The sequence below is a fragment of the Neodiprion virginianus genome, chromosome 1 (genome assembly GCF_021901495.1).
Source record: "Neodiprion virginianus isolate iyNeoVirg1 chromosome 1, iyNeoVirg1.1, whole genome shotgun sequence".
NCBI classification, from domain to species: domain Eukaryota; kingdom Metazoa; phylum Arthropoda; class Insecta; order Hymenoptera; family Diprionidae; genus Neodiprion; species Neodiprion virginianus.
Genome location: NC_060877.1, coordinates 12,453,389 through 12,565,379, shown reverse-complemented (window position 1 = coordinate 12,565,379; position 111,991 = coordinate 12,453,389). Strand labels below are relative to the sequence as shown.

The window sequence follows — 111,991 nt, the reverse complement described above, 5'->3', positions numbered from 1 at the left end:
AAGCAATCGAAACGATCGAATTGAAGACCGAAGCGCGAGAGGTCAGTTCACCACTAACACCCGACGTGAGGAATCGACCAAGAAAATCGGATTGTTACTAATCCTTTTGCTTCTTATATACACCGCCCATAACAACAGCAATGTCCAACAGTGATAAGAAAGATTGTAAAACGAAGCACCATAGATAACTAGAATTGGAAATGATCTTGAGAAAAAAGGACCAACTTCAAATATTATTGACATAGTTTACAATGTAACAGATGCGAATGTTAGTATTCATTATTTTCATAAGAATATGTGTATTTATTTTTCATATTCAGAACGTTTATATTATATACACTGGGTGAAAAATTATACATTTTTAAACCAGGAATATCAAGATAATTTATGCGAAAACATCGGCGTCGAAAGTTCATGAAGACAAAATGTCATTGTTACCGCAACGCTTGTCTTCTTGTCTCTTGATTCCAACCTACCATATGAGCCAAAGCAATATTAGGACAAACCTCTGTTTAAAATGATATATTAGTATGGGTTCTACCACACATCGACGCAACGGCGTTTCGCAACATCACCTGATTGCCACTGGGACCGTTTCAAAAGTTGATCAAAACGATCAGCCCTATTGTCAAAGGAACTGAAATTTTGCGTAAGTTTTGTAACGTGGTGTTTCAGAACCGTTCGTCACAAGGGCCCAAAACTGAAGGAAACTCCTATAAAACGCGTCCCTGGCTTGATGCTCCAAGCAAACTCGATACAAAATAGACAATACCTACTAATAACTAATTCTTTATTTGTAAATTCTGTAATTTCTCGCTTCGACGCAAGCAAACAAGGTTCCAGGACGACAATGATTCCGACCACCGCGAAATCAACAGGTACCAATGCCTACCATCTTCTGCTCCCAATTACTCTATCTACCTATCTACCTTATCTGATATGGCTATTCCTCGTGTGCTTCAGAAACACTAGGCCTAGTATTATAGTTTACCCGAACCTATCGTGCCCCCTCGACTGCCGACCTACCGGAATACGCTAAAATCCTCTCGACAGCCGAATGACCTTCCCAAAAGAAGCCAGCCGCCCGTTTTCCCGGATGCCGTGGAGACTGTGAACAGTTCCACGCGAAAGATGGACTTCGCAGCCTCTCGTCTCGCGACTTCCCGGTCAGGCACCAAACCGATTCTTAACTACTAGCGTTCCAGCAGTTGTTACCACCATCCAGAATAATCCGCAAGACTTGATGTCGGGTTCCTCTTGACGAGGACCACGGTTCTCATCGTGGGCTACCAACACGACGGCACCCAGTGGAAGCGACTCTGTTTGTCTGTCAGCAAGGACCTATGCTGTCGCTCACCAGCCGGGAAACCTTGGCCGGGAGACATTCAGAGTGTGCTTCCGCCAATGGGTTCCGAATGATAGGCAACATGGACAGTAAGGTGCAGCGACTGGAAACCCGTACGAGCTGTTGCTAAAGAAGAAATAACAGCAGAATATCACTTGTTATTTACCGGCAATCCTGGAAAAGGCGTGGCGTAATCGTCATTGATGTTTGCCACATGAGGGACGACCTAATTATGGTGGAAAACAAACGACCAGTCAACTTGAAGAAGGATCACCTCCGTTCACTCTACACTTAACCCAGCAGAAGACATCACATTCTTTCCTTACTATCGTTGTTCTAGACTTTGCTTTCAGTTACTTTGCCTTTCCTTCTTCCTCATTGCTATCGTTATTATCGCTATCGTTTGTTCTATCGCTACCGTTCTTCTCCAAAACTCTCTGTCGTATCTTTCCTTTCTTTATTGATTACCTTTCTTTTTTTCTTTTTTTTTTTGCTACCGATAAGTTTAATCTAAACTAAATTCCGTGCTTCCGAGCCCGAGTCACCGGGTAAAGTAAGGCATCTGCCTCTGTCACGTATCGTTACGTAGTTGCTCATATTCTTTGTTTTATCGCATCGTATTTATCTTTGGTTGCACGGTGCGATGCCCGTATCTTTGTGAATCATGGTCTACAGTTTTGAGTTTCGGTACACCGTCGTGTTACTGCATGATTTCAGTAGTTAATTGATTTCGTATCTGTGAGCGACCTCGTAATTAACGAATAAGTATTTCTCTCGTATATTTGTGAATTTCTCTGATTACCTGTAAATTTCTATTAGCTTGCTTCTGTAATTTCCACCGTGTTTTGAGCTATCTGTACCTTGCTTTCCTCTTAATCTGCTGTGCTAGTAGTGCTTATTATATTTTATCTATCATACCGCCTATTATATTTATTTGGAATTGTGCATGTTTTCTTTATCGTACATATAGTGCATCCGAGCATAAATTAAGCCGCTAAATATTACCGTACCTTTTCTATTTATTATTAACAGTTTTGCATTGATTATTACCTGCTATATTTTCATAATTTTTGCAATCTCGTGTTTCTTCATTAATTTAAGTTCTGCTTATTATCGCTGACTTTATCGTAATACGGTGTATTTAGTGTACTCCTTTATCTTGCGAATCATTCTCTAAATCTCTCACTCTCTCACAATTTTCTATTATCTCGTAAATTATATTTTAGAATTTCTCTGTAAATCGTATATCGAATTTTTGAAGTATGGTAAATTATCAGTTACATTATCTAACGATAATGTTCTCGTAAATTGCCTCTCGTATTTTACCGTAACTAATATTCTCTCATCTGAGCTACCGATTTCTGTAAATTACTAATTAACATCAATCTCTCTCTCTCTCTCTCATCAGTTATTGTCTATCGTAAACCTTGTCTTATTTTCATATCACTAACGTTCCGAGCTATCGTCAATTTTGTCAACTATCGATTTCTCATAATGTTTTATTCTCCTGCTTCAAAGTAACAGAATAATAATTTCCGTAGGATCGTTCATGAAACTTGGGTATAATCACGTCACCCATTGACGTATAGTTTCTAAGTAGACATTTGCATAATATCGCTCCTCCTGACCTTCGCTCACTTCTCCCTGTTAACTATCTTTTTTGTTTAAAGCTACCGTTTAACTTTATTAGGTACATCAAAAATTCTGTGAACTATTCTCTTATGACTTGTTAATTATTGCTATCTTTTGTAATCCAACTTAACTAACTTGAATTTGTGAACCTAATCGAAAATAATCGACTGATTGACTTGTCAATTTTTCTCGACTTGAGTTTATTACTTTATTTCTTGATTTCTTTAATTATTGTTAGTTGCCTTGAATACTGCCACTCTACCAGTTCGTATAAGTACCTGAGCCTAGAAAAATCTTTTCGTCCAAAGTTCTTATTCAAACAAATTATGAAAATAGCGGAATATTCCAGTAATGGTTTTTTTGGACTGATCAATCTTATCTATCAATTATTAAAATTTCAGATATCTCGCCATTGGGGACCATCAAATCTGGTTGGTTTATTTGTTCATTATACCGCTCACTGCGATATCAAACATCATAGCGGTAACTGGTGAGGCAATTTTGCTATATTTGAGCCCAAAAGTTTTTCACGAATCTTCTCCACAAGATTGGCGAAATATTTCAGCGGGTTTTACAAAACGACGTCATTTTCCTCATTGCGTTGGTGCATTCGATGAAAACCATGTAACGATCGACGTAAGATGTACAGATCATACATTACAAGTACGAGCTATATACCTAAATATACAGGTTGGTCCATTTAACTCTGCCACCGCGAATAACTTGGTTACTATTCATTGTACCGAAAAGTGTCTTTCGGAAAAGTTGTTGCATTTGGAGAGGGGAAATGAGTTATGTAAATGAATGTCATCTGAAAGTCATATCTTATGAGATTTCGGCGTTTGCGATGGTTTTTTAAATGTGACTACCTATTTTTTGCTCACTACAAGGAAGCTGACATCAAAACGCGTCCAACCATGTGCAACAACATGACCTTCGGATAACCTTCGGCTCTAAAATTCATGATTAAGTAATGGAAGTTGAAATTCAAAGAGAATGAATTGTATCGGCACATTCAATACTTTTTCCACGTAATTCATTTTATTAAATGCTCAAAATGTTGTCCATCAACCTGAATGCACTTGTCAATACGCATAATGAAGGATTCCCTGGCTTTACATATCATTTCTGGAGTAATACTTGCGCACGCATTGATGATACGTTCCTTCATATTCTCCAGTGTTGTTGGGACGTCTCGGTACACAACATCCTTGATCATTCTCCAGAGAAAGAAATCAAGAGGTGTTAAGTCAGGAGAACGCGCGGGCCAACAAACTTGTGCTCCTCGACCAATCCATTTCTCAGGGAACTTTCGGTTCAGTACACCACGTAATACGTGTGCAAAATGTGCTGGACAACCATCGTGCTGATACCACATCCGTTGGCGATCTTGTAATGGGATACCCTCTAATAATTCCGGTAACTGGTCAGTTAACATGTCGGCGTCCTTTTGTCCATTCAGATTTCCATCAATGAATAATGGACCAAAGAATGAAGGAACGTATGATCAATGCGTGCGCAAGTATTACTCTAGAAATAATATGTAAAGGCAGGGAATCCTTCATTATGCATATTGACAAGTGTATTCAGGTTGATGGACAACAATTTCAGCATTTAATAAAATGAATTACGTGGAAAAGGTATTGAATGTGCCGATACAATTCATTATCCTTGAATTTCAACCTCCATTACTTAGTCATGAATTTTAGAGCCGAAGGTTATCCGAAGGTCATGTTGCTGCACATGGTTGGACGCGTTTTGATGTCAGCTTTCTTGTAGTGAGCAAAAAAATAGGTAATCCCATTTAAATAACCATCGCAAACACCGAAACCTCATAAGATATGACCTTCAGATGACATTCACTTCCAAAACTCATTTCGCCCCTTCAAATGCAACAACTTTTCCGAAAGACAGTTTTCGGTACAATCAATAGTAACCAAGTTATTCGCGGTGGCAGAGTTAAATGGACCACCCTGTATATTATCATCATTAATGAAATGCCGCGTCCGATTTTTTACAGGAACCAGCTAATTTCGGGTCCAAGTATCGTATTTCAAAGGGTCATCATGATATTATCTTATTAGCAGTACGTGACACGAATTATATATTCAGTTTAGTTGACATTGATGCACCTGGACAACAAAGTTATGGAGGAGTATTTGCAAAATCGAATATGTGGAAGCTATTCGAACGTGCTAATGCAAATATACCGTAAAAAAAAAACAAAAAAAAAAACTATGCAACTCAGAATTGCCGTACGTCTTTGTTGGAGATGCGGCATTCCCATGAACTGAATATCTATTGACACCCTTTCTAGCTGTATGCAATACTTCAGCAGAAAAACGCATCTATAATTATCGACATTCTCACGATAGTGGATGAATAGAGAATGCTTTCGGCATCTGAGCTGTAAAATGGCGAATATTTACAAGACGTATTAATTGTTACATAGAAACGGCAATTAAAATTGGAAAAAGTACAGTTTGTCTTCGAAACTGGTTATGAATGAATGATTTTACAACTGAAAAACCAATGTATATAACACCGACTTATGTGGATCGAATTTCTAAGAAAGGCACAATCCTAGGATCGTGGTGAAAAATTCACACCAATTCTGCCAATATGTTACCATTGAATCGATCGCCAAGAACAATATTTTTAACTGGTGTGGAAATAAGGTAACGTTTCTGTAAGTATTTTAATAGCAAGGGGTCTTTACCGTGGCGATATTCATATATTTATACAGCGCCTGTTTTATTGGCACAATAGATTAGGATAGAATATTTATTTTTGTAGAAAGTAATTTAAAATATTTTTTAGCCTGATGAAAGCAAACAACAAATATCTAACTTTATTGAACATATTTTTTATGTGTACCTTAGTCACATCCTCGATTCCCTCTCCCCGTAAGCATTAAGCTCGTCTTACTTTACGCACCTGATTTTAATGATTGATACTCTCTTTTTATTTAATCCTTTTACAACCTTTATAATTTCATTCTAAGTTTCCTATACCTAAACAATTTTTAGAAATCCCTGCGTGTATCGCATGCACGCGGCTCCTTTTCAATCATCTAACCGTTTTGGAAAATACCCATTCTAGCCTATGCTAATATTATGGTGAAATATTTTTAACAGACAATCTTAATCTAAACAGATTTAGGTTGACTTGCGTACTAAAAGAACCACAGTAGATAATACGTGGTATCTTGTCAATATTGAACCAGACCTCTGAAAATCGATTTACGGTATTTTCGAACTTGCAAAGCTGGCGCACACGTGTGGTGTGATAAAACCTTTTATCTTCCAGTAGATATCTGTTTGAGCAGCGATGTCCTAAGGATAGAACAGGTAATCTTTGTATATATGACTCAAGTATGGAATTTTTTACCTGCAACCATGGGAAAAGCCGTGGTGGGCGTAACTCACCCACTACGCTGGACCCAGAAGGCAGGGGTGGTTCAGGGCGAATAAGAAGGCCCGAAACATAATATTATATATGAATACTTGAAGCTTCCTCATTGGCATAACTTCCTTAAAAATGAAAGGAACCAATCAGGAAGCGCCTTAGAAATCTGCACACTAAAGTACAAATCCTTAAAAAGCGTCGCACTGAGTAGAACGTGGCAGTTCTTGAAAACCCTCCAATCGAGGCAGTTCAACAAAGATTTTGAGTATACGTGGGATGTTGAGTTGTTAAATAAATCCTATTTACCTAATCCACCGGTACCCGATTTGGCCTTCGTGAATTATCCTTCTTTCTTTCGAAAACCTTTCCACAAAATTCCCTTGTAGATAACATTTTTAAAATGAAGCGAATTATTCTGAGGTGCTGGTAAACAATTATTAATAAACATTTCAATCGTTCAGCCAGAGATGATAATTCAGTTGCCACCGCCAGAACAATTGTGCGTAAATAGTGTTACAGAATTTTTAAACGGCGTGCTTCTAGAAAAGATACAGACAATTTTGCAATTTATTCTTTATCCATTCCCCGCTGGACTCGCAGAGCCGCCCACACAATCCAAGACAATTTGGATCGATTAAAGATAAGTGACAACTTTTATTTCAAAAGCTCAACCAAGAGAAGAAAACTCTGCGTTCATCTCAGGTAAACAGTGTTTAGTAAATTTGTCCTTGTACGAGCGTTAATTTGTTGTGGTGAATTTTGGGTTTCCGTAAATAAATAATAACCAAGCGTAGTTCAGTGTAAATAAAAATTAACTTGTACAATTTTTCTGAATTGTTGGTTTTAAAAAATTTGTCACACTCTGAGCACAAACTGCGTTGCTTATTCTTTAAATAATTTGAATCACAATTTAACCTAATCTCCTCTGTCCAGTATTTAACATTTTAGGGGATTTTCTCAGTGTCCAGGTCATTGAAATAAAAACATAAAATTGACGTTCCGACCCTTTGGGGGGGGGGGGGGGGGGCTCCTTAGAATTATAACATTTATTTTTACAAAATTATACCTTAATATAAAAGAATTGAGAAGTTATTACATTTAGAGCCGAAAACAGAAAAGAAGAAAATAATAAAAGATATATAAGGAAAGAACAATAGACGACATGTCAGAAAATAGGAACAGCAAACTTACATTCGGTTAGACATGAAACGGCTTTAGTGCCAAGTTAAGAAAAACATCGTGAAGAATTCCACAGTCAAAATGACTGCAAGATCGTCACCTACAAGAGCAAGTTGAAACGTGATTTTGTTAAAATCCATCAACAGTGAAAACGGGAGTAATGGAACTTACCAGAATTGGTAGAAAGTAGGTTTTTATGGGGGGTGTGCGGGTACTGAAATTTTTTGGTTCGGGTCGGTTCGGGTACAATGGATTACTTTCGAGTCGGGTACTCTAAAATTTCGGATTACCCGAATCTTTCGGATTAACCGAAAATTTCGAATCACCCGAAAAACTCGTATTACTAAAATTCCCGAGTTCCTCAAAAATGTTGGGTTTGCTGAAAATTGCGGAGTTGTCGAAAATTTTGCTTGTGACTGTTTTCGCTTCTCCAACAATACCGGGATTTCTGAAGTGACCAGATATTTTCGAAAATTTCGGACTACCCGAAGTTTTCAGTTTACCTGAATTTTCGGACCACCCGAAGATTTCGGGTTTGCCAAGAAACCCGACCCGATGCAAACCTGACCCGAACCCGAGTTCGAGTACCCTAAATTTCGGGTACCCGCACACCCCTAGTTTTTATTTATTTGGTTCTTTTGGAACAATTGTTTAGTTGAAATTAACTGAAAATTAGAGAAATCGAAGTGAAAACCGTTGTCAACCGCTGCTGGTCAAAGTGCCGGTAAGAAGGAACAGCTGTGATGAATTGAACCATGAGGAAGACGACTTGCAGGTACAACGATAATTTTTAGGGTTTTACCCATTAAATATCGAGTACATCCCACAAAATTTGAAGTCTACAGAATTATAAATGATATAATTCAAAGATCACGTTTTGTGCGCTTGGATAACTGTAATGTTAAGTCAATGCAAAAGATTTTTGGAACAACAAAAACCTTTACCCTCTCACATGGGGTTTTCGTACTCGCAATATTTCTTGTTGTTTGTAAATTTTGTAAACAAAAAAGCACGCGGCTTTCTACCCCTTTACGAAAACATTTTTTGACGGGGACCTGACAGCGTGCACAAGAGAGATCAGTGTACGTGCGACCTTCGCAGATTTCGGAGCTATTGAAATTTCTAGGAGGCACGAAAGACCCCAAATGAAACTTAACGTTTGTGTAAAGTCAGGCTTTCACCCAGAAATGGCTCAGAAATCAAAAGAAGAATTTCTGGTGTCTTTGGGACCCAGGCGGACAGAAAATAATTTGTTGATTCTTTTGTATAATTATTGTATAGCCGATGAAAAATGATAAGTCAGCAGTTTTCTATGATTTCCTGCAAACAAAATGAATAATTAGTCAATTTTTGAATTTACATTACAAAATAGCCATATTTTTCTCAACGTTGAATAGCCCATTTCGAGGGTAAAAAATGAAGCATTTAATTTACGTTTCTCAACTCCGATTCTTTTTTTTCTAAATATAATTATTCAACTTCACTGTGCCATCAACCCCGTTCAATTTCATTAATTTGTTGAAAAATTGGAATTTTTTGAAAAAAAGTGAAAAATTCCATTTTCCTTGGGCACTTTGTTAATGAAATTTTTGCTAATGAATAATTGGGTAAACTTCATTGCATCTTCGACTAGACGCCTCATAGAACATGCATAAGTTTTTTCATAATTTTTGGAGCACCTAAAATAGGCAAAATAAGGGTAAGAAGCGAAAAACCTAATGTGACAGTCAACGCGTATACTGAAAACCATGTGACAGGTTGAGAATTAATGACCTGCCTTAACCATTGAACTACTGAGTCAACGAAACATGAATTAGACCAAGCTCAACTTGTTCTGATGCAATAATTTCATATTTTCAAAATAGATCGATTGAGCTGCATTCAATCAAATTTTTAGTCATTTCAATCACACATTTTCTTGATAAAAAATTCACCTCGTCGTAAGGAACTCACGCCGTCTTATCTTGAATAAATTGATAGTCAATATTATCATTCAAAGGCTTGATTCAATTCCATATTGAGCTGTCACAAATATTTCGTCCGACAAAAGCATTTGGTTGAATTAACTAAGTATTGTTTTCGCCGCATTTGATTATAGCTTTCCATTGAATCAAACGAATATCACTTGACTGAAATAATCCTTTCCCTCCGTGCATGTAACTTTGTTGCAATTCATGTGCGGAATTTCGTACATTAAATCGAAACATTTCTCGTTAGGTACTCGATCCTTAGGTAAAACAAACAGCCGTGACAAATAACTACCGTTTTTAAAACCATTTAAACATTCTATTTTGTAAGATTTAGAATGGAAAATTTAGGGTTAAATCTCGAGCCGCGAGAAGCGCGAAACCGTGATCCGATTTTAATCCGATAAATATCTGAGATGTGAGTGATTTGGTTCGCGTAGAACAGTTAATTTGCATTTTACACCTTTATATGTGTAGAATCAGCAAGGCTGTTTGGCGTAGTGGATGTCGATCGATTCACAGAGTTAATTTCGTCATAACGACGGAAATAACAGCGTCAGATATCTCAACGGTAGATAGTTACTACAAACATTGTTGAAGATGAATCTTCGTCAGTTCTTCGATTGAGGAATTCAAAAGCTGAAAGCTGTACGTGACCAGACTCCCAAGGGTAGAGGTTCGACCTTCAAACTTATCGTACGTATAATTTGTACAGTGGGCTGAGAAGTTTGAAATTTGAAATCTGGAAGCATAGGCGTGTCACCTCACTTTTTTTTTTCAAACCATCGAGTACCGGTCACCGACCGTGTCCCAACATACATTACAGTGAAAATCGAAGTATTTCAACTTGAACGAATGCTTTTGATGACACAATGACACGAACGCGACGGCGCAGAACTGCGGTTAGAATCAAGTTTATCGGTGTAACAAGGCCTCCCTCCACCATGCAAAGTCGTAGCAAGTAAACTCACACGTAAACGTTTCGTACGTAACTGACACACCAAGACATATACGAACCTCAGAACGGGTTGGTATACATAGCGGACTGCCACAGCGTTCACAGTCAGTGTAAAACGGCCTTCTGGCTGACGGTGTCCAGTGGTATTTTAGCAGAGTCATCGTTGAGCGTTCTCCAGCTGTGCAGTTTTGTTCGACTGCATCAGGCTCTGGAACAGTTAGCGCATGTTAAACGGAGAAAAGAAACGAGTAGTTTTTCTGAGCAAATTTTTCACTCACGAGGCCTAGTGCAAACGGGTTTGGTGGATGTAATCCTGGACTACATGTCCGACCTCAACGGTACCAAGTGGAGCTTCGGAGAAAGGTAAAAATTGGAGCATTTCAGATATTCGCATCGGTTAGTTGATGTAACGGTTGCATTATTGCACATGCAGTCGCAAATTCAAGATTGTGCAAAGATTTCTTCACCGCACCCGGCGCCACATGTATTTATAGAATGCTATGGTGCGTTTTCCTGTCGCGTCAAGTACAAGATATATGTTCACTCACGAGTCTGGAAATCGAATTCTCGCAAATTCTATTTGACTTGCGTTTTTATGCAACGCTCGTCGCATTCCTGACCGATACTATCGGCGTTCGACTTTTTCCCCGACAATAGTTAGAGGCTTTTTTTCCTTCGTTTTTATATTGCTTTCCGTTTGTGGTCAGAGCGTTATGTGCGTTAAAAAACTTTTTTCACAGCGTTCAAAAATCTTTTTGCCTTCTCTCAAAAGGCACCTGAGGTGACAAAATATTTCACTAGGTATATCTCAAGAACTGCAAAAATAACTTTCCACGATCATTCCTCTCCCATTTTAAAAACTCAGCCACATAAATGCAGGAGAAAATATTTATGTTATGCACGAAAAAAATTGAATCAAATGTTTGACTATTTTCAAGTACGGGATTGTGAAGATGATCTAGTTTAAAGTCCGTACGATCAATTTTTTATACAATATTATTTACGATTCTGCTGATACGACACATCTATTCGTAGCAATTGAAATCTAGATAGAAAATGAAAAATTAGGACAAGTTTTAGAAATTACAACTGACATAGCAATTGGCGCCGATTTTCAAAACATCAAATGCGAGTGAATTTCGCTATTTTATTCGTTAACATTCTATTGTCATTGTCATTTTCTTGGGCGTGTAAAAACATTGCCTTTAGATACGCGTTACGTCAGAGCGGAAACTTGCGTGGCAGTTATGATCCGATTACTTTGCCTGGATGCGCTTCTGTGCAAGGTTATCAGAGTACAGGCAATGCACGCTATTTCATGTCCCATGTGTTGACATAAATTAATTAAGTATTTCCATATCATGAATTCGATAAATGTTGTTCCAAAATTGAAAATTGTGCAACGAAAATTCTCTTACACGTGCAGTGTAAAAGTGTGAAGTATTCCTTATTTGCCACTTCATCGGTGATCCCATAGAATATTTTCAAAATTCGGGGTGAAATTTTTTTTTTCATCAGTTATTGAAATAGTTTATGAAAAAATTATTTCGTATTTTTTGTTTTCACACTGCACGAAAGTTACAGCTCATACGACGAATTATTATAATATAGTATAATGCTATGTATTATAAAAACGTAATTGCTATTTTCAACAAGAAAGAATATGCAGTAATTATTTTGGTCCCTGTACCAATTGTACTTGTCAAAATTTGAAATAGAAATTTCGAATGAAGGCTATTTGCAAGTTTTCTACCTTTAGTTGGATAACCTCTCGTTTAACCAATCGCGATTTGCAAAGCCAGTGTTCGAAAAAAGAATCGCTCTGTGTAATATGCGTAGCATAATCCGACTCAGACAGTTGAATAAGCATATACCACCAATTTTGATTTAATTCAAGATCTTGGTTTCTCACGCAAAGTTGAGTGGTTCGGAATTTATAAAGAAAGGAAAAATGTTACTTCAGCGACCCATAGAAGGATATTTTAATGTAAAACGGTGTCTCCGACCCGAAAAAATTCATTTTTGCATGACACTGTGAAACTACGGATTGAAAAATTCTCTAGTCGTTGTTCCAAACAACGATTGTCATTCAAAAATGAACAAATTACGAAATAAAATATCGATTTCTAATTTCAATCGTCATTTATCAAAATTCTCAGAAGTAGGTCATATCATGTACAAAAATCAGACAATGCCAACTTTTATCCTCCTCGAAATCACGTAATTTATTAAAACGTATCAGAATCCTCCTATAAATATTGTTGACAGCGCTTTACGTGAATGCGGTTACGCCTTCACGGAAAAAAACCCCAACTTGGGTGTAAAGTCGTACTTCTAACTTTTTTCTTATGGGAAATTAGCATTATCTATGAGTTGGGGGTAGGAATTTACACCCAAATTGGGGTTTATTTTCCGTGAGGGTGAAAGTCAAGATCAAGAGAGAATCTTATTTATTGAAAATTTGAATTAGCATAAGTTTTATCTTACTCTTAATTCTCAAACTTAACTTTCGAAACCGTTTATTGAAATTTGTAAAGCTATTCATTCGTTCCTCAAATACTGTAATTTAAAATTGTAAAACAATCTTATTGTACTCGCAAAATAATCCGCTCTGTATAGGATTTAAATTGCGTAAATAGAAAGAAAAAACCAAGTTTTACTTTCGATAAGCCAAATTCATTTGGTCTTTTTTGAGTAAATATATAATATGTACAACTTTTAATATTGTCAAACAAGATGTCTTTAAAAGCAATGATATTTTTTTAACACCTAGTTACAAACGTTGAAATATCTTGAGTAATATTCATAAATCACATTTAATCAAAATCAGATGTGCAGAAATTGTATACTAACTAGCCTCAATTGAAATATGCTGAAAGCATTTTAAAAATCAAAGTTCTCGTTGAATTTTGTAAGAAAATTGATTTTTGGCAATATTTCATTTAATTTCAGACGATGCTCGAGCTGGTCACGTTAACGTGACGAAACGTCAGGGTAAAAAATCGTCGTTATTAGACAGTTTTAGAACCACCGTCAAGGAGTTGGTTTTTCAAAATAATAATATATTTTGTTTGTGCTCGTTTGCTAAACGTCAGACATTCGTAAGCGTGCGAAGTAGCGAGTTTTCCTAAACATACTCCGTCGCAGTAACGTTACCAAGTCATAATTTCAGTGGAGACATTTCCTAAAGAAGAAAATTAATGTAATTTGTTGCGAACATATTGTTTTTGTCACATTTTACAAGACACACCTATATAAGCTGGGTGTCTGCCCCACCGAAATATACCCTGACCGAAACACGCACAAGTCCACCAACCACGTCACGCTTTGGCATAACCTTGAGTCATTCTCACTCTCAATCTACAGTCACCTACAAAAATATATCCTTGTTTCAGACCCATCGGAAGAAAAGTGCCCTGGATCAATCAAAGTTCACCATGGCGAATATTGGTTGGATTCTGATTGAATCATATAAATAACTGTTTTGGCCCATTCGTGTTAAATTACGAACAGACAAAGTCACTATTTGAACCCTGATAGCCGTTATCTCTATCGGAACGCTTCTCTCTACGCAGTTTGCAAAGTTTTTCTTTCCGTTAGAAGTTTTTTTTTAATTTGCAATTGATCTGAATGATAAAATTACCGGGGTATGAGTCGCGGATTTTATTCAAACGTGGTATACTTTTAGAGTAGTCAAAAATATTCGACGCTCATTCTTTACATCGGAAATAGTTCAGTTTGTGAAGTGAAAACCATCTCTTGTACTCTTCATTTTGTGAGGAGGATTTCCGAGTAACTCGAAACAAGGCATTTCGGAAAATACATTTCGCTGGATAGTCGTTCGAGTTGAAAAAATGAATCGTTTCATGGTACTAAATTAACCTTGGTTGGATCGTTTTAAACTTTGCCATTGTCATTTTAAGATTTAATGCTTATATATTGTGGTGTTTATCTGCATCTTTGTCAATATGTAGAAGGGGTAGTTCATGTCAAGTCGAACAAGTCCTGATCTTTACCCTCTTGGATTTACCCACCGATTTATTATGATATTTCACCAATAATAAGAAATTTTTGTGAAATTTATAGATTTTTTTTCACCCTCCGTTTCGTAGCTACCGAATTTTGACTTTTTGGTACCCAAATTTTTCGAACGATCATATTTTGATATCGAAGTTGTACAGCAAAAATATCTACTTACCTATGTGGATAAATTTTGACAATTTGTTTGAAATCATGAAATACACAGTTATACAGAAAATGAATAAAAAATATCGTTTTCAAAAAAAAAAAGAAAAACTACAAAATTTCAGTATTCTCGCATGAAATTCTGTGACATGCAAATAAATATTTTGTCCAAAATGGATTGATCATTTGTTTAGAAGCTGTAATCACTGATGCTGAAAATTTTTTTTAAAATTTAACTTTTTAATAAAACTTTACATTGAGTAGAAAATTTAGTTATCTGTTGAAACAACTCCAGCCCAGCAGGCCGAACAAAAAAGTTCTCTTGCCCTTCGGCATGCACTTCTTACTTCAGCCAACAAGTCTACCCTTCTACGTGTCGAAAAGAAGCATTGCAAAATGCCTAACTTGTGGAATACTTAGCTACAATCCCATCGCAATGCTTCTTATTATCTGAGATCACTTGTTCCAACTTTTATCCTCTTTATATCTGCCTTTACCGGCGTCACGCGCGTTGGAATTGTGATGCAGTGTACAAGTAACAATTGAATTTTTAAACGACTGCGACTAGGCTATTTAACCCGAAGGTGGATATTTTATTTCACAATATGAAAGCTCACAAATTTGTTAGGCAACTTCAAATACCTTTATTAAATGTTACATTTGTGTCCACCAATTTCAGTTTATGAGTCTTGCAAATACTTCTGAATAAAAAGACTTAATGCGGTTCTATGCAGATGCACTCGTTTCCACGTGTCGATCGCTCGGATCTCCGTGCTTTACGCCGTTTTCTGCGGTAGAGGATTATCGATTTCTAGATCTCGAAGTTAATCGTCTCACTCTTACTTTTTTGTATCCTACTGTGACATTATTTGATCAATTTTACTGCTATTATTATGATGTTTGTAATTTGGGAATCACAAAAAATAGAGCCTAATTATTTTTCAATATTACCATCATATATATATATAACACTACGATCTTTGTGTTACACAATAGTTAAATCGAACTTGTGCAAAGCATAAGGTTAGTAATGTGTGATGACAATTCCATGTATCAACTAGGCTTCCCTGATTACATGACAGCGTGATACCTGTTTTATGTTACATCTTCATCGAGTCAGTGGAATCACAAAAAAGCACCACGCGACATAATATTGCATAGATTTATACTCGTTGCACGATTTAACAATGCTTTAAAAAAATTAAAAATTATAACTCTGGATCAAAGAACCGCTAGTGCTGCATACAATTTACATAAAAGTAAAAACGTACTAGAGATTTCATAGTATGATGTTACAGTAATACGAATCTATAAAAAATGATTACTGGGTTAGATATTATAATAGGCGCATGATAAAATTATGAATCGAAAAAGTGACTGGTGCTAACAATAAAAAAAATAACTACTGCAGTAGAGCCTCAATCCTTCAATATCGCTTTATTCGAGTTCGCGGTTCATTCGTGTTGTATCAAAGTTACAGAAACCCGTTTTAACCGAGCTACGGTGACTTTTGTTCTGTCTGATCTGAGTTTGTAGCGTAAATATACAATTAATATTCATTAAGTTTCGACAGTGTAGATTTATTTCTGTAGTTCAGGGTATTCAAGTTTTTTGAATTTATATGAGTTCAGGTATATGAAAATTCTATTTTTACAACTGGCACTTTTGTCCATGATAAATTTGAGTGTTAATCCATTAATTCGTGGTATTACTGTGATAACTTTAACAGCAAACTGCGCAAGCCATCTATGAACCAAAAAATTCCATTCGTTGACTACGATCGTGTTCTAAATTCCTTAAAAAATCATGGGGAGTCCCAAAAAAAAAAAAAAAAATCATAAGAACTTTTCTATGACACCGTTTGAGAAAATGATAAAAAAAAATTCGCTAACTTTGAGGGCTTAAAACTGTATGAATGCGTGGAAAAAAGAACTTTCTATCGTCATAATAAGATTCCTTGGCCTCAAAAATACTTTGAACACATGCTTTCAAAAGTAAATATTTAACTCACACACCAGAAACATTAAATTACTTTATGACGCTATTCGGCAATTTTTGGCGGTTGCGGCACAGGCGCGGTTAATTGGCGGTCCTATAACGGCTTGACAGTCAAGTGGTGAACGATGATTTATGAGATATTGAACGACTTTTCAAGTAAATCTCAAATATCTCCCCGAATGGCCACAAAAAAAAAAAAAAAAATCCACCTACGTTATTTAAACATTTTTTCGATAACAGACTTGTTGAAAAACCAAACTTGTATACCGGGTGCTGCTTGATGAACAAACGAGTAGCCACGTCGTAACTTCATCAGATTCAAAGAAAAATGATTTGATCTTGAGGTTGGTGGAATTAACCAACAAAAATTCATGCTTGCTATAAAATCGCGCATAAGTAATTGTAAAGCATTATTTCTTCGAAAATAATTCATTGCACTTAATTCGTCTTACAATCGCAATTAGTATACTGTACTACGTCGTTATAAGAAAATTTTCCCTTCAGTCCGTTTGAGTGAATTTTACAGCTTCCCCCATTCTACCTGTGTACCCGGAGTCTCTCAACTTTGGTGTATTTGAATAAAAATCTTTTGGAAAATCCGCTTTATCGGAAGAAAAATTTATATCAAGTTAAAATAGATTTTAATTGAGTTTTCGCACTGACACCAAGTAAATTATTTAATAGGCTCAAATTCAAAATATGTTTGTGTAAAACAAACCTCAGAAGACTTTCTTTCAGAGTGAACTGACAATTCTCACTTTTCATATGGACGTGCGACTATGTGAAAAATTCTAATATTATCAGGATTTGCGATCGACAACCAACATGTCAAATGAGGTGAAGTGGAGTGTTGAATGTTTCATTTCCTAATCTCAAACATAATCACGAGCAATTTCTGTGGAATGTCATTAGTGTAATGGATGTGCCAATGTGTGTTATTTGTGGTGGAAAACACTTTGCAGTACAAAACGTGACCAATTATTTTTCAATAAAATTAGTGCAGTCAATTTGAAACCACACGAAACGATTTAAAATACACTGAAAATGTCCAAGATTTTACTTGAAATCAGTGGTAAGGATTTACAGTTAAATGATATTCAGCATAATTTGCACACAACATTTGAAAGCATTCTTATGTGACTCATTTCATTCCAACTGACTGGTTGCTGTCTCTAGATTTTTCATTATTCCAGTTTGAGGTTATGTAAGAGTTTTCGGTCATTATAGTTCATTAAGTAACAAGTGCGACATGACCTGCGTGCACGGGTTGCGTATAGTTTTTTTCCAAACAAGGTGTACAAAGTCAAGGGCAACGAATAATCCATGACAATAGACTAAGCACGAAGAAATAGAGTTGCGGGTTGGTGAAGAAGGGGACGAAGCCCATTCGGGGGATTGGGAGGAAGAAACTCAAAAATCAAAAGAAAATTTTTAAGATTTTTACTCATCATTCTGAGAAAACTAAAGATGTTCAGAATTATCGGTAAATTCGAAAATTCACAATAATCACAAAACCAAACATTCTCATACTTATAATAATCTTCAATATCGATGACACTGGAGCCAGCAAAACACGTGTTGGTGAAATTTCAGGGGACTTGTTCTTCAACTTTGCGGCTACATAGGTGCAGAATTTATAACGGCAATGAAAAATATTTCCAGCTAAAATAACGCAAACAATAGAGCATCACAGCTATCCGTGATTCGTGTGTCGAAATCCGCCATAGCAACAGATGTACAGCTATAAACGTCGAAATGAAAGAATAGGAATAACGTATATAAGCTGTAAAAATCTACGAAATTCAAGCTACCCATTAACTGTTGCCAATTACATATAATAATGACTCGCGTGGCAATATTACACGTGGAATCTACTTTGCGCACACTTTTCCACAATGTGGGAATAGGACATTTTGCGCACTCAAACCCGTGCGGAAAATCAAACCATGCGCACGTTTGTGGAAAATATCTGTTTCTGGGCCCATTCTCAAAGAGAAGGCGTTGTGTTTTGCTAGAATATTAAATATTCACAATCTTAAAGCGAATTACGACTGGCTCGCAGGCTGGAAAAGATGCGATAGCACTCGATTTTTATAAAGTGTTTTAAGAGAACGGCTATCTATCGATCCACAAACAGCAGAGAATTTCAACAGAGAATTGTTGAATATTCGTCGAGACCAAGAACTTGTGAGGTTGCAAATCTTCAATTTCAGCGGACCGGGTGGACATTTTGATCAATGCCAAATGAAACTTTTGTTAGCAGTGATAAAGTTTAGGCTCCCGGCTTTGAAACAGGGTAAGATTCGCATAACTATAGGCACCTGCTTGAATGCTGATGGTTTATTCAAGTTACTCTTTGTCGTTATTGGCAAATCATAAAATGCTCCAGCGTTCAGAAGTTGTGAAGCTAGTTTGATACTGCTACTTTTGAAGCCTGGTTTCACAAATAATTTGTATCCCAAGTTCAAATATTTTAAAAATCAAAATATTGACCAACGAAAATACTGCTCCCTGAAAGCAATTGCTAAGCTCATCTTCACGTTCGAGTTGATGACATCGAAGTAAGGTTATCACCACTAAACATTACTTCGCCGATGAAAAATTACGGATTCGTTTTAGAAGTATTTGGAACCAATTTTCGAGGTCCGCCAGTCGAAATTCAAAAATGACATTTTTAAGGATCACCCGACTGATTTATCCATGCCTTCAATTAGTTATATTAAAGTATTTGATCAAATAATTTGCTGTACGTTTTGATACTATGAGCATTATACTCGCGAAAATTTCGTCAATCGTTGTTGAAAAAGCTCAAGCCTCGGAGTGTCTGCACAGCAAATTTCATCGTCAGTACGATCTGTTTAGTTAACTAATTGTAAGCATTTCAATTTACAAATAGTTTCACTATATTTGTACGATGCAAAAAATTTTAAATCAGGTCCAAAACTTTGATACGAATAACCCAAAATAGGCGCTTTGAGGATAAAGTTTGTTTAAAAATTTGGGGTGTAATAAATGCCATTAACATGAACTTCGAATCATTACAACAATATATTCACGGCTTATAACTGTCACTTTAATTTGTTTAGTAACGAAGCATCGTGTGATGCTGATACACAACATTGATCCGAATAGTCCGGGTGAAATTCAAATACTATTACACTTTAGACATTTAACTAACAAATGCATGTCTTCTGTAAAAAATACAAAAACACACTCTTATCTTGATAATTAGTATAACTCCAATCCGAATTCGTGGCTTTCCCTCTGCTCTCAAGTTATCCAATTGATGGCTGCTTGGAAGATATATATAAAAAATTAAATTGAGAACTGGTTTCTAATTTATACCATTATTTCGTATTTTTTATTATTAAAATGCCAATTCGAACGTCTAATTGAAATATTCTTCAATATTCCTTCAGAAGAATGCTCTATATTTTCTTTCTCAATGTGTTAAAAACCCGAATGAAATAGTTTCGTTCAGCTTTATTACATGAAATTAGGTAATATGCAAATATCATAATTTAATATTGATTATATTAAACTATAATTACAATTGACTTAGACAATGGAATCGCTGTACGACATAGCAAGCATATTCCGTTGATCGAGGAATAGGTTGTAAAAACTGGTATACCCGTATAACATGCACTCCTATCTTCTGCAGTATCTCATATTGTTGATAGATCGAAGCCTGCAGTTACCTTATCGACCGACGATAAGTCCAACTAGATAGACATAACATTTTCTGCATATCAATGGCTCAACTTTCATCAACAGAAACGACCCATTTTTCTAAGAACTTGACCTGGCATCTCGCCCAAGATAATTCCTGCTTTCGGCTACCGTTATTTATAGCATTTCGTCGACGCCCACGCCGATAAATATATTGCGTCATTCGCTTCTCTTTTACCATACGTAAGGTGAATGCGCCGGTAATCATCGGTGAAACAGTAATCCATAGATCCACATTAGAATAAATCTAAATAAGTTTCTATCAATATATGCAAATAGGACTGATGATGACTACTGGTTCGGTGACGATTACCGATGCGCGCAGTGCAGCCTACAGCGTATTCTGTATCGTGTAAGTCCGATACAAGCAATTTAAATTAGCATAATTCAGCCTGCATTTGTTTAATTAACGGCATAAAATATTGAAATCCACGAACATTTCAACACTCGAGAATACGTTTTGCTGATCGGCATTTGCCTCTTGTTTAACGATTGGAACTTGATGTGAACCGTAAGTCGAATGTTGATAGGTAAAACGTATCTTGACGTGCATAAGTTCGGTTGGATTTACCCTGTTTTGAGTTCGCCATTCCAAACTTTCACAATATACACCCTATGCCAGGTTGAAGAGATACTTTTTTCAATTCCGTTGACAATATTCTCCTCAGTTAAAGCCTCAATTAAAATCAATCATATTATATCAATCAATTTAAAGATGTACATTCCTACATTCATAATCTTTCAGAAAATCAATTCTTCTCATTCCATTTTAGAATAGCCTCATCTTCTAAGAATATTTCAACCCCGTAACCTATAAAAAATTCGAATAATTGTAGAAGTTGCAGTAAATCTAGTGAATCCGACGTGCCAATATCAATTGCAAACTTTGAAGCCGTCTTCACACGAATCACATTTTTTAATCGCGCCCAGGTCTTAACTTACGAACCAAGGTTCGGATAGCTTTAAAATTTATAGTCTTTTTCTCTTATCGCCCCCCCCCCCCTTCTTTCTCCCTCGCCCACAGATCAACCGCTGTTCATAAAAATAACGCCACTATTGTGTAACATTCTTGAGGTTTTTTTTCCCACTTCTATACATCTGAGGACCTGAGGGGATTTCACAAATAAGAAAATTGCCAATTATCTCTTATTTTTCGTAAACTCAGTTCTTTAAAAATGCTTCCAAATTTCATTAAATCAGTTTGTATACCTCGTTAATTGTATCTGCTTGAGAAAATATATAGTGTGAAATGTCAATCTGTTACAGTACTAATGACCATTTTTTTTACTCCTCAAAGATTTCTTGGACCACTTCATTTCATACTTATCAAGTAAATGTTCGCAGAATTAAGTTCCGAAAATTTGTTCGCCGTGGACACTGATCGTCGAACTACAGTCCCGAAATGAATTGCATTAACTTTTTCATGCAAACATTTTTCCTTATATGCGAATCACTTGAAATTTTGCATACACGGGTTTTTAGGGTCGCTGATTACGAATCTGAACTCGAAAATGAAAAATTTAAATTGGCGGACAGACAAAAACAACAAGTAGAAAAATATCGAAAAAATTCTGCAAAAATTTTTTGTTGCGTATCTATTAAGTTTGTGTAAAAATCAGTATTCGAATTTTTATGGTTGATTGGCAAGAAATACGGTTTTTTTTCTGGAAAAGTACGACTTTCGACCATTTGTTTACATGTGCTGTTTTGCAATAAATAAATGAATCAATTTAGCATTTTTCTTAGACTTAGAAATATTTCAGCGATCATGTGGAACCAAAAAACCCAGCAGTTGTTATCAAAAAAGTAGTTTAATCAATAAATAGCTCCAAAAAAATAGTGGAACGCTGAGCATTCCAGCTCGAATTAAAAGGTTAAAAAAAAACAACATATTGTTTTGCGACACATTCATCTGTACTCAAGCCTGATCTCCACGTACAAATGAGGACTCGGGCAGAGCTTGGCCTGCGGCATTGCTATACCAGATAAGGTTGAAATTATCGATCAATTTCGGTCGTAATGCTAATCGCTTATCACGACCAACATATACCGGCAGTTATAATTCCTGCGCGAATCAGAACAGAGAATTTTCGAGACAGCGCGGCGCGCGGCATGGCTTTTAGTAAGCAATACGGTTTACTATCACGGCAGTCACGCGACCGAATCGGAACACTTCGGATCTCGTTTGAAACGTCGCAGCTGAATTTTTTTTTTTATCTCTGCCGAAACACTTTTGTAGGTAATATATTGAACCGATAAATCTAGTGTATATTGTTTATTGACTGTGATCGGTGATCGGAATCTTGTGTCGTTTCGAGTAAGTCGAATGATTATCGTTATTGACAGTTATTTTGTTGTGGAAGCGTTCACCTGAGGTAATTAATGACGTTTGTCAACTAATTTCTATTTGATTAATACAACGCAACTTCGCACGTCTTACATCACATGCAATGTTTACTGAACAGCGATAAGCTTTTATCGGTTATTGCAGGTATAATTATACATAACATTGAAGTTTACTGGTGTCTTATTGCACTGGTCATTGATGCAGTGTAAATAATAAAGTCATTACTTTGATAGAAAAAGTTAAAATTTTCAAAATCAAAGTGCAGTACAACGACCTTCAAGTATCTAGCGTCTTCATTGCTTATTGATCCAGTCTAGCTTTTTTTCTCCGTCTTTCTAGATTAAGAAATAGTTTCGTTATAGCTCCGTGACTTTTTACTTCAGGGTACACTTTTGTTATTATAATATTTCTATATCAATGTACTGTATTTGATGACTCTACGATGTTATTTCCACGTGAATAAATCTACAAGAATAGCTCTTCATTTTTATTATGACTATCAAATTCTTAGGTTTAAACAGTATTTGGTTCGAACATGACCGCTCAAAAGAAATATTGGAAATTAGTTTATTAAACTTGAATATTGAAATAGTTATAAATTTGTATGCCTATAAAGATTTTTGTGAAATCCTGATAAACTTTTAATGTACACAATTCAGATCGTGATCAATGACATTTTCATTACATGTGATCAAATTTTACATTTATTTGTAACACTTCTGGTGACCAAGCTATAAATACAATTACGGGAAAGCTAAATAGTATTGTTTGAATCACTCAATAATATCGAGAATTGACAGCCGTTTGGCTCGAATTTGAATATAGTTCGAAATGTTTATGGTGTTCTTACACCGTTAGTCCTGTAAAATCAAATTTTTTGTTGCAAATAGTTTTACGACCATAATTGCTACGATTGCGTAAATCGTAATTCTTATCTATATTATTCAAGGCTTTCCAACATGGCCGTAAGATACAGATCACAGCTTTAAGGGGGGATGGCTATATGGATTTTGAAAAAATCAACTCCCCCCCCTCTCAAATCGATAGTTCAACATCTTGAGAATATCGTCTGATAATCTTGAAGCGAAATTCGGAATTATTTAGATGCTACAGAATAGCAAAAAACTAACGTGTTTAACACACAACTACATCTTCGAAACGTATGGTAGCGATCCAAGAAACCGATTTTTTCATTCAAAGTCTCATAGATGCATAATTCCAATTCTATGTCGATAAATCTAAATACTAAATTAATATATATAAATAAAAAATTGAATTAAGCCATCGTTTTTTGCATAACAAACATGAAAATTTTTGGTAAAGATCGCATCTTCTATTTCCGAGTCCCGCCATTATTCAAATATTAAGCTTTTTCATGTTTCTTAGTTTTATCGATAGTGTAATTTCACATAAAATCGATTTTTTCATTGCAATTTCGAAATGGGTAAGGAACAAAAGGACTACAATTGCCGCAGTTTGTCAACTCGAAGAAAAATTATCAGGCAACAATTTTCTTCAGGTTGTGTCAAAACAATTATTTCATACTGACTAAATTTTTTTTTCACATCTTCAAATGTTCAATAAAGTTGCCATAAAATTTGAAAAGCAATGCAGCATAGATTGGCAAAAAATTAATTGCGAAAAATTTTCCTTAGGAACTTCGGAGTTTAAAAATTTTTTTTTTAAGTATTTGTTTTAACAATCACACGAATTTAAAGAATATTTCATGCACTTTCCGATGTTTGTTTAATCGTTAAGTTATCTGTATGTCAGCCACTAGAAGGAGATTGCGTGTGTTAAAATCGAAATTTGAAATCACATTCCCAGATCGAATACGAAATAGTATACCATTCCATTTGAGAAAAACCAAGTACAGTTTTACTTGTCATTCTCTGTTTTATTTCTAACAAATTTGATACTGTCCCGTTCCTCCTTCCTCCTCGTTCGACTTCTTAGGCTTGATTATTCAACGGTTCTTCGTACTTTTCTTTGCTTAGGAGATGTCGGCCTGGGGCGATTAAAAAATCACTCTACAGGTCGAACGCATCTAAGGAATCTGATACGCATAGTGCCGCAGTCAGGATCGGAATGATTTATGAGGCCGAGGCCAGGACGTGACGTAGCTGGCTACTCATCATGATATTGAACCTGAAATACGAGATCAATATAAAATTCCTAGCTGTTTGCAGCAAACTAGTTCGCTCCAATTGAGATGCGAGTAGTCGGGGAGCTAGCGTCAAGTTTCTTGACTTGATGTATAAACTTGTCAGCTCCAGCGAATTGCATGGTTTACTATGCGTTTATAAAAATGGCTCTACCCAGTTAGCGCGTTAGCGGAAAATAGTGGGGCAACAACAAATTAATGTTGTTAAATGAAAAGTTCTGCGTACGTGTGTAAAGTGGCAGAACTTGAATTCTCACAAAATTATAGGTCTGCCGGTATTTCAATGGAACATAATAGTTTGAGAAGTCAAATAAGCGAGGAATTAGTGCATCGGTGGCTGGGCGCTTCGCAATGGAGAATATTGTTTACATTAGTTAAAATTGATTGTAAACTGGCAGAAATTCATCCCAAACGTGATAGTTTGCCTCAAAAATAGATTCTCAAAATCTAAAGAAAATATCTAGGTATTGTTTAAGAATCGCAGAAATAGCTCTCTTAGTTTTTCTAACCAAAATTGATTGTTTAAATGTTGTAAAACATCGCCAAAGTTACAAAAATTTCCAAAAACGTCTTTAAAAAAAAACGCTTTATTTCGCATGAAGAATGACGCCCATTTCACGAATAAGACTGTGAGGAGCTGAAATATGTTTGGGGTGATATTCACCACAAGTGACTTATCAGGGTTCAGATTTTTATAAAATATAATCTAAACAGACTTAAATATTTTTTGTTCCAGGTTGTCCTTTGAGCTTGTGAATGGCCTGTGTAGTAAGCGGCTGAAACGCCGTTGGCAGATCTGTTGTTGAAGCAGGAAGTACTGAGAAACAGCCCGTAACCGATGTGTGTTAGTACAGACTTTTTTTTACCCCGATATTTTACAGATTTGAAATTAATTGTAGCTGTTGTTCTTTTTCATATTGTTTCGTTCACAACTGCAACCTGCAGGCCGCATTTTTACGTACTATTCTTATTAGGAATTCTATTCTTGGGAGTGTCAACTATATTTGAAAACTTGCTAAATGTTTTCTTTTTTTCTCTTCATATTATGCGACATTCCGTACATCGTATCAGTGTACGTAAATTCATTCATTTCAAATTCAACAAAACTAAAAATCTAGAGTTCGTCGTACTTGGCGGCCTAAAAATTAATTCATCCACATTCATACATAACTAAGGACTTCCAAAAACAATGTCGTTGAATTTATACCGTGCGGAATTTTGAATTGGGACCCTCGTTATTACACGTACCACTAACTCGGAATGTTGCGTTCCATTTCTCAATCTTCTTTTCCAATTTTTTATTGGGATCATTTACATGAATCTCAATTGCTTGACTTGATGTCGAATTTTTCATCCGATCAAATGTTATAAGACACTCGGCAATAACTTATATTTAAATATTTCTTGGAAGTAAATTAGATGATTTTGTAAATAACCATTTTATTTTTGTTGGGAGATGAATCAAAAAATTTCAGTAATTTAAGAGATTATGTAATGGCTCTCTTAGGCTGCTCTCTGCAGTGGAACCCAAATCATTGCAGTTTTTTATACTTCCGATGCTGTTATAGGATTCTGGCATAAGAGAGTTGGTTATAGTAAAAATCTTTGATTTCATCCGCACACTTCAAAACGTCTTACCAAGCACAGCAAAGCTTATGTTGTCGACTGTCTTTAGAATTCTTTCGTCGACGTTAGGTAGTATGGTATTGTCTTAGCAAGAAATTTGAATTTCAAGAAACTAATTACGTATTACGTTTATATGTGCCAAAATGCCGTCATTGAGTGCAAACTAAGTTGTACGTAGAAAATGGAATACGCTGATTTTATGGATGTTCGTGTAGGAGCACCACTTGAATATAAAATTTCAAAGCATGATCAGAAAGGAAACTGAAAAATGCATCGGAATCATATTCTTAAGTTGGTATAATACATCGAATTGACAGAAAATTAGTACATTACGATACGAGTGCGCAAAGTAGGTCGTTCCCGCACGAGCGAATTGTTAAGTTATTAATGAACTTTCAACAAAAATATTACATTTCGTATGTTTCATTGATATCCAAGTATAGTCTTGCTTTCAACATGATATCTATAGTAGGTCCTGAGGAAAATGGATTAGTGTAAATGACGGTTTCGAACTAATGACCGCAAATACCAAAATAGGAAAGTAACATTCAGCCGAAAAGTCCCATTTTTATATGAATTTACTTATTGCAATTGCTGAATAAAAAGCTGTGGGGCACTTTCTGACATTCTTATCCAGTTACACCGTTCGTTGAGCATAATACAATGCTGCCAGCGTTCATTCCGAATTTTTCTAGCCTTTATGACTTTTAATTATTAGTATGCAGCCATCAATTTTATTTGTCAAACAAATTCTTTCACTTGTTTATTTCCTGCGAGACTGCAGCGGTCGTGTGAATAATTGCATTTTGAAGAGATGAAATGAATATTGGTACCATCATGGTGTTGTAAAGATTATTGGGGATGCAACTTATTGGGTAACAGTTTATTTCGAATCTTACTTTCAAGTAATTTTTGTAATTCGGTATGGAACTAATTTGATATAAAATTGAGAATATGTGTCAGTGGACCGATTTTTAGCTTATTCATTTTCGAGTATCAAATGGGAGAATCATATTACAGAACATAAAACATGTCACGTTTAAATATAACCTAGATTATGCCGTTTTTCAGAGTTTTGGCTGGCAAACAGTTGCCTACTCAGAGAACGCAAAACTGAAAATTATTATATGTTGTGATGCTGGAATAATATCTTGCGACGCGTGTTTTTGACATCTAAGAGTCGTGAAAGCTATCTTTTGGACATTCAGATTAGAGTGCCTCAAAAGAAAAACTTCATTTCGTTTTTTACCGGACACTTCATAAAACTATAGTTAATAATATGATATTATACCTCCTGGAAGGAAAATGCCATGCGACTTTTTTTAGAGGTCGCGCATCGACATTTCATATTTGTCATTTGAATAACATGTAAGGAATCCAATTCTAATGGTTGGTTGGAGATTATCGTTTCTTTATGCAATGCAATATTGGAGAATTAAGACTTGTGGGTATAAATGGTCCTCATATATACAAGGAAACTTAGGTACTTCTATTCAGAAATAAATTGTTTCATCAATTGCAATTTTATTATTAAAACCTGTAGAAAACATGCAAAACCAAGACTTACGAGAACGTGACTTCAGTTGACAAACATAAGGTGTTGTAGGTTACATGTCGTGTGGAGAAATGAAGTGTAAGACACGATCGAACGCAATATGATTGATTGGTTGATTATCCATAGTTAATCGATACGAAGAAGCGCGCGAAAATTAAAAAATTTTAAATGACCACTAATACAACAAATTCATATAATAACTGAAATTAGAAAGGGGCGGGAGGGGGGGGGGGAGGGCATACAAATTACTAAGGTTATATAGATCTGACCTTTTGTTAATTGTATTACGTGTCTTGATATTGATCATTTCTTCGGTGGGTCCATCATAGTAATCGTTTGCCGTAGTAAAGAGCTTGACATTTTCAAAATCGAATTTCTAACCCTAAGAGAAATAGTGATTCACCAAAGCCTATATTTCAAAATCTAATGTTTTGAAATCGTATAGGTGTGCATAAACTATCTTGTGTACATATCGAGACGCATGTCCCAGAACACTGCTGTCACAGTCTATTGTGACATTTTGGTCACGTGCACGTTTGTTTTATTAGTTAGTGGTGGGCACCAATTGCTTTCTGCAATACTAAAAGAAGGAAGCGGAAATATGGAAGCGGAGAGCAACAGGATCTTTCTCAGGGCATTTGGCACAAACTATGGGCTGTCCAGAGATCTTAGGCTAAGTAAATGAACGCAGACAATGAATCGTCGAGACAAGGCACACTGTTATGGAAAATTAATATTTGTTGTTATCGGCGAGCTTAGCATATTTTTCGCTCCGTCCTCTAGATCACTAAATAGTTTCCCATCTCATGAGCTGCGTGACACCACTTTTAAAGTTATTATAATAATGCAAAAAGACAATTGCAATTGTATGCGGTAGCGTTGGCTGCTGACTTTATTCCATTCCATGGTGCGTAGCTATAAAACATGAAAAAAGTTTGAAATAAATCTGGTTATGTCGAGAAATCGAATTTGCGATAGTAAGTTTAGAAAGATCGAAATCAGAAGAACGTGAAAGAGAGGAATCGACCAGCCTGTGGAACTTTTAAAGCGACTTGAAAAGTTGGAAAAAAGGTTACAGAATTCTCAGACGAGTTCAGGAGAATCAGACTCTTTCAGTTAAAATTTATGTAACAGGTTACGAAGATGCGTTGTCACGCTCCTCACGACGAGACCGATTCCGATCAATCTCACGACGGGGCAGATCAACAACACCTAGGGAATTGGAAGTTGTTCCAATTCAAAACAGACATTCCCCTGATTTAAAGCCAGAGTTTATTAACAAATACACAGATCCACGTAATTGCACTCTGATGGATGCCTCGTTATCAAACTCAAAAGCGAGGACGGCGATGTTACCCAACACTATTCAGAGGGATGTCAGACTCGCAACAATTTCAAACCAAATGGGTTGTTGTTTGCCAATACCTTATCCAAGTGAACCAGACAAAGGACAACGTACAGCTGGTTGAATGCGTTAGTGACACAGGCCGCATGATGTTAAATCTACATCATACTGACTCTGAAACATGACGGTTATTCCTAACCTCTACCATAGTGTTAATCCATCGGATAAGGAAATCATAACAGTGACTCCAATCGGAAAGTCTTTATTCGGTAATATTTTGGAAAAGCGGGTAAACTCAGCAAAATCTCTGGAAAAAAATTTCTTTGGGTCTGAAAAATAACAAACCTGGCTATAAAAAGCTGGACAATAACAGGAAATTGGCTTTAAACTCCACGAGTCTGCCTTATTTCCGTTGTCAGAATCAGTAAGTGATCAGACTCCCAGGTTATGCTGACAACAGCCATGCCATAGTCAACAGGACACATGCAGGAGTTAGAAACCACAAGGGGGTCAGAGATTCACCACCAATGACAAACAATCGTCACAGAGTTATCGTAGGAAACAGTAATTCCAATCGTAAATCATCCGGCAAGAAGGATAAAGTTTTGCAAATTAGCTGGGGAACAAATATCCAATGACACGAAACTGTTGTCTTGGATAGGCGGGTATAAAATTCCGTTTGATTCATTGCTGACTTGAAAAACTTCACCTTCTTAGCAACAGTTGTCTCCGAATGGAAATAACTATTTTCGTATCAAGGGCGTAAGGTGTTATGCCCGTGATCTGAACAACATGTTTCGTCCCACGTAGGCGTAAAAAGGGATCTTATGAACCGGGCGCGGGCGTAAAATCCCGTTTTCGGTCTACTATGCCGAAAAGAAAATATCACAATTTCAATAAACAATTTATTAGGTTTAGAAGCCATTACGTGATGCAGCTCAAATCCTAGACGGCTTTTATGAAGTATATTCATTGGTTCTAAAAGCGAATGGCTCATATGGATTCATTCTAAACCAGAAGCAACGGAATCAGTTTATTATTACCAAGCATTTTAAAATGAATGATTTCATAACCGCTTTAAGGTTTTATATCACATAAATGCTACACGAGTACTATAGATTTGCAAGATGCCTATTTTTGCATTTTTATCCATCCAAATCATAATAAATATTTGAAACTTTTGTTTGAAAATTCAACTTACTAGTTCACCTACTTACCCTTTGTACTCTCGACAACTTCTTACCTATTCACTAAGATTCTGAAACAGTTTCTCAATGAATTGAGAAATAGAGGGCTGACGTCAGTCGTTTATGTAAATGTTTTTTTAATGTCAGGCAACAATTATCAGTCTTGTGAAGACAATGTGTTACAGACTGCAGATTTTCTATTCAAACTAGAGTTTATAATTAACGAGAAGAAATGTCAGCTGATCCCTTCCTGTAGTAAAAAATTTTTGATTTTTGTTATCAACTCTAATGACTGGACTATTGAAATAAATACAGATAAAAAGCTTCGTTTGCTTAAACTAATAAAAAATATCATGTTCATTGAAAACTGTAAAATCAGAAAATTCGCAAGTTTCAAGAGAAAAATTATTATTCTCGCGGCTTTATTTGGATTGATCTGTTTCGCCAAGTTTTATAATAGATCAGTTACAGAAGGCGTGTTCATTTACGAGAGTAGTAAACTTCCTAGATGATTTTTTCTTTATGGCCAAATGTTGGGGGCCAATAAATATTTAAAAAAAAATAAATTATTCTGATTAATTCAATAATATACATTAGAATTTTAAATATATACATGTACGTTTGTGTTTTCACAACCATTGTCGTAAGATGCTTTGAACATCTACCTGGTGATTTCGAAAACGAGGTGGAAAATATAATTAAATGATGAAACGAACTTACCTGTGAAGTTGGCCTCGACCGAATAGATCAGTCCCACCTGATTAATCCGAATCCCTCTGTTGCGATTACGACACAGCTTTGAAGAATAAAGTCAGTCGTGAGTGGTATCGCATAGGATGTGGCTGTAATTGTCTTTTTGCATTATGATAATAACTTTAAGTGTAGTGGCACGTAGTTTATGAGATGGGAATCTACCTAGTGATCTATTCGGACGGGGTTGTCTGGTAATTATGATCGAACTTCACAGGTAAGTTCGTTTGATCATTTAATATGTTCATTTGTTTACGGGACGTTAGCGAGAGAGGCGGTGCCACGCGGCAGACCGAGTGAAGCTCGGTGTTGGCAACCGTGGTTCGGCAGAGATCGTTCAGCACTGTTTTGCCCCGTGCCCTCATTTGTTTAGTGATCGGCGGAATAAATTGACGAAATTGTGTGAATTGAGCTGGCAAATTGTAACAAGTTACAAGTGAAACTATGTGAATAGAAATTTGTCACTCTGGGTTATTCGGGGTCGATGAAAACGAGTTCAACGTCAAAATTATAAAATTCAGTATTCGAAGACAACCGTAATGGATCCCCCATCTTTCTTCGCCATTTTTAGTTGGCCAGCCACAAAACTCCCGATAATCTGCAACTCTTCAAATCTATTAGCGTTATGCAATTTATCAACCCTATTTGCTTTTATTTGTTTAATCAAATGTATCGGTTCAATATTATATATCAACGTGTTTGAGATTTTTATTTCTCTTGATGGATTCCGCGAACTTTAAACCTTGTTCATTTTTAGACACCCTAATGCAGATATAATTCGGAAGCCAAAACATGGGTTATAACTTCTTTCAAAGATCTTTTTTACGACTTTCAGTTTTATCCTACCTGGATAGATACTGAAAATCGCCAAGAAAGCTTAGTTTTTGGTATGCATTACAGACAAAAACATTCAGTCTAAAAGTGGCAAGATACAAGTTGAAATGATGAAAGTGCGCTACACTCGAGGCAATCGTCTCATTGGCGCTTAAGTAGTGCTGAGTGAGTTATCCGTGTTAAGCGAATTAAGACCAATAAATTTTGCACGCACAGCTCGGTTCATGAAGTGCGAATATAGTTCAACATGATTGCCGTAATCAGTAAAGGCACATGGATGTGGTAGTCGTGTACTTACATAAGTATACATCGGTTCATTCGTTTCCTGATATGAACTTGTGTAACAGTTGGACTTTTGGATGAGCATGGTAAAGCATGATTCGTGCAACAGCAGCAGCATGACTTGAGTCGTTTCTGTTGTCTTTCAAACAGTAGTCATAACATAATTGAGAATTGATGTGCTGAATATGACTTTTATATAAGAGACTGAAAAATATGTTGTTAAAAGCAACTATATGTCGATCATCAACAAAGATGGAGGACGCAATAAAGGAATTCAGGACATCAAAAAGCGTGCAAGTGATCATTGTTTTCTTCTGGTAAACGATGATACTAGATATACGCTTAAAGATGCGATAGTGGTAACCAGAAAGATCTTTAAAAAATCTCCTAATCTCTACAGGACCCACGGTTGCTTATAATTCGGTTTGCGTTTCAACTAGGTTCATTTGGAATGGTTCGAAACTGTCGAGTTTGAGCCTACTGATGTGAATGATCTATTGAGGCATGGGTGAGAAGTCGATTAACTTAAAGATGTGTAAGTGTGAAGAAAAAGAAACACAACAATATCACTACAAAAATAACCTGGGACAGAGAAAAGCTATATTCACCTTAAGTTTATTATTACGAACTCAAAAAATCATAGTGGCATTTATATGTGTGTCTACTTTGGCGATGAGACAGGACGACGGGTTAACTTTTTTCTCTCTCGCTACTCCTTGGGGCTGGTATGTCGAAATCCAATAGTCAGTTGATTTCGTCTCTTGCGCTCAAACCTGCTCTCGTCCTCAGGAGTTGGAGGGCCATTGGTACTTGACCTAACGGGATATAGCCACGAAGGAAGAAAAAGAAGGAATCGTCGGTCTGGTAATCACCGCATACTGAAGTTTTCGGTCATTCAGTACGCGGCGATCACGATATTTTCTCGTTTTGTGATACAAAAAATTATAGAACTAACCGAGTATGCTAATGCCAAAATGTGTTGAATTTGCAATACATCAACTTGTGAATGAATGCATGGAGATATTTCGACTGTTTTAACGCTGTAGGAGTTGTACAGGAAGACAGGATATTGAAGATGAACGAGATTCCAAGAGTAAAATGTACTCATTTTAGAACAGGTGCAAATAATCTAGTCGCCCGATCTGCAATTTGCTGATACAGCATTGCTACGTATACAGACCGTGTTAGACTAGATAGTGAAAAAAATGAGTATTCTTTGATCTTGTAGCATAACTCGATCATTTATATTAGTTGGAAGATATACATATACCCCTGTGGTTCTTCGAATTCCTGATTCTAAAGGCCATGGCTGGTTAAGAATGGCTGATCGGCTCCCTGGACGGAAATTTTGCACGAAATTGCTCATGGTGAAACACAAATTACTGCCAAATATTAGGTCCAACTTCACACGAGTAACCACAAAAAGTGGTTTTTCAAATTTTAGGCCTAGGCCCGATCGTTTGCAAACGGAATGGTTTATGCATTTGCTTTCGAAAAAACGTCGGATTTAGAAAAAAATTATAGAAAAAATATTTTGAAAAAAGGGTGTGTGTGTCGGATTTTTGTAAGCAGGTTTTCAGACGAACCGCCGAACCGATTTTACTGAAATTTGGACAGTAAATTGTTTATGTGAAGGTAAAATTCCAATCAAAATTTCAACTCATTTTGACTTCCTGCTTAAGTCTGCTCACTCTGACATTTTTCGAGGTAATTCAATGAACTTAGAAATACAACCTTCTGATAACAAAATATGTTTTTAGAAATATATCCATAATTTTCAATCACATGGGTTAGTGTAAGAGTTTTTTGTAGGTAACATTCAGGACTTACCATTGAATCAATTTGATTCGACTTGCGAAGTATGTTGTTGCCATTGAGACGACGTTCCAATAAGTTTTTTAACTCATTCCCATTTCCGGTTTGAAAATGGCAACTGTTAACTCCGAGATATTTCGAGATAATGCCACGAACTTTGAAATACAACTTCCCTACATTGGGATATAATTTTTTGTAAGTCAGATGCATGTCCAAATGATAGATCATGAAAGAAGTTTATCATACATCTCTACTTTCGCAGTAAGGCCCGAGGAATTGGAAGTGTGCCTAAAGAAACGGTTTTTTCAAATTCAAATCATGACAAATCACTTTTTTTTTTACTTTGACCAAGATAGGGTCGACGGGTCTCATCAAAATCTATAATAGATCTAAAATCCAGAGAGTCGCCTCTCGATACTATCAAGAATATGTACATTTAAAATCATATGCATTTTTAAAAAATCGGGTGGATTCCATAAAAACAAGGACAAATTAGTTTTTCAGTGCTATAGTTAACCTTCTCCGCACGGAATGCTCCATCTGTTAGAGGTCGATACAGAATCCACAACTCCATAAAAGGTCCATATCGATCGTGTATCTCTAATAGACATAAACAGCAATCTACAATATCTACGGTCATATTAAAAAGTCGGTCATGGATATCCATTGAATGTCTATGAATATCCATGCACATAAGTGGAGGTACCGTAGAAAACCACCAGGCGGCGAATGGTCGCTCGTCTTTCTCGCCATAAAGGAGAGCTCTAAATTATACAAGGCCCCAGCAATTCCGCATCAACGATTACTCTGAATTTCTCCCAATGTTAACGTGTTCGGCTGCCCTAAAGTGCCTAGTCTATATTACGTAGGCCTTGGACTCTTCTCTGAGGTAGAACAAATTGTGCATACGATAATTGTTAAATATTTGTAATGACGTAACGTAAACGGAAATAGGAGTAAATAATATGAAAATAACGTCGACCAAAGATATTGATTTCTTCACTACCAAATCCATGATATATCCAATGAAGATGTGGGTGGATATATAGTAAAACTCCACACATAATAGATCTATAAGATCTTACAAGATCAGGGAATACCTGAAGAATGTCCATTGGAGGTGTATATCTCTTCTCCACAAAATCCATGAGATTTCTAACGGAGATCTGTGTGTATATCTAGTAGATTTCTACGAGGTATATAACAAACTGACATTTGGATCTCTAATAGAGCACACTAATATATTTGATTTCGGTTGAAGTGGATGTCTAAATAGAGTATTGCATATCATCCGGTAGAGGTAAATGTTCCGTACTGATCATAATCTCCTTTTTTCCGAAGCTGTCGTTGCCAAGGTACTTAATAAGAAACGTTTTTCAATTCTCTTTACAACATAGAAAATTTTGGGGGTCCTAAAATTTGGCGTCAATAGTTTTTCGAGATCACTATTGAAACGCATTGATAAAGATTTAGTGTAAATAAACCTATAATGACCTGTATGTGCCTTTGTTCCATATCGTTGTTATCGTAATTTTTACCGACTATGCTCATATATAATGTTTACGCTGCACTGAAATATCGAAAGCTATTGCTGATCATGAAAATGTATTATCTTAAGAAAACAGGTGCACTAAAATTGATAGAATCCCTTTATGTGTTATACAGATTACATTGACTGGTGGCCATATGGTTAAGCAGAGAAGATTTATTGGAAATACCAACAACAAAATGATTAATATACGGGAACATTCATAGGCGACTATAATCCGACTAATTGTAAATAGCGCCTTGAAGAGTGGAGGTATTCTTGTCGTAAACACACACTGAGCTGTGTATACAGGATCTGTTTCGTATTATGTGATGATCGTCCTATTCTAAAAGTGAAAAAGTTATCTCAATAACTGACAGTTTGGCTGGATCTTCTCACCATCTATTTGCACCATTAATAACCGGCACTGCCAGACCGAGAGTCTGAAATTCACCAATCCAAACAGTCGCCAATCTTCGTCTTTACGGATTGAAGTGCCTCCGGCACAACGCTATCCGGTGATGAAATATGATTTCCATTTACTGAGAAGCTAAATTTTTCTTTTATATACAGGTGAGTCTTTACAATTGATCATCCTCGTGTTACAAAAACCTTTGTTATTGCACGTTAAATATTTATTTATCTTCCAATACACTCTGCAAAATCATCAGTCAATTATTGTACAACTATTTAATGTACGACGTTTGAAGTTTGATGAAGCAAATACGTTGTTTTTAAAAAACCATTCTATGGTATGGACGAAACTCCGAATTCTACAATCTCTGGAGTGCAATCTCTCACGTTTGAAATTGTAGATTTTGATATTTGTTTTTCACAGGTATGACAACGTAGGATTACAGAAAAATTACGGAACAAAAGGAAAAGTGGTCATAAGGAAAAATTGATATTTGCACTATTTTTAACCAGTGAATATCTGATGAAGTATGTTATAAAAGCCCATCGTGATTGCTTGCAATAAATTTTCACGGGATTTTTTATCATTGTTCCACAATTGTGCCGTCTTGGCAGTATATCTCCATTATGGTGAGTAATACTTTTTATGTTTTTACTTTCATTATATTCTTAGAGCCAACTTTGGTTTACGATATCTTCTGTACGAATATGACTTAAAGGCGAAAGACTGTGATACAAACATAGTGACGCGTGATATAAATCGATTAGGCCGCGTTATTTTGAAAACAGCCTATTTTGTGTCATTTTCTCTTGCTTTTAGTTTTTCAATACGAATAATCATTTTCCAATAAGAATATTATATGATAAGTGAATATTTCAAGCGAGTGGTGAGTGAAAATGAAAAGAAACAGAAATTTTTCACGGTGGATTTCTTTGAGTTGAGCTGAAAAATGTGACTCATTAGTTTGGAAAGTTATTACTTGATCGATGATAACCTCGAACTGTGAGTGGGAAAAAATTTTTCATTATCTGACCATTTCCTGATCTCGGTATCATAACGCTACGATCCGCATGGAAAAGAAAAATATCTCGAGCAATGCCGCAGTCAATGTATTTTTTGTAATCACTATTTGTAATGGTCTAGATAACTCAGAATATTATCAAACTACATTTATAAGGTAAAAGCTGTTTTCCGGATATACAAGTAAAACATAGCACTTATAAATAATAATCGCAGAAGCATATAATATATTATTATCAGCGATTTATCAATAACGTATCCAATTTAATATTCCTTACAAATTGTTCATACCTAAGGTAATCAATCTCACTTGTCATAAAGAATGAATAATTTATACAATTATCTGTAGTTCAGCATTCTTTCGGAAAGTTATTGAATTGATGATAGTTTTATCTGTTAGCTGTCATAAAATGTATTGTGAGGTACATTCAGTGTCCCAGAAGAGTTCTTGGGACTCGCGAGGTGTTTTTCGTCTGATAACCGAGTCTGCCGTTACGTTGTTCAGTGTTTTTCGCATGAGCTAATCTTAGATCAAATTGACGAGCTCGTAAAATCGCAAGACATAAAGTCCTGCACGAAATTTCTTAAGCATATTACATACAAAGATGTGAGCTTAATGAATACTCGTAAATTCGAACACCCGTTAAATTCGCCAGTAATATTGCATCTACCGCAACCAAGTCTACCGTTTCCATCACCATGCAGCGCTTTTATGCTTTATCTTTCCTTGATAAAAATGATACATGCGGAGCAGATAAAGTATAATTGAAGCTAGGCTTACATTTACCGCAAGCAGCCACAGCGACGGTACGCGACTGTCCTTGTGTTAAACAGAAATGACAAGTGGCAACTGTCAAATGTAAATGCGACCCAAGAAAGAGGGCAAATAAATTATTACAGTGGCACGAAGTTATATGAAGCGAAGGAGTCGTTGTTACGACGAAACTCGCGGTGCGTTTTGCCGGTGATGCGATTATACGATATACGAATAATGTACATGTCTCACAATCAACCAAATACGAATCGATCATGGACGGTCAGTTGGTTATATCCGGAGAAGATTCCGGGCTTCGCGCGGAAATTTCCACTATCTCATCGGACGTCGACGCAAACGACATAACGTTCATTCATCGGCTGGCGTCAGTTGGGTTATACGTATAATGCGAGCAGAATCAAGAGTACACGACGAGAGAGGTTGACTCATTGGTTAATTTTAGCGCTACTAATACCGATATACTGCCGGGCTCCGAGTCTCGTTAAATTTTAATAACCTCAGGTTGCGCCATCCTCACCTCCAACGATAAGTGGTGCGCATCGGATGCAGAATGCACTATCGGCTACCATGTTTCTACCACTTCTCACAGTTCTATTGTAGGCATAGTGAGATCTGAGACTAAATACTCCGTGAGAAATACCGTCGTAGTTGACGAGAGAAAAAATGGAAACGCTTCAGAAAGTCGAGGTTACGAACCTGAGGTACGGACACCTTGAAACGTCAGCGGTTTTGTTGAAGTTGCAGTTCCGGCGATCTTAGGAAGACTTTACAGCTGCTAGCTTTTGAGTCGGACTCGTATTGCATCTAGAAAAGTGCATTCATTCGCGGAATTTATTCATGTGCCTTTTCAGTATCTGGATACGTAGCTTGATGCGATCATACGCTACTGCGGTTACAGTCAATAATTATCACGTATGTACACATATGGGTAATTCCACGTTAAACTCTACGGATTCGGAATTTTTTGACCACGCGTCTTTTACGGGGGCATTTACGGTCGAAAAATCGATTGTCGGTTTTTTTCATTTATTTTTTTTACACTTACATACCTCCTTTGAATGGGGAATTGGGGAATTTTCGGGGGTTGAAAACCTTTCATTAGTATGAGTCTGCATACGGCCAATTTCATATAATAAACAGTTCAAACTTTGAATGCACGCAAGGCTGCTCCCACAGTTTCTGACCGATTCACATGAAATTGTTTGAATGTTATTTTTATCTACTATTCTTCCCACATCGTCACAGGATTGCCCAAATTCTCACCTGGGAGTGAGATACCCTAAACTTCATGTTCAAAGACGGTGCATTTTTTGTCATGATTCTTAAAAATGATGTAATTTCTATCAAAACGAAGCCGTTGAAAAAATTCGGTGACAATTTTTAGAAATTTGCAAGTAATTATGCCACAAAAATCCGTATGCTACGCTACAAATATCAAGTGAGAAGCTTTGCTCGCATTGAATTTTCACGTTTTTACACTCTGTTAACGTTATATTCTGTGTATCACCCTGATACATTTAAATGAGGACCCAATAAGGCAAATTCACTCTAAACGATGTAAGAAATGCATCCCGAATACCTCCAAAAAATTGTTAACTTATCTTGCATCAGAAAAAAAAATTGAATGAATACCCTGGAATTTCGTTTTTAGGCTTTAAGAATTTTTTCACAGGGTAAACTAAGGTATTCGAATTTTTATGAACCATTCAAAGTTTTCGACAGGATATTTCTACCAACTTCGGCTTTGTTTGAATTAGAAAGAAATGTTGTATCATTTGGCGCATCACTTTCTTATGATTAGATATTAAAAATGGAAAAAAGAACAGCTGTCGAAATTCTATCCTGATGAAACTACATGGCTACAGATTTAGTAAGGATTTCAGTGTTTTTTGATAATTTTTATCCCAAATGGGTCAACAAAAATGTTCAAACATTTCAGCTGTAAATGACGATACGATTTATTAACTATCTCAGTAACTCATATTTTTTTCCATGAAACTCACTTTCCCCGTGTCAATATGGGCGTTTGTCCATTGTTCTACGATTGACGGAACCGGAGACATTAATTCTTACGTTGGGCCGCGGCTAACTTTTCAGTAAAATTGAATATCTTGTAATTGTGGAAAAAAATACTTCAGGCAGATAAAAAAAAAAGTAAAATCAAGGTATCTTCTCTTTTCACGTACGATTTGGGTAAGAAAATTTTGATTGATTTAAAAAATACGAGTCCAATTCTTTGGCGTGGAATTGTCTATATCTGTAGCTAGCAAAAAATGGACTAGCTCAATATGCAAATGACATTCTTATCAATTCGGAATACTTGTTTCCGGTTCATTCAACTTGAAAAAGAGATTACAAGAAAAAATTTGCAAACAGAAGGTTTCAATACAGAAACGACAATTTTATTGACCCATGAATTCAGACCGAAAATTGTTAATGTCGGCAACATTGTAGGTCGTAAATTTCTAACAAATACTCGTGTAGATAGTTGTCGCAGAGTACTTTGCCACCGAGGTCCTGAGGGACCCATGACATGGTACAGTCCTCTCCAAAATTTCTCGAATTAACGTTGGCCGTGTTGAGGTATGAACTTTGCCAATGCAGGCCTAGAGCCAGTGAGACTTGATCTGATTTTTTATCAGATTGTGTAGCTCGGAGTCACGGAAAAATGACCGTGTTTGCAGAGGTTACCGCAATATCATCATCCCATTGAATATTAATAGATAAAGGCGATCTGCTGAACAATCCCACCATTTTCCTGAACGGGTTTTTGTGCCATTTGTGTTACAGCAGAAAAGTAATTAAATTGCTCGAAAAGAATTTATTGAAACGAAGTTTATAATAGTACATTACGTAACAAGGGAATAAAGTCGGATATGAAATTCATACGGGTGTGTTTAATCTCGCTTCGCTCGGGCAGTAATCACCCAAGGGAATAAAGTCGACTTTTATCCCTGTGTTAGATATACAACTTTATTTCCGACTCAACTCAAGTCACATTATTGATTTGAAAACAGGGACTCGATATATTTTTCGCAATATCGGGTGTAAAATTGAGAACGAATTTTAATAACGAAAAAATTAATTCTTAAAAATGCATACAATTGGTATATGGATGAGAATCGGCGGGAGCTAGGATGAGGGAGCGGGTTCATGGCTATAGGCCCTGGTGGAGGTGTAGGGGTGAAACCCCTACTGGGGGGTGGAGGGTAGAGCCTCCCAGAAATACACTTTTTCCAAAATTAAATTAGATTAAAAAGGAAACTTGGAAATACAATAATAATACATTATGTAACAAGGGAATAAAGTCGACTTTTATTCCTCTGTTACATATAGGACTTCATTTCCGACTCAACTCTGGCCAGAATATGTATTTGAAAATTGGGACTTGTAAATTGGCCGCGGCGTGGGCAGTGCGGTGCGTCTTGTGGGCAATTGTTTGCACTGGCTTCTTCTGTTTTCTTCAAGGCGCTTGCTTCTGTTGTTTTTTTCACTTCAGATGACACACAAAATAAATTAAAATTCTGCGGTGAGCCCTCCTAAAAAAAATTACCTCATATTTTCCAATACTTTGGAATGATGATAATATGATCTCATATTTCCCGCAAATGCGTTTTAGGGAAAAGTATTCCACTTTCATCCGGTTTTGAGGTTGAAATTGTTAACTTTATGGTTGAGTCGGGAATAAAAATGATTATGTACCAGTTATAGAAAGAATGGTGGGTAGCTGCGTTGTCTTCCTCTCTCTCCTTTTCTCTCTCTCTCTCTTTTCAAACGTTATGAAAACATTGGTATTCGCTGTGCTCGCTAACACGCTGCAACACAAGTGCCAACTGCAGACCACACCGAAGAATCATATTATAGTAAATTGAATAGCGTGAGCTTCTTCCTACATCCAATTACACATTTTCATCGCATTCACGAAATTAGTCCCACTAAATGCAACATACCGAAAGGTAAGATGTTACGCATCAATTTATAACATAGTTTATCAGATTTTAGGGAGAAAATCTACTTTCTTCCCGCAAATGAGGGAAAAATATTCCGCCTTTTACGTCAAAAATCTTAACATTATGGTTGAGTCGGGAATAAAGGAATTTATTTGGCACGAGTTCGGTATTTTGAAAGTCATGTGAAACTCCTAACTTTACCGACCAACCGAACTCACCCTCTTTCTTCTTGGTTTAGTTGATTTCAATAGTCCGACTAAACATTTTGTTAGACCTGCAGATCTTGAATTGACTCAAATGAATATTCATTTCGCCGCCCGTGACTGCACATTTAGTTGATTCAACGACTTTTTTCTCTCAGTGCAGTGATCAATTTGTTCAGCAACAGCTGCTGTATATTCATTCGCCGGCACGTCCGTTTTAGGACATCACGGAGTGTAGAGATATATCAAAATTAGCAATAATCATCCGTACCCAAATCTGATTTTTTATACTTTTTACTCAAGTGACTTAAAGTAAAAAATGATGTTCTAGGAACCTGTGCAGCTATGTTTTATAAGTCTGCTTTCTCAAATTTACAAGAAGGTGTAATTATTATTAACTTCAATTCCACTATTAAACTGTGAATAAAACAGATTTTGGATAAAGCCATGTTCCATTACTAATAAAGCTTGCATTCACCGGATATCAGCATGTATCCATATTAAATTGGGCGGTTGTAACAGTAGCTGAAAGACAACAGTAGTATCTCTTTGAATCAGCTAAAAACAAGACGCGGTAAATAAACCGATTAAGCAAATCGCACGCTTAATTTTTTGCGCAGTTGACTACGCCGATATAACAATACAATTGACTCGTCGATGCATGGATCGATTGAGTATTTATAGCCGAGATACCGATCTCAAGAATCGTGCAATGATTGTTCGACAATGAGAGTCAAACGAAGTTAATCGCAATCATCACGGCCACCAATGACACTGACTTAAATATTTAACCGGATCGCTGCACCGAGTAGTAAGGTTCAATCGATCACATCGTCGAGGCGTTATCATCTCGTCAAGTCTCTGTAATATATCCGCATGATACACAGTTTGCATACTCGTATGCATGCAGGTTTAACTAAATGTAAGCAGCGTTTGATTTTCAACGTTGTTTTTGTTTTTGCCTTTCATCAGAACACTCTGCAGCATTGTAGTTTTCCATGTCATCACCTTTTAGAGTATCAATAAAGTTTTAACCATCCGAGACAATAACTTGATTCTATTGGATATATCAAACTCTGTACCAGTTCAATATCCTTCTTTTACGAGCTTTTTGCATTCAGAGATCGTTTCTGCTTTTGCCTGCAATATTCACTCTTTATTGCGACCATGCTCTTGTTTTTGATCCTTCCCTCAACATTCTGATACAACTGACGATTGGGTACGACGTGGACTGGTTATTACCGCAATAAAAGAGTTACGAAAGTTGAAGAATTATTGTGCCAATAAACGGGTATGTGCATAACTTTCGAAAAAATAACACATTGTCAAACCTGTCGCCTCTCCAAAGGAATTTTTCGGATTGCCTCGGTAATTTATGAACAGGAACGGTAGAGTAATTTGATGAATATTTTATACACATGTTTTTCTCAATTCATGCGTGGATAATTGAATTCTTGAAACCTGTGGAACGTGCGTAAGGTGCCTCATTTCTGAACAGTGCGGTAAAACGACACTGGCGCATGCGCTTAAAGAGGGAACTACCTATAGAACGCAAAAACTCACCCGATTTTCATGATCTTTTTTTGGAGTGTAAGAAAATATCTTTTCAGGGTCATAAATACTTTTTATTACATTATTTATAATTTTCGAAACGTTTTCGTAGCTAAAAAAAAGTGTAAAATCGCGGAGATAAAACAAGTAAGTACCTTGTAAGATTATCTAAAACAGTCTTCGCAAAAATATTAATTAGTATAGGTATACATGTGGTCAGTTATTCAAGCAATAATATTGGGAAAAAAATGATATTTGGCTGAAGAGGAAGCCTTAAAATAAAAAAAGGTGAATATTTTCAGGAAAAATTTCAAACCGATCCGGCCAAAAAAATTTTTTTTTCCATTTGATAAGTTTATTTTGATAATTTTTAGACGGTATTAAATTCATCGATTGGACATAAGTGTCATGAAAACGTCTGCCAAATTTAAGCTCGATCGGTAAAATGGTTTTTCAGTAATCGCGTACACCGATTTTCAACTCACTGAAAAAGAGTTTCGAGATAATCACGTTTAAAGTTTCAGCGAGGGAAACACGCATGAATCTGTGACTTACTGACCAGTCAGCTATTCCAGCAATATATAATAGTCCTTCAGCTTCTTCGTATCAGTCATTTTGACCATCCATTTCAGCTCTTTGCGTGATTTACGGACCTCTTTTGTCACCAAGGAACTGCGCTTATATTTCCGCTCGATTCGTTACCGGTCGAAATTCTTCGCCAGGTTATCTCGACATAATTTTTGAAAATTGACGAAAGTCACCAACTGCATCGTATTTCATATAGGTTTGAAACTATAAAATTGGGCAATATCGAAAAAGCGCAGTTTTTGAAGTCTTTCTTTGGAGTGCTCTTCTGAAACGATCGCCAGGCGGAGGGTATTTTTCTAACAGCGTAGATTCTGCCCCGATCGGCAACCCTATCTTTAAGGGGCACACCTGGTGTGACAGCTTGAAAAAGGCGATTTTTGAGAATTAAAAAAAAAAAAACTACCGTATCAATTATTTTAAAATTTTCAGGGTATATTTATGCATACTTTAAGAATACACAGTAAAATTTTTGAAGAAAAAAATTAAACATTTTTTGAGTTACACGCGATCTCCGACGGCGCTAAAAAAAAGGTCCTCCACTGCTGCTGCGATTCCGACCTTCTCCGTGGATGAAACCGAAAAAAAAAAAACTTCTTCTTAAACTAGAAGATATTGTCCGTACAATGACCTACGGTCAAAAAAAAAATCAAAAATTGACAAAATGGCGGCGTTTTTAAAAAAAAAGTTGAACTTTATCCAAAATTTTGGTCGTTCTTGGCCTGCCAAAATTCGATTTTTGATCAGATCAAAAAACTGGTAGGCATTTGTATGGAAAACTATATACAGAACATGCAGAAAAAATTTGATAGTGATCGGATCATTTGTCTCTGAGTAATCACTGCAGCAAATTCGGAAAATGCTGTTTCGAGAAAAACGCATTTAATGATAAAATGATCGTTTTCACTGTTATAAATAGATTAAAATCATACTTACAGCTAATCTGCTATTCCAGGCCCATATAATTTACCTTCCTCTTCTTCAAAAAGTGCTTGTTGAGCTGAAGAAGCTCTTTTTCGAGATGATCGACCCTCTTTTGAAGAAGCCTGTTGGCGATGATTAGCGATTCGTAGTCTCGTCTCGTCCTTAAGAGCCGCATAATCTCTTGCTGCAGGTCCAACTATGACTCCCATTACATTAAATATCTTCAAAATTGATGAATAACCGTCATTAAATATCGAAGTTGCAAAATTATTTGATCATTCGATAGTTTTAAGGCCGTTGTGAAGGTGCTTTGGTGAAAAGTGCCAAAGTAAACCGTTGTAGCTTTCATTATTGTTTCGAGTATTACTACCCTTACATCTATCAAGCAATTCATGTCGAGATAAGTCTTCATAAATAGGTTTTAGAGCTTCTTTAACTTCTGGATCCAGTGGGAGGTAATCGTGCTTAAACTTACTCATCATTCCTTCAGCTTCCGCGCGGCGATAAGCGCACAAACTCTCTGCGCCTTCTGGACAATTGTCATGGTTTGGTTTTTTACCAGTTGAACACAAATTATGAAACGTAGCCTAGATTGCTTTATACATTTCGTCTACATTATCCTGATTTCTCGTAATTGCCAAACCGTAATATTTTTGTATTTGATTTATTAAATTTACAGTTAACTTTTGCGATGTTTTACTTCTTCCTCCTAACTTGTTATTGGTTTTCTTTAAATTTCGGCATCGTGTTCCTATTCTTTTTTTCACATGCAAGTAGCATTCTAATTTTTCAACAGGAATATCATAAGGATTCAAATCTATTAATCCTTTCTGAGTGGCACTATCACCGTCACCAATGTAGCGAAAATATTTTACGCCATATTCACTAAACGAACGACCAAACACGTCTTTTACACCATCTACTTCCATTTTTGAGGCAGATCCCTCACGATTAATATTACATTCTTCTTCGTGTATTGATAACCATTCTTCGTAAGCTTCAGGATCGCTCTCTTTTTTTTTCTCCCAAAAAACACAACTCTGACAGTATGTAGACTTCACACATGAATCAAGAATTATCTTGATGTATTTTCCTGCCAGCGTAACTACTCCAAAACGGGAAGTATGACCACGTTTTTTCCAGGCACCGTCGCCGCTAACGGTCAAATTTGTCTCTGAGTTTTCTTTCTTTGATGTAAGCTCTTTTCCTTCATTTACAGCTTGTTGCATACTAAGTTTACAAACGGTTTCGGCTGCAGTCCATAAATTTGTGAAACATCCAGCAAAAGTTTGATTGTAAATTTTGCATGCTAGATCCATTAATCCACAAAAAAGATTTATCCTGTTTATTCCGACGCCCAAAAGACGCATCACAGCCACAAGATGTCTATTTACTTCAAATGCGTTATCGATCATTGGTCCAGAATTGATGTACGAATTACCACATTCACAAGTAACAGCTATTTCAAACCCTAGGCCTCTTGGACTTGCTTGATTAAGAGTAATTTCTTTTTGACAAGTTTTGCACACCACTAAATTGCTAATTGCACTAAAAACTGAGACAAACTGTAAAATACGATATCCATGAGATGGGTCAATCACAACATTATCTTCATTATTCTGTAATAGTTTCTCTGCGGACGTACTGGTGTTCGCAGTAGATTGCTCAAATGTATGTCGGTTTCCGGTAAACTTGCGTTTTTTTGCTATTTATCGTTGTCTGGGAACATCGTGAGTTCTTTTTTTATTTAAATACGGAGATTGTTCACTCATTTGCAGTAAAATAAAACATGCTAACTTACGAAGTGCTCGATACAACGGTCACGATAAAACTAAATGTATCTGACTACGAAAATACGCGACGTGGTAGTGAAGGAAAAATTTTATTATACTATTAAAAAGATTACTATACTTTCAGCCAATAGTTCAGTGCTGTCAGCCATCATTCAAACGGCGAGGAGTTGTCCGACACTCTGTCGACGAACATTTGCAAGGCTCTACACGCGTACCGGGCGAGGAACAACTCACTGCCACAGAGAATTTTTATTTATGCTGATGAGTAGGAATTCTCGACCTCGTATATAATCTATTATAGAATCTTGGTGATCGGTCAATTAAGTAAACGTATTTTTTCAATTCATCAAATTGTTCTCATTAACCAATAATATATAACAGCCCTAAGAGTATTACATCTACAATATTTAATGTCTGATTGTACTTCTAGTATTATTATTCAAAAAATTTTTTTGTTGTTCTTGACAGTTAAATAAATAAATCGTTCCGAGGAGGGCCCATATCCGGGTCGAAACGTTAACTAAAAATACGTTTACTTAATTGACCGATCACCAAGATTCTATAATAAATTGTTATTTATCGTGATTGAGTCGGCGAAGGCCAAGTGCCCTACGTCTACGAGCACGAGGTTGTGCAGCTGAAAGACCGTCTGGCGCAAGTCTATGGAGAACGAGAATTTAAGTTGGCGTTTATCATAGTTACCAAACGGATTAAGACTCGTCTTTTCGCGCAGAAAAGAAACCCACCGCCGGGAACAGTCGTGGACGACGTAATCACCAACCCCGAGAAATATGACTTCTTCATGGTTCCTCAATCTGTGAGACAGGGGTCTGTTTCACCGATTTCCTTCAGCGTCATTTCGGACAATTTAGGACTCGATGCTGACAAACTCCAACGTCTGACTTACAAAATGACTCACATGTATTACAACTGGAGCGGTACTGTCAGGGTGCCGTCACCCTGTCAATACGCCCACAAGCTGTCATTTCTGGTTGCTCAGTCAATTCACAGACCGCCAGCTGCACAGCTGGAAACTCTTCTATACTTTTTATGATGTGTCGACCTTAGCTTTTTTATCACTTATTTTATATACTTGAGTAACGTTTCATTTATTACTGTATACCTGAAAGCCTGCAATAGAAACCGCAATCGTATTATCGTGGTTTAAAGAGACGGTAGATTCCGAACAATACCTCAGGTACGTCCCGTATGCTAATGCAACTATGTAACTACCGAGCGGGTGCTCTTTAAATGGCTGTAACTTTAAAAGCTTGCAATAGAAACCGCAATCGTATTGTAGTGGTTGGAAGAGACGGTAGACTCCGAACAATATCTCAGGTACGTCCCGTATGCTAATGCAACTATGTAACTGCCGAGTGGTTGCTCTTTAAATGGCTGTAACTCAAAAACTATTTGAGATATCGATTTAAAATTTGAGTATGTTATTTTTTTGAAAGGTATAACCTATCGAAATATGAAAAAAAAAATTGGTTTTTTTAAAATTTTACACTAAGTGTGCCCCTTAAGATCTGAGTCCAACGAACAGTGAATTCCTTATCAATTCGTAACTTGTAACTACATTTGTTTTTGCGAAAGCAACTGTGTCACTAAATTGAAACAAAATTTTACAGAATTTAGATGTAACAATGAGCCAATGACTACCTAACCTCATTACAATTTCAAACGATAACATTATGAAATGAAATGAACGAATAACGATAGATGTTAATTGAACTCTAGTCAATTGTGAAAAATTTTGCACAATTTCAATTATTGAAATTTGTAAAATAGATTTGAGGCGGGTCCCCGCCAGCGTTCAAACGCAGGTTTTTCTAACATATTTATCTACTCAACAATAAATGAATAACAAACTTCTAGTATCAATTCTCATATTCGTGGCCTGCGTGTATTTGAAAACTCTAACTTTGCGGCAAGTCAAGGTCTGCGAGTGTGTAGTTTTTCAGAGGTCGAAAGTATTTTGCCAGACAAATAGTTGTCTTCTATACCACAAAAATCATAAATCAACATTGCCAACGTAACCGACTTGTCCAAGAAATCACCCGTCTCTGAATCCATGACCACATATACACGCGACTTTGAGTTATGATTTGCCCACTGGTTTTTTTTTTCTTCAAACTCTGTCTCTTTTCTGAAAAGAATGTCACAGGTTAGCACCTAGTTCTTACAGAAATTTTCTTACTCTCGAACATGAGGCCTTCATCCAAACTGAAACTCTTGCGACGCAGTAAGTTTTTCTTCTATCGCTCTACTTTTCTCTCAAGTTTCTTCCGGCATTCGAATAGTTTCTTAGGAATGTGTTCCCTTTTATGACCCGCGGAGATAAGAATACCGGAAGTGCCCACATCACCCCGAAAGCTAGAGTAAATTAGGCTTTACTTTCTGTAGAAACGATCCCCTCTCGTACTGGGATCTAGATATTTGTTAAAGTCATCAAAAATACCGTCACATATTCTATTTTAACGGATTGTTCTCAATTAATTCGGGAATGAACGCCTTAGGCCACTCTTACACAGAGATTTATTATTTCAAATAGATCAAGATATCAAGCGAGATGTCAAGTCTTTGTGGCATTCATTTTTAACAGATCCATGCCACGTTTGATTGTCTGCATCAATTCAATGTTAACCAAGGTCATCAAGTCGGTTAACATCTCAGATGAGACACGAATATGTAAAATAATTATTAATCTTTACTGTAAAAACCTTTCATTGGAAGATTTTCGCATCTTTCACACCGCACTTATAGCTTTGAATACATACGTGCATATTATTGAACTAGTCCTGAGTAGGAGTGCAAAACATTTCCAATTGAAAAAAAAAAAAAAAAAAATGAAACAAACTACGCAGAATCCCAGCTGTATGCATTTATTGAGACAAAAAGTTACTTCTAATTATGGACTTATCTATATAATTTGAGTAAAGGTAATATTTTCTCGAGATTAGGGTGATGCCACCTGTTAAATCCTCACTTGGCACATAATTTATCTTGCATCATCATAATGACGAATCACAGGTTTACGTTAAGTTCGCTTATCCTATTTGACTCGAACGGTTCACAAACATATATAGACACATCAACATTTTATTCACAAGGTAAGAAATAGAAATGGCATCAATGTTAATGTTAGAAAGGAGATCTCACTCCGATCAATACAAATTTTCAAAATAAGTACAAACAAGGAAAGGATTGCATGTAATAGTGTAGTATGCAATCTCAGCCGGGGAGGTTAGCATTTTGTGTTACGTGGATGAGAGCTAGATAGCATACTTCCAGGCGTGACCTGACTTAGTTTTTGTTATTATTCAACTTTCCTACAACGAATTGGAACGAAATAAAGCGCTAGCAAATTTCGTGAGTATCGCCAATATATTCTGGAATTCTTGTACTATTTTTAAAATGATGAGAACAAAAGAAAATTAAATTTTTCAAAAGTTACGGACTAGAATACCCTTTCAAGTTATAAATGGCGTAGGGGATGTAGGTGTGAAACAGGTCGAGAATTTACTCAGAATATATGAAGTATGTACTATGTAGAATGTTATAAAAAATCACTTCACTACTGTATTCTGAATTATAAATAAAAAATACATTTTTATTTTTATAACTCACTTTTCTAAACCTCCATTATGTGAAATATGAATTATTCGTCAAACTACCAGAGCTTTCAACTAACAGTTGTGTAATATTTGGTAAATATTTTTAAAAAAGTTGATTATTATGCCTATGTAATTGGTTTGAAGGACTTTCGGTATGAGAAATTCTTTGCGGTAGATCCGTGAATTGGTGACAACAAAAATAAGTGAGTGAAGCGCGATGATAAATAAGAAAGATATTGGTTTCTAAAACAATGATACAAAGTACTCGATTTGAAGGTGATGCGAACTTTATCCCGGTAGATCAGAACGACAACTGTTGTGAGAGAATACATAGCTGATGATATGCATAGATAGGACGATTCCAAATAGCGTTTGAAATCAGAAGGTGATGAGTGAGAGATAATACTTTGATTTGAACTAGACTTCGCTATTTTACCGAAACAGTGCCTATTGGAATTCGGACAACTTGAGATCAGCCGTTTCTTGAGGTTCATCTTGTTTAATTAATTGAATTTGACCACGTCCAAGAGTTATACGTTGGACAAGAAAAGCATCGGGCGTGAACACAACGGTAGATGGTTGCGTCAAATATTTGGCAGCGGAGTCAATATTGAGCAAGGATGCACGATACAGTGAGACAAACAGACGCACACTCTAGTGCAATATCTTCGGTACTTACGTCATTTGTTACCTACACGGATAATTTACTTCCAAGTTCAGTACAACTATGTACCTTGGAAGATACGCAATGAAATTACTTTTATTTCGTTTTTTTTCACTAACTTAGGTTGAAATTATCTATCGATTGAATTTATTGCTGAATTTCTACTCACGCTATTTAAACTCAATCAACGCATAACTTTAACTAGTATTCGTAAAACTGCATCTAGAGATCGCGAGCGATCAAAAAATAGATGCCTAATTCACGAAGAAAACGAAAAATTTATTGACAATTTCATGTTCCGGAGTGCATTGTGAGAATACCTTGCAGACAGACAAATTTGTGCTTTCGATAACATACGTAAAACCGTATGTTAATGGTTGATTAGCAAATTTTACGTATATCGAATATTTTTTCTACCTAATATACCTACGTATGCATAATTTTATGTTACTCGACACATTTTGCCGGAGCTCTTCTTAGTGAATCTGAATAACTTTTAAGGAATCAGTCTACAAATCGCATTGCATTATTCTAAATCTCAGTTTCGCTGAATACATAGTAATTCATTTCTGACTTTATTGCCGATCCGACTTTACTTGCAAATATTATAACGACTATTTGTCTTTCCAGAGAACAGAAATTTTAATACACAGTTGATTTAGAGAGAAATTTACGAAGCGTACAACTGCATAATTTTGTTGTTTTAAACAAATGTTTTGGTGAGCATTTTCTCACAGTTGTAAATGTCATTGCCGATATCAGGTTGAGAATTTATCCTCAAATCAGTTACACTTTTTTAAGGATTCTCTTCTGGATCGAGAAAACTGCCGAATGTCTCAAAGTCTATAAACAATTATTGAAATAATGTGTATCCAATATTTTGTTTTGTTGTTATGAAAGTTTTGTATTTACCGATTGGCTGTTATTTTAGATTCTCCCAAGCTATTCATAGATTAGGACTCATGATCGTTCCTTATGCCTGATATCTGTAAACAAACACTGTCCATGACGTCACAGAGAATAGAACTCACCGAATTGTTCAATGTCAGGATTAAATATTCCTATCTACATTTTTCTGACAATTATGCGGGTACGTTGGTATTCGCAGGAATTACCGAAGCTGTTTGTCCGTTCACAATGATATTTTTGATTTTTAGAGTTGAATACTGTAATTATCTCGATGCAATTCTCTATAGAATTTTTTTTTCTTTTGTATAGTTTTCCACAATTCGAAAGATTGTAGCAGGATTTCACTGTAAACTGCTCTTAAAATCATTATTACTTGATAACTGTAGAGAAAAGAATTTTCATGCATGAATTTTTATGAAAAAATATTTTTAAAAAATTCTAAACGAAACATTGAATTACCTATAAGATAATTTGACTTTCAACGAGCATTGAAACTACTTTCGTCAGGTATCCATATGCATTCGGCTTTCGTGTAATAACACTTTTCGCCACTGTAGGACGTGTCAGAAGGTTCCGAAAGATCGATCTTTGAAACAAGTTCAAGCTTAAAATGAATGTACACTTGGGGACAATGAATCTGTGACGGCTAATTTTTTACTCTAGACAGTTATGTTGGCAACACAGGGAAACCTACAGGGCCATAGTCGGCCGAGCCCGAAACAAACTCAATCTCAATAAACATAACATAACCCATGACCGTCAAATCTGACCTTAGAATACCGCGGGGATAACAACTTGTTGGATTGACGCGTATTCTAAGGTTAAACAACTGTCGGTAGTTTGACTTTCGGGATTTCGTCCCGTCGACTTATTGGTCTTTCGCATTTTTGTACCCCACCTCTGCTGAAACTGGTTTTGAGAATTTCTTTGAGGGCGCAAAATTCAAACTATCACAGCATTGTCCTTCAACCGTTGTATAAGTTCTCACCCTAATAACTTATTTATAGAAGACATAGGCATATTTCGAAAACTTCCGTGCTTTCATCACTTAATCTAAGCATTGGGTGGACGCAGAAATTCACACGCTATCTGAGGGTAATGTCATTCGTGCAAATGTATATATTCGTTGAGAGTTACATCTCTGGTGAACTTAAGTCAAACTCCTCTCAATATTTCCATTGTCACCAGGTAATTTTAATCGTTAAAATTTATCTCCGGTATCATCTGTAAACTGGTAGAATTGGTGTCTGTCCTTATCGAAAGTATCAAGAATTTCATTAGAACCTCAAAATTGGTTTCACTCTCTTCTTTCTCAAGCGTAGGAACCATCGTAGGATCCTTTATTACTTTCTGGCTGTATTTTTCCATGCTGGCGCATGACTCTTCTTTTGAAAATACATCAGAATCTGTGATATATGCATAGACTTTTGGTTTGTAGCATCTGAACTCGATCGAAAGTATCAAGAATTTCATTAGAACCTCAAAATTGGTTTCACTCTCTTCTTTCTCAAGCGTAGGAACCATCGTAGGATCCTTTATTACTTTCTGGCTGTATTTTTCCATGCTGGCGCATGACTCTTCTTTTGAAAATACATCAGAATCTGTGATACATGCATAGACTTTTGGTTTGTAGCATCTGAACTCGATCGATAGCTTTTTGATATGTACCTGCATTGAAAATGTATCCATGATTGACTAACGATAAGTCCTTAATACGTATTAGATGAACATCGGTTGCCTACTTACCGGCGACCGTTGATCCTCAAGCAATCCTTGCAATGTTGTCACAGATCGCGAGTACATTGAACATGTATATTTTTTGTACAACAACATTTTCTCACCTACTTCACCGTTAATTTTAATGTACTATATTAGCTAGTGCTTCGAAGAAGGCTTTCAGTTTTCAACAAAAGAATGCAAGAAAGGGTAGATCTTTTTAGTGTACGGAGGTCATCGGTACTTCATGTCAAACTTCAGTATCATGTCCAAGGCTAGGGTCTAGAAGGGCGTAAACCTGAATACGTAGGTATCCTACCGTAAAGGCGTCAAAAAACTTGATAAATTTCCGTGTGATTAGCATTTTCGCATGAAAATTGGCGAAGAAAAAAATAAACTGAAAAAATCAGGGAGTTGTTTTTGCGATATTTGTAGTCGATTTGGGGAGTGGTGCGAAAAAAATTCGTCACAACCCTAGGTAAGAACCAACCTTATGTACACTATGTATGATTTTTTTTCAAAAATGAATTTCCTTGTTTCAGTCAATTGTATCTTTGACTGGTTAGAGAAACCTACAGTATTTGACTATCATGACTTCAAAGGTACCAATGATAAATTTTAGTCTATATATGTTGAAAGTAGGCATGTACAAAGTTACGATCGGCCTACGTTCTTACAACTACTTCTACAAAATTAAATAAACGGTTAATTATTAAAAAACTACCGATCGTACTACTCATTTAATGAATGCTTAATCGTTTTACATATTCGGTCAACTGATTGGATAAGTTGCGCAAGACTTGCGAGTGCATGCTAGGTTATAGCTCCGTCTGCGTTCAAAAATAGCGAGTCACTGAAATACTTAAACGCGCTTAAAATAGATGCAAGGTAACCATCTTGAAGTCCTGCGTCATTGACTAGGCCACCTCGAAGATTCTCATGTAGATTTAAAATTTAATTAACGATATGAACTGAGATATTAAGTACTAAGAATGTTATGAAAATGCTAAGCTTTCTTGTTCATCTAGTTACTTGGAATTAAAACGCTATTCAAATGGTATTAATAAATCTATCGTACAGCATCTCCTAGAGCAACTATAATAAATAACACAACCTCAGAAAATTGCAGAGAAAAGAATGTGTTATTTTTATATCTAACTATTTTAAACGTTGTAGTTCACGTTGTCAATAAAAAAGCATCTAAGAAAGAGTTCAGAACTGTTCACATCTTAGTAATAATAGACAACTTTCACATAAATTTTTTTAATTGTAAACCAATGGTGGATTGCAAATTATTGGAATAATTTGACGCTGACTTGTCGGATGGAAATTTTTTTTCCTACGTTCCACCGATAACTATGAACTATTTTGTAATTGTCATGATAAACATTGTACTGCACGGAGCTTTTTAAATAACAGTACTTTTTTACGTTATTCTAAATAATGTCCCGAGTTATATGGAACATGATTGAATGAAAACGGGTGAAAACCACTTGATTTATGAAGCTTCAGAGGTCAATTCTCAAGAAAATCAAAAATTATAGTTTCACTGACGTGTTCTCGGTTAGGCCTACACAACAGAGGGATTTTTATAACTGTCAAGCAGTTTAAACTGTCAAGTTCTGTTCGCACTATTTTGAAAATATCCATTCAGGAATGTCAAATAATCATTCAAAAATCGCTACGGTGCTTTGTGAATTGTGAATTTTCAAACCTGTATAAGTTTTAACAAATGAGCAGAGGTCGAAGAGGATACAATGCAGGTGGATTAAATTTTGAAAGCTTCCACCGGCTGCCACAGCAACCAACATTCAATGTGTACCAGACGAGTTGGCTGCAGCACTGATTGCCATTTATTCAATACAAAGCTGCTGGCCCACCACAGCAATACCTGCTCACAGTCAATCAAACTCCAAGTATCGGTCAATGCAAACTGTAGTTTACACGGACACGATGATTGCACTATCGTGTTTCTTTGTCATTTCCGTTCGGTGCTGTGAAGTACATGTATTACTCCTACCCTTACCAATCGAGCAAACTCACCCTTTTCTTCCTACATTAAATAAACGAAGGAACGGAAAGGGTTAAAATTTCGACGGTTCATCATATTTTTTTAGCGGAATTCAGAAAGTTACTCATATCAGAAAAATTGTGAAAAAAATTTGTTGTTTTTTGACACGTGCTACTATTCCCACATTTGCCGCATTTCGGGGGACAAAAAATGCAGAGCTAAGACACTTTACACAATTCTGGAAAGAATGAGGAGTAAAATGAGCCATCGTGAGTCTGTTTTCATGCAATATTGAGGTCACTAGACGAGAACTAAGAATTACAATAATTTCGTAAATAAAAAATGCTTTGACGACCATCTGGGTGCACGGCCGATAAGGTGTGAGTTTGCTCGGTCGGTAAGAGTAGAAGTATCACGTGACGTTAAAGTTGGTTCACAGACCGATCTTGAGTGAAAATATTTGTGCCATACAGCGACTGAATTTTATTGTAACGAGTTGAAATCTCCTAATCAGCAAATACATTTTGCGAGGATTATACAAAGTTTCAACAATTTTACTGTACCAGATCTTTTATTCTTGGCATTATGATTATACGGCGTTTCAAAGTTCCTCTTGATTGAAATATTTTGACTATTAGTCACGGATTTTCTATATTATTACGATATTTCATTGCGCATAAAAAAAAAAAGAAAAATGTCGAATGAAAACGTCCAGATAAAATGGATAATAACAATAGTATCAGGGCCAAGTTTTTGGTCACATGTGATTATATTGTTCAAGTGAAATCAACATAATTATGTGCACGAAGTCGATTGTCGGGTGAGAAATTGTAACTGCTGCTTTGTTTGTACGTCTAACCCCGGAAGAATTCCTTATAGATCACCTTAGAATCGTTATATTTACCAAGGCATTTCATGAGTTTGTAATACCGTACTTATTTTCGTATGTTGATACAAATATTGTCTACAGAATGTCGAACCGCGAGAAGAAAAGGGGACACGGGGAGGGGGGCTTTCAAGCAACCCCTGCCTTTCGCCGAACGACAGGTCTTAGTCAGTCAGTGAACAACCCGCGAAAGCGACATGCTGAAGTAAACTCCAGAATCCAGTACCAATTTAGTGGCGTGTGTGTGTGTGTGGGTGAGAGATGTGCAAACCAAGAATCGAACATTAACTGGAGGGATACTTGTGGAATAACCTGGAATACCTTTTGAAAATATTTTCATTTGATGCAGAAATAAAGAAATGGCATGAATACTACGAATTTACTGTTGCGAATTTGTACAATCCGTGCCAATTTTTTTTTTTATTTCCGCGTCAACTTAGAATGAAATTGGAGTATTTTTGTTCAGAATTGTGTATAGAATTAGGTTGCTAAACCTTTTTCGCGTTTGAGATACAAGGACATCGTCGAAATCGATCAGGGCACCCCTTTAATTGTTCCGTCCTGGCTCCTCCTCTGCGCACTTTTGAGACTATCACAATCCCTTCGTTCGGTACCAGTGTATTCAATGAAGGTCATACGACCTGTGTAATATTACAAAGAGGACTGCTTCAGATGTTTATTCCAATTGGTTTCTCAGTCTGAAATCAAAGAAAATGGTTTTTCACTTGTTTAGAACGATTCTGACAATGACTTTTTTGTTTGGAAACTAGTTCTAAAGTTGAAAGTAAATTGAATGTATTATGAGATACTATTCGTAGGATAATATAGTTTTAAAAACTATTTCTACGAATATAATACAAATTTTAATTTCTGGAACTTACATTTACTTCGATTTTTCGTATTTTTTTTTATCTATTTGTTTCGCCTGTAATTTCTAAATCAAAATCTGGCTCGCGTCCATTTTGGTCTGAAAATTATCGTATTTTTTTGACAAAGAGATTTATGAGAAATATTTAAAGCCAATCGATCGGGGTTTTCGATTAGATAATTGCGTTTTCGGGTTTCTGGGAGCAGTAAAATCAAACCTGTAGCTCAAAAAATCTGAAACTTGGTAAAGGTGTGTTTTTTATACACTCCACACCATACTTAAAAATAAAGAAAATCGCCGATTGTGAGGGTCAGACGTAGGTCGGTTGGGGGTGAAATGCCTTATATACATATAACGTTGATCCACTATGCTATACAAATGTGCCTGTAAAAAGAGAAAATAATATCAGAGCTTTTTTTCAAATTCAAAACGATGTGAAGTTGTGAAATCATCGAATTTGGAAAATGAAAAACTTGGAAACAATGAAAATAAATCTGTTTTAAATGAAAAATACATGTAGTAACAGCAATATATAAATATTATAAGTATAATTTCTCAATTTTCACGTGAACAAATTTAATGGTCCAAAATTGATCATCGTCAACTACACATTTTGAGGAGATATCATCCTCACGGAAAGTCAACATTATAGAGAGGAACTTCTAGACTAAAAAATACACTGATAGTAAAAGCGGGGTAATATATGTGAAACGCAGAAATACAGATGCAGAAAATTATATAGTAAGAAATTCATTTCAAGCCGAATTCGTTTACCTTACAGGTCAAGCTTTGCCAATGATGAATTTTTTTGCGAGTGAAACGTTTTCGCTAGTCAGTTTTATTATCGCTTAATGTACACAATTTACAATTTGGGATCACTTTCACAAGTCAAAAGATCAAAGATCAGCATAGTTTACTTACGCTTGAGCTTACCTATCAGTCTCCGAATTCCTAGCACTTCGTAAAGCACGACTGTTGATACGTCGGATTATAAATTGAAGCCAAGCGTTCTGCTTGGAGTGTAATAGACTGAAGACCGAGGCTAGTATAGCGTGTCAAAGCACAAGACTACAAGGTACTTAGTAAAAAGAAATGGTATCTACTCAAATCAAAGTACATTATAATCCTCTGTATCTTGGAGCCGTATAAATACCAGATCAGTGAATGCCAATCGCACATGATTGCGGCCAACAGTCTTTTGTTATTAACTTAGGGTTCGAAATTATTCTTGTGCTTAGATTTTTTTTTTTTATAAATGTACCTATGCCATATTCACTTGGGAAAAAATGGACTACGATGAATATTATTCGACTAAGATCAACGAACAATCTCTGGAGAGTTAAAATTCAAAAATCGTAATATGTACTTTGCATTCCACCAGTTTTACAAGAAATCCAAACTTTAAAAATATCATTGTACTTTTTCTCACTACACAGATTTATAAAATTTTATCACGTATGGATTCACTGTTTCTCAAAAATACACGCTACACTGAAATGTGTAGTGTACGTCAAAAAAGGAGCTAATTCTTTTCCCCCAACATTTCGATCTCTAAAAGCTTTCCATCATTCGCGTTATGGAGTGCTTCGTAAAATTTAAGTCGACCCTATTTACTTATTGATTCATTTACAGAAAGCTTAAAGTGAAAAAATCAAACTTCAACGACACATCAAAGTTTCGAATGGTCCGAAACCCGACGATCAAAGTCTCGAAAGTCTAAAGTTGCGAAAGTTTGGAATTCCGAAAGGAAAAAATGCCAAAAGGGCATAACTCCGACTAGCCAAAGTTCCGGAAGTGCGAAAATGAGAGAATTTAAAAATCTGTGAATTTCTGGCTTGGTGAAATTTCACCACTTTGATCTTTCTTCGACTCGTCTTTCCGATATCTTTACGTTCGGAATCCTGATAATTCTGATTTTCGGTGTTTCTGATCTATAACATCCACTCGTTGATTAAACTAAGCTACGGAATTTTTGGAATCTTGCATTTTGTAACTTCAAGCCGTCGGATTTCCGACCATTAAAAACTTTGTTGTTTTGAAGAATTTCAATTTCCTTACTTAAACTTTCGCCACGAAATAATTCGGAATCAGGCGTTTTCGGAACTTTTCGACATCGTAACTTCAGCCCCGCCCCGATTCGGTGGTCAGTAGGTAACAGTAAGATCGTTGCGTCACCTCAAAGCGTCTCGGACGAAGAAATTAATTGCGCGTCTGCACCGTCCCTGCGCTCATCGTTGCATACCTATAATACTCACTAAATGGAATCGCAGATTGATCGCACTTCGCAAGAAGCTAAACATAACCCAAATGCACCGAGCCAAGCTTGCGCTCTAGACACCCGCTCGACGTGGGGGTCGCCACAACATCTTTGGCGTCACTCTTTCTTAGTGCAGGGTAACAATTTGTCTGTACACGGAAGTCTAGGCCGCGTTTCAAAAATACACGTCTACTCCGGCTCGCATCGTCGAGTCTGAATGCTACAGTCTCACGTTGAGTTGAAATTTAAGAAACGTCCACACAGCGCGCATCTTCGTCGGCCGGCCGTTAACGAATCCGCGACGTCTTCGACACGTGACTAAAGGTAAATATCGTCTGGTCCGACGGTGTCGTAGCTGGCACCAGATACCACCGCATTCAGATCTGGGGATGGACGTTCTCCTCGTGGACGCAATGCGTCGTTCTTAGACGAAGAGGGGAAGAGGGTAGTTGCGTAAGAGTCTGGACGTCGGGACGTCGTGGCGTCAGTCGGTCGAGCGCCGCAAAGCTCTACGGTACGCGAAAATATAAAACCCCTTTTCGACCGTGCAGATTTCTACAGAGTAAAGTGTATACGTATAGATCTGTACACATACGTGCCCGCAAAGGAGAACAAATCATCGGACAAAGGTGATACGTGCAAACGATCTGCGCTATGAATTACTAGATTTTTCATCCTCGGAAGTCGATGATAATGTCCACTCGTGTCGCGGTCCGTACGGGGTCAAGGTCATTGACGGTAGACCAAAATGGCGCTAGGATCGCAAGCTCTGTCGGGGAGTAGGGATGATTTTGGGGGGGGGGGGGGGGGGGGTACCCTTGTGGTATTAATTGTGCGCTCTGTCTGCAATATTGACTTGAGAATGATTGCGTTACATCTTTGAGGAAGAATTATTAGTTGGCCAGATAAAACTGATTCGAATTATCGTCATGCGCGAAAGAATAGTTTTTTACAAGTAGTCTCACCACGATTTATGACGAAAGTTTAGATGAAATTTTTGATTTATGATCAGGTCGAAGTAGGAAAAAAACAATACTCTGAGATGTTGCGTATAATAGTAAGATACAATCAATTCGTGAAAGCGGCTGTTGAAGCTGTGAGAGCACGAACTGTCATTCGTGATGAAAATATATCTGTATTCAGAAGTTCATACTCAATTTTTTTTTTTATTAATATAACAGAATTGAATTTGACGCATTATCTATTTTTTCAAATGTTCAACGTGTCCTACAGATGTCCATGCAGTTTGATTACATTCAGTCTATCATTATTACGAAAAAGTTTATCCCACCATCTTGAGTCAGTCCCTTCGGCATGGTTTTTTTCATTCGCCCCCGTATTGCTACGAAATACTTGTCACTTATGGTCTCATAAAAATATGAACCTGCCTAAGAGTAGGTCACCTATAACTCCTCCTAATAAAATATTGCAGTGATATTGCAAGTTTTGAATAGTTATTTGACAGAGTAACGTTATCTGCGACTTATCAGGATTAACCATGATTTTAAATCTAGTTTTAATTTTCCAATACTTGTACACGTCAAATTAAGGGTTGAAACTGAAGGTCACAGTTTTATCCATGTCCGATTTTACGGAGTTAATTTTCATCTTTGAATTGTACCGAAATTGACTCTTCAAAAATGAATTTATGTAATCTAACATGGTCAAATCTGTCCTCAAAGCGCAAGAAATTGCTGAAAATCATTCGAATCGAATAACTCATATTGAATCCTCGCTTCCATCATTCACGTAAGAAATTTTCAGGCTCGCTGAGTATATTTTCTGGAATCTGATTTTGAATGAATATTAAAAAGATTGTGAATAAAAATTTCAATACCAACTTCACTGAATGAATATTATACCCTAAGTCACTTATTTTTAGTATTATCAATTTTCACCTGAATGATGGAATCTAGTGGCGCTGAGTGTTTGTTAAAGAGACAATAAGTGCGGGAGTGAAAAATTATTCCACATAGTCCGGTGTTATAGTTTTCAAGATGGAGTAAACGTTAATTTTCGTAAACGTGTTATCGATTCGGTTAATTTTATAATTTCTTAAAGATTACACTCATCTGTGAAATTTGACACTCTACGAAAAACAGATAACAGTGACAGTGCATAGATCACCTGACAGTGGACCCCTGAAAGTGTTACTTGCGAAGGAAACTTATGAAGGGCCTCGCTATCGCACCGAAAACCATCTCATCCGAAATCAGGCATATTTGGGACATTGATTGGAAGCAGTAAACGGTAGGATTTTCATAAATTAGGCCACGCTGATCAGATGCTATTTCCGATAAATGTTATACAACATCAACGAATCGCATCATTAGATTCTGGGTATTCCGATAAAGTAATTGCTGCAAGATCGATAGTTATAGAATAAAGATATTATTAAGGGATCGTCCTAGTGTACGGACCGGAGAATAGTTGATATTCGCGACTTCTTTTTCGATAGTTAAAATACGCTAATCAGTCTGATTTTTCACGTCAATTCGAAGCACTCGTGAAGAACGGAAGATAAATTTTTAAACGTCTGTTTTTTTTTCACATTTTTTTAACGATTGAAAACGTCTTCGAAAAAAGGAGACCTCACGGTGTACCTACACGATTGTGGCCGTAAATATTTCTGAAACAAAATTTGTAGAAAGATTATTAATTTGTAGGAAAGCCCGTATCTTGCTATGAAGTTATTGTTTTCTTTTCTTTTTTGTGAAAATCGACAAAATGGCAGTGGTCTGAAAAAACGATATCGACTATAGTCTGTTTGGTCGACAGTTTCGTTAAAAAAAAAAATATGAAGATTTGAAAAGAGCTTCCATAGTAAAATAAAGAATGGGATGAAGAATATTGTGTTCAAAATTGAGACGGATAGCTTGGAAACTCTTTCGCATCCAAATTTTCTATTTTTTCATAAAACGCATCTAAATTTTCATACAAATTGTCTACTTACAAAAAATGAAAAAAAGGTGTGTATTTTTGTTGAGAATCATACACTAGGATGATTCCTCAAAATTTGGAACTATTTTTCCCGCGTACTTATGACTGAAAACATCTTTTGAGATTCCAAATTAAAGGTTGCTCTTTGTACAGAAAAACGTATTTTGACGATTTTTTTCCCTTTAGTAGAACGCTTCCATATACAGAGGATGCGCAAGAAAACGGATGTCGGTATAAAAAAACCGAATTTAACTTGGTACATACATTTTTTGTTTCGAAAGCCGGTCAGGAAAGCTAAAAAAATTTGCCAAAATTTCATAAATTACAGAAAAAATAGGATGTGATAGTAATAAAGCCGAGTTTTATTTGAATATTAATGAATCCCTGGTCGGTTGGTATTAGTTTCAGCCCCCCGATAATAATGCGAAATTCCATTGTTTATACCTACTTGAATCAAATTGCAGTGCATGTCTCAAAGAAATCATTATTTAGGGTCCAATTAGATTTCTATGGACCCCGAAATCGATTCCATCCAAATCCTGTAATTATTGAAGTTTCTTTGAATATCATACCTTCCCCCAACAAGTATATATTTTTTGCATCAATCAGTAAGATACATAGATTTTCGCAATATTTGCAGTTATTAATGTATTATTGGATTGAATATCGTTTGTAAAATATGAAAATTTTCAGAAATTCGTGTTCGTCATCCATTACGGATGCAGGTTTTTTTTTTTAACCCTCTTTGCTGACACAATATTCATTAAAAATGTATCAATAAACAACACTGTATTGGCATGTATAATCCATACCAATTTCAAGTGAAAGTGGTGACAATTTTTAACCACGCAGCAGCATTTTACGTAATATTTTTTGAATTTTGACTTTTTTACGCATGTAATTGGTCCGATGCTGAAATGCTATCGGCGAAAATATGTCATCTTCTGTAGGGTGAGTTTGAATATTGTAGTTGAAATTTTTGACGATCACCAGGTTTATTTTCATTCATTTTAAATTAATTTTCGGGACGCCGGACGGGCCGATGAAAATTTATTCAAACTCTAAATAACTCCAGCATCGTGTAAAGCCTGCAGGGTGATTTAATTTATTGCCCCAAGCGAATATGTCGAAAACGAACAGGGAGAGAGGAAAAAGTTTTATGAAACACTTGGAGGGGCTGGAAAAAAAAGGTGATGCTGGTCTAGGTTTACTTGTGGACTGCCACGTCTCCCGAGATTTGGCAAGTTATAGCTTTCAATTTTAGAAAGAAACCACCTATTTTGTGTACGAGAAACTGATAACGAGCTCAGCTTCCGCACATCTTCATTATTTCTTCCTTTCTTTTTCTCTTCTTTCTGACACAAAGTTGAAGTATCCAAGTGTACAAGTTTGGGAGGAAAATTTGAACGTTAGTAACAGGAGAAATTGACCGATCTGACACAATTACACTGCCATCGAATTCAACATCATGTTGGACTAAGTTTCTTCATCAATATCAAGGTCGTGGCTACGGAGAGATTTTATTCAGAGATTTGTTTTTTAAATCTTGGACAACGTGTCATTCAATCTTTTTCAACATCGTAACGTCAATTTCTACAGTTTAAGTAATAAATGTTCCCAGATGAGACTAAATTTCTTGTCAATGTGGACAAGATTTGTGTTATATCAGATCAACTAATTTGATTAATTTTTCCGTTACTGACTAACGGATTTCTCTAATTTCGTAGATTCGAACGCTCCAGTTGCGTATGTGTCAAAACAATCGTCAACAAAAGCGAGGAAAATGAATATGTCGGAAAGTTACGTGAGTTGAAGAAATTGATTACAAAAAACTAAATCAAACAAAGATGTTGCAAAAATTTTCGTTCGACTCTAAGTTTGACTTCAATCTGACTATCAGCTGTATTGCGTTGTAATTCATGAATTGAAACATTGTTTTTTCTTACAATCTACCGGAAATTTTCTTTGAAATACGATGGTTTTACCAGATTTGTGATATTTTTTTATTGATAAACGTTATAGTTGAAAATATGAACAGCATTGCAGAAACTTCTTTGAAAATTCTTCTTTTCTTCGAAAGTTGATATTTTTATGAAAAAAAAAGGTATCGATATTTAAGAAATTGCGTAGGAAAACTAAAAAGTTGCACTTTGGATAAGTATTATTTGTTTCTCAATTTACTCAAAAAATACACTCTCATCGAGGTACGAAAGTAAACGTTGTTTGGTGTATTGAAAAAAAAGTTATCCAATGAATTCCTCATAAATCTCGTAAAAAAAAATGTTCAATAATGCAGAAGGTATTTGTTATAGATGATATTGATGAGTATAGCGTAAATAAACAACATCAATTGGTTAAACAGTTTTTTTTTTTTATCGAATCATCGTCAAGTTTTCCGTGATTCAAGTGAAATTATAAAGAGGGATTAGAACATGTGAATATTACAAAATAAACTTAAATCGTACAGAAACTATAAAAAATCGTGAATTTCAGTAAATAAAAAACTTAATATCGATGTTTTTTGCACATCGGCTTATCACATCTTAAATATTTATAAAATGTTTTGCGGTCAAGCGAAATGGGACACAAATTGCAGCGTTTCTGTGTAACACTGATATTTTACTTTCGATCACTTTTTCAAATGAAAACAGATCGTTTCGCACAAATTTTAATTTTCACAAGTGCTGGATTTTGTGACGTTGTGTAAACGACCCGACTCTAATTTTCCAAAGTGTGTGACTTGAATAACAATGGCAGACTGACGCTGCCAACTGACTCCGACTGTTAGGACCTCAGAGATTTTCCCCCCTCCAGGTCCAGACCCCACCATCGACTTCATCCAAAATGGCGCTACTTTCAAAATTCGCTTTGGTTTTTTCTAACCCAGTCCGTACCCTGAGGGTCAATCAGGCACTTACATATTTTTTTAAAATCTGACATGCTAGTTCGTTCCCAGAAATTCAACCTTGATATTAAAAAATGCAAAAAATCAACCGTTGGTTCGAAATTAATAATTCAAATTGATTATCACTCAGTATCACCGATAAATCGACTGCCTTAGATGATTTCAAAGATCTTGTGTTCCTTTTTTTTTAAAGAATATAGCTGAGTATCTTATGCATTATCCAATTTGCATGATATTTTTGAAATTGCTCTATGAATGGGATTTTGACACAGTCAGTCGGAATGACGTTTTCTCAACCGTCACTGTAAACAATTCTTTGTATGATTATAAAAATTTATTGATCTCGTTAACCGTATTAGCGTTTTACTATCGTGTAAGATTTAGACTAATAGAAATCCCTATGACAATCAATCAGAAAAATGTTCTGTATATTCCAAGTTGATGTAGTTCTGAGTCATGATGATTTCACACGCCTGAAAATCCAATTGACGGAAAATGTAACAGGGAATTGCAAAAAAAAAAAAAATTGCGACAACTTTTTTTACATTGCTGTAATGCGGTTAACCCAATAAGAGCTGTTTTCATAAGTCATTACGAAGACCGCCGTATTTCGATTCTAACCTCGTCCGTGTCGAAAAATTCTAAATTTAGATTTTCCAATCCAATACCATGACGCTCATTAGGTACTGCTCAAGACTGGCATGTAACACGCGTCAGGGAAATCTTTCAATACGACAAAAATAACACGCACGTTAATACTGTGATCTGGCGATGACGTCTATCGAGGGGATTTCAAATTTCAGTAGTCACAGCTCGTGGGAAATGAGCGCTTCAAACTGTATTTTTGTAATTCCCTCAAAATCGTTCTGTAAGTGCTGAATCGTAGCGATGGGCCGGGGTTGAAGTTATGAGTTTGAAAAATTCCGAAAAGAACTAACTCCGAATTATTTGGTGGCGAAACTTGAAGTAAAGAAATCAAACTTTTAGAAAGAGTAAAGTTTCTAATGGTCGGAAACCTGACGGCTCAAAATTCCGAAATGCAAGATACTGAAAATTGAAGTTGCGACAGAGCAGAATTCCGAAATATGAAGTTTCGATAGAGCAAAATTCCGAAAGTTAAAATATCCTCACACAGCATAGTTTACTCAACGAATGGGTGTAAAAAATTAGGAAAACCGAAAATCTAAAACAAAGAAAGATCCAAGTGGTAAACTTTCACCAAGCCAGAAATTCACAGAACTGAAAATCTTCGATCATTCGGAATTTCGATGTTTCAGATTTAAAAATTTTCTCATTTTCGGAACTTTGCACTTTCAGAACTTTGAGTCTCGGGTTTCGGTCCATTCGAAATTTTGATGTTTCATCAAAGTTTGATTTCTTTACTTTAAGTTTCGCTACCAAAAAATTCAAAATTTGGCGCATTCGGAACTCTTCAAATTCGAAATTTCAACTCTGCTTCCAAGATGACTAATTTAATAATGTTGTGAGAGATATTTAAACGATATACATAGTTTGGATAGGACCATATCCTAGAATCTGAAACACTTGAAAAATGAATCAATAGCCAAAGTTACTTACTCCGGTTAGCCGGTCTCAAGAATATAATATCCACCTCGCTCTCATTTCTGATGTCTTTTTAGTATGAAAAACCTCACAGCGAGATAAATTCAATTATATATACGATCCTCAAATAGCGTTGATTTCGAGCGAAAGGAAAGATAATCACAAGGTATAATTTTCGCCTTTGATGTATTAAGATCTATACGTAACACTCGCGTAAAAAACTTCTTGGGAATCTTCCGCGTGGAAAATACCCAACCGTTTTTGATTGATCACTTCAAAGGACATTCGGATCACATACTTCACTTTACAGAGATAGCAATCAGGCTCCCACAGGACCGAGAAAACTTCAGATTCTGATAGTACTTTATGTTATGTTTGCAGTACGATAGGATGAAAACATAAATAACCAGAATCCGAAAATATTCTGCATTTAAATATCGGAAGCAACGGCAGTGTAGTAAGCGAATCCACTGATAGGATTGAACGGGAATTGACAGAAGAGTCGAACAAAAGTAAATCTTGAAAAACATGCTGAACCATGTTTGTACGAGGATGTGTACGAAATTATTACTTTACTGGCATACCGGTGCGGTGGAAACAAAAGGAACTAAGTTTCTCAATGGATATACCCAACTTGTGAAAATTCCAGCCAACGAAACTTACAAGTAGAAATTTTTCTCGGTGTCGTCGGGTCAAAAAGAAGAAAACTTAAATGTGCGTTGACGTTTCGGCTCTAATGGGGGGGGGGGGGGCTTCTCGGGAATAGAACCATTTATTGAAAAAAAAAAAATACATACATATATATTACAGGAGAATGTGATGTTATAAAACATAATACTGAATAAATTGAAAGTTAAAAAAGGTAAGGGGATAGAATCTAATGATATTTTTTATTTTTTTTTTATTTATTTTATTTTTATTAGTGGCGAAAAATAAGAAAATTCGCGTCGAAGAACAAACAGAGGTCAAATTGAGAGCTGAGTCACCATCTACGAAAAACAGTTGAAATCAAAAATTACATTAAAATTCATCAATACCGGAATCATTCTTTGTAGATGATAACCCAGATCTCATTTTGACCTTTCTTTGTTCTTCGTTGTGAATTTTCTTATTTTCCGGCAGTGATGCCGGTTTTTTACGTATCTGAATGTAAGTCAAAATACTATTGAATTCTATTCCATTACCTTTTCTCTCTTTGAATTTATTCAGTATTATGTTTTGTAACATCACATTCTATTGTAAAATATGTTTAATCGTTCTATTCCTGAGAAGCAGCTCCCCGTTATGGCTCACGATTAAACGTTAAGTCACATTTAGTTAAACCGAGAAAACTTTCTACATACATTCCACGAGGTATAGAAAAATCCCCGTATTAATAAACAAACTTATAAGGTATTTATCTTGTAAACGTGAAAGTAGAAGTTGACGTTTCATGTGCTATGTGCGGTGGCGTAATTAGGTTGTCACTTCCCCTCGTTTCTCTATGAACTTCTACCCTTTGCTACTTGCTCAGCCGAAAACTTGGTATTAAGTGATTAAATTCAAGGACAACTCAGCCACTTGTACACAAATATCTGTGAACAGCTGTTTCTCACTCAGCTCTATCAAATTTTCTATTACACTGATGTTTTTGAGTGCGTATTTTTTTCCCACGTTATCTAAATGCGAAAACAATGCCACTTGCAGATCCAGCCTTAAAATTTACCGCCAACTCACGCGTTCAAATACAATCACTCATTCGTATCGGGAAAAGCCGTCATTTGTACTAAAATTTCCTTTTTAGTTCAGATGAAGGTCTAGTAACATATAAACTTGTTAGAAAAAAGCAATGATCAGAGGTGTTTCTCATCTATTTCCGTAACGCATTTTCTTTGCAACTTTTCCCCAGTCAATCTGAAAGAGATTCACGACTCCTCCAAAAAATCTCAGTCACGTTTCACGAGTGGTATAAAAGCTACGGATCTGATCAGCTTAACTGACTTATATATCTCAAACTTATTTTTTTCTCATTCGCAATTGCTTTGATATATGGCTGTGAAAAATTTTGTTTTCTTAGCATTTATTCCAGTAATCGAAAATCAATTTTTCTTAATATGTTAAAAAAAATAAATAAATAAAATAATCGAGTACGGTTTCATTCAAGTCAAGCAAAACCTTCACTCTGCGGTTTGTTTATCAACATTTCACTAACCTCTTTGATGTTGTTGATGAGACACCCTGAAAACTATGCTACAAACATAGCGGTGCCTGAATAATTTCACAAAGCCAGAAATTGTTAAGACTGACGGCTTTCATTTCGTTAAACATAAAACTAAGTGTAATTTACTTTCGATTTTTTCCAACGACTTGCAAACATCTTGAAAAAAATTCATCACCTCTGTTCTCTGAGTTGTCTGAGCACACCGTCACTTTGTTCCCACCGCAGTGATACACGTTTTTTTCACTTTTTCACCCTAATCTCATCCGTCTGTTCATCACTTGTCACTCTTGTGCCTTTCTGCACGGTTTTACGGAACGGTGATAAAAGTTCATGAATATTGTATGATTGATGAAACTTATAAGATTTATGTGAATGATTTTAACAGCTTGTCCACAGGATCTCGACTGCTGGTTTAGCGAAATAAAATATTGTTATTGCTAGCGTATTAGTATTGTTTGAAAACCAAAATAAAATAGTGCCACCCACAAATACGATTATTTATAAAATATACAAATTATACAGTCAAATTGTAATATTTCGAAGCAATGTTTCTTGCGACGACCAATCTGATACGCACATCACTAAATGCGATTGTTCGTAAAAATTGTTAATATTCACAAACGTAATTGGATAATATACACCTGTTATCCATTTATTCGTCACAGGTTACACAAAAGTGACTGAAAGACTAGAGTTGAAATATGTTTCGTGTAGAGTAACGACAAATCCGACTTATATTGCCTGTAATCAAAAATTAACTGGCCAATGGTCATCAAAGGCCGATAAAACTCCCATTAAATTTTGACGTCATTCTACAAGAATGCGAATTTCACTTCCTACGTCGTGATGGGAGTATCAGCTAGATCGAAAAAAAAATATTACCCAGAATTTCTTAGTCGTGTTTGTCTCCCTGTAGAACGTCAAGTCTTAGTGATTTTTAGAATTTCATTTCCAGGGTAAGTAATGTATATATAATCATTTCAGCGCTCTGCGTGATTTAGGGGCCTCTTTTGTCGCCAAAAAGCTGTGCTTCTTTTGCCGCTCGATTCGTTGCCGATCGGAGTTCAAAGGCTCTCTGTCAAATAATTGGGTTATTAAATAACACGTAGCAAATTACTGTATTAACGTATGTATACATTTCAAGTAAGACACACGTGCGTACTCTCAGGCGAGAGTCGGACATTTCCCCGCCTGTTATACGTCGCTCGTTATGACAATAATGATTACGATCTTATGTCTATGATACGGTATATTGTCAATACGTATCGCGCACATGTTATATGTACCTCGTCATACATATCCATACATTACACTCTCGTAGCGTCATTTTTAAAATTGTCCAAAATCACTAACTGCATGGTATTCCATAAGCTTGAAACTATAAATTTATGCCACAAAAAAATGCATTTTTTGATGCCTCTGAAGAGAGTGCCCTCCTTAATTCACGCTTGGTATGTCATACAAGACGCATTCTATGTACACTAGGGTGGTCCTTAAAAAGGTTATTTCCGAATTTCTATGCTCCCAACGGCCTAAACACTTCCGTATCGATAAAAAAAAATCACAAAAATCCTAAAGTTTGTCCCACGGCGGCCAAAGTTTTTACACTTAACTAACGTGTGTAGTGTAAAAACTTTGGCCGCCGTGGGATAAACTTTAGAATCGCAATTGAGGGCTGTAAATTTTTTGTGATTTTTTTTTTTTTGATCGACATGGAAGTCGACTTAGACTTAGGCCGTTGGGAGCATAGAAATTCGGAAATAACCTTTTTAAGGACCACCCTAATGTACATACCTGTAATATTCCGAACTGTTGCCAGATTTTCGTGAGTTGTCATTTCGAAACATTTCAAACGTTCGTTTCAAAATGTAAAAATGTGTTAAAACAATTGAATTACCTGATAATTGTAGGACAACCCTTACGATGCTTTCGATTTAATTGACAATTATGATTAACTTTCTCTTGTATAGTTCTATTCGCTCTAACAAGACCACGTATTCCTCTCTTTCGCCTAGCTGTATATGCTTAGCTGTGAGCAGATCAAGATGATAAGACCAATGAACTAGATCATCCGTATATCCGCGGCTGATCATATTTACTTTCATAACGTTAATCCATCCCATTCATCATTATTGACACTATTTAATTTATCGAGCCCAACTGGGGTAACTAGTTTTATAAAACACCGCAGTTTACCGTCATTTTTGGCAGTCGTTATACTTTCTTCCCGTCATTATTAATTACCGCTCCGTTCCGCACCGTTTCGCACCATTCCGTCACGTCGAATTGCTGAATATTTCGTTGAATTGTAAGTAACCTTGATCCTTTTATGTTTCATTGTATTAATTATTCGTCGAAAAATCGTTGCAAATATAATTAATCTCAACATCGGAGGCTGCGAGCCACATTATTCATATTTCTCGAACCAACTTGTTTAAATTATTGCCATGATAGCTTGTTTTGTTCATCGCCAGATTCGCCTGCGTAACCTAATTTATACATTTTTTGTGATAGTGTCTTATTCTCACAACTTTTACTGTTTTATAATTGTCACCCAAATTTCTATGTAGATATTTTTTATTCAAGAAATCTTATTTGTAAAAAATATTCTCTCGATTGTAATGATTTTGTCATAAACAATAGACATCTTATTCATTTGCTGACCTTCTATTATGACCCATGTACCGAGAAATCTCTTCCTCTAATAAAATAAATCAATCGTAGTATATTTTATAATCATTAATTCTGATCAACACTGCATTAGCAATAAATGTACCTCATCATATCCCATCTAAGATAGTCCGATCATTTACGTCTGTGATTGAGCTTCAAAACTTCATTCGTGGTAACTCTTCAACTCTTTGATTTTAAGGAAAACGGTCTGGTCTCATAAAAAGTACTCTCCAAGTGTGACGTTGCGATCGGGATAGACTGTAAGCAGGTTACGAGTAGATCAGATGAACCTGAGCTTCAAATTAAAAAAGTTACGAGAAGCCATTTCTTAGTGATTGCAGCAAGTTCATCGTGTGTGAGAAATATTTTTATCCATTTGTTTATTTTTCTTCTTTTTTTTTGTTACCCTCGATTTTTCTAATTATTTCTCTCTGTAACCGTATAAAATGTTAGATACGTGTAATTTGAATAAAAACTGCAATAACCTGTTTTTCGAGGTGATACTTGTAGCGCGAGGTGTAACTGCATGACATTTAAGAAAGACAATTGAAGGGGGAAATGTAAGCATAAACAGAAATAGTACATTGTGTAACAGGTCTAAGGAGATGACAATTTCCGCTGAGTGTGAAGTTTGCAACATGTGTCAAAGCGAGTACCTACTGTAATCACATGACTCAAATATATCCGACACACGCTATTCTTACATCATCTCTGAAGAGAAGTCTGAATTCAGAAGTAAGAAAAGTGTGACCGAGAGCGCGTAAACTTGGGATTTGGTAACAAGACACAGTGTGTAAAATGGAATTATTCAAAGTGCGCATGTACCAAAGAAATCTCATGTAGTAATATGTAAAATATAGCATTTTAGTTCTGCGCATGCGCCAACGTCGTTTTACCGCGCTTTTCGAAAGTGGGGTACGTTACGCATGTTTCACGGGCACCAACAAAGGAACTTTCCAGACAAGCCATAAAAAAAGAAATTCATGCCCCAAATTTGAAGCCGGGACGTCAGTTCCCGCGGTAAGTAAGCGCGGACCAAATCCACTTGAATTTTTGACATTCAATTTCTCCGAATCGGCTGCTTGAAGTACTTTACTTTGAAGTACAGAGTTATTTTTTTTCCACCCCCTTTCTCCCTGAAACATCGATCCTGATCAGAGTGTCATACTCAGGGTCTCTCGTCAATGTCTCAGAAATTTTTTTCTCTGTACAAGTAAGAAGGAGGTTGATATGTTGATACTGGTTACATCAAAGAACAGAATTGTACCATTTAGAAATGAGTAAATAAAATAATAACAGTACGTACAGAGAATCGATTTCTTGATTTCACCAAAGACGGAATGACGTTTGGTTCGAAAGGAAGTGACTAGACCAACAATTTTCATTATCAAGAGAAAGCACATTGATCCGAATTAAGGAGTTATACGACTTTCAAACCTAAAAAGATGCTGCATTTTTTTTTTTTTTTTGGATTGGCAGAAAAGATGGTACAACAATAATATTTTAGGAAGTTGTTAACCATATATTTAAGGATAATACAAAAAATTGCCGTCTACGAATATTAAAAAATGTTGACACTGGAGCCATTCTCGCGAGACATGCGGCATGCAGTGTAACCGGTGTAAATATGAATTAAAAAAAATAAATTAATCTACTTATTAAAAGCTACAGAAATACATCGAGGATTTTCGATAAGTTAATTTGAACATTATTTATTAAGAAATAAGTGCCCTTTTTTGGTCGAAAATTGAAGATTTTTATTCTGATAATCGCTAATTACACAAAAGTCAATACGTTCACAATCCTCATTTATTTCTCTAGCTATAGATATGTATATTAGTTTTCTTTCCTTGATTCAAATTTGCGTCAGTGCCGCAGAATTCAACATTCATCCGAAAGAAGTGGTCAAAAAGCACTCTTCTTTATTTTTTACAGTGGTGTTACCCCTTAAAAAAACATTTCCAATACCGTGTCTGGTGAATTAAATCCTTTGTATAACGCAAGCATGTTTTACGCGTCTTTTCATGCGTATTTTACGTAAGCAAAGTACTCGTTTCTATAATATTAAAGTGACTCCTAGGAGTTGAAAGTGGTCTTTTACCTACTCCGCGCATGCGCAGTCGCAAACATATCTGACGTTACGCGACTCTAACCTCAATGCTTTTCTTGCATAAATAAACATGGTGTCTAGTGAAAAATCCGTAAAAAATTCGAGAACATTTCCAAGATATTTCTAGGACATTTTCAAATTATTCAAGGACATTCAAAATATAACATTTCCAGGACACAAGAAAAATTCATTTATCAAATGGTTTCGAATGGTGAATGTCCAAAAAATTATGCAAGTCATGGCTCGTATTACATAAAACCCGTACGATGACTTAAATGACACGATGTGACTTAAATACCTCCATTTACCTTTCTATTTACGGATGCTTGACAGGGCAAGAAAAACAACAAAGATAATGCTTATGTTTATCAATCTTCATGATAAGGTCGATAAAAAAAAATTTCAGTACCCGACTGTAGTTTTTCAATGCATCCGATATTATTTTTTGCTGTGCAATTTTTCATTCGTCTTTTCATCATACTACAAATTTGCCCTCTCCTTTTTGTTTCAGAGTTGCTAATTGAGAATGCGCAATGACACAGAGAATTTACCAGTGGTCTTCGAACCCTCGCGAGGGACAGCAGCAGGACTTGCAAATGGAACCCCTCAAATTAAACTCACGCCGCCAGGAAAAAATCCCCTCGAGGTGTAAGTTTGTATTCATATTCAGTAGCCTCAATATAAACTTATTGTTACATGCCATTTCGTGTCGTACAATTTACGCAACTTGCTACAGTACTGTAAAAAGTAAGGCAAGAGCTCAAGTGTATGGGGCATTCCACGCCAATACAACCAACGTCGGACTATCACCATTTCTGATTTTCTTCAAAAATTTGTATGCAGTCCATTGTGATATTCTCTACAATTGGGCTATGGGAAAGTCTATTGCTATATACCCCAAAAATCTGCTTATCGTGTGTGTCATTTTATTGGTAGAGTCTGAAAAATGGTTTTCCAGAGTCGAGGAAGTTCTTTTCATTCGCCATTGTGTCTTTTATGAGACTACAATTTTTTCCGGAAGCCACAAGTTCTAGTTTTGTGGGAATATTCATGTATAACGATGTAGTATCCAAAAGTAGTACGACATGGTCTGTTGGAATGGTGTAATTACGTTGCACACGTTATCTGCACAACAGTTTGATAATTTGGAAGCTAGAGAGTCTATATTGGAAATTAGCGATCGTAGTGGAACATCATTTTTATGCACTGTTATTTGTAAAAAGTAATCATACCCATGAATAAATACTCAATTTACGAATAAGGATGATGACGGTTTTTTGCAGCCGTACCGCACAAGTTTCAAAGGTTATAGTTGCACAAATTCTAATACGACGTGATAATGTTATTTCTGTCTCACCCAGCAACTTTTTCAGGCAGGGTAACTGGTCCAATTTTTCGGTGTGGTGCCGTTAGCCAAAAACGCACCATATTTTATTCTAAAGTTCGTGTAAACAGACCATACAGTTTTCATCATCGAATAATTCTGAACTACGTATTCCTCTATGGAAACACATAACCAACACTAAAAACGTTTTACAAAAATACGAAAGTTCCACTAGTAACAGTAATCGTGAAAATAAGTAGTTCTCATTTCGTTTAGATTGATTCCATTTCACTTTTCATATTATGGAGCTTCCATGTTCAAATTGTGATTAGGCCTCAATGGCGACTGCAACGTTGTGAGAAGTCGAAGAAACTTTTGTTACGCCTGTCTGGTCCTCATTTCCCAATATCAATGTATCTGAGTGGAATAATTCTCTAATTCTTTCTTAATCCTTAGTTGGCTTTATGGGACATGAGACGAGCCCTGATAATAATTGATCTTCAACTTAAGCTACTTTATATCGTGCAAACGATGCTCGCGACACCATATCTCATTAGTTTAAAGTATGTCGAAATGGATGAGGCTCGTCACAGACCCCAGCGTGCCGGTTATAATTATTTTTGTGATTGCTTATCAATTTTATTTTCGACGAATTTTGTTATTTTTATGTGTCAAAAGTTTAGTATTGTGTGTTTAGGGGTCGAGCTTGTTTTCGGACATTCTTAAATGATGTCAAATCTTATTTCGCTTACATTAGATGCTGTGCTAACGGGTAGTTAACGACGATTTTTTGTTAATCTCTTTTTGTCCAAAAATACATTTCCATGCTTTTCTAGTCTAGTTTGTAATCTGTTAAATGTTCTACATAAAAAAAAGCATTATTTGTAAAAATGACTAATGCTTTCTTCGCTGAAATTCGTCCTTTCAACTTTTCAAATAAATACTTTTTTTTTTAAGCCTCGACTGTTATACAATTTTTTTCTTGGAATGTTAATCTCAAGAGTGTCCACCGACAATTTCAGCTCCAAGCAAGGAGATTTGAGAAAAATCTACAATTTTTCGTGATAATGTTTTTTTTTTTTAAATCATTTTTCTGATTTTCCAATTATTTTATTTTCAACATTGAGTTTTACTAAAATTAGTTATAAATCATCTTGAAACAACTTTAAACGATTGGCTAGGAATTTTTTCAAGTCGAGATAATGAACAACTTCTGCGGAGGGAATATTCTCTGAGGTTGGGCTCTCAAATATCCCATTGTGCGAATCATGTTATTGTGGTGAAGTGTGCAAGTTAAGGGTTAAATTTTGCTAATCGGGATTGAGTTGGAGGATATATGAAGGGTTCAGTGTCAGAGTAGCCTAACCCACGTTGCCGATAAGGCTCATTTTAAATGGCTTAGGATAGTTAAGGTGAGCCTCGTCGATAATGTGGGTCAGGCTACTCTGGCACTGAACCTTTGTATACTCTATTGGCCCGGAACATGATGCGTAAATCTTCCAAAGTTGCTTCGCCAAATCAGTCACAACAGTTTCTTCAGAAATGCTTTATGTTTATGAAGTGGCGGGCGTTTTATAATTGGGTATTCTTAGCGCGATGTATGGAAAAAAAAAACTAGCTATAGGTTTATGGTGGCATCACGTTATACGAGTTAAAACTAGATACTGGATTTTTCTTTCTAGAATCCATGAAAGAAAGTATTCTATGAATACTTGGGGCAGAGTTGAAGTTCCGAATTTGAAAAATTCCCGAAGCGCCTTATTCCGAATTATTTCGGTGACGAAACTCGAAGTAAAGAAATCAAACCTTTAAGAAACGACCAAGTTTCGAATGGTCTTAAACCCAAGAGCTCAAAGTTTCGAAACGAAAGATTCCGAGAATTGGAGTTTCGAAAATTAAAAAATCCTTACACAACATAGTTTACTCAACGAGTGGGTGTGAAAAATCAAAAAAACCGAAAATCAGAATGACCAGGATTCCGAACTTACATATATCGAAAATGAAAAACAAACATAGGTCCGAATCGTGCGAACTTTCCCCATGTCAGAAATTCACGGAATAGAAAATCTTTGACCATTCAGAATTTCGATGTTAGGGATTTTTTCTCATTTCCGCGCTTTCGGAACTTTGACTTGTCAGAGTTATGCCCTTTCAGCATATTGTTCTTTCGGAATTTTGTCCCTTCGGAAGTTTGCATTCTTTGATTCAAGTTTTACCACCAAGAAATTCAGAATTTGGCGCTTTCAGAACTCCAAACTCGTAATTTCAATCCCGCCCCGAATGCCTTTTGACATTCAACCGAAAAGTATGAAAGTTTGCACTATCTGTACATGTCAGTTTTAATTGTATAAAAATGATTCATTAAAACAATTTTTGCTGATAAAACATCAATCAGATTACGACTCGAATGACAACCTTTGTTCTTTATACTACTTATCATGTGCAATCTGTAGCACTTGTATCAAAGTTGCTGAGAGACTGTTGCACTTTTGCAACAGTATTTGCACCGGCAACTGAGAATTTAAATCGAACATACAACACGATCAATTCGAACATAATGAAGAATAATTTTTTGGTAAATGTGAGTTTGGTATTTTCTGAAAAAAATTTAGCGTAACACGTCACTTCTTAATCGATACTCTTGATCACTTTTTATTGAAAACACTTGACAGCCTGGAATAATTGTGTAGTTGCTATAACAAATTATAGTTCATTGTATGCTAATGTATGTTATGATGGAATTATCTCGATCAACCTGCAGTTATTTATTTCTTGCGAAAGCAACGGGGCTGCATCAATCTCAGGTTATGTTTTACAACTGTCAGTTTAAGCAGTTTTACTCGCACTTGAAAACACGTACATCATAATAAAAATGTGGTTCTTTTCTTGAATTACGGATATATGGACGTTGCGGAATATAAATACCGTTTCGAAAAGAATTCGATGAATTGGTCAAGGTTGATAAACATAAACTGCAGTATTATAAAAAATTGTAATCACGATGACAATTTTTCGGGACTAAATTTTGTTTGACATGCATATGGTGGGTCATTTTCCAAAGTCTGGGAACATGTTTCTACCTTACTTCCACCAATTTGATTTTAATTTTGTGATTAAATAGTCCATATTACAAACTACTGTAAATCCTGTTTTTCAATTTTTTTTTCGATTTGTCTTTTTTCAGAACCATAGCATCTATTTTTAAATAATCGAATTCTTGTAATTCTTCTTCCAATTTTTAGTGCTTATTAATACGTTGATCATTCATGTTTTTGTTTCATCGAAAACCCATCCGCTGCCCAATTTGGAAAAGCCATATTTTGTTGTAAAGAATTTCGAATAAAAAACAGAAGATCTAATTGGGATAAAAATAGAGCGATAAAAAACAACTTTTTGTACTTTGAAGCCAATTTTCCAAGGTTTCTTGACGTCAAAATTCAAAATTTATATTTTTTCAGAATCCTAAGGACTTTTTACACAGGGATAACTAAGCTTGATTTTTCGTTACGTATAAAAGGAGCGCTGAAAATTACGAACAAAATGGTTTGATTTTGATTATTCGAAAAATCCATGATCCATGATTTTCACGAAATTAAGACTCAAAAAATTTTGAAAGCAGTAGCAGTTGTACTTTGTGATACTTACTATTTACGGAAAAAATTAGAACCAAAATGATGGCGGTGACGTACAAGATTCTTCCGGGAATTCGGGAACGACTCATACGAAAAATAAAAAAAAAAACATTCTGCGTTCATTTGTGACATAAAATAAACTAATCTCATATAATTGTTTGATACCTCTTAAAATATAGTGTATCATTAGCAAATGAATTCATTCTTTTGGTATAACATAAAAAGTGTCCCAATTTAAAAGGCGTCGTCCGTTTTCAGCCAACCTAATGGTTCAATTGGAAAATGTGTCCTACAAAAGTTGTATGGTTCTGATGGGAACATTTAAAAAAAAAAAAAATTGAAGTGGTCCAGCATCACAACCGGTAATGCTTTGGAAGATGGACCAGTTTTTTATTTTAATGGAATCATAGAATCATAAAACGTTTCTAAGACACATTTTCCAACTGAACCATTAGTTAGGATAAAAACGTAATGCGTCTTTTAAATTGGGACACCCTGTATATTGTTAGACATCTCTTGATCAAATTTCATGTGCCATGTTATACGTGAAAACTTTGTTACATAATATAATATATCTGTGTACGGACCGAAACTATACGTGTTTGCTGGGTGAATTGATCAGAGTTACAATAATTACGGCTGTCATAAATTTTGTTTAGTTACTTTGGAAAACGAAATATTCGCCTTCGCCAGATATTATTATTACTCTAAGCGCATTGAATAGTAATTTCACGGTGGAGGAATAAGCAATGGAACCATTTGTCAAGGGTTAATCCACCTGGCCATCAATTTGATTTATATCCCAAGACCAAAATCTTTCGCCACGCTGCGGCGTGAGGCAAAGACGTACGTCACCTTTTTTCCTATCCAAGCACCATTAGGATTTTCACCAACCACCTTTCTGCTTATCTGATATATTTTGCGTCGTTCTTCTTCATCAGCAATTGCGATTACGATCGAAATCTACCATTGATATAACGAAAAATAGCGGATGAATATCAGCTTACATAAAAATTAGGACTGTGGAATCTTTTCAAAACATGTATTCTATTTTACGAATTTATGCATTTCTTTATTTCGGCGATTACTATAAGTCTATATGGCTAGCTAAACTTTTCGATCCATACTGTTGATTATGCTATAATATACTATAATTTATCCTTAAGGAAGTCTGTGTCTTCATATTATTACATGATTATTGTTGAAATTTTACGGGTTAATTGTTTTTTCCAATAATAGTATTACAAAAATCTTGATTGGTTGTGGTTATACTTATGTTTTATCGGTTTTGATATGGGTGAGTGAGTACGGAAAGTTGTGTTTCATTACAGACACGCAGGTCGACAAGGAGAAGGATAATCAGGAGACTGAGTACATGCTGCAAGAAAATGGCGAACCAATGTACGGCATATTATTGAGAAAATTAATTTAGATGACAATAAGAAGGTTTTGGACGTGAATGGATGGGTAACCCCTATCCGGGAAAGAAACTCGACTGAAAATCTTCCAGAGGCGATAACGATGAGAATCCACAAGTTACATTATTCACATCTTAGACGAAAAAAAGAGAGCGCAGGAACGAAAAATTCATAGATCCCGAATAGGGTCGATTTATCCGATTAGAATTGAAAAGAAATTGAGTTCAGAATGCAATTCGGCCGAGCTCTTGCGTGTGGTTTAAGGTCATGTAGTAATCCTACCTTTACCGACCGAGCAACCTCACCCTTTGTCTTCCTTTGTTAAATAAAACAAAAAAAAAAAAAAAACGGAAAGGGTTCAGTTTTGCTTAAATTTCGAAAATTCAAAATTTGAACCCTTTCTGTTCGTTTGTTTATTTAATATAGGAAGAAAAAAAGGTGAGCTTACTCGGTAGGTAAAGGTAGGAGTACTACATGACCTTAAGAGGGGTATACGTCTGCATATTTACTTTTCCCAGAATTGCGCGGAATTGTGACGATTACTTTGACATATGTTTGGCAGGTGCGTTCCGTCTTGAAGTACTATCGCAATGCCAGAAAACGATTCTAAATCGAGAGTACCGTCGTGGACAAAATATACTGGTTTCACCGAACTCAACGCTATTCACGCAAACATTGTGCCTACGTTTCGGGTTCTAGACTGGAATAATCAAAATATTCTGGCAATTGCTGCTAAAATTTATTGTGCAACGAAAGGTTGTTTGAAAAGTATTATAAATGACGAATTAGTTACTTTGCGGATTTTTAACAAAAACATGACGAATTTTTCATTAATTGTGAGATCCATTATAATCACATTTTCACCATGTATTCCTAATCAATGGCAAAAAATTTCACACAAAGTTATTAGAAATAGTATATTTTCAACATTCTTTGCGACTTTAGCCACACCTTTTTTGTCGCTTGATCTAAAAACCAAATTGGAACACATTGTGTAGATGAACCTATAATCTGCTTTAATTGTGTTTAGTTTTACCTTATATTCAAATATTACGAACACAATAACAAAATTTTTTTGATACTCAACTACGTGGATCGTTTTGTGTTTTCTCCTTAGTTTAATATTTTCGAATATTGATCGAAAAAAAACAGTCCATTATGCGCATTATTTCTGGTATCATATTTGTGAAGAATATACAATAATTCAATTTGAGATTAAGATTGCTGAGCTTACTTCAACACGTACATAATGGTTGAATATAGTGAAAACTTGGATCCTCAGGTGAATTCCAACTTCTTTGTAAAATCAAAGTACCTGAACCAGTACACTCAAAAGTGAAAATCAAATTGTTAGATATCCACATTGCTTCAGGATTTTGACTTTACGGATTGAATAAAAAAATTGGAACAAAAAACTAAAATGGAACTGTGCACTTCCAATAGTCATCAAACGTTCGAACAAAAAAATTTGGAAAATTTCTTCGACTAAACTACATTCTCAAATTTAATCCCTCTTGATGACTCTTTTGGAAAACTTTACAGATTTTACATACGTTTATGACTACCGCTAAAGAAATACAGTAAATAATTATTTTGGATTCTAACAGGACGGATCAGAATCAAGAAAGCCCTAATTTGTTTTTTTGAAAAAGAAAATCGTCAACTCTGTATGCTTGTGCGCAATTCTGGGAAAAATAGCTTAAAATTTTTTAAGTAATCATACTCAATATATCTTGATATTATCTGTAGGTGTCTCAGTAACCAAACATATTTTCTGTCCACAGTGAATTTGTTCCTCCACAGAAGAAAGAGGAGGAAAAGCCAGCTCCTCAGCCAAGTCTACCACCAGTACCTTATTATAGGCTTGTAAGTAGATCTGGTCACAAATAATTTGCTGCTCACTGTATTTTACTAATAACTTTTGTGCGTCAATAATTCAATAATATTCGTGCACGGTACAATAATGATAGAATTTCGTAATTAAAGAATTGTTGATTTTTTCTCAAATTTTTATTTGAGCAAAGTATAACCACTTCTAGAAAATGAAGTTTCATATTCATGGATGAAAATATATTCTAGCGATGTCTGGATACATTTCAACAACATGTCACAAATTTGTATCAGGACGAATCACTTCTTAAATTGTCATCTAAAGAGCAAATTGACATCTTCCGTAAAAATTTGTCACACAGATTTTTAAAGTCACCTCTGCTATTGAGGTGACCTACTCACATCTAGATCGCCACGGTCGTAGGGTTAGTTGTGACTGCCTTACATCGAACTAAACTACTTGCGCCGTGATACGTACATATTCGTAAAAAATTTATTTACACCTCGTAGAACATTTTTGAATCAAAGAAGTAAGTTTTAATATTTCAAGTACTTTGTTCTCCTTGAAGTAATCGTTTTTCACCATAAAGAGCCGAAACACTGTTAATCAGCTGATTTTATAGAACCCGATTACATAACTAATCATCCGTGATAAGAGAACATCGGCATTATTTTCAGGTAGCAAACAAAGTTTTTCGAAATAATCATATTTCTACAATGTAAGTTGATTAATTTTTCAAGTCGATAGTTTATTGCCAAATAGGAAATTAGTATTTACAAACCAACCTCGATAAGTGTGGGTATAACTGAATTTTTCCATTGAAAAAAAATTGAAACGGATTAAAAAATGTTCGGACTATTCTTATTTTACGATCATTGATTTTTAAATAAAAACTGTTGCACTGATGAATGTATTATACCCTCAACACGAACAAATCATGTAGCTGAAATTTGGGTAACCTTGGTAAACCTTTCCTTTTAAGAGGGTGACCTGGTCGATTTTGACGTTTATGTATATATTTGCAAATATTGAAGTCCAAGTCTCTCAAACGCGGAAAAGGGCTCAACCAGGCCCATTCTACACACAGTTCTGAACAAAAACTCTGCAAGGAATTTTCATTTGACGTAGAAATAAAGCAATGGCACGAATTCTACGAAACCGTAGTAGTAAATTTGCAAATTCACATAATTTCTTTATTTCTGCGTCAAATCAAAACGTGTCGGAATATTTTTGTTCAGACTTGTGTATAGAATGGGGCTGTTAAACCCTTTTTGCGTTTGAAATACATGGACGTCAACGTCGAAATCGACCAGGGTACCACTTAACGAGTTACGCATCCCATGCTCCATATTCCGATGCTATTTACTACATTCTTTTATTCTTCTGGTTACAGTTCCGATTCGCGACATGCAGTGAGCTGATGCTAGTGTTCGGTGGACTCTTTATGGGCACCCTAACGGGACTCTGTATTCCCGTCTCCACCATACAATACGGCGAGTTCACGACCCTACTTGTCGATCGTAATATGGAAAATCAAACCAGCACACCAACCTTGATCCTGGAGTGGTTCGGCGGTGGAAAAGTTTTGTGAGTTTACTTCGATGGCAACAAATATTTTTTTCAGCTCGATTCGCATAACATAGTATCAATACCGTATCATAATGTATTGATAGACGAAAATACCCCACCTTGTCACATGATGCACGGCGAATATCGTCGGTTATCATACGAGTATAGAGCCATAAGTAATTTATACGTTCGCAGTATAGCATTATAACAAGAAGAGTTCTCCGTGCAGATCCCGATACCGACATCTTACCGACATTTTTAGCCGCTTCACAACTCAGACACAAACCCTTTTCTTCGGGTGGGGGTAATCACCGATCTGGTCAACTTTACCGATCATCGGAAAAAAGAGTTTGTGTCTGAGCTGTGAAGCGTCGAAAAATGTCGGTAAAATGTTGGTATCGGGATCTGTACGCAGAACTCTGCTTATTTCAGTACTTGTTATGAAATAATAAAGGAAGTCGCGCTCAGTTTTGTTTTCCAGCGTTCACCCCACTTTTTTTCTAAGATTTTCTTCTTCATTCTATCTATGCATTGTTGAAAATAAGTCAAGTAATTTAATGACCAATGAGACGATAATAAGGTACGATTACTACCGTACTTTGCACTGTGAATTAACAAGGCACACAAAACAATCGATTTTCTAGCTAGTATCGTATCGAGAGAATAATTATTGCACTGATCTACAATGAAATACTTACTATTAGCTTTCTTTAACTGAGTATTCTCAATATCAATGGATAATATGAATACGATGTTAGTATCGATAACACTGAGGAATCTCTCTTAAACTCATTATTAGTGTTTTTGGCATGCAATATTTCTTGCACCTAGTAATTGTCATTTAATACTTAACTAGATTGAGTGGCCTCAGTTTCCGGTTACGTTCGGTTATTATATAAAGTAACCGGAAATCTGACTAGCATGTGTAAGACTCTTTTTTACGTAGCATCCATCGAATAATATTCTATTTACGAGACAAATTTCTCACCTAAGAAAAGAACAATCAAATTAAAGAATTCAGAATGCACGGAGTGAATAAATAGGTTTATTCTAACTTGATAAAACAGAATAAAACTCAATGAATATTTCACCGGTACATCTTGCCACGATGCTGTCTTCCCAATAACAACTTGGGCATATTCTCGTCAACTTATTACCACCTTTGACTGGCTTGTAAATTACACGCTACATGTTTCATCATTGGCAAATATGTTTTCCTAAAAAATATTCTGAGAAACGAAATGTTGACACTTTTTGAGTTGCCGAAGAATAAGCCTTGTATACTTGCTACATTGACAATGTCAGTTTCCATCGTCTGAAATAACAAATCCATGACTCGATTTCTTTGAATATTTCAGAGGTCCTAATGCTACTCGCGATGAACGTATGGACGCTTTATACGATGATTCCAAGGCATTCGGTGTCTCCTGTGCCGCACTATCAGCCTTGCAGTTCTTTTTTGCAATATTCACCGTAGACCTTCTTAACGTAGCTGCGTTCAGACAGATTGCTAGAGTACGCAGGATGTTCTTACAAGCGGTGCTCAGGCAAGACATGGCATGGTACGACACTAACACTTCAACGAACTTTGCCAGCAGGATAACAGAGTAAGTTGACAATATGGATTACCACATAATATTACACTTCTCGATTGTGATGAGAATTCAGAATCAAATACACTTCTCTGCTATCGATAATTTTGTGCAGTATGAGTGTAGATCTGTAATATCAGTTCACGGCAACAAAGCTTGTGTTACGTTTAAGTTGAAGTGGCTACGTGCAGAATGCACAATACTTTGAGACCTACAACGTAATTGACTTCTAGTTAGCTACTGGAAGATTCTAGTAATATATTGAAATGGGTAGTTAAGTTGTCTAAAATTTTAATAACGATAGTTAATCATGTTTACCAACCACACTAACATTAGGTAAAAACACCTCGCGCCAAGCGTAGTCAATTATTACTAATCTACTGGAAAATTTCACTCATTCATCTCAAATATTACCACGATTAACACCACGTAGTTTTTGTCACTCGGATTTTTTTTCAGGGAACTTCCTACTTAATATCGTCAATTCAGTATTGTCTTTTTTGATTAAAATAATTATCGGTGCATTGTTGGAAAATGAAATATTTAACGATACCAATGTGATAGGAACGTATTTTAGTGGGTTTGTATAGAAAATGTTCTTCTGAATAAAGTGGGGTAATTGGGGAGTGAAATGTAATACGAATCTACTACGCTTCGTACCATTTTAAATCGTTTCAAATAAAAATCGATATCTAATCGTTCACATAAAATTTTAATATTCCATCTCTCTGTAATCAAAATAAATGAAAAAAATTGCTGCAGGTTAGGAGTTATAATATTTTGATAAAAACTCAATACCTGCAACTTTTTCGCGATTATATTAACAAAAAAAAATCAAAATGTAGAGTCTTGATTATCACTAGATATTCATGATTTTCGAATACGATAACTTTCTCACCCCCCGCTGGGTAAGGAAAGTGATTGTAATCATCCTGAAAATAAAAAGTTAAGTTTTTGTTAGAATTTTCCGATGCATGGATATGTCCGTGTGTGTGTGTGATTTGAATAATTTCTACCCGACGATATTTTGAGAACGAATGAAACAGATTTGAGTGATTTTCGTCTCAATCGACGGGCTTTTTCTTAACTTAGAACTGATTAGATTTTGGCTGTGATTGGTCCATTGGTTTTTTAATATAGTGATTTTATTGCCAAACGACGCAGGTGTTCGCAGCGTACTATTGAGTGAATTTTGGAATTTCAATAGCTGAGTGGTTTTCAAAGTATTCAAATAATATAAAATCAAAAAAAGTAAAATAATAAAGAAATAACATGAGATATCATTACATAATGTTTTATGAGCTTTAAACACATACCAGTGAAAAGTTCTAAGTCAGACACAAAAATCAGAATGTAAGAGGCTACTCAGAATAAAGAAAAGGATAGAAATTACAGAAATTGTACATTACATTCATTATGATTGACTTTTTCCCATGTCTCCTGAAGAAATTACAAAATGTCATGAAATCAGTTAATGCGACTGAAGCATGATTTTCGTACGGTTCTGAGTCCTTTGTCTAGAGAATGGGTGATATAATAAAAATTTATGATGTGGATTACTTTGTTTATGTATAAAAAATAATAAGTAATAATGATAATCATAATAATAAGAAGAAGAAGAAGAAGAAGAAAATTCAATTTTCGGCAATACATCACAAAGATTAAAAATTCATGAGTTTCAAAATGGATATACTACTTCATAACCACTCTATCATTGTCAATAATTCAGTTTAAACTTAAGCCAGCTGTTGAAAAGAACAAGAGTGTTGATTTTTCTTTTCAGTAACGGTGAAAACACCGAATTCACACCTGAAAAAAAAGAAGCTTGATCTGTGTGTGGATTTGAGATTCTCATTAACTGTAAGGACAGCAAGAAATCATGGATACCCTAATAAATAATCAAGCCTTTATATCTCTTTCCAGAGATCTTGACAAGATGAAAGACGGGATTGGCGAGAAACTTGGTATCTTTACATACTTGATGGTCTCCTTCATCTCCTCAATAATCATCTCTTTCATTTACGGTTGGAAGCTGACACTGGTGGTCCTTAGTTGTGCACCGATAATTGTTATAGCAACGGCGATCGTAGCTAAGGTTCAGAGTTCGTTGACGGCTCAGGAGTTGGCTGCTTATGGGCAGGCGGGTAACGTGGCTGAAGAGGTACTTGGGGCGATAAGAACGGTCGTGGCCTTCGGTGGTGAAAAAAAGGAAGTAAGTCGCTACGCGGAGAAGTTGGTTCCAGCTGACAGAACGGGTACGCGACGTGGAATGTGGTCCGGAGTAGGTGGAGGTGTCATGTGGTTCATCATCTACTTGAGCTATGCTTTAGCTTTCTGGTATGGCGTTCAATTGATTTTGGAAGATCGACCGAATGAAAAAAAGGACTACACACCAGCCGTACTCGTCATCGTGTTTTTCGGCGTGTTAGCCGGTGCTCAAAATATGGGACTAACTTCACCTCATCTCGAAGCATTCGCTGTGGCCAGAGGATCGGCTGCTGCCGTATTTACAGTCTTAGACCGTGTGCCGATTATCGATAGCTTAAGTCCCAACGGTCAGAAGCTCAAGGGTGTCAATGGCGATATAGAATTCAAGGACGTGCACTTCAAGTATCCTGCGAGGAAAGATGTGAAAGTACTCCAGGGCTTGAATTTGAAAATTAATCACGGTGAAACAGTCGCGTTAGTTGGAGGTTCTGGATGCGGCAAGTCAACGTGCCTTCAGCTGATTCAAAGGCTGTATGATCCTCACCAGGGTGAGGTGCGTACTATTTGATTTCGCTTGTTATTTTCTCAGAATAGTATATTGTGTAGCAAGGAGGCAAGTTAGGTCTTTTCGGGCCGAGCGTAAGTTTGCAATACGAGTTATAGGCGAGGGGTTAATCATTCTTGAAATCTGGTATACACTTTTCCCTGAATCTTGTGAAGTCTCTTGAAATGTTTGAAATTTTCTGAAATCCTTACAATTCTCTTGAAATCACTTTTGAGATCATTCGAAATCTGTTGGACTCTCTTGAAATATTACGAAATCCTCTCAAATGTTCAAAATCTTTTGTAATTTTTTAAATCTTCTGGAGTATCCTAGACTCATTGGAAATCTCTTGAAATAACTTGCAATCCTTGAAGATCCTTAGAAATCTCCTGAAATCGTCTGAAATCATTCAAAATCTTCTGTAATCCTTTGAAATCATATGAAATCTTCGAAACATTTCAGATCGTCTCTTCTGAAGTCTCTTGTAATATTTTAAAAGCATCTGAATCTCTTAAAATATTTTTAAAACTTTTGAAATTTTTTGTAATCTTTCGAAATCACTTGAATTCCCTGAAATCTTTTCAAACCTTTATAATCTTGAAATCAGGTGTACATTAAATCCATGAGTGATTAACCGCTCGGTCGTGATGTGAGCCGAAGACGAATATTGCAAATACACAAGGCAAAAAGACCGTTGCCTCTTTGTTGCGCATGATTCGTTACATAACAAGAGTGTGTTACGCATTTTTTGACGAAGCACGAAATTGAGGTTAGGGTCGCGTAATGTCAGATTTGTTCGCTACAGCGCATGCGCGCAGTGCAGAAGGGATCGCTTTTAACTTCTAGGACTTAAAAGTGGTCTTTTCGGTACTTCACGCATGCGCATTCGCAGACTTACTTGACCATCGTAGAAACGGGTATTTTGTATACGGAAAACACGCATGAAAAACGTGTAAGACATGCTCGCGTTGTATAAAGGAATTTCCAACACGGAATAATAGAACTATATTAGAGGAAGTTTACTAAAATCACAGGACTGCTACTTTATGGAAAACCGCTTCGTACTCGTACATCCAATATTTGTTGGCATTTCATCAAGTAGACAACAATTCTCCGATGTAACTCATTTTCAAATTATTGTAAACATCGTATGCACCTAAATAAATAATTTCCAAAACAACGCATGTACCGTAGGTTTTCGAGATTTTTCTCAATGTTTCATTAGCTGAAAAAAATATTCCAATGAAAATATGTAACTGATTACGACAATAGCGGAGCTATGTGATTAGTCGATCAATTGTTAACTTTCAATAATTGTTTCGTTAGTTAATCGGTTGTTCAAAATTTTGTCGAATCAATTTTCCGATTGATCGTCTTCTCGATTAATCGATTGATCGGCTCGTTCCATTAATCGTTTCTTCGTTCAATCGATCGATTGAAACCTCGAGTTAATTACTAAGCCATCGCAAAATGCAAAAAAAAAAAAAAAAAAAAAAAACACGAGTGGAAATAAGAATTATCTAATCGAGATCGGTGTTTTCTTCAATACTGTTCTAATAATTGATACCGGTTGAAGAACAATGCTTATTTCCTATTCCTATTCCTATTTTTCTATTTTCTGATAAGCTTCAGTCGTAGTAATTTTACGGTATAAATATGAGGTAAATTTTTCTCAGGAACTTACGTAATGTCATTGGGAGTCCAGATTCTGGTGTAACTTTACGAAAATAAGTAATTGAATAAAATCATTTTTCTAAAAAAGATCGTTTGCAATTGATCTACACTGCAAGAAAGGATTGTTTTATTGTCAGCCAAACAAAAATTTTATCCTAATGATGAAGAAAAAATATTTTATTGTTTCACTTCATTGTTTCACTTCAAAAGTAAATTTCACTTGATTTAACCGAATCTCTAGTTGTTTTGAAGAACGTACATTATTTAGTTGATCTCATCATCCATGCTTTTCTTATGTTGGAAAAAAACGTTCGAAGCAACAACAATATTTTTTCGCGTCAACGGTTCGTTGTTTCTAATGTATTAAGAATCTTTGGATTTTATCGTTATCTTTTGCATTATATTGATGAAAATCGTGATAACTTCATTTTTTTTAGCATTAATTGATTACAGTTTGTCGTTAATCTCACTGAGACAAATTTTCATATGAATAATCTAATCTTCATACTGCACAGCGCAGTTCCCAGCAAAAAAAAAGAAACTGATAACTTGGTAGGTGCTATTTATTACGAGTATTCTTTGTAAAAAAAGAAAAAAAGTTGCACGAATGATCAAAGTTACTGTGGTCGTTAGGATAAGCTGCCATCTTTGAATTGAATAATCAATTCATCGGCTGAGAGCAAAAAAAACCCCATCTCAGAATTTCGATCGAAAGCGTCGTATGTACTCGAAGATCACTTTGGTCGAACGATGTTGTTCAGCGAAATTCTGAGATGGAGTTTTCACAAGCGAATTGAACTCATGCGGACAATCATACGATCCCCTCATATTTTATTAAAACAAATGTGAAGATATTCCAGTAAAAATTGGTGGAATAATCCTCGTTCGCATGAATAGTACTGAATAAAAGCTTCAACTTTTTTACCAACGCAGGTGCATCTCGACGGGGTTGACATCTCAAAGTTGAACGTACAGTGGCTCCGCTCACATATTGGTGTTGTAGGTCAAGAGCCGGTGTTATTTGACACTACTATTCGCGAGAACATACGCTATGGAAACGAAAACGTAACGGAAGAGGAAATGATAAAGGCAGCAAAAGAAGCGAACGCACACGATTTTATCAGCAAACTTCCAGAGGTTAGTGAAAGCTTAGTCATTTTCTATAAATCACCGATACTTCTGCTGTACGATACTATAATCAATATGTCGAAGACTTTCTGCTATCAAATTGCATTTTCCAACACAAATAATTATTGTACTTTTCATACTGGAATTTTTCCTAGAAGGCTCATTTCTCGGTTCCAGCGAGATCTATAACACTTATTGAACTGCGATTAACTGTAGTTTACAGCATGCAATGTGTCAAGGTTTACCATACATTGTAGTATAATGGTTTAGCCTTTTCAATGAAGTGAAACATAAAGTCATACGATCCATGATAGATTCAAATCACATTTCCCCCTATAACGTTACGCGTGATTTTCTCATACATGCAGCCAATTGTTGGTGGTAAATAATAAATATATACCCATTTCTCACTCAACTCATTCATATGGGTAAATGTATGGTACTCATGACGATCACGATAGGGGTTTAAGTTTAAAAAGCAGGGCTTATCGCCGTCGGAGTTCTCTTCACACAAAGAGCATCGGTAATCAAACCTGTTGACCATGGTGTAAATATTATTCACAAAGATTATTTGAATAGATTAGTTGGACTTTCAAGTGGGGCGGGATTGAAATCCCGAATTAAAAAGATTCTGAAAGCGCCGCATTCCGAATTTTTCAGTAGCGAAACTGAAAGTAAAGAAATCAAATTTTGACGAAATATCAACGTTTCGAATGGTCCGAAACCTGACGCTCAAAGTTTAGAAAGGGCAAAATCTCGAAAGAACAAAAGGCCGAAAGGGCGTAACTCGGAAAAGTCAAAGTTCCGAAAATGCGAAAATGAGAAAATTTTTAAATCTGAACGTTCGAAATTCCGAATGATCGACGATTTTTAGTTTCTTTAAATTTTTGGTTCGGTGGAATTTTGCCACTTTGATCTTTGTGTTCAATCTTGGTCATTCTGATTTTCGAGTTTTCCTCTTTTTACACCCACTCGTTGAGTAAACTATGCTGCGCGAGGATATTTTAAATTTCGGAATTTTACTCTATCGAAACTTAATTTTTCTATATTCTGCTCTATCGGAATTGTACTTTTCGGAACTTTGAGCCACCGGTTTCCCAGCCGTTCAAAACTTTGTTGTTTCGTGAAAGCTTGATTTCTTTACTTTAACTTTCACCACCAAATGATACGGAATTAGGCGCTTTCAAATTCCTAACTTCAAACCCGCTCCATTCGACTGGACTGATTGTAAGTCAAGGAAATGACGTATTTATCGCTTCTTGAATAATTGTCGGGATATTTGTCAATCCACAGTATCTGGATTTATACAAGCATTGATAAAGATACTTTAGTAACGAATGACGGCGTGTTGATACGTGTAGTTCGCGTAGATCATTTTAAAATTTATGAAAAATATCAAGATCGTACATTATTTTATTCCCTTGTAGTTCTGGCATCAAGCGGATATCTGAGGATGAGTCCGCTGTAGATTTCGTCGTTTATAGAAAGGCTTAGAAGTGATACCGCGCAGCATTCTCGATGTCTACGTAGTGCCAAAATGGCTCATGCCCGATTAACGTGCCAACAATATTGCAAAATTAGTTTAACTCAAATTGAAAGGTGTGGCGCAACATCAATTAGCAATATTTTTTCTCAGGATGCCTTAAGCCTTTAATTCACGTTGGGACGCTCGACGTCCCACCTTTTTTTTCAGCTTTTTATTTATTAAACTGCTTTTTCAATAACAACTGCAGAATTTTTTTGATTCTACATGGTCCCCAAAATATTTCTGAGTCTTAAAAAGAATATAAAATTGATTTATTTATTCATTGCAAAAATAGGACATGTAAAAAAATGATCGAAATTCTTACTTTTTCACAAACTAAAGCATTTTCTGCTAATCTAACAAAAAAATCTGAATGCCAATTGTCACTCAAACTTAATAGTCACCAAAAAATTTTGTCTTCTTGTTGATTTTGTTTTCCCGCCATATTAGATTCACCATTTTGAATTTTCGATTTTCCAGTTCAGATTTGAAAATTTCAAGTGAATCCCATGTAAGGTTAATTGTATGCACGAAAGGGTTAACCGAGAAGAGTGTAATCACCTGGACGATAAAAAAACCTCCATTCCATCGCTAATAGCACAGTTCAGTTCGTTACTGCTTCGAAAACTTGCTGCACGTTTCTTTTTCGAACTAAATAGTACACGGCGATATTTTTTTTTCATGTTTTCCAATATACGGACACTGCTGATGCTGTCTACAAGTTATTGCAGACAGACTCCATGAAAAACATAAAACAATTTATAGACTACTATGGCCGCCGGCGATTCCCATTCAAATTCTCGAAACCCCATAACGAGCGCTAAATCCCACAGAAGACTGATACACTCCTCAATCTTATTAAACTTCGTTAACTCCTACGCAATTACAAGCGCAGAGAACAAAAGAACATATTTTTCATGATAATTCTCTATGCGAATTCTTCGTATCATTTCTAAAAAGTATTTACCATTGAGTTACTTTCCCATGTCCTGAGAATTTCCAATTATAACAAGAAGAAGAAAAATAAGTTGTAGAGTGTACAGCAAGTTGGGTAGATTCCGACCCTTTCGATATCCCTAGAAATTTTTCGACAGACTCTTTTTTGTTTGCTGCTCGGACTGAGGCGCAAACGGCGCACATCCAAAACCGGGGGTGGAAAAATTTCTAGGGATATCAAAAGGGTTGGAATCTATCCAGCTTTCTGTACATCTAATGCGATAACTATTGTGCAAAAAATGTTTTCCCGTAGGATCCACAGCAATCGGACTAAAATGTAAAACTCATAAGACAGTAACGAGAATTTATCACATTTACTGCAGATTTTTTCACAATTGCTTCAGATTCTTGTGCGAAATACCGTTGGCGAAATGGTAACCATTTAATTGTTTTGCGTGTAGAAAAGTGGATATCTTAAGAATAAATTGAGAGTATCACAGTAAAATTATAGAAGTAATATTTATAAATATAAAATTTTCATGGGTCTGCCAGGTAGGGCACATTTGTATTTTGGTTTGTTTGATACGTAATTTTTCCGTCTCTATTATCTACTTCAGCTAAGACGATTGGTGACTTCGAATACTTTGCACAAGCACTTTAAATAAACCTAAAAGAGAGTTCATGACCAACGAGAAGTCGTGTAAGATATTCTGTGTAAATTGAATAAAAATCATCATATTTCATCATATAAATTCATGCCACATCTTTGACAGATTAGCCGTGATTTGTCTCTAAAATTTAATTCCATCAGTCTATACATATAGCCTCTGGAAATCAAGATATACTCGATAACTATTAAAAATCTTACACTCTTACCATTTTCTAAATACAAGTAAGTCGAGTTTGAAATGTTTCACGCATGAATAAATGTCAGCAAGTTCCAGAAAACAAAAAAGTAGTGAAACATTTTTCCAAGTTGTAAACAATCTTAGTATCGCTAAAGATAGTATCGTTATTTTCGAAATGGCAATATTTGATCGTAGGTATGAAAGTTATAAGCTGTGAATCCACGAGGCGCATTTTAGCAGTTGTGAATCCCCTTTACGCACTCTCAGCAAATAAATGAGAGTTATTTATACAGTTACTTTGCGAAACGATCATTGGCCAATCGTCTGAGAATGCCAAGGATTTGTTTCACTTGAATATTAAATTTGACCGTGTCATTCGTCGGCTGTCACATGACCTAAGCTCTAAACGATACGGAATTTGACGATTCGGAAGTTATTACGTTGACATTTCTCACACAGCGGAGAGGCATGACATCGGTGCATTTGTATTTTGGAAACAGATACGTCCAGATAATTGTTGCGAATTTGTTCACATACTCGATCAATGTTTACCATTACATACGAAGTGATTCAATCAAATTACCAATAAGCATATTAATAGCACTTATTTCATAGTCTTTAGTTTGAGTTGCGGCGTCATAATGCATATTATGTGCGTTAGTCGTTTAGGATGCTATTGACGTCATTCATACGTAAGCGAGAAAAGAAGCTGCGATTAATGAATGAACACCCGAAAGCATCAGACTGCAGACTGCAAGCGAGCCAACTTTAGTGTATGATTTGGGTCATGCTTGGCCTTTGGCTACAGCTGGTGGAAATTCACTCACGGATATTGAGGCAATCACAAGTACCGATGGCCAATGTTACGTTGGTAAAATAGTGCTTATATCTGAAACGTTAACGAGATCTGTATACGTAATACGCGCGTTAATGAAAATTTAAAAAAATCATTTCTATCGTATGATTTCAAATTTTATGCCTACGTATGAGGTCTATTTTATACACGAAAATGAGCGACACGAAGATATAAAAGCCGTTTCATGATCAAAAACATCATTGAAATCTAATGCCTAGTATTTAATCGAATCTTTTGAAATTAGGACAAACCCTTGAAAGCTTCGATATCCTTTAAGTTCTGGTGAAATCGTTAGAAGTACGTTAGAAACTTCTAAGGTCTTCCAAAATCCTATGGAATAACACGTTAAAATTTTGTAAATATTTTAATGTCATAATATTCGTGGAATTGCGTAGTGTCATTGGATATTTGGAAAATTTTTAATATTTGTTTGAATCTCTTGGAAGGCTGACGAAATTTTTTGAAATCATCCGAACGTACCTCACACCGTCGTAAAATTTTTGCAATCTTACTATTTTATGGAAGCTGGCGAATAACCTCACAATTTTGAAGGTTTCGGAGCGTGAGGTTCGATTACTATTGAATTTAAGACTATAGTGAATTCATTAAAATGTGAATGCCAATTTTATCACAAACGAAAATTATTACAAGGGCAAGGCATGAGTTAAATAATTTTGAAGTTAGGAACCAACTACTTTCTGAAATGAGAAATTATGGTTGATTCATAAAATTGCGGGCATTTCTTTTTTTAGCAAGTGAAATTATTATACGTCAGTGAATTATTATAGTTGAGGAGAATTTCTTCAGTTTTCTACAAGATGCCTTAATCAGTCAAGATCTTCTAAAATCACTGTCAATTTGCATAGTCCGGAATATGTGAACAGTAGTTGACCCTTACTTGCCACTATGGGATGTAGACCACCCAAGTTCGTTTTTCTCTTAATTGAATGAAATGAAAAAAAATCGCATATTTTCGTAAAAATAGCTATTTATTTTTTTAAATTTCTGTCGATTTTTTTTTTTTTTATGTACACTTAAATTCAATTTTTCACTAAAGCAACTACATGATCCTTTAAAGTAAACTTTCAATGTGTTCTAATAAAAAATTCAAGTGAAAATGTTCCACAGTTTATTTTTTATAAAAATTTTTGTCGCTCGGATGTAAAGCAGTCTGGAAAGTAGGTAATTCTAGAGAAGTGTGGAAAGTAAGGGTTAAAATGATATAAATTGCCGTAAATTATGATTCAGATCGTAAAAATGATTGATTGTCTGATGATAATACGTAAAGTGAATGGTTTTCCTTCTGTTTGCCGTAGGGTTATGACAGTCCAGTTGGCGAAAGAGGCTCGCAGCTATCAGGTGGTCAAAAACAAAGAATAGCTATTGCTCGTGCTTTGGTACGTAGACCAGCTATTTTATTACTAGACGAGGCTACGTCAGCACTGGATCTCCATAGTGAGGCCACAGTTCAGAGAGCCTTAGACGCTGCATCGAAGGGTAGAACAACAGTAATAGTGACACACAGGCTGTCGACCATCACAAATGCCGATAGGATCGTTTTTATCAAAGACGGAAAGGTTGCCGAAATGGGAACTCATGAGGAGTTGATTGCACTTGGAAATCACTATCATGCTCTGGTCTCTGCGGACTCCAACGCGGCAGCCAAAGGTACATTATTGAATCCTCGATATTATTGTATGCAAACACGACCATCATAGACTGGTATCTTTGATTCTTAAAATCCTTCCAAAATCCATTTATAGCTAAAGCAACTGCTGCTGCTGCAAAAACTGTTACCGCAGCCAAACCAAAGCCCAAACCACCGCTCAAGAAGCAATTTTCTACCCTTTCGATGCACTCTCATCGTCTTTCGTTAGCTGCTGCTTCCGAGGGCTCCGAAGAAGAACTCGAAGAACATGAGAAACCCTATGAAGCTCCAGTAATGCGAATCTTTGGTTTGAACAAGCCCGAATGGCCGTTCAATATAGTCGGTAATTAGCAAGCTAGCTTTCCTTTCCGAATACCTTGAAACTGATATTCTTGGCTTGTTTCTATGCTCGAATGAAATGGATCTACTACATTTTGTTTATTTCTCCAGGCTGTCTCGCCGCTGCTACAGTAGGAGCATCTTTTCCAGCATTTGCAGTTCTCTTCGGTGAAGTCTACTACGTTTTGGGATTACAGGATCCACAAGAAGTCCGCAACGAAACAATCAATTTTTCCATACTCTTCATTATCGTCGGTGTCATAACAGGCATAGGCACATTTCTGCAAATGTACATGTTTGGTCTAGCTGGAGTTCGCATGACAACAAGAATCCGAAAGATAACCTTCGAAGCGATGTTGAAGCAAGAAATGGGATGGTTTGACGAAGACAAAAACAGCGTTGGTGCATTATGCGCCAGATTGTCATCAGATGCAGGTGCGGTGCAAGGTGCGACTGGGACTCGAATCGGTGCAATTCTCCAAGCACTTTCAACTCTCGTCCTCGGTATCGGTGTGTCGATGTATTACACTTGGAAAATGACTCTGGTTTCTGTGGTGTCTATTCCATTGGTACTGGGCGCAGTTTTCTTCGAGGCGAGAATCATGAGTGGCCAGGGGTTACAGGAGAAGAAAAAGATGGAAGGAGCAACACGAATTGCTGTTGAAGCAATCGGTAATATTCGCACCGTTGCCAGTCTGGGAAAAGAGAAGGCCTTCTTGGATCGCTATTGTGTAGAATTAGCGCACGTCGCCAAAGCTACGAGAATACGTAACCGACTTAGGGGTCTAGTATTTTCCTGCGGTCAAACTACACCCTACTTTGGCTATGCACTTAGTTTATATTATGGCGGGTACTTAGTGGCCAGAGAAAATCTCGATTATCAGAATGTAATCAAGGTATCCGAAGCATTGATCTTTGGCTCTTGGATGTTGGGACAAGCACTTGCCTTCGCCCCTAACTTCAATACCGCTAAAATTTCCGCTGGACGCATATTCAGATTACTCGATCGCGTACCCGAAATCACGACGCCTGCGGATCTCGAAGGGAAGGACACTGATTGGGTAAGTTGAAGTGTTTATTATCCTCAATTCTCGACATATTCGTAGACTTGCCCTTTATCGGGGTGGTTTCATTACAGGCTGCATGGTCTGTTTATGATGTAAAGTACGTTTTCACAATCGAGATTTAGAATTTTATAGCAGAATAATTTCATTTTGCACTTATTTACGAAAAGAAAACGGAAAACAGGCGGATAGTTTATCAAACTAGATGGTCCGTTCACTACTCTTAGAGATGATTGAGGAATTTTTCACTGAGAAATCAGTGAGTGGGGTTTGAAAATACGATAAAGATTGCAAGAGACGGCGAGAGAAACGGTGTACAAGATGGCGAGAGGTAGTAAGAGACGGTAAAAAAGCTCGTCTTGCAATACGACGATATCTCAGTAAACAGCCCCTCGGGGATAAGTACAAGTACCAGTTAGTGAGCATCAAACATTAGATCGAGATGGTTTATTTTTCTACCTAGCCATTCGTCCCTAACAATTCCATACTATCAATGCGATCGAATTATTGGCAACGTTCATTTCGATGTGATAATAACGCTTTCTTTTCAACTAGTGAAGTAAGAATATTGAAAGTCTCATCACTGTGAAAAAAAAGTTGATCGTGGTGATAATGATTACACAAGATCTGATACGCATTGAAACTTCCATGCTATGCACGCTGGGGATTCACTGACAATGAGTAATGATTTATTAATGTCTCTGTAATATATTCGTATTCGTAATCACAAATCGCATTCAATATCTTAAACACTGTACATATCTTCCTTACCATTAGCAATCACATACGTTACTACATGTCCGTTTGCTTTGTGATTCCAGAAAGCAGACGGTCTGATTCAATTCTCTAAAGTTGAATTTCATTATCCAACTCGTACGGAGTCTCAGATTCTGCGAGGTCTCAATCTCGTTGTCAAACCAGGTCAAATGGTTGCGCTAGTTGGTCAAAGTGGTTGCGGAAAATCAACTTGCATTCAACTGCTTCAACGCTTGTACGATCCACTGTCGGGAACTGTGACAATGGACCGCCGTGATATATCATCAGTCTCTTTATCAGCCCTGCGATCTCAGCTTGGTGTTGTAGGTCAGGAACCAGTACTCTTTGACAGAACTATTGCTGAAAATATAGCGTATGGTGATAACAGTCGCACACCATCCATGGATGAGGTCATTGAAGCGGCAAAAAAGTCGAACATCCATAGCTTTGTCAGCTCTTTACCGTTGGTAAGTATGACGGATGTGTATAATATAATATTTAATATGGAGCGCGCAAAGACTCAATAATTATTCACCTAAATAACGCGGTCAAAAACGTGTGTATTTTTTTCTCATTTTGGAAAGATTTCCACTAACGTGGAAAGACGGAATGACAGACCCATTTAGAAATCGTAAACAGCAGACGATCATTTTACATCGTGATCAGTATAATGTGCCTTAAAATCGTCGGTGAGGTTGCTACGAACTATTGTTGGAACAAAGAGTTCAGAAACACGTAACTTCGTAATTTGATAATTTTGTTAAAAAAACAGGGTAGAGTAAAAGTTATAAAACTTTTCAAAAGCTTAAAGTTTTATTCACCATTACCGTACATATTAGCGAAACAAAGTGAAATTTACCAATATATAAAGTACCAGTTGCATAGTTGCAAAGCTCAATCAAATCCTTTAGACTGTGTTTTGTTGCGTGAAATTAGAAGAATTGGACTCTGTTAATGCGTCTCTGTGAAAATAGATTCGCAGCTTCCATGCGTTACAAAAGAAAAAAATAATTAATATACACAGTTAAACGAAAAATGTTCTGCATGCGAATAATCATGGCGTCATTTGGGTGTCTAGCCAGAGTCAAAGAAGATGGAGCCTCACACGATTATTGAGTCACAACTTTCGGCCCACCACTTTAGAACTTCATAGATTTGCTTAATACACATTGATAGATCAGAAAAAAAATTTTTTTAAATCGAAGGGACATGTTATTTAAAAAATTCATGCTCACGGGGTGTTAGATATAAACTTTGGACAATAGTTATTCGATTCTCTGTTGTTTTAACAGTGTCCGTGAGATGCCTCTTTTAATTTGTGAGCTGTGCGAATAAGTTATACAAAAAATGATGTGATGAAAATGGATCTGCGTTTTCATTTCTAGGGTTACGAGACTAGACTTGGAACCAAGGGAACTCAGCTTTCCGGAGGTCAGAAACAAAGAATAGCTATTGCCCGTGCCCTCGTAAGGAACCCTAGAATTCTACTCCTGGACGAAGCCACGTCTGCACTCGACACCCAAAGTGAAAAGGTTGGTACAGTACGCACTCGATACATACATGTATATATTATGTAAGGGGTACTCTGTTTCAATTATCTCAGATAAATATCCCAGAAACGAAAAGAGATACAAGAAAAGTTTCGTACAAAATCCGGAAACTGTTAAGGGAAAATTTGATGCTGATACAAGTTGACTTGCGGATTGTGCTATTTGCGAAATTCTGGAATTAACGTCTGATTTTAGGTAGGAAACACGTATTTTGGATATGGCAGAGGATCGCGAGGTTAAGGACAAATTCAAAAATTCAAAAAACAAAGAAAACAACATTTTGTTGAAATATTTTTGTAACTTTTTCTTCATCCAGTCTTTTTCTTTCACCTTAGCTCCTGCGCGTATTCATTATCGAATTTGAAACGATGTACAATAATTCTCATAGTAAATTTTAGTTTGCATCATAAATCATGATTAAAAACCTTTCAGCGAGGATGAAGGACAATGAATAAGTGCGGAAACTGAGTTGCTGAAAAACAAACCGAAAAAAAATTTACAAACAAATTTTTCCATTACATTTTTGATGATTTTCTGTCATCTCGCTATAGGCTGTGCATATCCAAATTACGTGATCCTTATTATAAATCAGATGCTACTTGCAATATTTAAAAAATTGCACAATCCAGAAGTCAACCCGTATCAGCATTATTGTTCTCCCGTGAAACTCGTCGAGTTGGGTACGAAACTTCTTATTGTATGTTTTTTCTTTCGCGACGCATTTGCCTAAAGCAATCAAAACCTGCTAAGAAAACTGCTTTTCCACGCGCCATTTTATTTAAGGTATGCCTCAGAATGAAACATGTAAGGGGATATATACACATAAACATACACATACCGTATTGATGCTGCTACATACAAATATGCTTAGTCCTATATAGTTTCAAATGGTAACCAATATGATATACTTGGGATCAGTGATTCTGAGACGGCTCTTTTCTCGAACTAATCGGTTACGTTGGCAATAAAGAATCAAGCTGCGGAGCTTCGTATTTTTATTATAGCTGCAGTGGCCGGACGGTGTTGGTCATTATTGACGTTTTTAATGCTGCAGCACTTTTGATTTAAATATTGAAAAAAATTACGCGAACAATTCGTAACGACCAAGATTATAAACGCGTATAATATGTCAATGATTTTTTTTTTTCAATATCAATTCCCGACTGCATACTGCTTTGCTATGTAACTTATTCTCGTATCACGATGTGCTGTAAATAGTTTAAAATATTCAAGTCCTGGGCATGGACTTACTCAACGTTTAGTTCACCGTCATTTGTTTGAATCGTGGTTGATTATCTTAAGATTTATATTCTCACGAACATTCTACACCTATAAATCTAAATATTTATCATCATTCTTGATTTAAGCAAAACTACTTACAAAGATAAAATTTATTTGCATTGACAATATTTTTTCAACCATAATTGTAATTTTGTCAGTCAGATATCCGTCTTCTCCGTAAAGGACCATAAAAAAACTGACCGCGAATTGTTGCTTTTCACAAACCACTCAAATACATTTTTATTTAACGCATAAATAAAGAAATGGCATGAATTCTAAGGAATCGTGAAATATGAAATATGAAATATACTTAAATATGATATGACAAGGTCCAAAAGTGCAACTGACAGTAATCGAGTTGGAACACTATTTCCTTAGTGGAGAAAAAAAAATATAAAAACCATAAATTAAAGCTATAATAGCAATATTACCGATGACCTTGAAGATAAGTTTGGCAATCAAAAAATCGCATCGTTTGGCCAATTTTCATGAACTAAGGCTCATATTGTTCGTAAATGAATTCTCTAAAAATTTACGAAATCAGATTTCGCATAACGTTGGAGTATTTTTCACTAAGGTAGAAGTTTACTATTTATTACTTGCAATGGTTTCACTCATCATGCTTTTTCGATCCGAAAACCGAAAAGCCAAATAGAAAATATGACACTGCAGATTTGTCGAGAATTGATTTACTATCAAAATGAATCCTAGTTTATTAAAATCGTTGAAACAATGCAATTTCTTCGTTGTAGGAAAGATTCAATGCTGCAATCTCTTCATTCATCAATAATTACGCTACTGTACCTGAAGCTTATGGTTTTTGAACGTTTTTCATAGTAAGAAAATATTGTTTCAAGTAAATTTAACTCGATGAACTTCACTTGCACTTTCGTACCTTCCTTGCATGATATTTCCGTCCTCGCACCTCTTTGACCGGACTGTACGTTTGGTGAATCCATAAACCCGATCATAATGCATTACTCACGATCAAGGGGCTCGATGAAGAAAACAAATCCTTGAAACTTTCTGAGCTTTATATTACTGTTAGTCCGCTGAACTCAAAAACGGTCGTTCTCTCGTTTTCCAGATTGTACAAGCTGCTCTGGACAAAGCAATGGAAGGCCGGACATGCATCACCATCGCTCATCGACTCGCTACTATTCAAAATGCAGACGTAATATGCGTTTTGGAAAAGGGAACTGTCGCTGAAATGGGAACCCACGAAGATCTGATCGCGGCAGATGGCCTTTACGCCCACTTACACGCTCTTCAAGAAGCCGCGCTAGAGTAGAACTTGTGACTTTTGCCTTAAATCTCAACCCTCGACCCTTCACCTTCAACCGTCAACCTTGCGCCTTCTCTCTATTCCGCAAACGTTCATCGCACATACATATTTCTGCAGTACAATAATCGGCTGAAACGCCTTGTACAATGGCAGAATAACAAATATAAAGTAAGCGCCCAGAAAGAAGAAGTGCCGAGCCGAAGGTGAGTTTTAACTGGTGTTCAATTTATTTGAGTAAACAATCAACGTACTTATTTTTAAAGGAATATCACTGTCATTATTTTTGTTTACAATGTTACAATTCTTCGTACCAACGACACTACACTGATTTCCAAATGAATTAATTTTATAATCCGTCAAGATTATTAATGTAGTCTGAATCATCGTAGCTATTAAATATACCGGAAAATTCCGTGAATTTCGCTGCTCAACGCAGGCAGATAGGCAATTGAAATTACATTTTGTATTCTTAAGTATGAGCAATTCTCATTCAAGATAAAACTATTAAAATGAAAACAAATTTTAAGTCACTTTTTTCAACATGAAACTATAATTCAGAACGTTTTTTTTTTTTTGCGTATACTGGTTTGACTAATCATGTATTGTAAGTTTCGAAGAACTACTAGTTCTTAACTGACGAGATTCTTTTTCTCAAAAATAATTCGGTCTAGGAAAAAAAAATGCCAAAACATAAAATGTTCATTTTTAATCAAAATTTGTGAAAAAACTGATACGGAATTCCATCGTAATCAATGACGGGATTTTATCGAATAATCATGCCATTTGATATTTCCAAAATACAGTATTTGTGATTTTGATAATATTTTTTTCAAATGCAAAAAAAAAAAAACATTTTCTTCCTTGATTCAATATGGCAGGAATTTTTCTCAATTTATTATCAATGTTTTAATATGCATCCGCTGAAACGAAACTGACTGTTGCATACCGAGTTTACAAATATGTGAAATAAATTCATTTTCAACAATTTCAATTCTAATTATCTGCGCTGAATTAGAAGAATATTTACAAAAAAGTCAAAAATTTGTATGAATAATTGATTTTTTTTTTGATACTTTCGACCTTTTTTTACATTTTTTATTCAAGTACAATGTCGATTATTACAATTTGAACCGTTCAGATAAAAATTTATCTAATATATTTTGGTAATTTTTTCCATAGAACGAGTCATCTTTGATTAAAATAATGTCATAAGTTGACAAGTGATAATTCTATAAAATTTTTGATAAGTAAGTGGTCAACCCAGCAAGTGCAAAAACAAAAATAGTTTGGAATGTAGTGGCAGGTTGAAAAACTGACTCGAAAAAAATATCAGCTTTGGACGTGAGCGAGAATTAACCATTATTCTAGATGTAGTTTCGATCGCCTAGCTACTGGTATTGAGTAGTCGCATTCACGGAATTTTTCCGGTATACACTCTATAATAAATTATCCCCAAGAGAAAAGTCTTACTGAGAGAATTTTATCATATTCATATAGGGTAGGAATATTTTACATGTGCACGATAACCTTGTGAGTCTTCGGCGTCTATTAATCAAAGCTTCGATTTTCATTTCCCCATGTATTCGTTCATGCACATTCATATTAGATATAAAATATGCATTATCCACACTCTAGCATATCTTTCAACTACTTCGAATTGTCATGCTTCCTCGCCATTAGTCGTTTCAACATCAAACCTTCATTGTCACTATGGTGCTAAATTGCTCGGAACGAAATTTCTTACCAAATACTTGATTTTCCAGCAATTGGGATATTACGCACTTCAACCGTTCTGGGGTTTGGCAACCTTTCAAACTTAAAGGCACAATTCTGAATTGAATAATATAAATTGATTTTTCGTTTGATTATATCATAGTAATATTATTCAACGATAAATATACAACTAGTATAGCTATGAGAGTTATAGATACAGATTCCTATTACCGACACACTTACCAACATTTGACCCAGATTCAAACCCATCTCTGCGATGACGTCACCGCGGGGAAGGGTTCGAGTCTGGGTAAGATGTCGGTAATTGTGTCGGTAGGAGGAATCTGTGTCCAGACCTATCAGATATACTACTTATGCATGTAATGTGTGTGATGACTAGGCTATTATTTTTATATCCGTAAAAGTTGAATCACGTAATGTTTTTCCATGGGTTCGGCACATAAAACATTGTTTCACTAACACCTACCAAGTCCTAATTGATTTAGATTGAATTTCACTGTCTGTACTTATGAGAGAGGAAGATCTTTTCACATATTTTATTATTGTCGAGATCTTCGGACAAACTCATTGATTATGAGTTATTTATAAACCGACATATGTACTTATACTTGTGTGTAGACGTACTGCTCAAATTGCTTGTATTCAAGACTGTTTCTTGAGAGAAGGATTTATTCGGATGAAAAATATGACAAAAAACTTTGAGAATCTTTTGTCAAAACATTTTTTACTAAAGAGTTGAAGGAGTAGAATATGCTTATTTCTAAATTGTCAGGGATGAGAAATGGTTATTTGTAAATTCTAATTTCATTTTACAATTAGTTCACAATTTCTGTAGAATTGCGGCACTTGATTATAACACAACTAGGCTTTCCGAGAAAAATTTAAGCCTTTACCTAATCAAGCTATGTAAAATACGTATTATTTATGCCAGTGAAAACTGTTGCCATTTAATCACTTTTTTCTCAAACCATTACGCAAAGAATAGGTGTATAAGTAGAAATAAAAAATGTGACCAAAAATTATAATAAAATTTTAGAGTGACAGCTGGTTGTGACGGTTGTGGCACGGATTCGTGTCGGATGAATGACTTGAGTATTTTCGAATTGGCTCTTTTTGATGAAATAATATTTCATAAGATAGTTAACAATAAGATTTGCTCAGAACAGTACGAAAGTTTGTTTTATGAAAATCTGTTACACTTTGCAACAGATTATACATCACTGGAGTGTGGCTCACCCTTTTTTTGCCATCATGGTTTCCACTTACTTTCCTATTTCTTATCATCATGTAGTTGGTTTGTGGTTCGCGCAATCAGCACAAGTGCCTTTTCCTCGATCCTACTGTAGTGTGAAGCCTTACGAAAAGAGTAACGATAATCAGTAAGAAATTTCGATACTTTATGCTAGTTGAAAATCTTTGTAAATTTACGGTAGGGTTGAAGTGTGTGACCAGGAGTACCTACAGGTTAATTGATTTATCATATGAAGTGGGTGATGTTAATCAATGAGTAGAGTGAAAAGCTTTTCAAGCCAGTTCTTAATACGATCTTTCCATTCGATACGCAGTACTTAAGAATGAATCAATTCGAAAAACGTATACCGCAGTGCTTTATTGAAACGACAATACGTAATCAAGATTAAGATATATATGACTGTAGTAGCAGTGAGGGCTAAAAAGCGGTGCTTGTTATCGCTAATGACTAAATGATACCTAAGAATACTTGTGTAAAATATGCAAAGTATATTGTGAAATGTAGAAGAAAAATGAATAAATAACGAAGGCTATTCGAAATCGAATTGCTCTCTGTAAAGTTAACCCTAGTCGCTTACGCGGGTCCAATTGACTCCAGAACCGACTTTAACGTACAGTTTTAAATTCAGCGTGATTGAATCATGTTTGTTTGTGCAGGTAAAATGAAGAATGATTGAAAAATATTTCGGACCTTAGAGACCCCATGTATGTATTGCATATTGTTTTACTTTTTTTGCTTTAAGAATTTTTTCCCATATCCTCGATCGTCTTTTGCTAAAACTAAGATTGAAGTCTGTTTCTGAATTGTTAAATTTTGTCTCAAAATTTTGTTCAAGTCGTAACGTAATGTTGTGTACAGTGATAACGTTCCAAGTTTGGCTGGGGTCTAGGTGACCCATGTAAGTAACGTGAAAGTTTCCGTAGGTGTATGTGACTAGGGTTAAGTAATCTTCATCGTTCGGGAAGTTCATTCAGTGAGTACGTAAGAATGAAAGAAACCGTTTACCGTTTTTTAGGCCTGATCTGGTTATGGTATTTACATTATTAAATTCTTATCAATATTTATATTCGCAAAGATGGTAACAAACTTGAGGGCTGGAAGTTCTCTGTTGCACAACACTCATATTTTTTGCTTAAAGATATCACAATTCACTCAACAACATAGAAACTTAATTTTACTTATTGTAGACAAAACGCAAGTGATTGTTGTGAATGTACCTACAGTGATACTAGCAGTATATGACGGTAATATAGTATTCCTTTTTGCTATAAAAAATCATATATTCTGTTACAATTATACATATATACATATATATGCATATATATTCACTTGAAATGAGAAGCATGAATAAATGATTATAAGCAAACAGGCCGTTGCAGTTTAATTTAATTTAATTTTTACTTTTCGATCAAATTTTCCGCACCTCGTCTCAATCCATGATGGAGTTAAGTGTACCTGAGAACTTTAACAATACATGAATAGCAAATTCCAAGATGTTGAGATAAAAATTTGATGTAAACGGGAATCCGTTACATGTGAGTACGATGTACGTCGGCATTATTGTTGTCCTAATAATACGAGTAATTAAAGAATTCAATTTCATACTCACTGGTCCAATTCTAATTGAAAGAATGGAACAAAATATTTGAGGCTTTCTTCGAGCTGTTTTTTAACCAATAATCCGTGAGAATACTTTGAGCAAATTTTGCAAGCTCTTCTTCTTATACCGGAAGAAGAAAGTGGGACGGATTTATTAAACCATGACTAGGTACACGATATCAGGCTTGAGTCTAGAGGTACTCATATGTGTCTAACTATACTAGCTAACTGCCTGAATCTACTGTATGTTATGGGACATGGATTTACACACAGAATATAATTCACGTTTCGACAAGTATATACAGAAAATCTGCAGAGGTACAGCTAAAAGGTTTAGTTGCTTCCACGTAGCATTTGCTGACGTGAGAATCCACCGAATACACATCAAATGATGGAAGAATTGTAAAAGACATCCATTCTAAAAATGTATGTTTTAGATGACACGTAACTACACTTCTATGTAAACCCTATGTAAGTTATGAATTTATTATACATGACGATAGTATTGGTTGGGAATTTTTTAATTATCGAGTAATGTTTCAGCTGCTCGTGATAAATGATAATATCACAGTAATCAGCACTGAAAGATAATTAGATACTAAGCAACGCTGCCTCTAGGTACACGAAATAGCATTATTCAAAGATATTTTTCAATCAAGTTCATGAATTATATGCTAAAATGTTATTTTAATGAAGAATTTTCAATCAAACATAAACATCACGTTGAAAAAATCGATAAGTGTTCTACCAAAACGATTGAAAAACATACACATATACTAAGGTATCTATCGTATGAAAAATTGAATTAACAATAAGCCTATTTGTGCGCCTATTATCGTAAAATACTTATTGTTAGCGCTGCGTTGAAATGTTGAATACCGTACATGATGGCGAAATGCCAGGAGAAGCAGCAGTGTCGCAGGAATGTTTTATTACCAACAGAGGATGTGATGTAGCAGTTCGTGGTAAGTTTCGGGAATTCAAACTAGCTCAAGTCCAGGCGAGATGTATAGGGCGAGACACGCTGACACCAAGCAAAGCTTACGCTGGTAGCGAGATAAGATTTTTCCCGTACAGGCTGCATAACTTCAGTCGTTTCGCAGTCAAACTATTAACTAATTAAAAGAACCAAATAATATTCCTAGAAATTTCTCGATAAATCTATGATTTGATTTAATTGATGATTAAATTTATGATTTGAATATATATAATGATATACCATCAATAGTGGATCTGAAAACTGTTACCAAGCAGTAAATCCATGAGAATAATTACGTGAAGTCAGTTACGGATAGTTTTGAATCTGATTAGGGCCAGAAGTTCTGTGAAACATGTAACTTTCTTCAGTCTTATCCCACTTTATACTTAACTATTAAAGATGACGGGACTCTTAGAATTTTCTAGAGATTCCAGTGCCTGGAGATGTAAAACGCTTTTCTCTCGAGCCGGAAAACAACTACGGCGAATTGACTGCTTCAAAATATATGGTATTTAGATGTACAGTCAATTGCAAAAATTTGGAAGCAAGTACGAATCAGCTGATAATGCATGTATAGTGTGTTTCCATAAATTTTCCGAACCTTCTTCAAAGACTGCTGGCCTAATGGGGCTCTCCGTAATGGAAAATGGACGAGGTGAATTCGTCGTCAAGCGACTCCCTCTGTGTAGCGCAACTCAAGTCGGTAAACCGTCGCTATGTAAAATCGAAAAGAAATAATATTACCGTAACATGTACCTAGATGGATAATGCAGTATCGGATAGTATTATGACCATAAAATGACTGTTTATACCAAACTTATCCTTTTCTATCCAGTGGCGTAGCTAGGGGGACAAGGGCCCTGGTGCATAGGGAAAGAATCGGGCCCTTTTCCTCCCCTCTTTCCGCGTAATTTGAACTTATATTGCCTTCAAAATTATTGATAAGAATAAGAATAGGAAACAGTGAGTTGAACTTATCCCTAGTAGGCTAAATCCATACGTCGTCTCTATTAGAATCTCCATGTGTTTAATAGAAGAAAAAGGGAATAAATAAACAACGACGCACATGACAATATAGAATATTTGTTATACAGATGAGATTAATTAAGGGAAAAAACGATTTTTAACAGAATTCGCCGCCCAATTTATAATCTCTTGCGCGCTTTAATTTTTGCGAATTCGTCTATAATTTCACTCAAATCCAAGTTTGATGCCGCCTCATGTTCTATTGCAATTAACGATAAATGTCGGAGGCGATCTTGTCGAATGCTGTTTCTTAAATAATTTTTTATAATCTTCAGTTTACTGAAAGATCTTTCTGCTGCCCGGAAGTAACGGGAATTGTATGAAACAGAAGCATCGCTGTATACACTTCCGTAAGGTCACATTCGAACACGCCAAATTTCGTTATAATTTCTTTGCAAAGCTGGCGAATAGACCACGTCTTCATCAATTGAGGGAGGATCAGATGATAAACATTAACAAATTGGAGCTAAAAATTGGGTCCAATTATATCGCAATATTTCTTCTGAAACTGATCAGATTTCTGGAGTAAAATCGTTTCATTCCAGCTAAGCAAATTTTTTGGCATCAGGAAGTCGAACGATTTATAAACTGCACTCATACCAATAAAACGCGCATCTAACTGATTTATTATTAGGTCGAGTACATTGTTGAAAATAGTTACTCTAAAGACTTCCTGGTTTTCAAATCGCTGATCAAAAGCCAATTCATCGAAATGCTTTTTAGTTTTTCTCCGTCAAAGCTGAGGTTAGAGGGCCCCCTGAGCTCCAGGGCCCTGGTGCACTGCACCACCTGGCCCTATGATAGCTACGCCACTGTTTCTATCCCATGTCAGCGCGCGTCTTCTACCCCGTCTGATACACGGAATCTCCACCGCTACCAGCAAGCCGCTGGCAATTTTATGAGCGATTGTCGTTAATCGCGAAAGATGGCGCTGATTATTGGACGAAAGCGATAAATAACCGGGAATCGAGGCTCGTACGCTCAGTCTGATCGAGTTTACGGTAACGATAACATCGCCGCGGATCATCTTAGGTATTCTCATACTCCCATCCTCTCAGTTGAGTCTCTGTTCTTCTCCTCTTCAATTAAAAACAGTGGGTTCTCGCCAGTCAATCGAACCTCCGTAGAATCACGCCTTCAGTCCTCTGAATCTCACGGCAGCCTTCCTCATGCGAAAAAAAACCATTGATAGTGCACTCACACCTCATACACTCTTGACACGATACTATTACTAGATAATACGGGGTTTTTATGTCTCAGCGACTTTTCCCCTACGAGCCAATAAATTGCAATAATTTTCTTGGCTCAATCGAGTGTTTTGATTACTTATATTCATATCTCATCCTCCAATCCTCGTTTTTTTTACTACAGAATCACGGAAGCCTTCCACGTTGGAAACTTTTCCGACTCCACAATGACCACCGATTTAAATTTTCGTGAATCGCTGTATAGACGCCGTATGTCCTCCACAAATGTGCAAATTCAATTGAGGCAATTCGCTTCAGCCAAATTGAGCAACGTTATTCTAACTTTATCTCAATCACATCGGCAAAAATAATGTTATATGAATACGTGTACAACTAGGTAGGTATACACGATTGACTGTTAGAAACCAGTTCGTGATAAAAACATTAATAAAATAGTCGAAGGAGTTATAATAAAGGGATGAAATTATATAGTGGTACTCATATGTAATTTGTGCAGGTACTTATAAGACACGACTAATATTTTCATCGCCAGCAAAAAGGGGTCTGATACGGAAAATCAATTTCTCATGCTCATTTAAAGCCAGTGCATTTTTATCTCCAAACTGAGACTTTTCCACGCAAAAATAGTATTTGCAGATATTTGTTTTAAATTAAAAAATGCGTGACCGTGATCAATTCTTGATCTCATGCTGCAACGGAAGCCGGTAGGTTAACTTTGGGAAATCATTATCACAAAAGTAATAGAAAAACAAATTTCAAAATAATCTGGATATTTTATCGCCTGTACTGAATGGAGTAATTTGTTATTAATCT

General features: G+C 36.0%; 2 protein-coding genes across 17 annotated transcripts; one reads left to right on the top strand and one right to left on the bottom strand.

Moving 5' to 3' along the window:
• Positions 1-10,615: 10,615 nt before the first annotated feature.
• LOC124299101 (multidrug resistance protein homolog 49) lies at positions 10,616-108,470 on the top strand. 15 transcript variants are annotated; one of them, XM_046752045.1, is made up of 17 exons: positions 10,616-10,852; positions 25,652-25,759; positions 35,975-36,410; positions 36,676-36,881; positions 74,884-75,020; positions 80,660-80,729; positions 82,531-82,612; positions 83,971-84,164; positions 85,505-85,753; positions 87,662-88,499; positions 91,098-91,301; positions 96,774-97,125; positions 97,221-97,448; positions 97,556-98,505; positions 99,330-99,731; positions 100,650-100,796; positions 103,183-108,470. In XM_046752045.1, exons 5-17 carry the CDS (start codon positions 74,906-74,908, stop codon positions 103,384-103,386), a joined length of 4,035 nt encoding a protein of 1,344 aa, XP_046608001.1. In that variant the 5' UTR covers positions 10,616-10,852; positions 25,652-25,759; positions 35,975-36,410; positions 36,676-36,881; positions 74,884-74,905; the 3' UTR covers positions 103,387-108,470. The 15 variants fall into 15 exon arrangements, 14 of the variants coding, with proteins under 14 accessions (XP_046608001.1, XP_046608078.1, XP_046608010.1 ...); XM_046752122.1 differs by lacking the exon at positions 80,660-80,729; XM_046752091.1 differs by lacking the exons at positions 10,616-10,852; positions 25,652-25,759; positions 35,975-36,410; positions 36,676-36,881 and adding exons at positions 60,409-60,610; positions 62,084-62,231.
• On the bottom strand, positions 45,277-47,986 carry LOC124299203 (uncharacterized). Of its 2 annotated transcripts, XR_006906960.1 has the most exons (3): positions 47,756-47,986; positions 45,736-46,825; positions 45,277-45,462 (listed from the first exon to the last, which is right to left on the bottom strand). XR_006906960.1 is itself a non-coding variant. In XM_046752226.1 (2 exons), the coding sequence occupies exons 1-2, from the start codon at positions 47,855-47,857 to the stop codon at positions 45,848-45,850; spliced, it is 1,080 nt and encodes a 359-aa protein (XP_046608182.1). In that variant the 5' UTR covers positions 47,858-47,986; the 3' UTR covers positions 45,472-45,847. The 2 variants fall into 2 exon arrangements, 1 of the variants encoding a protein (XP_046608182.1); XM_046752226.1 differs by lacking the exon at positions 45,277-45,462 and having other exon boundaries at positions 45,472-46,825.
• Positions 108,471-111,991: the final 3,521 nt, after the last annotated feature.

Coding starts and splice junctions, on each gene's coding strand:
- LOC124299101 (XM_046752045.1), top strand. CDS start 74,906: ATGACACAGAGAATTTACCAGTGGTCTTCGAACCCTCGCGAGGGACAG. Junction 97,449..97,555: donor ATGGCCGTTCAATATAGTCG/GTAATTAGCAAG, acceptor TTATTTCTCCAG/GCTGTCTCGCCGCTGCTACA. Junction 98,506..99,329: donor AAGGGAAGGACACTGATTGG/GTAAGTTGAAGT, acceptor TTGTGATTCCAG/AAAGCAGACGGTCTGATTCA.
- LOC124299203 (XM_046752226.1), bottom strand. CDS start 47,857: ATGAAGAAGTCATATTTCTCGGGGTTGGTGATTACGTCGTCCACGACT. Junction 46,826..47,755: donor GACGAGTCTTAATCCGTTTG/GTAACTATGATA, acceptor CGTATTTTACAG/TTTGTCTCAGTTTTTAGTGC.